The 135,830-nt window shown below is 56.7% G+C and overlaps 4 protein-coding genes, 1 long non-coding RNA gene and 1 pseudogene across 8 annotated transcripts; 4 read left to right on the top strand and 2 right to left on the bottom strand.

Moving 5' to 3' along the window:
- The first annotated feature begins 21,396 nt into the window (after positions 1–21,396).
- Positions 21,397–25,071, top strand: SPON2 (spondin 2). Its single transcript, XM_070366791.1, has 6 exons — positions 21,397–21,640; positions 22,014–22,239; positions 22,883–23,106; positions 23,200–23,391; positions 23,509–23,683; positions 24,754–25,071. Exons 2-6 carry the CDS (start codon positions 22,017–22,019, stop codon positions 24,936–24,938), a joined length of 999 nt encoding a protein of 332 aa, XP_070222892.1. The 5' UTR covers positions 21,397–21,640; positions 22,014–22,016; the 3' UTR covers positions 24,939–25,071.
- Positions 25,072–63,401: 38,330 nt separating this feature from the next.
- On the top strand, positions 63,402–65,534 carry LOC102282606 (uncharacterized). The gene is made up of 3 exons (XR_314772.3): positions 63,402–63,529; positions 64,228–64,374; positions 65,401–65,534. It is a non-coding gene; the product is annotated as an uncharacterized lncRNA (long non-coding RNA).
- Positions 65,535–67,965: 2,431 nt separating this feature from the next.
- Positions 67,966–92,633, top strand: RNF212 (ring finger protein 212). 3 transcript variants are annotated; one of them, XM_070366779.1, is made up of 12 exons: positions 67,966–68,094; positions 70,424–70,485; positions 72,642–72,716; positions 75,887–75,943; positions 76,800–76,858; positions 77,655–77,707; positions 77,792–77,855; positions 78,626–78,671; positions 80,085–80,148; positions 91,243–91,312; positions 92,309–92,430; positions 92,512–92,633. In XM_070366779.1, the coding sequence occupies exons 1-12, from the start codon at positions 67,986–67,988 to the stop codon at positions 92,622–92,624; spliced, it is 894 nt and encodes a 297-aa protein (XP_070222880.1). In that variant the 5' UTR covers positions 67,966–67,985; the 3' UTR covers positions 92,625–92,633. The 3 variants fall into 3 exon arrangements, with proteins under 3 accessions (XP_070222880.1, XP_070222878.1, XP_070222879.1); XM_070366777.1 differs by having other exon boundaries at positions 80,016–80,148; XM_070366778.1 differs by lacking the exon at positions 75,887–75,943 and having other exon boundaries at positions 80,016–80,148.
- On the top strand, positions 84,889–88,951 carry LOC138986830 (bleomycin hydrolase pseudogene; annotated as a pseudogene).
- A 7,049-nt stretch (positions 92,634–99,682) lies between the features above and the next one.
- On the bottom strand, positions 99,683–107,073 carry LOC138986829 (collagen alpha-1(I) chain-like). Its single transcript, XM_070366764.1, has 5 exons — positions 106,965–107,073; positions 106,204–106,404; positions 106,009–106,130; positions 105,424–105,954; positions 99,683–99,982 (listed from the first exon to the last, which is right to left on the bottom strand). Exons 1-5 carry the CDS (start codon positions 107,071–107,073, stop codon positions 99,833–99,835), a joined length of 1,113 nt encoding a protein of 370 aa, XP_070222865.1. The 3' UTR covers positions 99,683–99,832.
- A 6,947-nt stretch (positions 107,074–114,020) lies between these two features.
- FGFRL1 (fibroblast growth factor receptor like 1) lies at positions 114,021–127,207 on the bottom strand. Of its 2 annotated transcripts, XM_070366775.1 has the most exons (7): positions 126,908–127,207; positions 126,236–126,327; positions 117,816–118,088; positions 116,660–116,740; positions 116,279–116,563; positions 115,839–116,192; positions 114,021–115,710 (listed from the first exon to the last, which is right to left on the bottom strand). In XM_070366775.1, exons 2-7 carry the CDS (start codon positions 126,309–126,311, stop codon positions 115,268–115,270), a joined length of 1,512 nt encoding a protein of 503 aa, XP_070222876.1. In that variant the 5' UTR covers positions 126,312–126,327; positions 126,908–127,207; the 3' UTR covers positions 114,021–115,267. The 2 variants fall into 2 exon arrangements, with proteins under 2 accessions (XP_070222876.1, XP_070222877.1); XM_070366776.1 differs by lacking the exon at positions 116,660–116,740.
- Positions 127,208–135,830: the final 8,623 nt, after the last annotated feature.

Below are 135,830 nucleotides of genomic sequence, written 5' to 3'. Positions count from 1 at the left end.
CCGCACGTCCCCAGTGGAGCTCCCCTAAGGACAAGGAGGGAGGAGGACAGGCCTGGCCTGCAGCCCCTCCCCCGGTGATGCCAGCCTGGACCCTGGCCTCAGCCCTCAGAGCCCACTATGCACTGTCCACGAGCCACCCAAAGCATGTGGACGTGTGTGTGTACGCGCGTGCGCACACACACACACACACACACACACACACACACCCCGCTGCAACCTCGAGCAGCCCAGGAACCAGCAGAAACAGTCAGAAGCCACAGGTGAGTTCACGAGGAAATCATACACAAAACGAATGTTCAGACAGCAAAGCAACTCCCAGTTAGAAACGCTGACAAGGAGAACATGGCATTTATGACAGCGATACACGTTGCAAATCGTCAAAGCTCAAACTTCTCACCAGATCTCCTGGGAAAAAACCCCAGGAGGCGGCCGGCAGCCCGCTGTCCCAGGCAGGAAGTCCCCGCCACCCAGAGACACCTGAGCTGCTCTAAATGCGACTGGGCCCCGCAGAGCAGAACAAGGTGGGAACAGCTGAGAGGGGCCTGCAGGGCACAGGCAGGGAGGACTCTGTCTTCACCAGATGTCAGCACCGGTTCCGCGCCCAGGAGGCGGGTGGAGCTGACACCCAAGGGGCTCACACGCCCTGGAGGACGGGGCGGGGAGGGGCGTGCCTTCTCAGCGGGGGGCAGGCCACTCCTCCGAGGTTCCAACCAGCTAATGCCCTTCAAACACGCCTCGTGCCCCCTTCAAGCAGGGTTCAAGAGGTCACGTGACTATTTCTGGCCAAGGATAGAGGCAGTACTTGTGAGGCTGTTATAAACTGACACACCAGCCTCTCCTGCAAGTCAGCTGAGTGTGTACACAGCGCACACGGGCTCCTGATGATTTACACGAACGGCTGGCAAGCACAGGAGCGATCGCTCAGTGTCTGTGGTCAGCAGGTCAGGGCTGCACGCCCACCGGGTCGGCAGCCGCTGGGGGCCCAGGGAGTTGCTCCGGAATGTCAGAGAGCTGCCACCCAGCCCCGCAGGCCTGTGCACACACGGATGTCCACGTGAGGCACAGGTGCCGTCACAGGTGTTCCAGCAGCCAGGAGGCGGGAACAGCACGCTGTTGTTGGCAGATGAATCATAAACATAAGGTGGTCTGTCCACACAGGGAGCACTACTCAGCTCTAGCGAGGAGGCTGGTCCTGACGCCTGCAGGAACAGCGAGAAAGGAACCTCTAAAGCATGATGTGGTGTGAAGGACGAGTCCCGAAGGCCACGCCTGCAGGTTGCACGCATGTGAACACCCCGCATGGGCCGGTCCCGCGAGGCAGAGCGTGGGCCCCAGGGGCAGGGAGGGTGGGTGGACAGCCAGAGGGGACGACCGCTGTGATGGACACGGGGACTCTCTGGGGGCCAGTGGGAAGGTTCTGGAATTGGCTAGAGGTGACAGCTGCTTGACACTATGAACAAACTCAAGGCCGCTGAAGCGCATGCTTTTAGAGGGCGGGTCTATGTTCCGTGAGCTGCATCTCAGAAAAGCGGGGCGCTTCCCCCACCCGTCTTCAGGGGCCTACGGGGCCGCAGAAGGGCGGAAGCTGCACTGGGTCCCGAGCGCGGCCCCTTCCAGGAGGACGTGCGGAGGGTGGTGGCCTCCGAGGCCATGTGGACCCCGGCTCTTCTGCCGGTCAGGCCGGCGTGACCCTCTTCTCTGAGGGCCTCCGTCCTCCCCCGTGGTTTCTGAGGCCTGGACTCTGGGGCAGAGGCCTGCGCCCTGAAGCACCCGCGGCCCGTCCAGAGGGACGTCCAGGCGGGGAAGGCCAGCCCCACGCTGCAGGCCAACAGAGAGCCAGCTGGGTGGAAGGCAAGCCCCCCCAGAGCGGCTCCAGCCCAGGGACGGGCGTGGGGAGGGGAGCGGGGAGCTGGGCCCTCCTCCTCCCCGCCCCTGCCCCCCAGGGCCCTGTCTGTCCTTGTGTCCATGTGTCCTCCCAGAGGGCTGCCCGGGGCGGGGCAGGCGGGAGGGGCGCCCACACCTGGCTTGCAGCTGCCAGGCCTCAGGCTTCCTGCTAAAGAAGGGCCGCCTGGCGGGGCGTGGCGGGAGCCTCGTCCCCGGGCAGCTCACTCACGGTTCACACGTCCTCTGCAGGCCACCACATTGGGCAGCTGGCGGTGCGGGGCTGCGCCTGCGAGCCGCCAGGGCCCTCCTCCTCTGATCGGCGTCCTCGCTTGTGCCCAGCGCTGGTCAGTCTAAGGCCAGACCTCCTCACGGCAGCCTCAGTCCCGCGCCTGGGGCAGGGAGCCCCACTGTCCGGCCCCTCAGCTCCCCACCGTGTCCCGTCCCGGCCGCTGGAGGACTGCTCCCAGCTCCTTGTACAGGATGCACACGTGTGTGTGCACGTGCAGGCTCAGTCGTGTGCAGCTCTGTGAGCCCGTGGATCGTAGCCCACCAGGCTCCTGTGCCCATGGAACTCTCTAGGCAAGAACACTGGAGCAGGTTGCCATTTCCTCCTCCAAGGATGGTGTTTATGACTAAATCAAACACCGTTTTACGCACTGACTTTCTACGTGGCTTTGCTCACATATTCCAGAATCCTGCTCTGGGCTCCATTCTGGGCACCAGACGACTTAGTCTCAGTGTCACCAGCACACGGATGGGGTTTCCGTGGTTGCAGGTATGTTCTGAATCATGTGAATACTGCCCCCAAGATGAGCTGATGTTCGTCAAGCCCTTCCCGGTGTCGCCTGCTGCCACAGGTCCGCACGCCTTGCGTGGGACTGCCCACCACACCCCCTCGACAGCCGCGGGGCCCGGGGCTCTGGGCTCAGTGGCACCCAAGGCCACTCAGCTGGGTCTGGACCGCTCCGGCCCCTCGCCTCCCTCCCTCCACACCCGCCCTCCACGGAGACCATAGGCTCCACAGCGGGAAAGGCTGGAATCCACCAGGAGCGTGTGCACCTTCTGCGTTGGCTTCCCAGGCCTCCGGGAGCCGGGGGCTTTCCATCTGGTCAGGTCTCGTTTGCTCAGCGCCCAGCAGGTGTGGGTCTCCTCCTGCAGTTCTGACCTGTGGGCAGACTGTCGCTCACCGCGTTTGGTGCCCCTCCGTGGCATCGTGCCTTCGCCATGCACACGGCAAGGCTGTGCCCAGGCCCCTGGCAGCCAAGCCAGGGCTGACCGAGCAGTGACCACGAGACCCCAGCGGGCTGGCGTGGCCACCTCCAACATGCAGCCTCAGAAGAGGTGGCAGCCACCCCGTCCCACGCTCCCCTCCTGTAGGCTGGACCCTGCAGCCCAGGACACAGCCCCAGAGGCCAGAGGGGAGGTGTGGTGGGGGGCCGTTCCTGGGCCTGGGGGAGCAGAGAGGCCATCAGATGCAAGAGCTGTGCGTGCCTTTGCCTGTTCCATCACCTCTGTGCTCGGGGCTGACCAACCACACTGTTGCTGCTGCAAATGGAATCTCTGCTGCCTCCGCTTCCAGGTGCTCAATGTTCAAGAAATTTCTGGCTTTTGCATATTTATCTGGTATCATTTTGTTATTCATTTTTAATTTTTTAAACTAGGGGATATGTGGAAATCTCTAGATTTATAATCATAGCCACACTAAAAATTTTTTTTCTAAGGTTAATGTCATTTATTTTTCTTCTCTTAATGGATTTGCTAGAACCTCCAACAAAATGTTGAATTACAACAGACAAAGGGGAGTTCAGTGCTTTCTCTTACATTTTTGAGACAGTTTTGTGTTTTCCATGTAGCATGATGTTGGCCTCTTGTGGGCAAAATTGTTACCTGTTCTTTTTCTATTTTAATTAATATCATTATTAATAAAATTGCAAAGCTTTGTCACATTTCTTTTCAGCACTTTTGATTTGGTTTTATTAATTTTCTGTGCTAATTTGTCCATGGAGTTATTTAAATGAGTCATTGAGCCACTCTTGGAAACCTGGCCAAGGCCCATTGTGACACATAACCCCGGAGACTCTCTAACAGGGTCTCTCTGCTACTATCTTATTTAGATTTTTTTCCTTACCTGCATTTATAAGTGATATTTGTCTATAGTTTTCTTTTCTGTAATACATCAAGTTCTTGTATTAAATTTTACCGGTTTCCTGAGGTGAGTTAGTTTTCCATGTTTTTATGTGTTTCAGAAAAGTTAAAATAACATTGGAATAGCTTTTCTTGCAACCTCAGGTCAGCTCACAGTCAGCCGTACGCATCCGTCCCTGGTGCTTTTCCCTGCTCGTTCATTTTTAAATCACCTTCCCAGGTCCTTGCGTTCGCTTGCTCATGTTTTCCTTACTGTAAGTTATTTTGGTGATTTGCATTCACTAGAAAATTACCAGTTTGCCTCAGGTTTCTGACAGCTGCCCCAGACGGCAAGCGGTGGCGTGTGTCATCCTCCCCACCTTTTCTGTCCCCGAGTCTCCTTTCTCATTCCTAATTATAGGCGGTTTCTGAATTTCATGCACAAAGTCTAAATCGAGACCGCCATCCCTGCCTCAGGCTCTCGGGACCAGTGGCTCCTCTGATTCTCTTTTAGAAGAAACACCTTATCATTTCTCTTTTTTACTTATTCTCTACTTCACTGATTTCTGCTTTTCCCTTCATAATTTCCTCTTTCTACTTTTTGAAAGGTCTCTTGTTCGAATTCTAATTCCCAAAGACGGTCAGGAAATCGCTCACTGCTGTTCTTTCCTCAGAGAATCTGAGCGATGGTCGGCGGAGCCCAAGGGCTCAGCTGAGATGCTAAGATTTCCAGAGAGCCTGCGTGCTCAGATTTCATTTCCTGCTTTATCTAAGTTTCCCTGGAAATGTCTTTCTTAGTTTCTGAGGAATCAAGATTGGGGGTGTGTTTAAAATTTATTTAAAATTTTGTTGGATTATAATAAGATTTTTGTTAACCTACTTTTTTAGCTCATTGAGGTTTCCTTTGTGGGCGAGTCGACGTCACAGCCTCATAGTACAATGTTTTCTCTGTGGAGCGTGAAGACCGGTTTCTACGCCCACTTCTGCTGGGTTTTCAGCTGCCACGAGACCCGGCCATGATGAGGGCCGGGAGGATCCCCGCCTGCACCCACAGTCCCTGTGTTACCGCTCAGGGGGCTTTCTGAAGTGCCCCCTGGCACGTATGTTTACAGCTCCCCGCCACGTGCTAGCTCAGGGAACAAAGGCGGGTCAGCCTCCTTGCTGGACGTGCATCCCGCCCCCAGCCTCTCCTGGACACCGTCGTGTGCCTCCGCTCTGCTTCATAGGCAGCGCTGGCCTTTTTCTGGTATTCTCCTTGGATGGGCCACGTGGGTGCCAAGCTCACAGCAGCTGCTTCTGAGCTCGCCAGGAGCCTGGGCGGCGTCCCCCGCCCCCGTGGCCCGCGGGGATGACATCGCACTGTCCTCAGCTCCCGGGTTGCTGATGAGAACTCCAGGCCTCTTCATATTTTCTGTCTTGAAGTAACATGTTCCGATGACAGGCGTGAAAATTTTCCCTCCTGGGGGTTTGTGAGAGCGAGGAGGGCCCTGGCGAACCCCCAGCAGCTTCCGCGGGCCTCTGCCTGGTACCCGCCGGGCAGTCCCCCACCTTCCTCTGCGCTCTCGCGGTCAGTGACCCCCACTGGACATCGTGTGTTTGCCCAGTGGTTGGCGCTGGAGGTGAGAGGATGCGACCTAAGAGGGCTCCTTAGAGCCTTGCAGACCCCGTGTCCAGAAAGGGGAAGGGAGGCCCGGAGAGGCAGACAGCCTCCCTGAGGGGGCACAGCTGGTGCGCGAAGGGCACTGTCCCTTACCCTGGAGCACTGGACTTCCTTGGGCATGACTCCGTGGGCGTGGTCCCACATGGGCATGGCCTCCCGTGGGCGTGGTCCTGTTGGGTGTGTTATCTCGTGGGCGTGACATCCCATGGGTGTGGTCCGATTTGGTGTGGCTCCCGTGGGCGTGGTCTCTCGTGGGCGTGGCCCTGCAGGGAGGCCGAGGCCCCTCTTCCCTGAGCGCATCCCAGGTTGGGTTCCCTCTGGCCACCCTTCCCTGCCCACAGAGAGGACAGGCAGAGGACGGGTGGGTGAAGGGGCTGGGTCAGCGGGAGAGTGGGCAGCCTCCATGGGCCCCCTAAGAGGTGAGAGTGCTGGGAATCCCCCAGTTGGTCCCTTCTTGTATTAGTCAGAGGACCCCACTGAGACCACCACAGCAAAGGGGACATTCACTGCCTCACAAGGGCAGTGGATGGCAGCCCCTGCCCGGCCCGGCGGGACCCCAGTGTACCCCCTTCCCTGCACTGCTCTCCCCAGGGAGGGCTTCCCCAGAGCCCTCATCACTTGTCACCCTCCCAGGCCCAGTGTGGTCCTGACATCCGGGACATCAGGGGCTTGATTGCCAGCCCCTACCCCACCGAGGATGGCACCCCCCACACAGGGTGAAGCCCAGAGAAGGGAGAAGGACAGGGTCGCCCTGGGGAGGACCTGGAGAAGCAAAGCCCGTCTGCTCCGCCAGGAGCTGTGCCCACTGGGCTATTACCCCAGCAGCTCTGGGCCCAGAGGACACGTCACCGAAGTCTAATGCCGGGGTCCACACATTAGCCTGCCCCCTGAGAGCGACAGCCACCGCAGCCGCTCCCCTGGGATTTCCACCCAACCCAGCCTCACACCTGGATCAGCAGACACACCAGGCCTGGGACACCATGCCCCATGCCTGGTCATGCCCTTCAAACTGCCCAGGACTCACGGGTTCTTCAGGCAGTGTGGGGTCCCCCAGGGGGTCCCGCATGGAGGGACCCAGCAGAAAGCTGCTGACGTCTGGGCGGGTCCCCGGCTGGGCTAGCAACAGGAGCTGGCTTGGGCATCCTGGTTTTGACCACCATGTGGGGCGGAGGGTGGAGGGTACAGGCAACTGGACTATTTCTGCAACTTTTCTGTAAGCCTAAAATTATCTCAGAAGCAGCCTTTTTTAAACAAGTGTCCCTGTGGTAGGGTTGGTGGGGGTGAAGGTTTGTGATGTGCCTGTGGGAGCCTGTCACCCACGTCCTGCTGGCCACCCCTGCTTCTCCCCAGAGGTCACCCGGGGCCCCTTGGCTCCCCGGAGGGTGGGTGTTTGCTCCAGCCCCTCCTCATCAGACACAGGCCCTGGGAACCCCAGGCGGGCTCACCCCTCACTGGCAGACGAGGGGCTGCTGGGGCTGGGGGAAGGGGCAGCTTAAATCACGAATAAGGCTCACTTCCCACGTCTGTCAGAGGTCCTTTGGGGAGTCCTGGAAGGAAGGGGGGCATTTCACAAAGTGCTCTTGATCCTCCTAGTGCCGCCCACCTGCTCTGTGCCCCGTGGTCTGCAGGGGCTGCAGCAGGCACCACACCGGGGGCATCTCCCAACAGCAGAGCTGTTTAGAGGATGGGGCCCCAGGGGCAGGCCCCCAGCAGAGGTGCAGATGCTGGGTGGTAGGGGCCCCCTGACAGGCAGCCCCGGTCTGGGGGTGGGGGTCAGTGTGCAGGCGGGACAGCTGCTGGGGGCGGGGGCCCCGCCGGCCGCGGGCTGTGCCAGTGATTCTCCTACCAGTGGCTCTGGCCCACGGCCAGGTGAGCAAACGCTGACCCACATTTCCACTGCGCCCGGCGCAAAGCAGGCCACCGTGAGGCTGGAGCCGGGCGTCCGGCCGCAAGGCTGTGGACTCAGAATTTCCAGGCTGGGAAGTGGGTCCCCGGGGGAGGGGCCTCGCCCGGCTGGGGGCGGGCAGTGGGGGCTGCCTGGGCAGAGCCCGGGGCCCCTTGCAGCGCCCCCCCACCTGGTGGCCCCTCCCCACCGGGGCTGGTCCAGGAGCCCCCATCTGGCACTGTCCACGGGACTGAAAACAGCCCCTCAACTGGGGCTCTTTCGGTTGAACCTGCCTCCCTGACTGGACAGAACGGCCTGGACACGACACCCCAGACCCCAGATGTGGGGCCATTGGCCATTCTGGGGGAGGGGTGGATGGTGGCCAGAGGCCACAGCTTGGGGAGGGCTCCTTGTCCTCTGGCAGCCTTGCCCCAAGCCCAGGACGTGTGTCTCCGCTTCGACATGCTGTCCCCAGCTGCCTCTTGCCCCAAGATGCCCAAGGAGGCTGCGGTAGACACCCCCCTCCCCCGCAATGCTCAGGGCCATGGCGCATGAGGCCAGCAGGGGTGTCACAGCCTCACTTACCAGCCCCAAGGCCGGGCCGGGGGGATGGCAGGGGCTCCGGGAGAAGGGCCGGGTCCCTGAGCTGCAGGGCAGCCTCTCCCCCTGGACAGACAGGTTGGACACATCTCAGGACAGCTACCCAGCAGAGTAACAAGGAGCGGGGCATGGGGTTGGCGGAGCAGGGCAGGCCTGGGCAGGGCACGCAGGCCCATGGGGTCAGTCCAGAGTCGGACCTCCCGAGCAGGTGTGTCCTTAAAAACAGCTGCAGGGTCAGCCTGGGACTTCGTCTCCGATGGGGAGCGCCTGGCAGGCGTGTGAGGGGTGTGTGCACACGTGTGCCATCCTGGACCCTGGTGTGGTGGGAGTGGAGGCCCCGGGACCCCAGCCCCGCCAGACACTGAGGTCCGTGACTCACATGTTCTCCATCCAAAACCCTTGATCCGGCAGCTCCCTCCCCCGGAGCTGGGCCAACGCTGCTCCCCAGAAAAGCCCAGCCTGGGGCTCACCCCCAGCTGTCACCCCTGCCCTGCAGCCCTGGCCAGCCTCTTCCCCGGGGCTCAGTCTCCCTGTCGACAGGATGGCTGGGTACTGTGGCCCCTGGGCGCCTGCTGGACCAGGTAGCAATGAGACAAACAAGCCCAGGCCGAGCCCCCGGATGGCAAAGAAACATCCAGGCTCTTAGCAGGACAGGCTGTGCCCACCACCCCCTGCCCTGCTACCCAGCCTGCAAGTCCTGTGAACTACAGGGGGAGGCACAGATGGAGGTGCTCTCTGCCCCGGGACCCCAGGTTTACCTGAGGGCGCCCCTCTCTGGGTAGCACCTCCTCTCCGGGGAGCACCCTCTCCTGGGAGCGCCCCCCTCTCCTGGGAGCACCCCCTCTCCTGGGAGCACCCTCCCCTGGGAGCACTCCCTCTGATGGCTCTCCCATGTTGCCCCCCTACCCACCATGTGTCCTTTGGGAAGGGGTCTCCCTGAGCACATCATGACAGGCTCCAGGTTCAGATACAGCTGACGACTCCACAGCCCCATGGAGAGCAAGAGGAAATCCAAGGGGAGGAAGCAAATGTGAAAATTAAAGCGTAAATCCCCAAATCCCAAACCGCTCCCAGGGATCCACAGCCAGCCTGGCCACTAGGGAGCTGCTGAGCCAGGGCTTGGATGGAGCTCCCTTCCCGCACGGCTGCTGGGCTGGCCTGTGGGGTCATGGGGGGGTCATCTCTGTGGGGAAGCATGGGGGTGCAGTCAGAGGGGCTGGAAGGCCATTGGGGAGCGGTCACATCCCACACGCGGCAGACTCTGAGGCGACTCAGGCTCAAGGGCCCCTCGGGCCAGCCCACCCTGGTGCTGAGTTTCCACTGCCCCGTCAGAGTCCAGAAGCCCCGGTGCTGGGCGGCCAGGCCCGGATGGCTGCTGTCCTGGGCACCTGGCCCCCTCCTCCTGCCCTGGTGCAAACCCCGCCGCGTGTGTGGGGAGCCCACACAAGGGGGCTTGGCGGCCCCTCTGGGCTCTGCATCCGTGGCAATCACCAGCCCCCGTCTCCACCCCAGCCCGCACTCCACTCCCTGACCTTCAGGCCGTCCCTGTCCTTCTCACAGCCACTCCCGAGGCCGAGCGCTGCTGGACAGGGTCCCAGGGAGGGTGTAGGAGGTGGCGGAGTGCACGGCCTGAGAGGAGGCCCTTGGGGCCAGTGTTCCTGGGGAGACCTGCTGGGTCCTTCCCGGGTGCCAGCCCTTCCGCACAGTCCGTCTACACTCATGGCCGAAACCACGAGCAGACAGGAAAGCATAGCCTCAACCCGCCCGCGTCCTGCTGGGGGAGCCGGGAAGAGGCCAGTGGCAGCTCGCATCCGGGAGCCCTACCCGGCACCCTTGTCCTGCGTTGGGCGTGGAGGGGTGCGGGTGAGGGCCCGTCCTGTGGGTGAGCTTCCTCTGGCCCCTTGCCTGCTCTGAAACTCCCTCCCGGCTTGGTGCACGTCAGCCGCTTACCTGGAGTCGCCCTGGGAGCCCATCTCCAACTGGCAGGTTGCACTGGGATTGGGGGCTGCGAACAAACCTGGGCACTGGAGCCCCTTCAACAGGCCACGCTTTGGCCCCTGGGCGTGGTGATCCCAGAGCTGGCCTGTCCCTGTGGGGCCTGGAGGCCTGGGTGGCAGCCCCCATTCCCCCTGGGGCCGCCAGCCCCCCAGCCCCGTGTCGTCTAGGACCACGCCACCCCCGTGAGAGGCGGGGTCTGCTCTCCTCCCCGTGACCGGGGCTGTGGCTCCGCGTCTCATGAGGGCAGGTCCCTTCAGCCGTGCGGCCTCCCCCCACTCTTGCTCTCAGGATGCCCCAGCTTCCATCCGAGAGGAAGCGCGGGCCAGGCAGAGCCCGCAGGCAAAGGCTCCAGGCCCTGCCAAGGCCCCAGCCCAGCATGAAACCCCTGCCGTGAGCCAAGGGGCCTCTGGACGACTCCAGCAGTGGCCTTCCTGCCACCCAGTGACCCCATGGGGAGCGGGACCCGCTACCCGTGGAGCCCTGCCCGTGTGCAGGTGTGTGGACAGAGCAGACAGCATGGGTTCCGGGCACCAGGTTCCCAGTGGCTGGTCACACACCAGCCGGTAACCAGAGCCCATCCCAGCGGGGCCCTGGGTGCTCCCTGCTCGTGGCTACGGCTCCTTCTGGACCCTCGGGGGCCTGAGCCGTCCCCACAGCACTGGGGCTCCGAGGGCTCTCAGCGGCCCGAGAAGGCTTCTAGCCAGGAGTCCAAAGCCCCAGGTGGAGTGTCTTCCAGAACATTCTGTAGGGAAGTGTGTGGGCAGTCAGGTCTCCCCCAGAATGGTTGCCCACGGGTCTGCTGGGTTCTTTCTCTTCGGAGCCCTCGTACCTCTCCCCTCCTCCGCCCCTGAGACACCCAGATTCTCGGTTACTTGAGCTGGCGGTGCTGTGCGCACCTGCAGACCAGAGCTTCCTCCCCAGGAGGAGTGGTTCTTTCTCGAGTCTTCCTCGCGTCTTATGCTCTCTGCAAACACCAGCAGTGTATGAAGAACCCCTGGGCCTGTCTCACCTCCTCTCTGCTGTCTCTCCTCTGCATCTGGTCTTGAAGACCGGGCTCTGCCCTCTGGCCCGTCAGGTGCTGGGGACTCTGGCGCGTGGGAGCCACTGACTGTACGCGCTGTCTTTTCCTCTCAGTGGTGTCCTCTGAAGCACAAGCGTGTTTCGTTTTGATGAAGCATAATTTATCTATTCTTCCTACTTGTTTGTGCTTCAGGTGTCAAATCTAAGAAATCGTTGCCTCAATCCACGGTCACAAAGGTTACACCTGAGACTCCTTTTAGAGTTGTATAGCTTTAGCTTTCACGTCTGGGTTTTTGTCTCGGTGTGAGGTGGGAGTGAGTTCCGTCTTCTGCATGGGGACGTCCGTGTGTCTGGGCACATCTGCGAAGGTGCTGTCCCTTCTTCTAGTGCCGGTTCTGGCACACTTGTCAAAAGTCAGCCGACCTAATGTAAGGGTCCGTTTCTGAGCCGTCAGTCATGCTCCACTGGTCTCATCTCACAACACTGCCTCACTGTCTTGACTCCTGTAGCTTTGTCATGTTTTTGAAATTGAGACATGGGAGTTCTCCCACTTAGTGCTTCTTTTATAAGGTTATTTTGGTTTTCTGGGGCCCTTGCAATTCCATATGAATTTCAGGATCAGCCTTTCCATTTCTGAGGGAAAAAAAAACAGCAGTTGGAATTTTGATAGGGATTGTAATGAATCTGTGGGCTTCCCAGGCGGCATTAGTAGTAAAGAACCCACCTGCCAATGCAGGAGGCTCAAGAGATGTGGGTTCAGTCCCCTGGGTCAGGAAGATCCCCTGGAGGAGGGTATGGCAACCCACTCCAGTACTCTTGCCTGGAGAATCCCAAGGACAGAGGAGCCTGGCGGCTGCCGTCCCTGGGATGGCAGAGACCTGCCACTACCGCAGCCACTGAGCATGCCCGCGCGGAATGATCCGGAGGTCAGTCTGGGGAGTGTCCGCATCTCAACAACACCGACTCTCCCTCCCATCAGTGAACACGTCTTTCCACTTGTTTGCATCTTCTTTAATTCCCAACCATGTTCTGTGGTTTTCAGTGTATGTATTTTCCACTTGTTTAAATTGATTCCTAAGTATTTTATCCTTTTTGATGCTATTATGAATGGAACTGTTTTCTTAGTTTTACTCACAGATTATTCATTGCTAGTGTATAGAAGGGCTTCCCTGGTGGCTCAGATGGTGAAGAATGTGCCTGCAATGAAGGAGACCCAGGTTTGACCCCTGGGTCGGGAAGATCCCCTGGAGAAGGGAATGGCAGCCCACTCCGGTATTCTTGCCAGAGGAGCCTGGCAGGATACAGCCCCTGGGATTGCAAAGAGCTGGACATGGCTGAGCAGTTAGCACACGGGGCATAGAAACTCAGCTAATGTTTGTGGACTGACCTTCTGTCTGCAACCTTGCTGAGCTCACTTAGTAGTTCAATATCTTTGTATAGATTTCATGACACAAGGTCATGTCATCTGCAAACAGAGATAGTTTTACTTCATCTTTGTCAACTTTTGTGTCATTTTCTTGCAGAGTTTTCCTGGCTAGAACCTCCAACACTGAATAGAAGTAACAGAAGCGGGCATTCTTGTCTCGTTCCTAATTTCAAGGGAAAAATTTTCTGTTGTCTTCTTTTTTTGCAATGACTTTGTCTAGTTTCAGTATCAGGGTAAAACTAGGCTTATAGAGTGAGTTGGGAAACAGTCCCTCTTCTATTGGTTTTGGAAGATTTAGAGAAGGATTGGTGTTAATTTTCCTTTAAATATTTAGTGAAATTCACTGACGAAGTTATATGATCCTGGGCTTTTCTTTATGGTAAGGTTTTTAAATTATTAATTAAATCTCTTTATTATAATTCTATTCAGATTTGCTATTTCTCTTGAGTCAGTATTGGCAGTTTGTGTCTTCCCAAGAATACACAGAAGAACTGTACAAAAAAGATCTTCACGATGAAGATAATCACGATGGTGTGATCACTCACCTAGAGCCAGACATCCTGGAATGTGAAGTCAAGTGGGCCTTAGAAAGCATCACTACGAACAAAGCTAGTGGAGGTGATGGAATTCCAGTAGAGCTATTTCAAATCCTGGAAGATGATGCTGTGAAAATGCTGCACTCAATATGCCAGCAAATTTGGAAAACTCAGCAGTGGCCACAGGACTGGAAAAGGTCAGTTTTCATTCCAATCCCAAAGAAAGGCAATGCCAAAGAATGTCAAACTACCACACAATTGCACTCATCTCACACGCTAGTAAAGTGATGATCAAAATTCTCCAAGCCAGGCTTCAGCAATATGTAAACCGTGAACTTCCAGACGTTCAAGCTGGTTTTAGAAAAGGCAGAGGAACCAGAGATCAAATTGCCAACATCTGCTGGATCATGGAAAAAGAAAGAGAGTTCCAGAAAAGCATCTATTTCTGCTTTGTTGACTATGCCAAAGCCTTTGACTGTGTGGATCACAATAATCTGTGGAAAATTCTGAAAGAGATGGGAATACCAGACCATCTGACCTGCCTCTTGAAAAACCTGTATGCAGGTCAGGAAGCAACAGTTAGAACTGGACATGGAACAACAGACTGGTTCCAAATAGGAAAAGGAGTACGTCAAGGCTGTATATTGTCACCCTGCTTATTTAACTTCTATGCAGAGTACATCATGAGAAACGCTGGGCTGGAAGAAGCACAAGCTGGAATCAAGATTGCCGGGAGAAATAATCAATAACCTCAGATATGCAGATGACACCACCCTTATGGCAGAAAGTGAAGAGGCTAAAAAGCCTCTTGATGAAGGTGAAAGAGGAGAGTGAAAAAGTTGGCTTAAAGCTCAACATTCAGAAAACGAAGATCATGGCATCTGGTCCCATCACTTCACGGGAAATAGATGGGGAAACAGTGGAAACAGTGTCAGACTTTATTTTTCTGGGCTCCAAAAGCACTGCAGATGGTGACTGCAGCCATGAAATTAAAAGATGCTTACTCCTTGGAAGGAAAGTTATGACCAACCTAGATAGCATATTCAAAAGCAGAGACATTACTTTGCCAACAAAGGTCCGGCTAGTCAAGGCTATGGTTTTCCCAGTGGTCATGTATGGATGTGAGAGTTGGACTGTGAACATAGCTGAGCACCAAAGAATTGATGCTTTTGAACTGTGGTGTTGGAGAAGACTCTTGAGAGTCCCTTGGACTGCAAGGAGATCCAACCAGTCCACTCTAAAGGAGATCAGTCCTGGGTGTTCTTTGGAAGGACTGATGCTGAATGTGAAGAGATGACTCACTGGAAAAGACTCTGATGCTGGGAGGAATTGGGGGCAGGAGGAGAAGGGGACGACAGAGGATGAGATGGCTGGATGGCATCACTGACTCGATGGGCATGAGTTTGGGTGAACTCCGGGAGTTGGAGGTGGACAGGGAGGCCTGGCGTGCTGCGATTCATGGGGTCACAAAGAGTCGGACACGACTGAGCGACTGAACTGAACTGAGCTGATTTGGGTCTCTGATATCGGTCTTTTGCAGGCAGTATGTGATAAGATCAGGTTTTATTTTTGTCTACTCTGCCATTTGGTGTCAATTAACTGATATTTAATTCCTATTGAATCTTTAACTGTAAGGTAGGATTTAGATTTGCCATTTGCTGTTTGATGTCCACATGGATTGTGTCTTTTTTGTTCTTCTGTTCCTCTATGCTGCCTCCCTTTGCATTGTTCAGTCGCTCGGTCATGCCTGACTCTGCGACCCCATGAACTATAGCACACCTGGCCTCCCTGTCCCTCACCATCTCCCGGAGCTTGCTCAAATTCACTTCCACTGAGTCGGTGATGCCATCCAACCATCTCATCCTCTGTCGTCCTGTTCTCCTCCCGCCTTCAATCTTTCCCAACATCAGGGTCTTTTCCAATGAGTCAGTTCTTTGCATCACGTGGCCAAAGTATTGGAGTTTCAGCCTTGTCTGTGATCCAACTCTCACATCTGTACATGACTACTGGAAAAATCATAGCTTTAACTGTATGGACATTTGTCAGCAAAATGCCGTCTCTGGTTTTTAATACACTGTCTGGGTTATGGAAGAGATCATGGGGCAAGTGAAATGAACGACCAGCAACCGTACCAAAGGCCAGTCTTCATCTAAAGAAAGTGGTGTTGTATATATGATAGGATTGTAAGGGAACCCTATATTATGAGCTTTTCTGGGAAACCAAATGATTCCAACAAGTACTGCTCCCAATTAGATCAACTGAAAGCATTCAACGAAAAGCATCTGGAATCAATCAACAGAGAACGCATAACCTTTCACTAGGATAATGCAAGACAGTGCGTTTCTTTGATGACCAGGCAAAAACTGTCACAGCTTGCCTGGGAAGTTCTGATTCATCCGCTGTGTTCACCAGACGTTGCACCTTGGGATGTCCGTTTGTTTTGGTCTGTACAAAATTCTCTTAATGGAAAAACTTTCCATTCCCTGGAAGACTGTAGAAGGCACCTGGAATAGTTCTTTGCTTAAACTGATAAAAAGGTCTGGAAAGATGGAATTATGAAGCAGCCCGAAAAATGGCAGAAGGTGGTGGGCAAAACGGTGAGCGAGTTGTTCAGTAAAGTCCTTGGTGAAAACGAAAAAACGGGGACTTCCTTGCGGTCTGCACTCTCAATGTAGGGGGCTGGGTTTGATCCCTGGTTGGGGAATTAGATCCCACACGCCTCAACTGAAGATCCTGAGTGCCACAGCTAAGACTGGGTGCAGCCAAATAAATAAATAAAAATAAACTAAAAAAAGAGAAAATGAAAAATGTGTCTTTTATTTTTACTTAAAACCGAAGGAAGTTTTTGGCCAACCCAGTATGTTTTTTAAGTTATTTTCTTAGTGGTTTCCCCGGGGTTTGTTGCTGCTGCTGCCTGCTGTAGTTTGTTTAGTGGTATTTCTGAATTAATTCTGTAAAATTGGTATTCTTTGCCATGTGGTCACTAAGTCTTGCTTCATCGGCTTAATGGTCAGCTCATGACTGAACGGAGAGTTCCCTAAATGCCTGGCGAGCCTCCCGGGCTTTGGTGTGGGACTCTGCGGGTCTCGGGCCAGGCTGTCACCCCTCGGCCAGGCAGTCGGTGCCCCTCAGGCTTTCCCTCTCAGGTCCCGGCTCATCTCTTGTTCATCCCTACGTTCTCCATCACCTCGGGCTACTGCACAGCTCATTAATGGCCTGGACACATTTTCAACAATCAGCTGGGAAAGGGCTTTTCATTCCTGGGTGGGCTCTGGATAGAGTCCATTGCAGACAGCCTTGCAAGTGGGGTCTTCCAGGAGACCACCAGCTGGTCAAACAAACCAGCCCATCCTAAAGGAAGTCAGCCCTGAATGCTCATCGGAAGGACTGATGCTGAAGCTGAAGCTCCAATACTTTGGCCACCTGATGTGAACAGCTGACTCACTGGAAAAGACCCTGATGCTGGGAAAGGTTGAAGGTGGGAGGAGAAGGAGACGACAGAGGACGAGACGGTTGGGTGCTGTCGTTTCAGGGGATGTCGTCTGAGGCCGCTGGCCCCACTCTTCTCTCCAGTGGGAAGGACAGGCGATCGGTTTGCACCATGAATCTGGGGTGTTGGCTTTCAAGGCTACAGAGGGGCGGGTGGGGGGTGGGTCCGGGGCAGCTTAAACCCCTCACGGCTTGGAGAGGATGTGGAGAAACTGTGCCGTTAGCAGGACTGTGAATCGGTGCAGCAGCTGTGGAAAGCAGTGTGGCAGCTCCTCCAGATATTAAAAATAGAACTACAAACTATACTTCCACAGAGAAATGGAAAAAAAAGAACCTTCATATGATTCAGCAATTCCAGTGGCGCCCATGAGAACTGAAGGCAGGTCCTGAAGAGACATCCCTAACCCACGCTCACAGTAGCCGTGGTTCACAGCGCTGCCGTTCAGCCACTACGCCGTGTGAGACCCTCTGTGACCCACAGGGTCACAGGGAAGGCCAGGCTTCCCTGTCCTTCACACCTCCCGCAGTCTGCTCAAACTCACGTCCATTGAACTGACGATGCCAACAGCCCACCGTAGAAGCAAACCTGTGTCCATTGTCAGATGAATGAATAAGGAAAATGTGGTCTCCATACAGTGGAGCATATTATTCAGCCATAAAAAGGAAGGAAATTCTGTGAAGGAAGCCAAACACCAACAGTACATTATGTGACTAGTTGTATCAAGTATAAAAAGAGGCAAAAATAATGGATAAATTTGGGAATTGGCTGGTGTTCACTTTGGGGATGGTAGTGGCTGGAAATTCTTATGTTCTTAAATTTCTATTCCTTGGTCCAATTACTGACAACATGAATGCCTTCCATTTCTGAAAATCCACTGAGCCAGATGCAAAGGAAAATGTGATTTTCTTTATGTACATTACACATTGCAAACATTTACTTACAAAGAAAAACATACATTATAGGGACATTAAAAAAAAAAAAGGAAGGAGATTCTGACACCTGCTACAAGGTGGATGAACCCGCGAACATTACACTCAGTAAATAAGCCGGAGTCCAAACGGCAAGCCCTGCACGATTCCACACAGATCACGTTCCAGGAGTCGTCAGGACGACAGACGGGGCTGAGGGAGGGGGATGGGAAGCTATTGCCGGAAAGACTGAGTGTCAGATTCGGAAGACGCAAAGGTTCTGGAGTGGATGGGGGTTGCTCGACCACGTGAATGTACTGAACGCCAGAGCTGTCACGGAGAACTGGCTAAGACGGCAAATAACAAAATCTCACAGCTGTTCTCACCAAGATTCAGTTAATTTTCTTGAGTGAGAAACAAACCCAGCTCTCCTGAGACTGCTGCAAGCCTTTGCTTGATCCCAGGGTCTGAGGAGGTCAGTTCGGACCATTTGCCCGTTCCTCGTTGCTCCCACAACGGGGAGCGTTTTCTGAGGCCCTCGCTCTTGCCGCGGTCCTGGCATCCGAACCAGGGTGAAGACACACGGCAAATTCCGCTGCACAGACAGGCCTGTGTTCAGGGGCCGGGCTGCTGCACAAGGAGAGAAAGTCCGGTTTCCAACCAGACGGAGGCGGAGGTCTCTTGAGGCCTGCGGGCAGCCGCGGGGCCTCCCCCGGGAAGATGAAGCCTCCTGCAAGGCATGCTCGCTCACAGGGGTGACACCCCCTGAGGCTGAGCAGCGGCAAGGCCCCCCAGGGCCTCCCTGCAGGAGCGAGGGGAGCCGGCTGCTCTCAGGGGCTCAGCTCACCCAGCACCCATTCCAGTGCCCCCCTGGGTCCACAGAGGCCCTGAAGTTATACCCTGGACCCAGCATTCCCTGACCTGGCACAGGCCCACCAACCAGAAGTGCTGAGAAGTCTGCACCCAGGATGGAGTAGACGGGGGTGGTCCCGGGGGAAGCCAGTGGCGAGCTGTAGGACTCTCATGACAAATCCCTGCATGTTGGGCAGACTGACCTCTGTGCAGGAGCCCTGGCTATAATCCAGGCAGGGGCCCTGTCAGGAGGGGACGAGCTGCCCAGGCAGAGGGAGCCGCAGAGCAAAGGCCCTAGGGTGCCCAGGGCGGGGGGGTTGCTGGGACAGGTGGGCGTCGAGGGGCCCCTGGGCGCTCAGCCTCACGGGCTCAAAGCCCGTGTGGCATCTGGCTGTGGCCTCTGGCAGGAACGCAGCCCTTGGTCGACGTCTGGTGAGTTGGCCACTCAGCAAACAAACGTGCCCCTGTCAGCCGGCCAGGCCCTGGGAGTCAGACTCCACGCTGCGCCTGTGCGCTCCCAAGGAGACAGGCGGCCCCACGGACACCCAGCCGAGCCAGCCTGGTGGCCTGTCCATCCCCGGGGCCCTGCCTGAAGGAGCCCTTGTTACCCTGGCCCCTCGGGCCCCCCGGGTTCCGGGCCGTGGCAGGACCCAGCCCGGGCACAGACATGGCTGTAGCGTCCCTGTGTGCCTGGCCCACCCTCAGCAGCTCACACTCCTGAGAACCGCAAGCCCCACTGGGGGCAGCCCAGACTCGGCCCCAGGTCCACCGTGAGCAGCACTTGGCTGGGAGACACCTCCTAAAACGGGAGCGCCTGGGAGGATGGGCCGTCGACGGCTCATCCTGTGCTGAGCACCATGTGAGCTACGGCGGCGCTGCGGTGGGGTCTGGGGTCGGGCGCCCGCTGTGGGAAGGGGGCGCAGACAGTGCTCTGCCGCTAGGGCGGGGGTAGGGCGGTCAGGGAGCCTGGGGTCTGCAGAAGCCTGGCCTCAGCACAGCCCCGAGCTTCGGCCCCCGAAGCCACCTCAGGAGTGACTGACGACATGGGCTGACTTACAGGAGTGGACCCTGGTCTGTGTCCACCAAGAACCAAGCAGTCACGGGACAACGGAGGGCTCCAGAGTGCTCCCAGCTGCCAAGTGCTCCAGGCCCCCCGCCCCCGTCCAATGGCTGCGGTCACTCCTGTGATCCTGATGCTGAGACCCGTGGGGAGGGGAGGCTGGTGGGGGGGATACCGAGACCCGGGGAGACCGGACACATGCTGATGGACAGATGACTGTACCGGGGCGGGCGGAATCGTGTGCAGAGGAACCGGTGTCTGTGGGGCTGCCAAGTGCTTCCCAGGCCTGGCTCCAGGGGAGGTCAGAGGAGGAGCCTGAGGGTCAGAGTGTCTGCCATGCACCCGGGACCCACAGGTAAGCTGGGCCCCTCAGAACAGGGCGGAGGACCGGCCCTCCCCTGCCCTGCTGTGTCCCAGGACCCCAGGTGCTCTCGGGTTCTCTCCACCACGGAAGGAAGGAGCTCCCTGCTCGCCCTCCCTGGGGGAGCCCTGAGAAAACAGGCTCCAGACTTCAGTCCCCCACGGGCCGCCCATCGAGGCGGGGGTGGGGGGCCCGGAGCACTTGGCAGCTGGGAGCACTCCCTTGTCCCGTGACTACCTGGTTCTTTGGCCGACACTGAGATCAGGGTCCACAGCTGTAAGTCAGAGGCCGCCCCCGTGGACGGGCTGGGAGAGGCGCCTCCTGCAAAGGCGGGAAGCCCTGGGCGGCAGCAGGCCGGGGCTGCCCGAGTGCGTCCTCGCTCCCCCCACGAGACAGCCTGGCGCCCCGGCTGCCTCCCTCCTCAAACCTGAGCCACCACCTCCCCGAAGGCAGGGTGTGAGCAGAGACACCTCTGCCGTTCCATGGGAGTTTGGAAGGGTGTGGGGATGTCCCATCCGCAGGACGAGCTGAGTCCACGCACGGCCGGCCTTTCTGTGAGGACACCAACCATGACACACCCCATGGACAGGCTCGGTCTCCCAGGAAGCCCGGCAGCAAAACACCCATACATCCAGCGGTTTTCTTTTTGAAAAAGAGTTGTTTTCATAAAGCACTGCTCTGTTAACGTGAAATAGGTTTGTTTTTCAGTGAGTCAGTAGTCTTTTGAGCTTTTCCACTCAAACACTTCGAGCATCTCAAACACGGTGAGCTCAATGATGTCACTGTGGGGGGTCCCGGTGACTTTTCAGAGTGTAAGGGTCCCCGGGCCCGGGGGTGGCAGGCCACCGCCCTGGGTGCTGTCGAGGCCTGAGGACACGTGGTCTGAAGGTCGAGTTCACAGCCGCTCCCGTGGTGGGGTCGTTTACTTGAAATACAGGTTAGATTATCTGTTTTTGTTGGCGTTCTGTCCTCGTTGATTCTGTTTATTTCTCTCTCTTTTTTTGGAGCATGTAAAACATTAACATGGTTTCAGAAATCAGAATGTTTTCTTTTGAGCTTTGGAGCTTGCTGGGCGGTTCCTAAGAGCGATACCCCCCCACTGCCCTCCGGTTCGGCCCCGTGATGAGGGCTCTGGAAATGTCTTCCTGACGCTGAGCAGAGACAAACTCCAGGACGCGCTGGCGGTTCCCTCCTGCCGGGAGTCTTAGCCCCTGGGGGAAAGTGGGGGGCCCTGGGGTCACCTCCCAGCCCCTAGGGAAGGGCAGCCGCCTGGCTCGCACTGCCTCCGGAGGGATGGCGTCCAGAGGCCTGGCCACTCTGTGCACAGGAAGGAGCTGTGTCCACTGAGCCCAGAGCTCCCCCACCCCCGCCCCAAGAGTGTCCCCAGCGCTGGGCCTGACGTCAGGCTGACCCCGGCCCCCCACGTCCCACCCTGTCCCGAGGGCAGCACACGCCAGTGGCCCTGGCCCAGCCCTCCTCCAGCGCTGGCTTTGGCAGGCCGCCCCCACCCCCCTGCGGGGACACACCAGGGAAGGCCTGATGGGAACGGGGTGGGGGGGCGGGGGGCGGGAAGACAAAGGAAGGGGTGCGGCACGGGCGGGCGCCAGGGGAGGAGTGAGTTCAGCGCTGGAGCAGCATCTGCTCCGCGTCAGAGCCGGCGGGCAGCCAGGCCAGCACGGAGGTCCGGCTCTCTCCCCGCGTCCCGTCTGCCGCGGTGCAGGGCCTGGGGCCTCATTGGCCGGCCGGGGGCCGTCTGTGGCATAAATTGGAGCCCTGGGCTCTTGCTGGGACTTCAGCTGCCCACAGCCCAGCACCAGCCCTTCTGCCTCCTGCTGGGTGAGTATGCACGCCCTCCTGGCCCCCAGCCCCCAGGGCCGCCTGGCGCTGCCCCCCAGAAACCGGCAGTACCCGCCCCCAGGGAGGCCCCTCCATCGAGGCTGGGCCAGCGACCCTCCCGCTCCCGGGGTTCCCTGGGACGGCAGCGCCAGAGGCGCGGCGCTGGGGAAAGCCCAGGGCACTGAGCCGGCTGCGAGCCCGTGCCAGGCGTGACCTGCCAGCACCCTGGGCTCCTGTAACCCGACACGGCCTGGGACTCCAGCCGTCGGGTCTGGCCCAGCCCAAGGCAGAGAGGAAACTCGGAGGGAGGTGCCTGGCGTCCTGGGGGCCCCACGCCGGGGGCTGGAGGTGAGCATGTGCCCCCTTCTCGTAGGTGATGGGAGCCCCACACCCGGTGTTCCCCCGGGGGGCTGCCCTCTGGGCCTTCCTCCTGGCCTCACTGGGCGGCGTGGCCGGCCAGCCGCTGGGGGCAGAGCCCATGTGCACGGCCCAGCCTCTGGCCAGGTACAGCATCACCTTCACGGGCAAGTGGAGCCAGGCGTCCTTCCCCAAGCAGTACCCGCTGTTCCGCCCGCCCGCACAGTGGTCATCCCTGCTGGGTGAGCGCAGCCCCGGCCCTGTCCCCGGGGCGCCCCGTGGGGACCGAAGGGCTGGGTACTCAGCAGAGGCCCCACACTTCACAGTTCGGACGGCACCCTCACCGCTCACTTCAGTGCAAGAGATATTTGCTAAGGTCTTCTGTGCACCAGCAGCTGTGCCCAGCCTTCAGGGACGTGGGGGGGCAGGATCACACAGCAAGGTGCCAGGGTGGAGGGCTGGATGGCGTCCCTGGGGTGGTGCTCACTCACTCGGGCAGGTGGTGCCCCCCAGGGTGCTGGGTTTAGGGTCCAGATAGTGTCCCTGGGGTGCTGCTCACTGGTGTGGGCGAGAGGCACCCCCAGGGAGCCAGGGTGGGGGGACAGACGGTGTCCATGAGGTGCTCCTCACTCAGGCAGGTGGTGCTCCCCCCAACCCCCCACCCCCGCCCGGGTGCTGGGTTGAGGGTCCAGGAGGCATCCCTGGGGTGGCGCTCACTTAGGCTGGCGGGTGGCACCCCCGGGGATGCTGGGGTGAGGGGCTGGACGGCGTCCCTGGGGTAGTGCTCACTCACTCAGGCAGGTGGTGCCCCCTGGGGTGCAGGGTTTAGGGTCCAGGCGGCACCCCCGGGGTGGCGCTCACCCAGGCTGGCGGTAACCTCCCCAGGGGCCGCGCACAGCTCGGACTACAGCCTGTGGCGGAAGGACCAGTATGTGAGCAATGGGCTGCGGGAGTTTGCGGAGAGGGGTGAGGCCTGGGCGCTGATGCGGGAGATGGAGGCGGCGGGGGAGCGGCTGCAGAGCGTGCACGGCGTGTTCTCCGCCCCCGCCGTGCCCAGCGGCACCGGGCAGACGTCCTCGGAGCTCGAGGCCCACTCCAGGCACTCGCTGGTGAGGGGGCGGCGTGGTGGGCGGGCGGGGGCCTTGGGGACCCCTGCTGAGCACTTGCTGGTGAGGGGCCCCCGCTGAGCACTCGGCCCCCAGGTGTCCTTCGTGGTCCGCATTGTGCCCAGCCCCGACTGGTTCGTGGGCGTCGACAGCCTGGACCTGTGTGACGGCGGCAGCTGGCGGGAGCAGGTGGCCGTGGACCTGTACCCCTACGATGCCGGGACCGACAGTGGCTTCACTTTCTCATCCCCCAATTTCGCCACCGTCCCGCAGGACACGGTGACAGAGGTGAGGGCGGGCAGCTCTCTGGGACCCAGGAGGCTCCCCGAGAGGCCCGCGGAAGCCCGCAGCGGGGGGCCGGCCCCTCGGCGTGCCCCAGGTTCCGACTCGCCCCCTCCCCTGCAGATCACGGCCTCCTCCCCCAGCCACCCTGCCAACTCTTTCTACTACCCGAGGCTGAAGGCCCTGCCCCCCATCGCCAAAGTGACTCTGGTGCGGCTCCGGCAGAGCCCCAGGGCCTTCGTCCCACCCGCCTTGGACCTGGGGGTCGGGGGCAACGAGATTGTGGACAGCCTTCCAGGTGAGTGTGGTTCCCACCCCACCCTTCACACGCGTGATCCCGCTGCCAGGCACTGGCGCTCCGAGCAGACAGGAGCGGCTCTAGGGTGTGGGCATCATTTGAGCGGATGCTGGGACACCACCTGGTCCTGGGCCTCCAACTCTGACCTCTCACCCTTAGAGACCCTTGAAAGTAAGAGTCTGCCCCGCAGACTGACCCCAGGGGGAATGCCTGTGACGTGACAGCTGCCACGGTCACCGAGGTGCCCCGGCCTGCACATGGGCACCCCAGGGGCACCACCCCCTAGGGCCCGCCTGGCTCAGCCCCACTGCCAGACTTGAGTACCGATCACTAGGCCACACAGCCTGGAGAGGCGATCCGTCCATTCTGAGCCAGGCTCCTGGGGGGCCACGTGGGGCGGGAGGACAGGTCACACCGGGAGAGGCTGCTTGGCGCTCAGATGCCCAGGCCCTAGGGGTACCTGACTTCAGAGGGGGTTTGGAGGGGAGCGCTAGGAGTGGGACGGGGGTTCTGAGAGGTTTGGGAGCTGGTGCCCTCAGCTCCAAGCTGGGGAGCAGACCTGCGCAACGTTTCCAGCTGAAAGCCCTTCAGGCTTCCACTGCCCAGAAGTGAGTGGTGAGAGGTCGCAGTGCCCACCCCGTGTCCCTGCTGACCGGGAGGACGCGCCCAGGAGGCCCTTCTAGGTCTTCCGGGCCGGATGCTGGGGGCGGTGCCGCCCGCGGAGAAGGGGCGAGTGTGGGGCCGCCACGCGCCCGACGGGTCAGCTTCCCCAAGGGTGGGCGCCGGAACAGCAGAGCAGGCGGTGGAGAGCCCGCGGGTCTGTGATCGTCAGCGCGCGGTTCCCCGCCCCTCTTCCTGCCCCCAGCGCGGATGGGGGGTCTCGGGACAGAAACCCCCGCCAGTTGCCCCGGTGGCTTTTAGGGGGCCCGCATGCAGGCAGCGCCCTGGGGCTCACTTCCCAGCGCGCTGAGGAAAGCACCCGTGTCCTCAGCCCGTCTGGAGGCGGGTCTGGGGTGGGGACCCCTCCCGCTGGCGGCCCCGCCCCGCTCACCGCCCCGCTGTCCCCCCAGACCCAGAGACGCCGCTGGACTGCGAGGTCTCGCTCTGGTCGTCCTGGGGCCTGTGCGCAGGCCCCTGCGGGCGGCCGGGGGCGAAGAGCAGGACGCGCTACGTCCGCGTGCGGCCGGCCAACCACGGGGCGCCCTGCCCGCCCCTGGAGGAGGAGGCCCCGTGCGACCCCGACAACTGCGTCTGACACCGGCGCCCGCGCGGTGGCGCAGGGACTGGCCCCCGGCCCGGCTGCGAAATACCTCAGACCCGGGGACCCGGGCCCCCGGCCTCGTCAGGGTCCCGTCCCAGCTGCAGAATAAAGACCGGTGTCTCCCACATCACAGCCCTGCTCTCGTGTGTCCCCGGCGGAGCGGGGCGGGCGGACAGGGCGCACGGACTTTCCCTAGGAGCAGGTGTCACACTGCAGGGATGCGCCGGGGACCACCGCGCACAGGCGCACACACACTGCACACACACCACACACATACACGCAGGGCACACACACACACGGCACACACGGCACACACGGTGCACACACACAGGACACATGCTGCACACACACCACACACATACACGCAGGGTACACACACACACGGCACACACGGCACACACGGTGCACACACACAGGACACACGCTGCACACACACCACACACATACACGCAGGGTACACACACACACGGCACACCACGCACACACACGTGCACACACACAGGACACATGCTGCACACACACCACACACATACACGCAGGTACACACACACCACACACACGCACACACGGTGCACACACACAGGACACATGCTGCACACACATACACGCAGGGTACACACACACACGGCACACACGGCACACACGGTGCACACACACAGCACACACACGGCACACACACCACACACAGGGCACATGCACAGCTCACATACGACACACACATATAGGACACACACGGCACATACAGGTCACACACACGGCACACACAGGGTACACACACATACATGGCACCCATGGCACACACACAGACGACACACACACACATCCACACACAGCACTGACACAGCACACACACAGGACGCACACACAGGGAGCCTGAAGGACCAGCAGCATGAGACCTGCTGCACCCCCAGGCCTCCGACCACTGAGGCCCCTGAATTCGCGGTGGGGGCGGCGCGGGCTGTGGCCCTGAGGCCTTACCATTGACCTTTCCCAGCCCTTGTCTGAGGTCAGGCCCTGCCCTGACACCCTCTGACCTGTGACCCCCTGGCCCCACCCTCACACCCTCTGACCTGTGACCCCTATGCCCCACCCTCACACCCTCTGACCTACGACCCCAGGCCCCACCCTCACATCCTCTGACCTGTGACCCCCCAGGCCCCGCCCTCACACCCTCTTACCCGTCTCCTCTGGTGGCAGCGCCTCTCCTGTCCGACACCTCTTCCCATGAGCTCGACCTCGGACCCCCTCACCATCGTCTCTGCAACAGATTTCTGTCCCCAACAGTCACCCCTGATCTCAGGGACGGAGTTAAAGCAGCCACCTGTGACCCGTTCCTCCCGGCCCACCCCGGTTGGGGACAGAAGCCCTTGTGAGCCAGCGCCTGGACAGCCTGCCGACAGGCCGTGAGTTCCAGGAGGAGACTCGCATGCCCAGGGCAGAGGTGCTCCCTGGCGGGGGTGCGCCCACACCCCCAGGGGCTCAGGAAGAACCCCGCCAGGCGCCGGCCGCCCAGCGGGCCTGCCTCCCTGCGCGCCGCTCGGCGCCCGCCGGGCCAGGCTCCTCAGGAAGCAGGAGTGCAGACGTTCCTCCCGCGGGCAGCAGGCTCCCGGCCAGCGGCTCTGAGGCACAGGGCAGGCGCGGGGTCACCTTGGAGTGGATAGGGAGCTTGACTCGCCTCCTCTGTTTTGTCCTGACACGGAGCTGCTGGCTGGGCCCAGTGGGTGGCAGGACCCAGGGCCAGCCTGCTGAGGAGGAGGCAGGAGTGGCCAGAATGTCCGCTGCTGGGGAAGGGGGGGTCCTGAGACAGCAAGCAGGTGGTGCGGGTGGGTGGGCAGTAGGGGGACTGGCGGTGGACACTGAGAAGTGACGGGAGGGCCTGCCTTCCGAGCCGAAGGGCTGAAAACATCCAACTCTACTCCCAGCGAAACTCCGCCGAAACCACAGAAAGGGGTGTTTAGGCGGCGAAACCCAGACGCCGGCCTCGGGCCCCAGGTCTGCCCCTCGGCCTGAGGCGCTTTCTCCCATTCCCTCTGTGCAACCAGACCCCTAACTCTGGAGGGACACACCTCTGAGACACTGCCTTTTTCATAACGGTGAGGCGTACGCTCACCGCCTTCCCTACTTCCAAAAATCAGCACACAAGAAAGGGACCTGGGCCTGGAGCAGAGAGGGCTGTGGTTAGGCCGGATGGAGTCCCACGGGACTCGTGAGTCCCCGAGAGTCCCACGGGCTGCGGCTCAGCTCCAGTCAGCAACAGGGTGGGGAAGACCCTCCTGCGCTGAGCTGAACGATCAAGGTCAGCAGTGGCCCTTGAATAAGGGGAAGAGGAGAAACTAATCTCTCTGTAGAAAGCTTTCCTAATCAAAACCATGCTGTGAGTGCAACACAAGAACTACCAATTAAACAAGAAAACAAGTCATTAAAATGGAAAGTCAGCAGAAAAAAACACAACCAAGATCACAGATAATGAAATTGTCAGAAATAAAACACAGAACAACAATAAAAAAATGACCAGTCAACAAGGGATAATTAGAAACAAACAGATAAATCTGGAAAAGAAAAATCACGTGGAATGACAGTCCTCAGCGGGTTGAACAGCTGAGCTGGGCATAGCTGGAGAAAGAATTAGTGAACTGGAAGATAGACCACCCAGAACGCAGCACAAAAACACAGAGATGGAAATACTCAAAAAGATAGGGGATGTACGAGACAGCAAAAGAGACACTGATGTATAGAACAGTCTTATGGACTCTGTGGGAGAGGGAGAGGGTGGAAAGATTTGGGGGAATGGCATTGAAACATGTAAAATATCATGTAAGAAACGAGTTGCCAGTCCAGGTTTGATGCACGATACTGGATGCATGGGGCTGGTGCACTGGGATGATCCAGAGGGATGGTATGGGGAGGGAGGAGGGAGGAGGGTTCAGGATGGGGAACACATGCATACCTGTGGTGGATTAATTTTGATATTTGGCAAAACTAATACAATTATGTAAAGTTCAAAAATAAAATAAAATTAAAAAAAATAAAAGAATAGACAAATTTAAAAAAAAAGATAGGGGATGTAAATGACAAGTGATAAAATGTTTTAAATCAAACTCTGAAAGATATAATGGGGATAATGGGGAAGAAGTGATACGTAGAGAAAAAAGTGTGAAGTTGTAGAACTGGCTGAAATGAAAAGGTGTCTTCAGAGACAGAAAGCACAATGTGTCTCAAAGAGGATGAATGCATGAAAGCGACCCATGTCCAATCCGGGTAAAAAGCAAAAAACGAAGGGGTGGGGAGGCTGCTGCCCTTTTAAATCCCTGGGAGTCACTTCAGCTGGAGGGGGAGGCTGTCCCAACAACGAGGGAGGCACAGCAACCACGGCCCCCACCTGTTTGTCTGCTCCTGTTATTAGAAGCAGCGGTGATGAGAGCACAGTCCCCAGTATCTGCTCAGTTCAGTTCAGTTGCTCAGTCGTGTCTGACTCTTTGCGACCCCATGGACTGCAGCATGCCAGGCCTCCCTGTCCATCACCAGCTCCTGGAGTTTACTCAAACTCATGTCCATTGAGTCGGTGATGCCATCCAACCATCTCATCCTCTGTTATCCCCCTTTCCTCCCGCCTTCAATCTTTCCCAACGTTAGGGTCTTTTCAAATGAGTCAGTTCTTCACATCAGGTGGCCAAAGTATTGGAGCTTCAGCTTCAGCATCAGTTCTTCCAGTGAGTATTTAGGATTGATTTCCTTTAGGATGGACTGGTTTGATCTCCTTGCAGTCCAAGGCACTCTCAAGAGTCTTCTCCAACATCGCAGTTAAGAAGCATCAATTCTTCGGCGCTCAGCCTTAATGCTGCAGCTCTCACATCCATATCTGACCACTGGAAAAACCATAGCTTTAACTAGACAGACCTTTGTCGGCAAAGTAACATCTCTGCTTTTTAATATGCTGACTAGGTTGGTCATAGCTTTTCTTCCAAGGAGCAAGCATATTTTAATTTCATGGCTGCAGTCACCATCTGCAGTGATTTTGGAGCCAAGAAGAGAAAGTCTGTCACTGTTTCTGTTGTTTCCCCATGTATTTGCCATGAAGTGATGGGACCGCATGCCATGATCCTGGTTTTTTGAATGTTGAGCTTTAAGCCAGCTTTTAAACTCTCCTCTTTCACTTTCATCAAGATGCTCTTTAGTTGTTCTTCGCTTTCTGCTATAAGGGTGATGTCATCTGTGTATCTAAGGTGATTGAGATTTCTCCCAGCAATCTGGATTCCAGTTTGTGCTCCATCCAGCCCAGTATTTTGCTTGATGTACTCTGCATATAAGTCATTAAGCAGGGTGACAGTATGCAGCCTTGACGCACTCCTTCCCGATTTGAAACCAGTCTATCGTTCCACGTCTGGTTTCAACTGTTGCTTCTTGACCTGCATACAGATTTCACAGGAAGCAGGCCAGGTGGTCTGGTATTCCCATCTCTTGAAGAATTTTCCACAGTTGGTTGTGATCCACACAGTCAAAGGCTTTGGCATAGTCAATAAAAAAGAAGTAGATGTTCTCTGGAACTGTCTTGCTTTCTTGATGATCCAGCAGATGTTGGCAATTTGATTTCTGGTTCCTCTGCCTTTTCTAAATCCAGCTTGAACATCTGGAAGTTCTCAGTTCAGATACTGTTGAAGCCTGGCTTGGAGAATTTTGAGCATTACTTTGCTAGAGTGTGAGATGAGTGCAATTGTGCGGTAGCTTGAACATTCTTTGGCATTGCCTTTCTTTGGAATTGGAATGAAAACTGACCTTTTCCAGTCCTGCAGCCACTGCAGAGTTTTCCAAATTTGCTGGCATATTGAGTGCAGCACTTTCACAGCATCATCTTTTAGCATTTGAAATAGCTCAGCTGGAATTCCATCACCTCCACTAGCTTTGTTCGTAGTGATGCTTCCTAAGGCCCACTGGATTTCGCACTCCAGGATGTCTGGCTCCAATATCTGTACGGGGTCTTTTGTACCCACCCTGGTTCCTGTAAGCCGTGTGTAGGGTGCTCAAGTAGCAGGTGTGTGGCACCCCATCTAGTGACTCAGGGTTGAGGGGTGGGTAGCCTCTACCCACTGAGAGTACAGATTGACCAAAATTAACTACACTTTGCCATGCAAGGCTTCCCCTGGAAGCTGCAAGCCTCCAGAAGACTCCAGAGTTTCCAGAGTGTCACATTGGGGGATTCTGCCCCTGCAGTTGTCTGGGTGGGAGACAAGTTCTCACCTGCCAAGTGTTTCGTGCTGCGCCATCTTCCCCTGTCTTTCAACTCCCGTGTCTGTTGGGCAGAATAGTGTTAGTTTCTTCATAGGAAAGCTGGTGTAAAAAGCGTTTTCTACTGGGCTGCCGTCGCCTTTCAGCGTTTTCAGCGGACGGGCTAGGAGGCATGTGTGCTGAAGCACGTCATTTAAAGTCCCTTGGTGTTAAAGTCTCTCAGTTGTTGTTGGTCTGAAAATGTATCTAAGCCTCATTCTTGAAAGACGGTATTGAGGTCACGACTCTGGGTTGCCAGCTCGTTGCTCTCAGTATGTTAGACGCTCTGTTGGGTTGCCTTCTGACTCCCTTGCTTACTGTTGAGAAATTGCTGTCTTTCCCACAAACACTCCTGTATAGGCGATCTCTCCTCCTCCTCTGGGTCCTTGGAAAGTCTTTGCTCAGCAAAATGACAGAAGTCCCTCCCTATCAGCCATTACTTTACGTGGAAATGGATTAAATGTTCTAATCCAAAGACAGACACTGGCAGAATGGATAAAAACACATGACCCCAACTATATATGGTCTGCAAGAGACTCACTTTAAATCCAAAGACTCAGAGAAATTGAAACTGAAAGGGCAGAAAAAGACACTCCTGCAAATGGGAACCAAGAGAGCAAGGCTGGCTACACAAGCGTCAACAAAATAGGCCTTAAATGAAAATAGTTACCAGAGCCTAAGGAACTAAATACTAATGAAGCCTGCAATACAGCGACAAAATATAGGTTATAAATATCTGCACGCCTGATGATAAAACATCAAAAACATATGAAGCAAAAACAGACAAAATTGAAGGAAGAAATAGCTTGACAATAATAGAAGGAGACTTCAGTACCCCACTCACAGTAATGGACAGAACAAGCAGTCAGAAAGTAAGTCAGGAAACAGAGGACTTAACCAACACAGCAAGCTAACTAGATCTAACAGAGGTGCCCAGAACACTCTACCAACGACATGCACACCATCTTCTCAAGTACACGCAGGACGCTTTACAGACTAGACCGTACATCAGGCCACGTGTGTGTGTGTTAGTCACTCGGTCATGTGCAACTCTGCGATCTTATGGACTGCAGCCTGCCAGGCTCCTCTGTCCATGGGATTCTTCAGGCAAGAATACTGTAGTGGGGTGCCATTCCCTTCTCCAGGGGATCTTCCTGACCCAGGGATTGAACCCAGATCTCCTGCATTGCAGGCAGATTCTTTACAGAGCCACCAGGGAAGCCCAGGCCACATATCAAGTCTTAATCGATTTTAAAAGATTCAGTTCAGTTCAGTCTCTCAGTCGTGTCCGACTCTTTGCGACCCCATGAATTGCAGCACGCCAGGCCTCCCTGTCCATCACCAACTCCCTAAGTTTACTCAAACTTATGTCCATCGAGTCGGTGATGCCATCCAGCCATCTCATCCTCTGTCGTCCCCTTCTCCTTCTGCCCCCAATCCCTCCCAGCATCAGAGTCTTTTCCATGGAAATGAGTCAACTGTTCGCATGAGGTGGCCAAAGTATTGGAGTTTCAGCTTCAGCATCATTCCTTCCAAAGAAATCCCAGGGCTGATCTCCTTTAGAATGGACAGGTTGGATCTCCTTGCAGTCCAAGGGACTCTCAAGAGTCTTCTCCAACACCACAGTTCAAAAGCATCAATTCTTGGCGCTCAGCCTTCTTCACAGTGATATCATCCAAAGTATCTTCTGCAACCACCACAGGATGAAGTTAGAAATCAACAACAACAGAGGTGAAACTAGAACACTCACAACTTTGTGGAAATTAAACAACACACTCTTAAACCAGTGGATTAAAGAAGGAAGCACAAGGAAATTAGAAAATGCTTAGGGGCAAATGAAAATTCATGCATGCATGCCGCCAGGCTCCTCTGTCCATGGGATTCTCTAGGCAAGAATATTGGAGTGGATTGTTATGCCCTCCTCCAGGGGATCTTCCTGACCCAGGGATCGAACCCACATCTCCTGTGTGGCAGGCGGATTCTTTACCACTGAGCCACCAGGGAAGTTGAAAATGGAGATACAACACACCAAAACATATGGAATGCAACGAAAGTAGTGCTAACGGGGGAAACTGCAGCTGTGAACAGGCTTCCCAAGCGGTGCAAGGGGTAAAGAATCTGCCTGCCAATGCAGGAGACGCAAGAGGTGTGGGTTCAGTCCCTGCATTGGGAAGATCCCCTGGAGAAGGAAATGGCAACCCACTCCAGTATTTCTTATCTGGAGAATTCCATGAACAGAGGAGCCTGGTGGGCTACAGCCACGGGGTCACAAAGAGTCGGACATAACTGAGCGCACACACACGCACAGCTATAAACACATGAAAAATAGGAAAGATGTCAAGTCAACAACATATCTTTAAAATCTAAGGAACTAGAAGAGGAAGAAAGAACTACACGCAAAGCTAGCAGAAGGAAGGAAATAATAAAGATTAGAGCAGAGATAAACAAAACCGAGAAGAGAAAAACAGTAAAGAAAATCAATGAAACCAAAAGCTTGCTTTTTGAAAACATCAGCAAAACTGACAAACCTTCACCCAGATGGACTAAGGAAGAAAGAGAGAAGACTGAGCTCACCAGAGTCGGGGATGGAAGCAGGAGCATTAAAATCCACGGGATAAAAGGCCAGACGGACTAAGGAAGAAAGAGAGAAGACTGAGCTCACCAGAGTCGGGGATGGAAGCAGGAACATCAAAATCCACGGAATAAAAGGCCAGACGGACTAAGGAAGAAAGAGAGAAGACTGAGCTCACCCGAGTCGGGAATGGAAGCAGGAGCATTAAAATCCACGGAATAAAAGGGATCTCAAGAGTACTATGAGCAACTGTACACAGATTAGATAATTTAGTTGAAATGGGCAAATTCCTGGAAATACAAAACCCACCAGGTCCTGGATCACGCAGGAATAGAAATATAACTAGTAAGGAAATTGAATCAGTAGTAACAGCAATAATAAATCTCTCAACAAAGAAACTGGACCTAATAGCCTCACTGGTGAATTCCATGAAACATTGAATGAGGAACTAATATCAACCCTTCTCAAACTTTTCATAAAAACTTAAGAGGCAGGGACACTTCCTAACTCATTATTTGAGGCATTACCCTGAACCAAAACCAAACAAAGACACTACAGGAAAACTACAGACAAATATCTTTTATGAGCATGGATGCAAAAATCATCAACAAAATATTTGCAAACTGAATTCAACAGCATATGAAAAGGCTGTACACCATGACCACAGCAGGACCACTGGTATCTTGCCATGTGTTGCTAGGCAACAGGATGCCCATGCCTGTTCCTCCCAATGCGGTTCTCAGCCCAAATCGGGTGGAGCATCTAGAGGGAGTCAATCCTCGCCCTCAGAGCTGGTCCACGGGGCAGCAGCGTCCCATTGGTCCAAGATGCACATTGAAAACTGATGAGGGAAAACAACCTCTGATCTAGAATTTGCTTTAAAATACGCCAGGAAAAGTGTGAGTGCGCATGTGTGGGTTAAATGAAATAAGATTGGGGTTCATTGCGCAATCCCCTGGTTTTATGTGTTGAAATTCCATAATGAAAGTTCAGTGGAAGTGCGTGGAGTTGGAGTAGAGATGCCTCGCCGGGACGTCTTCCAGGGGTCAGGCTGTGACACAGTAACAGTAGACATTCTGGAGGTTCCCCATGAGCCAGGGTTCCTACTCTAAGCACGTCACACGTGTATCACATGGGCTTTACAATGCCCCATGAGGCAGAGTCTATTATCACCCCAGTCCTGCCGGTGAGGAGACTGAGCCGCCTCAGTCTCATAGGAGGCACGTGTGGACCGAGCAGCCCAGACTGGCCCATGTTCGGGCTAACACCCCCTGTAGCGCTGTTCACTGGCCCATGTTCAGGCTAACACCCCCTGTAGCGCTGTTCACTGGCCCATGTTCAGGCTGTGAATACCCTCTGTGGCACTGTTCACGGGCCCCTGTTCAGGCTGTGAACACCCTCTGTAGCGCTGTTCACGGGCCCGTGTTCAGGCTGTGAACACCCCCTGTAGCGCTGTTCACGGGCCCATGTTCAGCCTGTGGACACCCTCTATAACGCTGTTCACGGGCCGTGTTCAGGCTGTGAACATCCCCTGTAGCACTTCTCAGAGGGACAGCCTGGTGGCTGCTACGGTCTGAATCTGTATGCTGGAATCCCGACGCCCCGCCGTGATGGTGTCAAGACGGGGCCCCGGGAGGTGACAGCTGGGACCACTGCCTTCACAGGACGCCCCTCAGAGCTCCCTCACCCCTCGTCCTGTGTGAGGACTCAGTGTGAGGGCGGCCATCCGTGGACGGAAGCAGGCCCTCACCAGACACCGCCGGCCTCCAGGACCGTGAGAAAGCAACGTCTGTGGTGTTTGGCTGTAATGGCCCAAACAGACAGAGACAAAGGCCAGGGAGGGGCCGGGGTGCCGCGGGGTCCGGCAGGGAGGACCCAGCACGATCCCTGAGCACAGGCGGGGACGGCCCCCAGGGCCAGGAGGGCGGGGCGGGTCATGGTGGAGACACCGCCGAGGACCTCTGCTCAGCAGCCGTGGCCTGCACCAGGCCTGCGTGCAGCCCCGCCCAGCCGCACGCACCTCGTCCTGGAGGCCCCTGCGTGCCTGGTGCGGAGCCAGGGCCTCACCTGCGCCCGGCACTGCGCGCTGCGGAGACAGCCGCCCCCTCCGCCCCCGCCGCCCGACAGAAGGGGGCCTGCTGCCAGCCAGAGTTCTCACGGCTCAAAGCCGGTCAGTGAAGCAACCCCGTCACAGGACCCGTCTCTTAACCCAAAAGCAAGGCTGCGTTTTCTCCCCCGTTTCCGCTTGCTTCAAGTGCTCATAAGTACTTGCTGTATTATTTTGATGATATACTTGCATTTTTTAAAAAAACAATGCATACGTGCAGAAGCGGGTGAGATCCACGTAAGTCCATGGTCACAGTTCAGCGCACTCCGCCAAGGCCAGAGTCCCGTCTCCTCGGGGCGGTGCCATCCCCTGGTTGTGGAAGAGGTCACCTCTGGGGGCTCGGGGGATGGGACTGTTTCTGCAACTTGTCGTGTCTATAAACCTTCAAAACCAAAGACATAAAGAGAGAACACTGGGCGGGGTCTGGGGAAGGGCAGCAGGAGCGCTAGTCGGCCACGAAGGTGGCCAGAAGCAGCCCCTGAAGCAGCCCAAGAAGCAAGTCAGGGAGACGGACAGAAGGTGAGGAAGAAGGAAGGAAGGAAGCGCCGGAGAGGCTCAGGAGCCGACAGCGCGGGTGGCGGGAAAGGCCCCCGGCCCCAGCTGGAATTCAGAAATCTGGCAAAGAGTGAGCTGCCCTTTGTGCCTCCTGACCCTTGGTTCCATCCTCTTTAAGCATCTGGATCCCCTGCCCTCACGTCTGTTGCCACCTATAGCTACAATGAAGTGTCGTCTTGGAGCCCAGTGTACATTTAAGAATGTGCTGTGCTAAGTTGCTCAGTTATGTCCAACTCTGCAATCCCATTGACTGTGGCCTGCGAGGCTCCTCTGTCCATGGGATTCTCCAGGCAAGAATACTGGAGTGGGTTCCCATTTCCTCCTCCAGGGGATCTTTCCAACTCGGGGATTGAACCCACATCTCCTGCATCTCTTGTCTCTTGCGTTGGCAGCTGGGTTCTTTAGCACTAGAGCCACCGGGGAATAAACATTTGTAAAGAAAAAAAAAAAGAAAAGGAAAAACATTGGCTGCCAGAGCTGAAATGTAGTAAATCACACGGGGCGACTGTAACTTTTTTAATGAGGAAACGGATCCTTGGAGGTGAGGATTGGGGTCACAGTCAGGCTCTCGTCTGGCCCCATCCCGGGCCGGAAGCTCTCCCTTCAGCACCTGCATCTTCCTCCACCCTGCATCCTCGCCAGCCTCCCTCCCTGACCTCCTGCCAAGCGGCCATCACTGGGCGTGCGCTGCGTGTGGCACTCTGGGGAGCCCTCCTCGGCTTGTCCCTCGGCCTCACCTTCTTTCATTCCCTCGGAGCACTTCAAAGTCCTTAAAAGGAGCAGGTCCCAAGGAATGCTGATGTCGCACAGAGCGCGGCCCTGGGGCTCCCTGGGACTTGCAATCACCTGCCCAGGTGCAGCCACCACGTGTCACTTCTCACAAAAATCAATTTACAAACAACGAACCAGTGAAATACAAATACTCCGCAGGCAGTACCGCCTGCAGTTGATCCATTTCCAAAGAGGCAGTACAGGGGTGGCTAAAGCAACAGAAATGCACAAGTTAACGTTTCTTTTGAGTTTTTGTTTTTCGCTTTCAACTGCTTTTTACTTCCACGCTGGGGAACGAGAGGAGAAATGCATAATAGAAGACATTCCGAGCGACACCCTGATAACAGGTGGGTTAAATGAGTTGCTGAACATTGAACTCAGGGTGCTGTCTTATGGCTATTAAGGTTATTATGCTAACTTCTTGATGTTTAAGTTATTTGGCAGAGAGAATCACCCTGTACAGTTTTCTCTTGAGACGTTTTTTGCATATCAAATTATGCAAAACTGACTTGAAAATAGGCTTAAGAGTGAATTGCGTAATTCATAAAACAGGAAAGCCAGACACAAGAGCACAGAACCCAGGCTTGATTTGTTTTTCCGGTTGTCAGGTCTCCTTCAGTTAAACAATCTCTGATGCCATGAATCATGCTGATTGTGGTTGAATTCTTGCAAGATGACCAAGGTCTCTAGACTGGTTCAGTAACGCAAGACAAAGCAACAGAGGTCAGGGTGTCTTCTGAACTTCAGCCTCATAACAGGAGGCTGATTTTATGACATAAAAAGAGAAGCAGGAGCTCAATCTAGCAGCATTTTCCACAAGTGCTGATTACGTATTTTTACACACAACTCAGCCTTACGTTGAATGTTGTTGAATTCTCCTCTCAATTTATCTTGGCCATCACATCTGAGTGTTCTGTTGCAAAGTGTTAAACTCATCCTGCAAAAACCCCAGGAGATGCAGCAAGCGTGGATGCAAAGAGAGAGACTGCAGGGTGAGAGCCTGGGGTGAGGGATGGGGAGAAGGCAGGTGAAGACCTCTCCTGTGTCTGCGGCTGCAGTGGGCAGAAGCTGTGTCTATGGCCGCAGGGAGTTAACAAAACCACCCGGATCTAACCCCAGAGCTGCCGGGAATCGCCATCTGCCCTGGGCAAGCTCCTAGCCTCTCTGCTGCATTTGCAAAGTGGGATAAAAAATAACAACACCGATTCCTTTCTGTTGTGATGAGGATGGGACTGATACTTGCAAGGCTCCTGGAAGCCAGCAGGCACACAGAAGGCACCGTGTTTGCTGCTGTTCCCCGGCCCGGACCCTCTTGCCCCCAGGCCGCGCCGAGTCCCTGGCTCTCCGGCAGCTGGCTGTTCTCCTGGTAACCTGGGGGGTTTCCAACCTGCACTCGCAGGGGCAGAGGAGGAGGACAGGGACAGGAGCGGCCTGCCCACCAGCCTGCTGGTGGTCCGCCGGCTGTGCAGACTTGGCCTGGACATGCCCACGACACAAGCCCAAGAAACAGCCGGCCCAGGTGAGGGTCTGAGGCAGGAAGGCAGGTGCGGCAGGATGGCGTCTGGCAGCTGTGCGGGAACAGGCCCCGAGTCAGGGACTCCCGAGAGTCTGGGACACGGCTCCGCGCAGCCCTCCTTGTCCTGCCCTGCTCCCCACCTCCCGCCCGCCTCCGTCTCTGTCCCCTGCCCCGAGGTCCCCTCAGCCACCACCCCCAGCAGCCACACAGAGTTAGAGTCAGCTACTCGTCGTCTACTGCAACTACAGGGAAAATGTGAAACATGTCAGGACATATGTTTCAATTTTTCTCTAGAAGAGAATATGGTCCTAGAGTCCTAATATGCTAAAGGAGAAAAATGGAAAAAATGCTCAGTTTTTTTTAAAAGGCAAAAAAGAAGCGGAAGAGGAACAAGGAACAAATAGGACAAATGAAAAGCAAACAGCGACACGGTGGCTTAAACCCAACTGCGTTTCACAGTAAAGAGGGCTCAGCTGGCAAAGATCCTGCCTGCAGTGCAGGAAACCCCGGGTGGATCCCTGGGTTGGGAAGATCCCCTGGAGAAGGGAAAGGCAGGCCACCCACTGCAATATTCTGGCCTGGAGAATTCCATGACTGTATAGTCCACGGGGTCACAGAGCGCCCGACACGACTGAGCGACCAGCACGTTCACTTTCAAGTGTAAATGGGCAAAATTCTCCAATGAAAAGACAAAGATTGTCACGCTAAACTTAAAAAAAAAACACGTGGGACTTCCCTGGTGGCACAGGGAGTACAAATCCGCCTGCCAATGCAGGGGACATGGGTTCGATCCCTGGTCGGGAAGATCCCACATGCCACGGAGCAACTGAAGCTCTAGGGTTGCAGCCGTTGAGCCTCAGCCTGAGAGCTGTGCTCTGCAACCAGAGAAAGCCCCTGGGCAGCAACAAAGGCCCGGCACGGCCAAAAATAAACAAGGCAACCCATTTTCCTTCAAAAAAGGCGCGACTATACGCTGTTTCCAAACAAACCACTTTAAATATATGGAAAGGCTGAAAGTGAGCGAATGGGAAAAGACATACCTTGTAAATATAAACCAAACCGAAGTTGGTGTAATCAAAGGAGATTTTAAGAAAATAAATATGACCAGAGTTAAAGAGACAAAAATCACTGAGGCCAGTTTAGTAATAGATGCTTCAGAGGTGCTTCCTACTTTTATGAACTTCTTTTAAAAGAATTTTGAACATGATGGACCATCACTTAAGTCTCTATTCTTGTCATTATTTTTCCTTTAATTATGATCAGATCTTTAATCATCGGCCCACTTTGATGCGCCAAATAGTATAACAGCACACCCCCAAATACAATTCTCGAAACATTTCCCTTAAAAATCCTTTTATAACAAACTTTGCTGCGCTTCTACTGTGCCTCTGTTCACCGGGTGTTGCAAGCCCTTCGTCTACACCTCAGCTGTCTGCGGGCAGCGTGCATTCATTCCCAACCACAGCGGGCTCTGCGCGGTGCAGCTGCCTGCTCCACAGGCAATTGTGTCCACTCCCTGCCTCACTGAACTAGCGCTAGACCTTTGCTGCCTATCACACCCCGACTTCCGCTCAGCGACACTGGGTCATAAGAGCACAGGTCAGATCCTACTCGGTTAAGAAGTGCCAATCAAGAACACGCTATAATAAATGCTTAGATCACCAAAGTGGGAAAGCAGATGTTAAAACTTTCTGGGGATCTGTGGGGACCTGAGAGCACGTCAGGACACCCCGTGTCCAGGAAGAGCCTGCGGAAGCTCTGCCTTCTCTCCTGCCAACGTGGAGCTCCAAAGGGTCCAGGGAAACACACCTTCCAGATGCTGAAGGGAGGTGACCTCAGGGCCATTTGGTCAAATCTGGACCTGAAAGTGTGTTTTTGCTCCTGGGGGCTAAAAATAGGCCGCAGGGCATCTGAGCAGTCAGCAGCCAGGTGCCCAGGGGAGGCCGCTAAGGGCACCGCAGGCGGGCAGCGTGTGCAGGCGGTGCCCCCGTCGCCAACGTTTGTTGACTCTGAGCCCCGTGTCCTCACCTGTGAGCTGGAGCAGCTGGTGGCCCCTGACAGCCACAGGTGTGTGTGTGGACTTCCTCCCACCCTCCTGGACTCCGTCTCCAACCTGGCCAGCTTGGCCTCCCAGGGTCTGTCTGAGGCTTCCTGGGAAGCAGGGTGGCCTCGACTCTGACTCCAACCCTTCCCTGAAAGGGAGGAAATTTCTGAGAAGAGCCTGGAATTCCTGTGTTGAAGGTTAAAAGGGGAAGGGCTCAGACCACCCCGGTGTGGGGGTGCAGGATCTGAGAGCCCCTGTGTCCTCTCCGTGGTGGGGGCTCTGGCTCAGGTTCTGAGCTCTGAGCCAGGCCTCACCTGCAGGCTCCCCTCACCTGGCCCCTCTCCCTCCCTCTCCTGGGCGGCGCCCCTGTAATGAACCACTTGTGCCTGAATCCTTGGCTCAGGCAAGGGCGAGGCTGCGGAGGCTCCCAGGCCTCACGCTCCCCTGCGGTGAGGACTGACGGTCCTCCTCCTCCTTGACTTCCTCCTCCTCCACACCTCCTGGTCTCCGGGAAGCTTTGCACTTGAAGGAAAGAAACTACAGAACCCCAGGAGCTGGCCCAGCGCCAGAGTCACGTTCAAGAACATTTCAGAAGGGAGCGACCAGGAGAGAGACTTCACTGCCTCTGAATTCTAATTCTTTTCTTTTCTTGGCCAGGCCACGGGGCATGCAGGGTCTTTGTTCCTCGACCAAGGGCTGCCCCCGGCAGTGGAAGTGCAGGCCTGAGGGCTGGACCTCCAGGGAGTTCCCTCCTTGCTTTCCTTTTAATGAACAGTCTCCCGCACATGGTCACTGTGCTGCATGGCGCCTCTCCCCTCGCTTGGCGCCTGCCTTTGTAGAAACTCACGGCCCGGTTTAATGTGTCTGCAGGGACCAGCGAGGAGGTGGCTGCAGTGCCCGTCAGGCGGTCACTGAGCTGATGCTCCCTGGAGTCCCTCGCCCCTCTCCTCTCTCTCCCCTCGAGAGACCTTGCTGCCCGAGTTCATCAAAAAACCCGGAGCTTGTTTTTAAAGAGCGTCGCTAAGAAGAACTAAGAGAAGCAGAATTTGACTGAAGTTTCCAAACAAGTCTCTGGGGCACAGGTTTCGTGCCATGTTGGCTGCAGTGCCCACCTGCCTCAGGCCCCTCCAGATGCCAGGGATCCGAGGACTCAGGTCCCAGAGAAGCGTCTGCTCTCCCAGCGTCTCCTGGCAACACCATGGTTCTGACAGCAGAGCGAGTGTGTGAGGAAGATCACACCTCTGCACACCACGGGATGGAGGACTGTCCCATGGTCAGGGGAGGAGGCCCGGCCGGGGAGCAGCTGCCGCCCACAGGAGAGGCGATGCGGGAACGGCCAGGGGCGGGCAGAAAGGCTCTGACTCCACGCCCAGCAGCGACTCAAGGCCCAGCCCTAGACGCGGCTGCACACCCACGGGTCAGAAAACAGGAAGTGGCTGGGGTGCTGGCAGGTGTAGGTCCCCGGCTCCGGGCCTAGCCCTCACCCCGACACGCATGGCGCCCCCGGAAGATGAACACACGCCAAGCCTGGATCCGGGTACACGCAGGACTTGCCCAACAGAAACGCACACGAGCTCAGGAGACCCTTAAGAGCAGCGCAACCTGAAAGGGCCCACACCGACCCTGGAGTGCCCAGGCCGGCGAGGAGAGTCGGTCATCCGTTCACGGGACGGGACACTGCACGGCAGCGACGGGGGGCGATGGGCACCTGGTCCGCACGGGAGGCCCCTGCACGCAGGCTGAGCGCATTCACAGGACACGCACTGGACGGAGTATAGGCACAACGCGCTGCGTCTTCACAGGTCGGAGGGCCAGAGGGCTGGGCGTGGCGCTGAGGGGCACCAGGCGTCTGGAGGCTGGCTGTGATCTGGCCGCAGACTTGGTAGTGACTGCTGGTTGGCTGGGCCCGACAGGGCGCGGGCGCCTCCACTCAGTGTCAGCGGCCCGGGGCTCCCTCCCTCCCTCTGCACAGAAAGAACCTCAGCCAGCTTCACAGGCTGGAAGGAAGGCAAGGCGCCCGGGAGCCTGGGGCACCTGGAAGGGGCCGCTCTGTGTCCACGGTGACCTCGAAAGCACCTGCCTTTGTGCCAGGCTCCTCCCGGGTCGACCGCACAGCTGGTCTGAGCGACCCCCCCCCACCCGTGGCCGTCCTGGCTCCTGCCCTGGCTCCCTGACACGGCGGGGCCAGTTCGTGTCTGCACAGCTCCAGGCTCAGTGCTGGACATGACGTGGTTCTCTCTTCAGCTCTCTGAACAGACCTCAGTCAAGTTACAGAAGAGCATTTAAGGACACACAAGGATGGCTGCAAAAAGCTGGTGGAAAAATCAAATCAGAGCTGTGCAGTATGACCTCATTTTTTTAATAAAATATACTGTGTGTCCCCGTGGGGAAAGCTAGAAGGGTAACACCAAGCACCAGAAGCCTGTGGTGGGGGCTTTTACTTTCTGAAATTCCCACCACGGCTGCGTCTCACTTGTCCAGTTTCAGCTCAAATGGCCCTGGGCGCCAGCCTTCAGGACTTGAGTCTGGAGCAGAAGACACAGCTGCCTCGGGGCAGGGAGGGGGAGCTGAGAGCTGAGAGTCTGAATGGCTGCACCGTGGGGGTCGGGGGGTGGTGGGGGGAGAGCTGAGAGCCTCAACAGGCGTACCCTGGACGGGGGTGTTCGGCGGGGGAGGGGGGCAGCCTGGCTCCCCGCCAGGGCCGCTGAGTAGAGCCCCAGGAGGAGGGGCGTCTGGAGGGCAAGGGCAGCGCAGAAGGTCTGCAGGCGGGGTTAGCACGCGCGCCACGCCGCTGGGGCCAGGCGGCCCGCGACCTGCCGAGCCTGAGAGAATCAGCCTGTGCGGGTTTCCCTCGTTTTCACCCCATGTCATCTTGCTTTAGGGCTTCCCTGGGGGCTTAGTGGTAAAGAACCCATGTGCCAATACAGGAGAGTCAAGTTTGATCCTTGGGTCAGGAATATCCCCTGGATAAGGGCATTGCAACCCACTCCAGAATTCTTGCCTGGGAACCCCCATGGATGGAGGAGCCTGGTGGGCTACAGTCCGTGGAGTCGCAGAGTCGGGCACGACGCAGAACTTGAGCGCACACGCTCCTGCTGCGGTCTGGAGGGCGTTGATAAGTCAGTAAGCTCTCCAGCTCACGCTCTCCTCCGCTGTAAACGTGGGTATTACTATACCGACTTTGCAGGGTTGTAGGACCTAATGGGAGTTGACAGGAAACACCGCATGTGAAAAGCCCAAGAACAACTAAGAAATAGTTCATCGAGTGCTTGCATCAGGCTCACCATGTGTTACGCTCTGCATTAAGCCGTGTACCAATGGTCACTGGGTCGTCACACCGCAGGGGATATGCGTCAGCGTCGCCGCAGGCAGCGCCGGCTCTGCGCGCCCCCGCCCCGCGGGGACCGTCCTGTCCACGCCCACTCGCCCGCCGGCAGTGCTGCTCTCCTGCCACCTGGTGGCGGCCGTGGGGCATGACGCCTCCCGGGGCCAGGAACCCCGGGCCACTGAACACGTACCAGCTGCTACTGCTGCTAAGTCGCTTCAGTCGTGTCCGACTCTGTGCGACCCCATAGACGGCAGCCCACCAGGCTCCCCCGTCCCTGGGATTCTCCAGGCAAGAACACTGGAGTGGGTTGCCATTTCCTCCTCCAATGTATGAAAGTGAAAAGTCAAAGTGAAGTCGCTCAGTCGTGTCCGACTGTCAGTGACCCCATGGACTACAGCCTACCAGGCTCCTCCGTCCATGGGATTTTCCAGGCAAGAGTACTGGAGTGGGGTGCCATTGCCTTCTCCGAACACGTACTGGGGACTCGTCCAGTTCAGTTCCGTTCAGTCGCTCAGTCGTGTCCAACTTTTTGGGATCCCAAGGACTGCAGCACGCCAGGCCTCCCTGTCCATCACCAACTCCCAGAGCTTGTTCAAACTCATGTCCCCTGAGTCAGTGATGCCATCCAACCATCTCATCCTCTGTCATCCCCTTCTCCTCCTGCCTTCAATCTTTCCCAACATCAGGGTCTTTTCAAATGAGTCAGCTTTTCACATCAGGTGGCCAAAGTACTGGAGTTTCAGCTTCAGCATCAGTCCTTTCAATGAACACCCAGGACTGATTTCCAGTCACCCCACAGATCTCACCAAGCTTCAGCCTCCCTCTGCGCCAGGCAGGGGGCCCGCGGAAGAGGACACGGCGTGTCTCCAGGCCCGGGGTGGGGGCGGCTCGGGGACAGGACGAGCGTGGGTGGTGAGTGTGGGGATGGTGACCACAGCAGGGCCCTGGGGGTCGGGAGGGTGGCTGCTGACGGGCCCGGGGAAGGCGGGGGTGGCCAGGGGCCAGGGTGCTCGTGGTGAAAGCGGGGGACACTGAGCAGGTCCGCGTAGGCGAGGTGGGAGGCACGGAAGGAGGCCCCCAGGAGACCCGGGTGCCCTGGTCCTCTCAGAGGACGGGAACCACAAGCTGGATGTTTCCAGGTGCCCGCGGGCCTGGAAAGCCACCTGCCTGGCCGTGTGCTCCTCCAGGAACACTCAGCAGCTTCAGCAAAGGTGTCAGGGCAGGCTTGGGGCTTTGTTGCCCAACTTGGTGAGACGTCCATGCACACCTGAAGAGCAATGTGTACCCTGCTGTCCGGGGAGACATGTGGGAATGCCAAGCAGGCACGGGGACAGTGCAAGTCAGCTCCTCCACGGCCAGCAGCCCCACCACGCGAGGAGTGCGGGGAGCCCTCAGGGTGCGGTGGACTTGTCCACGTCTCTTCAGCCGGTCTACTTCACGTTGTTTTGATGTATTTAGGATGGTTGTCTTCGTACTGAACTGACCCCTTTGTCATCACATAAGGCCCCTCTGTGTCCCTGGCCGCTCCCTTTGCTGTGGAGTCTTCTTTATCTGGTATTTATGGAGCCACACGAGCTTTGATTATTGCAATGATACATCTTTTTTATACTTTTACTTTTAACCTACCTCCCTTCAACTGTCAAACAACTTTTTTTTTTTTTTTTAATGGAAGAGAAAATTCTACTGTGGTTTCCCTTCCCTGGGGCTGACCTTCCCATTTTCCCTCCTTCATTGCTGCTATTCCAAATTCTCTTACCATTTTCTCTGTTTTAAGAAGTTACTTTGGCAATCTTTTTACAGCAGGTGTCCTAGTGAAAAGTCTTCCTAGTTTTGCTTGACCTTAGGAATACTCTGCCTTCATTCTGAAGGGTGTCTTTGGCGGGAATAGAATCGTCTGACAATTTCTTCCCCTTTCAGCACTTGGAAGCGTGCCCCTTCCTCTGGCTTCCATGTTCTGATGGGAGGCCCGCTGTTCCTCAGGTCACTTTCCCTACTCAGCAGTGAAGTCTCTCTCTGGCTATTTTCCGTAGGTCTCTTTTTTTTCCCTCTGGTCTTGAGCTTAATCGTGCCATGTCTGGTGGTGAATCTGGGAAGTCTGGCCTTGTGGGGTCTGCTCAGCCTCTTGAGTCTGTGGGCGTCTCTCTCACCCAGTTTGGGGAGTCGCTCGTCCTGACTTCTCATGTGTTCACTCAGCCCCTCGCTCTCTCCTCTCCTCCAGACTCACAAATCCTGGACCTTCGGTTAGTGCCCCATGGGTTCATGGGGTTGTTAGAGGTTCTTCTCTGTCCCCATCTCTTTTCTACCCATTGACCTGACTCGATTATTTCATTGATCTAGTTTCAAGTTCGCCAAGTCTTTCCTCTCATCTCACTCTTTTATTGGGTCCATTCAATTTCAGATGCTGTATTTTTTCTGTTCTAATGTGTCCTTTTTTCCCCTTATGTCTCTACTCTTTTTCTGAGACTTCCTACTTTTCCATTTAAGGATGTTCAAAGTCACTGATGTACTTTTATGGTGACTTTAAAATTCTTGTCAGATAATTTCAACTCTATGTCATTTTGATGCTGGGGTCTATTAGCTGTCTTTTCTCATGCAAGTTGAAGTTCTCTTAGTTCTTTGTATGGTATGTAATTTTGTACTGTATCCTAGACATTTTGAGTATTATGTTATGACATTGGTTCTTATTTAAACGTTCTATTTTAGCAAGTATTCAACCCATTTACGGCCCCAGGTGGCACTAGCGGTACAGAGCCTGGCTCCCAGTGAAGGAGCTGAAGAGACGGGGGTTCAGTCCCTGGGTGGGGAGATCCCCTGGAGAAGGAAATGGCAGCCCACTCCATATTCTTGCCTGGAGAAGCCCACGGACAGAGGAGCCTGGAGGGCTACAGTCCATGGAGTCACAGAGAGTCGGACGCGACTGAGTGACTAAACACGCACAATCCATCTAGATCCAGACAACACACCCTAACGTCGTTCTCCTGAGGCTCTGTGCCACTCTCCTGGCCTACCTGCTCGTGTGCTACCCAGAGGCCAATCTGAAACCCGGCTGTTTTCCACACCATGGTTGGGTTTGCAAAGGTTTTGCTGTGTTTGTTCTGGCTTGTGGCAAGCACAGGCTGCTCAGAGGAGGTGCCCAGAACACCCCGTGCACAGATTTAAAGATTGCTTCCTCCTGCTCCTGACTGTCTGTAACCCTCCCCTTAAAAGAGGACACAGCGCATCCCCGGACTCCAGCCCTTTACAGAACAGGTGGGGCGCTGGCCCTCCAAGCAGTTAGAAAGCCACGTGTAACTTGCGGGGCCCTCCACATCTGCGGGTCCACAGCCCCGGGTTCAGGCAGCCGAGAGTCGTGCAGTTTACTACCCTGCAGAAATCCCACATAGAACACAAGCCGACCTGCATGGCTCAACCTGCGCTGCTGGGGGGCCAGCTGTCCTTCAGAGCCAGCGGGTCATCCGACAGGTGCGTGACGAGCAGCTCCCTTCAAGAGGGTGACAGCAGCCGGACGAGCTGAGGGCAGATGAGCAACACAGACAGTGTCTTCCTTCTCACAGAGAACAGACAACAGGAAACATAAGACGTCAAAGATGCTAAATATGCTGTAAGAGGAAGCAGGTGACAGGGCAGGGGTGTGGTGGACGCGCACGGATTCTGTGGGGAAGTCAGGCAAGTCTTCTCCGACACTGTGCCAGCAGCAGGTAGGCAGAGCTACAGGAGGAGGGCAGAGGCAGCAGACCCGTGGGCAAGGCACGGTCCCACCACAGGACATGTACCCTTCAGGGGCAAAGCTTCTGTGGGCTCATTATTGTCAGCAGACCTCGGACAGATGCAATGGAGCGGCAAAGTGACTGGTGAACAATGAGAACCGCACCCAAAACTCTACATGCTAGAATCTTCTGACGCCACTACCGGAGCTGATCGCTAAGATAAGTCGCTGTTCAGTCACTCAGTTGTGTCTGACTCTTTGTGACCCCATGGACTTCAGCATGCCAGGCTTCCCTGTCCTTCACTATCTTCTGGAGCTTGCTCAAACGCATGTACTGAGTCGGTGACGCCATCCAACCATCAACCTCTGCCATCCCCTTCCATCCCCACCAGCATCAGGGTCTTTTCCAATGAGTCAGCTCTTCGCATCAGGTGGCCAAAGTACTGGAGCTTCAGCTTCAGCTTCAGCCTCAGTCCTTCCAGTGAACACTCAGGACTGGTCTCCTTCAGGATGGACTGGTTGCATCTCCTTGCACCCCAAGGGACTCTCAAGAGTCTTCTGCAGCACCACAGTTCAAAAGCATCAATTCTTTGGCACTCAGCCTTCTTTATGGTCCAACTCTCACACCTGTACATGACTAAGCTGTTCAAAATAGCAGCTTTTTTCTGATTTGGATAATTTGAAAACTTCATTTTTCAGTAATCATGTTCAGTTCAGTTCAGTCACTCAGTCGTGTCCGACTCTTTGTGACCCCATGAATCGCAGCACGCCAGGCCTCCCTGTCCATCACCAACTCCCAGAGTTCACTCAGACTCATGTCCATTCAGTCAGTGATGCCAACTAGCCATCTCATCCTCTGTCGTCCCCTTCTCCTCCTGCCCCCAATCCCTCCCAGCATCAGTCTTTTCCAATGAGTCAACTCTTCACATGAGGTGGCCAAAGTATTGGAGTTTCAGCTTTAGCATCATTCCTTCCAAAGAATACCCAGGGCTGATCTTCTTTTGGATGGACTGGTTGGATCTCCTTGTAGTCCAAGGGACTCTCAAGAGTCTTCTCCAACACCACAGTTCAAAAGCATCAGTTCTTTGGCGCTCAGCCTTCTTCACAGTCCAACTCTCACATCCGTACATGACCACTGGAAAAACCATAGCTGTGACTAGACGGACCTTTGTTGGCAAAGTAATGTTTCTGCTTTTGAACATGATATCTAGGTTGGTCATAACTTTCCTTCCAAGGAGTAAGCGTCTTTTAATTTCATGGCTGCAGTCACCATCTCCAGTGATTTTGGAGCCCCCCAAAAATAAAGTCTGACACTGTTTCCACTGTTTCACCATCTATTTCCCATGAAGTGATGGGACCAGATGCTATGATCTTAGTTTTCTGAATGTTGAGCTTTAAGCCAACTTTTTCACTTTCCACTTTCACTTTCATCAAGAGGCTTTTTAGTTCCTCTTCGCTTTCTGCATAAGGGTGGTGTCATTTGCATATCTGAGGTTATTGATATTTCTCCCGGCAATCTTGATTCCAGCTTGTGCTTCCTACAGCCCAGCGTTTCTCATGATGTACTCTGCATAGAATTTAAATAAGCAGGGTGGCAATATACAGCCTTGACATACTCCTTTTCCTACTTGGAACCAGTCTGTTGTTCCATGTCCAGTTCTTACTGTTGCTTCCTGACCTGCATATAGGTTTCTCAAGAGGCAGATCAGGTGGTCTGGTATTCCCATCTCTTTCAGAATTTTCCAGGTTATTGTGATCGACACAGTCAAAGGCTTTGGCATAATCAATAAAGCAGAAATAGATGTTTTTCTGGAACTCTCTTGCTTTTTCCATGATCCAGCGGATGCTGGCAATTTGATCTCTGATTCCTCTGCCTTTTCTAAAACCAGCTTGAACATCTGGAAGTTCACAGTTCACGTACTGCTGAAGCCTGGCTTGCAGAATTTTGAGCATCACTTTACTAGCGTATGAGATGAGTGCAATTGTGCAGTAGTTTGAGCATTCTTTGGCATTGCCTTTCTTTGGGACTGGAATGAAAACTGACCTTTTCTAGTCCTGTGGCCACTGCTGAGTTTTCCAAATTTGCTGGCATATTGAGTGTGGCACTTTCACAGCATCATCTTTCAGGATTTGAAATAGCTCAATTGGAACTCCATATATAACTATTAATTTATTTTATAATAAATGTCATGTCTTTGAAACAGGGAGTTTCAAGATACAACAATGGGACTTAGGCAGACACGACTTCCTTGAATCTGCTCCTGGTCTGGGAATGTTTGTGACCATTACAACTTACAGCGATGAGGTAAAACACACTTTTTGTCTTGTTACTGAAATTATTTTCTAAAAAGTCATGTGTCATGTATGCCCACAGACTTTTTAAATCTCTACACAAGTGCTCACCACCCAGCATTTCATTTTTAATGAGTGTGATCCTGACAAAGGACCACACCAAAACGTGGGAAGTGCCTACAGTCCAGCTGAGCAGCAGGGACTACTCAAAGCGAAAGCTCAAAGCAGTACAGAGGGCAGGCCCCACGCTCATTGCCCCGAGGTCCTGCTACTCTTGCCCGGCAGAAGGAACCAGGCCAACCTGCGCTTCTGGTCTTGCAGGAGCTGCGCCTTATCCAGACACAAGGGCTGCTCAGGCCACCCTTCCCTCCTCCCATCCGGCGGGGTCTCTGTAGGCACGTGGCAGTCTCTGCGTCTGTCTGGCCTCCTAAGGCGCTTCCTTGCTGGGAGTTAGCAGGGGAGAAAAGGCACCAAGGTCAAAAGGGAAGAACGTGGACCTTGGAGTCAGGGCCAAGTGTCACTGCAGACGGCCATCTACAGGCTGACTCTTGAGTAGCTGCCTGACTGCTTTCTCCTGGTCCGACGTCGTAGCCGACGTTGTTCCCCACCAGGCCGGCTCAAGGTACAGTACTGTGGCCTGCCCTTCCAATAATTCCAACAGGATTGTGGGAGCCACTTCCCCTTGGACTTGTCCTGGGAATGTGCTCACAGGGTGGCAGGTTAGTGGTGGAGCAGAGCCCCGCAGCACAGACGGCAAGAAGAGGAGGGTGCTTGACACGGACGGGCCTGGGCTCCACTCCTCAGGAGAGCTGTGCTCAAGCCAGACCTGTGATGCCCCCACGCACGTGGAGACCAGGAGATTCAGTCCAGCTGGACCACTGGACCCCTGACTCCTGCTGGCTGTAGCAGCCTTCTCCTGGTGCCCTGGGCACCCTGTGACAAGAGTTCCCCTGGGTCCATTCTCCCAGTTCTAGCACAGCTGCCTGTTCCACCTGATACCCTCCTCCTTCACTTCCTGCCCAGTTAAACCAAAACACAAATCTCTGCTGTCCTATTCTGTCATTTTTCATGCTGCTCAGATGCTCAGTCATATCCGACTCTTTGCAACCACACAGACTGTAGCTCGCCAGGTTCCTCTGCCCATGGGGTTTTCCTGGCAAGAATACTGGAGTGGGTTGCCATTCCCTTCACCAGAGGATCTTCCCAACCCAGGGATCGAACCCGAGTCTCCTGCCTGTCCTGCAATGGCAGGCGGGTTCTTTACTATTAGCGCCACCAATGTCTCCACATTTGGCATGGCCTAGGAGAGAAAACCCTCACTGCAAAGCCTTGGTGGTCAGGAAGGCTCTCTCCATTGGGCAGTATGAGGACAAGACACAGCTCTGGCTTTAGTATTTCTCACATGCTAGCACTCCTTGGAAGGGAAGTTATGACCAACCTAGATAGCCTATTCAAAAGCAGAGACATTACTTTGCCAACAAAGGCCTGTCTAGTCAAGGCTATGGTTTTTCCAGTGGTCATGTATGGATGTGAAAGTTGGACTGTGAAGAAAGCTGAGCGCCGAAGAATTGATGCTTTTGAACTGTGGTGTTGGGGAAAACTCTCGAGAGTCCCTTGGACTGCAAGGAGATCCAATCAGTCCAATTTAAAGGAGATCAGATCAGTCCTGGGTGTTCTTTGGAAGGACAGATGCTAAAGCTGAAACTCCAATACTTTGGCCACCTCATGTGAAGAGTTGACTCATTGGAAAAGACTCTGATGCTGGGAGGGATTGGGGGCAGGAGGAGAAGGGGATGACAGAGGATGAGATGGCTGGATGGCATCACCAACTCAATGGACGTGAGTTTGAGTGAACTCCGGGAGTTGGTGATGGACAAGGAGGCCTGGCGTGCTGCGATTCATGGGGTCGCAAAGAGTCGGACACAACTGAGCGACTGAACTGAACTGAGCACCCCCTAAAAGATGATGCTGTGAAAGTGCTGCACTCAATATGCCAGCAAATATGGACAACTCAGCAGTGGCCACAGGACTGGAAAAGGTCAGTTTTCATTCCAATTCCAAAGAAAGGCAATGCCAAAGAATGCTCAAACTACTGCACAATTGCACTCATCTCACATGCTAGCAAAGTAATGCTCAAATTCTCCAAGCCAGGCTTCAGCAATACGTGAACTGTGAACTTCCAGGTGTTCAAGCTGGATTTAGAAAAGGCAGAGGAATCAGAGATCAAACTGCCAACATCTGCTGGATCATAGAAAGAGAAAGAGAGTTTCAGAAAAACATCTATTTCTGCTTTATTGACTATGCCAAAGCCTTTGACTGTGTGGGTCGCAACAAACTGGAAAATTCTTCAAGAAACGGGAATACTAGACCACCTTATCTGCCTCCTGAGAAATCTGTATGCAGGTCAAGAAACAACAGTTAGAACCGGACATGGAACAACACACCGGTTTCAAATCAGGAAAGGAATACGTCAAGGCTATATATTGTCACCCTGCTTATTTAACTTCTATGCAGAGTACATCATGTGAAATGCTGGGCTGAATGAAGCAAAAGCTGGAATCAAGATTGCTGGGAGAAATACCAATAACCTCAGATACACAGATGACACCACCCTTATGGCAGAAGGTGAAGAAGAAGTAAAGAGCCTCTTGATGAAAGTGAAAGAGGAGAGCAAAAATGTTGGCTTAAAATTCAACATTCAGAAAACTAAGATCATGGCGTCCGGTACCATCACTTCCTGGCAAATGGATGGGGAAACAATGGAAACAATGATGGACTTTCTTTTCTTGGGCTCCAAAGTCACTGCAGGTGGTGGCTGCAGCCATGAAATTAAAAGACGCTTGCTCCTTGGAAGAAAAGCTATGACCAACCTAGACAGCATATTAAAAAGCAGAGACATTACTTGGCTGACAAAGGTCCATTTAGTCAAAGCTTTGGTTTTTCCAGTAGTCATGTATGGATCTAAGAGTTGGACCATAAAAAAAGCTGAGTGCCGAAGAACTGATGCTTTTGAACTGTGTTGGAGAAAACTCTTGAGAGTCCCTTGGACAGCAAGGAAATCAAACCAGTCAATCCTAAAGAAAATCAGTCCTGAATATTCATTGGAAGGACTGATGCTGAAGCTGAAACTCCAATACTTTGGCCACCTGATGCGACAAACTAACTCATTGGAAAAGACCAATGAGTTAGTTGATGCTGGGAAAGATTGAAGGCAGGAGGAGAAGAGGGTGACAGAGGATGACATGGTTGGATGGCATCACTGTCTCAATGTACATGAGTTTGAGCAAGCTCCGTGAGATGGTGATGGACAGGGAAGCCTGGCGTGCTGCAGTCCATGGGGTTGCAAAGAGTCAGACATGTCTGAGTGACTGAACTGAACTGAGCACCCCCTTAGAAGACCTCGATCGGCACCCCACAAGGACTCTGGTTGTTCCTACTTGGGAGGGTGTGCCGGGCAAAAGGTGCTCTCGGGTGCTCACATGAAGGTGTGTCCATGCCTATGGCACCGTGATTTTCAGGCTGGTGAGGTTGTTGGGGCAGACGATGACAAGACACATGCCTCACTCACACTGTGCATTTTATATTCCGTTTCTCATTATTCTGTGTCCAGTATTTCTATTCCATTCTGTAGAAGGGAAACCTGAGGTCCTGAGAGGTGAAACGACCTGTACCAGATCACGTCATCAGCAAGAGGAAAAACTGAGGTTTAAACTCAAGCACGTCTTTTCTCAACATGCCAAACTAACAGGGACTCAAAATATGTTTGCTGACTCGAATGTTCACTGGAAGCAGAACCCTGACATGACACTGAGGCTCAGAAATTGAAGTTAACAGGTGATGAATCATCCATGAATATTTTTTCAGGAAAGAGTGCTGTTTTTCATAAAAAATTAGAAATCAATTGGAAAATCTGACTTTTGAGTGCAGTTTTATTTAACAAAATTTCCTATCAACAATCTGTTAAGTGAAATTAAGCACATGGCAAGATGCTTTAATTTTCTTCAAATCAAAATGGAAAGACTTAAAAAAGGAGAATCTTGGCTGCATTTTTCTATGTGCAACATATACCTGTTTTTGAAGTGATTTAACAGTCTTCTCAAGCAGCTTTAGGTTCACAGCAGAATTCTGCAGAAAGCACAGCATTCCCACATTCCCTCCTCTCCCAGCAGGAGCACCGCATGCTGCAGTGGTGTAACTGACGAGCTGCACGGAGGCATCCTCTTCACCAAAGCCCAGAGTTCATGTTAGGTTTCATCCTTGGGGTCGTACATCTACGGGTGTGATGAACGTGTCCATCATCACCGTATCAACACGGAACAGTTTCACTCCCATGCAAATCCTCTGGAACCGTCTCTTCATTCCCCTCCCCCGCCCCCAACCTTTGGCGACCACTAATCTTTTCATTGTCTCCATAGTTTTGCCTTTCCCAGAGTGTCATATAGCTGGAGCCATACAGTAGGCAGACTTCCCAAGTTGGCGTCCTTCACTTGGGATACGCACTTAAGCCGCCTCCATGTCTTTTCATGACTTGAGAGCTCGTTTCTTTTTGGCGCTGTATAATATTCCATTGTCAAGATGCAAACCATGGCTGCCTGGTGCATTCACATGCAGCAGGACATCTTGATAGCTCCCTAATTTTGGCTTTTATAAATAAAGCTGCCATAAACATTTGTGTGCAGGTTTTCATGTGGACATAAGTTTCCATCTTACTTTGGTAAATAAACAGCACAATGGCAGGTTTGTATGGTAAATGTGTGTCTAGTTTCCTAAGAAACCACCAGACTACGCCATTTTGCATTCCCACTAGAAATGACAAGAGTTGCTGTTGCTCTACATTCTTGCCAGCATTTAGTGTTGTGGGTTGTTTTGTATTTTTGCCATTCCCATAGGTGTGAAGCATCTCGTTGTTTTTAATCGGCAAGGCCCTAACGATATATGATGCTTGTTGATGGCAAATATGGCTTATTTGCCATCTGTATGTCTTCTTTGGTGTGTTGTCTATTCAGATCTTTTGCCCATTTTTCAACTGATTTGTTCATTTTCTTGCTGTTTTCAGAATTCTTTGTAGATTCTAGATAGCAGTACATTATCAGATATGTCTTTTACAAGCAGTTTCTCCCAGTCTGTGGCTCATCTCTTCACTCTCTTGACAGACAGCGCTTTCTTTTGCAAAGCAGAACTCTTCAATTTTAATGAAATTCAGTGTTTAAACATTAATGTTAAATGTTTAATGAAGTTTAATTTAATTAAGTCCAGCTTCTCAATTCTTTCATGTATCGTGCCTTTGGTGTTGTACCTAAAAAGTCATAACCAAACCCAAGGTCATCTAGACTTGCTCCTATGTTACCTTCTAAATAGTTTGGTTTTGCATTTTGCGTTTAGATACGTGCTCTCTTTTGAGTTACTTTTTGTAAAAGGTGTAAGGTCCGCATCTGCATTCGTTTCTTTGCCTGTGGACGTCCATTTTTCAGCACCATCTGTTGGAAAGACTGCCTTTCCCACTAAAGTGCCTTTGCTCCTTGTCAAAGGTCAGCTACCGCTTTTGTGTTGCTATGTTTCTGGGCTCCCTGTTCTGGTTCACTGGTCTTTCTGTTTTTCACCAACAACATCCCACTTGGTTATTGTAGCTTTACAGTAAGTCTTGAAATCAAGAGTGTCAAGCCCCTGACTTTATTCTTCTTCAATACCGTGATGGCTATTTTGGATCTTTGGCCTTTCCACAGAAACTTTAGAATCAGCTTGTAGATATTCACAAAATTACTTGCTGACGTTTAAACTGGGATTGTTGAATCTATGGATTAAGTTGGGAACAACTGAGATTTCCACAGCGTTATGTCTTCTTGGCATGAACACATATCTCTCCATGTATTTTGCCTTCTTTGATATCTTTCATCAGTTTTTAAAATTTTCCTCATGTATCTTTCACATATTTTGTTTATATCCAAGTACTTCATTTGTGTGGATGCTAAAGTAAATGGTCCAACCAGTCCATTCTGAAGGAGATCAGCCCTGGGATTGCTTTGGAGGGAATGATGCTGAAGCTGAAACTCCAGTACTTTGGCCACCTCATGTGAAGAGTTGACTCATTGGAAAAGACTCTGATGCTGGGAGGGATTGGGGGCAGGAGGAGAAGGGGACGACAGAGGATGAGATGACTGGATGGCATCACTGACTCGATGGACGTGAGTCTGAGTGAACTCCGGGAGTTGGTGATGGACAGGGAGGCCTGGCGTGCTGCGATTCATGGGGTCGCAAAGAGTCGGACATGACTGAGTGACTGAACTGAACTGAACTGAAAGTAAATGGTATTGTTTTTCATTTCACATTCTATTTGTTCATTTCAGACACATAGAAACTGATTCACTTAACATATTAACGTTGTATCCTATAACCTTGCTATAATCATTTATTAGTTCTGGTAAGTTTTTTATTATTTTGAATTTTCTACATAGACAATCCTATCATCTGTGAACAAACACATCTTCATTTCTTCCTTCCCAACTTATATACCATTTTTTCTTTTCTTCTTTTACTGAATTACCTAGGAATTGAACTGTGATGTTGAAAAGGAATAGCAAGTGGGGAAATGCTAGTCTTCTTTCTGATCTTGGTGGGAAAACCTCTAGTTGTTCACTATTAATTATGTTAGTTGTAAGGTTTTTGTAGATTTTTAAATCAAATTGACAAAGTTCCCCTATTCGTAGTTTGCTGACAGTTTTTACCATGATGGATGTTGGATTTTGTCAAATGCCTTTTCTGCATCTATTGATAAGACCACATCATGTTCTTTAAGCTGCTGATGTGATGAATTACATTAATTGATTTAAAAATATCAAACTAGCCTTGCATATCTGGAATAAATCTGACTTGGCCATGGTGTATAATTCTTTTTATACATTTCTGGGTTCAGTTGGCTGATATTTTGTTGAGTATATTTGTATCTATGTCCATGAGAGATAACGGTCCATAGTTTTCTTGTGTCTTTCTCAGGCTTTGGTATTAGGGTAGTGTTGACATCAGAAAACGGTGTAAAAAGTATTCTGTCTACCTCTGTCTTCTGGAAGACTGCAGAGAGTATGTCGGATTTCTTACTTAAATCTTTGGTGAAATTCACCAGTGAACCCATCCTGGCTTGGGGCTTCCTGCTTGGAAGTTGTTATCTATTCAATTTCGGTACTAGGTGTAGGTTGTCTATTTCTGTGTGACTGGTGACAAATTGCACCTTTCGAGGAATTGGTCTATTTCATCTAGATTACCAAGTCTGCGGGCACAGCATGGTTCATAGTATTCCTCTATGACCTCATTCCCTCGTATTCCTCAACGACCCTACTGATACCCATGAGACCTGTAGTAACACTCTTCTTTCATTTCTGATATTATTAATTTGGGTCTCTTTTTTTCTTCGTTAGCTGAGCTAGAGGTTTATTGATTGTATTGATACTTTCAAAGAACTAGCTTTGTTTTATTGGTTTTCTCTACTTTATTTCCTGTTTTCATTGATTTCTGCATTAGCTTCTATTAGCATGGATCTTATTTCTCCTCTTACGCTTATTTTGGATTTAGTTTGCTCTTCTTTTTTCTGGTTTCCTAGGCTTAGATGATAATACATTTTAGAACTTTCTTGTTAATACATGCATTCAATATTATAAATTCCCCTTTGAATACTTCTATCACTGTGACTCCCAAATTTTGATTATGTTGTATTTTCATTTTAGTTCAAATATTTTTTGAGATTTTAAAAATACATAAAATTCACCTTAATAATTACTTAGTACATGGTTCAGTGATATTAAATATATTCATAATGTTGTATAATCATCACCCTCATAACTCTTCAGTCGTTGAAGTGAAACTCTACACCCCTTAAACAACTCCATTATTTTAACCACTCTAAGTATCTCATAAAGTTGTCCCACATAGTGTTTGTCTTCTTATGATTAGTTTATTTCATTTATCATAATGCACTCAAGATTCATCCCTGTTGTAGCACATGTTGGAATTTCCTTCCTTTTTAAGGCTGAATAATATTTCATTGTATGCATATACCACATATACCATATACTTTGCTTATTCATTCATCTGTCAATGGACATTTGAGTTGCTCCACATTTTAGCTATTGTGAATAATGCTGCTGTGAACCTGAGTGTACAGATATCTCTTTGAGACCCTGCTTTGAATTCTTTTGGGTATATATCCAGAAGCAGAGTTACTGGATCAAACAGAAATTCTGCTTTCATATTTTTGAAGAGCCACCACACTATTTTCCACAGTGGCTGCACCATTTTGCATTCCCACCAATGATGCACAAGGGTTGCACTTTCTCCACATTCTTGCCGGTACTTATTGTCTTTTATAGCAGCCATTCTAATGTGTGCGAGGTAGGCTCACTGTAGTTTTGATTTGCATGCCCTTAAGGACCAGTGAAGTTGAGCTTTTTTTTCTCATGTGCTTATTGGCTTTTTTTGTTTTTGTTTTTAAGCACTTTGAATGTATCTGCCCACTGCCTCTGTTCTCCAAAGTTCTGATGAGAAATCTGCTGGTAATTTTATTGAGAATCCTTTCTATATAATAACCTCAAAAGTCCCTGACATTTGGAGGACAGGGTCTGTTATGCCTACCCTGGCTTCTAAAGGCTGTGTGCAGGCTGCCCCAGGAAAACCTGCACAGCTGCCGGCCATGAGGCTGGGGTGGGAGCGGGGGGGAGGGGGAGTGGCTGCTACTGTCTGAGAACTGAAATCCACCAAAATCAATCACAGTTTACTGTCCAAGTCTTCCCCCTGGAAGTGGCAAGACTTCAACAGACTCCAGAGTTCCAACATAGTTCCATCAGACAGATCCTCCCAGGATAACTGTTGTCTCAACACAGATTCCTGTTGCCTCCTCAACCACCACCTTCCCAGATTCTTCGTGTTGATAATTCAAAATACTTTTTCTCTTGAGACGTCTTCCTTGACTCATGAGCTGTTTAGAAGTGTGCTGTTTAATCTCTAAATATCTGGGGACTTTCCGGCTATCTTTATTAATTTCTGCTTTAATTCCATTATGGTCTAAGAGCACACACTGTGTGGTTTCTATGATTTTGAATGTGTTAAGGTGTGTTTTGTGGCCCAGGATGTGGTCTGTCTTGGTGAGTGTTCCATGTGAGCTTGAAAAGAATGTGTATTCTGCTTTGTTGGATGAAGTAGCCTATGGATACTGATTATCCAGTTGGTTGACCATGCTGTTGAGCTCAACTGTATCCTTATTCATCTTCTGCTGGACCTGTCCACCTCTGATGGGGGGGGATCAATGTCTCTGACTATAACACCGAGCTCCTCCATTTATCCTTGCAGTTCTATCAGTTTTTGCTTCATATACTTTGACACTCTGTTATTAGATGCATACACATTAAGGTTTGTCTTCTTGGAGAGCTGACCTCTTTATTATTACATAATGCTCTATTGCGTAATCATTCCTGGTAATTTCCCTTGTTTTGAAGTCTACTCTGTCTGAATTTAACATAATGACTCCAGCTGTCTTTCGATTAAGGTTGGCTAAAAGTTAACATATACATTTTTCTCTGTCCCTTAACTTTTAATCTATATGTGTCTTTACATTTAAAGTGGGGGTTTTTATAGACAATACGTAGATGGTTGTTTTTGTTTTTTTTAATCCACTCTGACAATCTGTTTTAAATGGTGCATTTAGACCACTGACTTTCGAAGTGACTATTGATATAGCTGGGTTAATATCATCATATTTATTACTGTTTTCTGGTTGCTACCCTTGTTATTTGTTCCTATTTTTGTTTTCCACTCTTTTTCTGTCTCTTGTGGTTTTAATTATTTTATGACTCATTTTATCTTTTCTTGGTTATCAACTACACTTCTTTTAACTTTCTGTCAGTGCTTGCAATTTACCTTTACAACCAATCCAAGTCCACTTCTGAATAACAATGTTTCACTTCACAGATAACACAAGTGCCTTATAATAACAAAACAGTCCTAATCCCTATCTCCCATCCCTTGCATCTTTGCTGTTACTAATTTATACATAAACTGTAAACATCAAACACATTGCTATGATTTTGAAAGAAGTATCTATTAACTCAGTTAACAATAAGAAAAATAAAAGTTTTAATTTTACCTTCACTTATTCCTTCTCTAATGCATTTACAACTTTCACATAGATCCAAGTTTCTGACCAATATCATTATACTTATGTCAAGAGCCTTTAACATTCCTTGTGAGACAGGTCTATTGGTGACAAGTTCCCTCATCTTTTGTTTGAGAAAAGCTTTCTCTATTACTTTTGAAGGAGAGTTTTGCAGGATACAGAATTTCTAGATTGATGGTTTTTTTTTTTCCCCTCTCAACACCTTAAATGTTTACTCTCCTGCTTGCATGGTTTCTGAGGACTTGTGCCTGACTCTCGTCTCCCCTATACAGAAGGGCCTTTTCTGGCCCCTTCCCAGGCTTCACCTCTGGCGTCTGTGGCCTCTGTGACTCTCCGCGGTGCGGCTCAATCGGCGCTCCTCCTGCTTGGTGTTCTCTGCGCTTCCCAGCTCTGCCGCTCGGTGTCTGATGCTGACTCGAAATTCTGCTATTATTATTTGTTCTGTTACTTTCTCTCTTCACCTTCTGGTACTCCCAACGCATGTATGTTACATCTTTAACTGTCATCCTGTGGTCCCTGGATATTGTTCCTTTTTACTTCCAATCTTTTTCTGCTTTGCAGCTTTAAACATTTCTGTGGACGTATCCTCAAGCTCAAGAGTCTCTCCTCAGCCCTGTCCAGTCCACCGAGCCCATCAAAGGCACTCTTCGTTTCTGTTAGTGTTTTTCATTTCTGGCACTTCTTTTTTATTCTTTCATAGAATTTCAATCTTTCTCCTCACATTTGTTCTTGCATATTGTCTACTTTTTCCATTAGAGACCACAGAATATTAATCACAGATTTTCTAAATTCCTGACATGATCATTCCAATATCTCTGCCATATCTGACCTAGTTTTGAGACTTGTTCTGTCTCTTCAAACTATGTCTTTCACCTTTTTCATATGCCTTGCTATTTTTCTGTTGTTGTTGGAAGCTAGACATGACATGCTGGGTAAAGGAACCCAGTGCTGGTCCTTTTGCTCTGTACATTGTGACTGTCTGCATTTGTCTGTGTCTCCAATTTTGAGGGAAGTAGCCTGCCCTGGGACCTCAATTCTCTGACAGATCTAAGAACTGACTTTCTTTTCATGCAGCTTTTTACTTGTTAAGACAGACTAACAACTTCCAAGCTCCTCATGTACCAGACTGGAAGTCCTATGCTGTTTTTAAAATATCAAACATTACAGAAATGTACTAAGCAGAAAAGTCAATGTCCCCAACAAACACTTGCCTAATAGCTTGGAATCTTTAGAATATTTGGAACCTTTAGAATCTTCTTCTAAGCACATGTACTTTTACAAATAATAGGTTTCACAACAATAGGACCCTATGCGGCCTACCCCTAATATCGTGGACACCTTTAGTACAGATACAGTTGTTGTAACAGTCTCTCTTACTAGCAATTTTTCATTTGTCTTCACCTAAACTTAATCAGGATTTGAAATAGCTCAACTGGAATTCCATCACCTCCACTAGCTTTGTTCGTAGCGATGCTTCTTAAGGCCCACTTGACTTCACATTCCAGGATGTCTGGCTCTAGGTCAGTGATCACACCATCGTGATTATCTTGGTCGTGAAGATCTTTTTTGTACAGTTCTTCTGTGTATTCTTGCCACCTCTTCTTAGTATTTTCTGCTTCTGTTAGGTCCATACCATTTCTGTCCTTTATTAAGCCCATCTTTGCATGAAATGTGCCCTTGGTATCTCTAATTTTCTTGAAGAGATCTCTAGTCTTTCCCATTCTGTTGTTTTCCTCTATTTCTTTGCATTGATTGCTGAGGAAGGCTTTCTTATCTCTTCTTCTATTCTTTGGAACTCTGCATTCAGATGCTTATATCTTTCCTTTTCTCCTTTGCTTTTTGCTTCTCTTCTTTTCACAGCTATTTGTAAGGCCTCCTCAGCCATTTTGCTTTTTTGCATTTCTTTTCCATGGGGATGGTCTTGATCCCTGTCTCCTGTACAATGTCACGAACCTCCGTCCATAGTTCATCAGGCACTGTATCTATCAGATCTAGCCCCTTAAATCTATTTCTCACTTCCACTGTATTATCATAAGGGACTTAATTTAGGTCATACCTGAATGGTCTAGTGGTTTTCCCCACTTTCTTCAATTTAAGTCTGAATTTGGCAATAAGGAGTTCATGATCTGAGCCACAGTCAGCTCCCAGTCTTGTTTTTGCTGACTGTATAGAGCTTCTCCATCTTTGGCTGCAAAGAATATAATCAATCTGATTTCGGTGTTGACCATCTGGTGATGTCCATGTGTAGAGTCTTCTCTTGTGTTGTTGGAAGAGGGTGTTTGCTATGACCAGTGCATTTTCTTGGCAAAACTCTATTAGTCTTTGCCCTGTTCATTCCATATTCCAAGGCCAAATTTGCCTGTTACTCCAGATGTTTCCTGACTTCCTACTTTTGCATTCCAGTCCCCTATAATAAAAAGGACATCTTTTTTGGGTGTTAGTTCTAAAAGGTCTTGTAGGTCTTCATAGAACCGTTCAACTTCAGCTTCTTCAGCATTACTGGTTGGGGCACAGACTTGGATTACTATGATATTGAATTGTTTGCCTTGGAAATGAACAGAGATCATTCTGTCATTTTTAAGATTGCATCCAAGTACTACATTTTGGACTCTTTTGTTGACAATGATGGCTACTCCATTTCTTCTAAGGGATTCCTGCCTGCAGTAGTAGAAATCTATATGCAGGTCAGGTAGCAACAGTTAGAACTGGACATGGAACAAAAGACTGGTTCCACATAGGAAAAGGAGTACATCAAGGCTGTATATTGTCACCCTGCTTACTTAACTTCTATGCAGAGTACATCATGAGAAATGCTGGGCTGGAAGAAGCACAAGCTGGAATCAAGATTGCTAGGAGAAATATTAATAACCTCAGATATGCAGATGACATCACCTTTATGGCAGAAAGTGAAGAGGAACTAAAAAGCCTCTTGATGAAAGTGAAAGTGGAGAGCGAAAAAGTTGGCTTAAAGCTCAACATTCAGAAAACGAAGATCATGGCATCCAGTCCCATCACTTCATGGGAAATAGATGGGCAAACAGTGGAATCAGTGTCAGACTTCATTTTTTTGGGCTCCAAAATCACTGCAGATGGTGATTGCGGCCATGAAATTAAAAGACGCTTACTCCTTGGAAGAAAAGTTATGACCAACCTAGATAACATATTGAAAAGCAGAGACATTACTTTGCCAACAAAGATCCGTCTAGTCAAGGCTATGTTTTTTTCCAGTGGTCATGTATGGATGTGAGAATTGGACTGTGAAGAAAGCTGAGCGCCAAAGAATTGATGCTTTTGAACTGTGGTGTTGGTCTTCTCCAACACTCTTGAGAATCCCTTGGACTGCAAGGAGATACAACCAGTCCATTCTAAAGGAGATCAGCCCTGGGATTTCTTTGGAGGGAATGATGCTGAAGCTGAAACTCCAGTACTTTGGCCACCTCATGCGAAGAGTTGACTCACTGGAAAAGACTCTGATGCTGGGAGGGATTGGGGGCAGGAGGAGAAGGGGACGACAGAGGATGAGATGGCTGGATGGCATCACTGACTCGATGGACGTGAGTCTGAGTGAACTCCGGGAGTTGGTGATGGACAGGGAGGCCTGGCATGCTGCGATTCATGGGGTCGCAAAGAGTCGGACATGACTGAGCGACTGAACTGATCTGAAACTTAATGAGTCCCTACTGAAATCCATTAGTTATTTCAGAAATGCAAACTAAAATAAATACCATTACACTGAATAGCTTTTACATATAACTTTGTCTACTTGAGCATTTCCATAGGATAAACTTCTATAGGTAGCTCTGCTGGGTCAATGGTTAGATACACTTTAACTTTTCATATGTACTACCAAACCATTCTCTGAAATGGCTGTTCAATGTACATTCTCAAAACAGTGTTCAGAGGTAGCATTTCTCAATACTATCCCCACCCCAGATGCTTTTAAGTCTTTGCCAATCTGATAACAAGGAATATCTAACTGTGGTTTGTACTTCATTGATTGGGAGGAAGACTGAATATTTTTCATGTTATCGGTAATTTGATTTCTTCTTTAAGAACGGCACAAATTTCACTAGATTACATAGGGATGGTTTATTTTTTTAATGGAGTATAGAGAATAATGAACTTACACTATGGAAATCCTTAATCCTAGGTATTACTGTCAAAGTTATATGGCCCACAAGGAACATTCTATTTCACTTCACATTCACCTGGTGAACACATCATTTGCTTACAATCTAATTCTACAAGGCTTGTGTCATTTGGAGGGAGTAAGCTGGTAAGTAAATGCCCCCGTGTCCTTGCAAATGAACAGCATCAGCATTACTCGGGCGTGACAATGATATGCAGAACCATTATGCCCAGGCCATATTAAAGTCCTGCACCCAGATCTCAGCACAGCAACTAAAGAGGGAGCTGGAGAGCTTGGAAGGGGTTCAAAGCAGAGCCACGAAGTTGATTAAAGGGCTTGAAAAATGAGAACTGGGAGGGAAGGTTGAGAGAACTGTGATTATTCAGGCTTGAAAACACTTGAAGGCTGAAGGGTGAATTAATAATGGAATCCCAATAAATGGAACTCTTACACGGTAGATGGTGATTGGATATTTTCTAAAGGTTCTGAGGCATCAGAAATTTAGTTATATGCAGAGCACCTTTTCCTGAGAGTAATCAAACTGTCTCAGGGCCAAAGGCATGTGCCCGGAAATCTAGAGGACGTAGCTCAGGAAGCTGCAGTTGCTCTTTCAGGGCAGCAGGTGCCATTTAATGCATGCTTGTGACAATGAAAGACTCCCGAGTATAACCTGGAATGGAGCGGCGGGGAGGCAATAAGAGAACGAAGGAGTGTTTACTCTCAGAAAGGTGGCGGGGGTTGTGGGGTGGAGAAAAAGGAAGGACTGGTAGGACACAATGAGGGCAAAGTAAGGAAAACGAGCGGCCACAGGAAAACATGTTTCTTCCCTTTTACTGTTTGTACAGCGGATCCACTTAGATATTCGAGTTGGAGAACATGACCTTGATGCAGCCATTACTCAAGCAAAGGACAAAGTTAATGAAGTTAGCTTCAAGCTTGAACATCTAATCGAGCAAATTGAGCAAATAGTCAAAGAACAGAACTATCAAAGGGTCAGTCTGCCTAATCAGCTTACAATCCCTCTTCCTGCCAGGAACATGATTCTTGACTAAGCCCCCGAACCAGGGAAAGAGTAAGCTGCCTGTTTCCTGGGTTTATCCAGGGCTGTGTGGATGTGCAGGGCTGGTGGGCGTGCTCTTCCGCCGTCTGCTGGCCTGTGAGCTCCTCTAGGAAAGGGACTGCGGCTCGCTTGCCTCAGGGCTGTGAGCTCACAGATGAATATATAAGGGCTTCCAACACACCCCGGAGAAGGCGATGGCACCCCACTCCAGTACTCTTGCCTGGAAAATCCCATGGATGGAGGAGCCTGGTAGGCTGCAGTCCGTGGGGTCGCTAAGCCTCGGACACAACTGAGCGACTTCCCTTTCACTTTTCACTGTCCTGCACTGGAGAAGGAAATGGCAACTCACTCCAGTGTTCTTGCCTGGAGAATCCCAGGGACAGGGGAGCCTGGTGGGCTGCCGTCTATGGGATCGCACAGTCGGACACGACTAAAGCGACTTAGCAGTCCAACACACCCTGTGCATCTGCAGTCGAGGGTGCCCACTTTCTACAGCATTATTTTGTTCCTGTGATGTTATGTGTTTCCCAGGTCACTGTGTTCAGCGGACCCTGGTTGGATGTGGGCCTGAATCTGCCCCCACTCACTAACCTTCTGTTGTCTCTAAGCTTCAGCTTCCTTATCTGGAAAATAAAATGAGCCCAGTGCCCAGCTTAAAGTAAAGTAAGAACTGGAATGATAAAAAAAAGTATCAATTAGGTAACATACACTTTGATGCTAACAAATAAAACATATGAAGTAACAGATCAAATACTTGATATTTTACACCAAAATATGACGCCTCCTCCTTATCTTTGGCTAAAAACACACCTTAACTTAGAAAAATCAGACACTGCTCTTTGGCATAAGATATTACCTGAGTGACATTAAGTACCTTGAATGTATACAGCACCTTCCCCTCAAATTCATGCATGAAGCACCTTAAGAAACCTAACCTGCATATTTCTCTTCTATATAGGACCGTGAAGAAAAATTTCGAATGACCAGTGAAGATACAAACAGCAACGTCTTATGGTGGGCATTTACACAAACATTAATCTTTATCTCAGTTGGAATTTTCCAAATGAAGTCCCTTAAAGACTTCTTCATAGCTAAGAAACTTGTATAAAAATAAAAAAATAAAAGCAAATAATTACCTTCTACCTTGCATAATGTTTGAGTTAATAAAATATATTCGTAAGTGTCATTATTTTCTGATTTCAAAGACATCTAAGGTTGGAACTGATGTTATAGCATTGTAACACTGATAAAATGTCCAACAGTCACGTATGAATGTGAGAGCTGGCCTACAAAGAAGGCTGAGCGCCGAAGAATTGATGCTTTCAAACTGTGGTGTTGGAGAAGACTCTTGAGAGTCCCTTGGACTGCAAGGAGATCAAACCAGTCAATCCTAAAGGAAATCAACCCTGAATATTCAGTGGAAAGACTTACGCTGAAGCTCCACTACTTTGGCCACCTGAAGCAAAGAGCCGACTCACTGGAAGCCTCTGATGCTGGAAAAGATTGAAGGCAGGAGAAGGAGACAACAGTGGATGAGATGGTTGGATGGCATCACCGACTCAATGGACATGAGTTTGAGCAAGCTCTGGGTGTTGGTGAAGGTCAGGGAAGCCTGGTGTGCTGCAGTCCATGGGGTCACAGAGTCCAGTCATGACCGACAGACTGAACAACAACACTGATAAAATGTCATTTTAACAATACAGCTTCTGAGTTTGACAGAATAAACACATGACCCTGTTTTTAAATTTGGACTAGATCAGCCCTGTCCAATAGAAATAAAATGTGAACCATATACATAAATTTAAAGTTTTCTGGTTGCCACATTAAACAAGGTTTTTTAAAGAGTAAAATTAACCCTAGTGACATATACTTACCCAATACATCAAATACATTACCATTTTAACATGTAATCAATACAAAATGACGAATGAGATAGTTTACTTTTCTTTTTGATAAGAAGTCTTGGAAACTCAGGTGTATTTTGCAATCAAAGCACATCTGAACTTGGACCCAGTCCCATTTCAAGGTCCAATGGCCACAGGACGCTCCCAGCTGCAGCCTGGGACAGAGGGGTACATATTTTCCCTAAACCACTCCAGTCAGAGTCATCCTGAATCTCTGAGTCTTCCTGTTTCCCTGAAAGAAGGCCACTTTTCTCCTTTTGCACAGAGACTTCCTCTGAACTAAGTTTGTTCTGCAGGTCCCACCTGATCCCCCTCCACCTGGATCAGGGTGATGGAAACGGCTCTTCCATGGAGAGCATGGGGCATTCCATGAGGTGTGAAATAATATGAAGGTAGCTTCCCTTCATTTTCTCTAATTTTCTTTTTCCTTTGGACTGCACAGCATGTGGAATCTTGGTTCCCCAACTGGGCATGGAACCCACATCACCTGCACTGGAAGCCCAGAGTCTCAACCACTAGATGCTCAGGGAAGTCCTTCTCTAAATTCTAAATTAATTACAAGTTCCTTGCTAAGTCACTTCAGTCGTGTCCGACTCTGTGCGACCCCATAGACGGCAGCCCATCAGGCTCCCCTGTCCCTGGGATTCTCCAGGCAAGAACACTGGAGTGGTTTGCCATTTCCTTCTCCAATGCATCTAAGTGAAAAGTGAAAGTGAAGTCGCTCAGTCATGTCTGACTCTTAGCAACCCCATGGACTGCAGCCTACCAGGCTCCTCCGTCCCTGGGATTTTCCAGGCAAGAGTGGGGTGCCATTGCCTTCTCCTACAAGTTCCTTAGAAGCTACAAAAAATAGAACAGTCCTTTCCATCAGCTCTCCTATCTCTTTGTAAATGGGAAACAATCTTTTTTAGGTCAAGACTTTCCATATGCCCATGCCAGAGGCAAGCAAGGCCCTGGCCCCGCCTGGCCCATCTTCACCATGTGACCAGGTCAGCTGGTCCTGGGCCCCAGTGACACCCTACCCTGATCCACCAAGCCCTCCTGTCACCCTGTCCTGGCCCACTGATCTTTTAGAACCCCACCCCAGGGTTCCCGGCCCCTCACCTCCTGTTCCTCTGACCCCACTGGTCCCTCATGGCCCAGGGCCTCTCCTCTCCCACCTCCAGTCTGCAGCCCTCAAGGCCCCTCACCCTTCCCCACCACCACCACCACAGAACAAGGGCCTCGTGACCGGTCAGCTCAGCGCAGCGCGCTCAAGGCCGGCACACGTCCCGTCTCCCTGTGGCCACCTCCACCCTTCGCCCGGGCACTGCCTCCTGTGAGGCCGCGGCCCCCGGGAGGGTCCCTGAGACTCGGCAGCCTCGGCGCACCCACCTCGGCGCCGCCGGGGGGCCCACACGGGTCCGGGAGTACCACGCGCCGCAGCGCTGGAGTGAGTCGCGGCCGAGACAACCCGCAGACGGCAAAGTGGAATCCTCACCCCGTCCCTTCCTGCTTCGGTACCTTACGGGCGCCTGTGGGCGGGAGCGGCAGGCTCTGGCGCGCAGGCGCGGAGTCACGGCCTCGGGCCGGGCTCAGATCCCGCGCGCAGGTCTCGCGTGGCTCTCGCGTGACGGCGGGGCACGGCCCTGGTGCAGACATGGCCAGCTGGGTGTTCTGTAACCGCTGCTTCCAGCCGCCCCAGGCGACGTCGTGCTTCAGCCTGACCAACTGCGGCCACGTGTACTGTGACGCCTGCCTGCGCAAAGGTCAGGGCGCGGCGGCGGCTCCCTGAGGCGGCGCCCTGAGGCGAGCTTCTTGGGGGAGGGCTGGCGGCACGAGGGCCGGGGCGCCGGCCGAGAGGCCCGGGGTCGCGCGCGGCTCGGACGCCTCTGGGCTGGGGCAGCGGGGCCGCGGGCACAGTGGGCAGCGCGGGCCCGGCACCTCAGCACCACCCGCCGCTCGCAGCCCGACGGGCGTGGCGCGGGAAGCGGGGAGGCGGGTGCAGAGCGGTCTCCAGAGGCGGCGGTGGGCGTGAGGCCCGAAGCAAGCGGAGGGGACCCCGGGCGGGCCGCGAGCTGATCGGCCCCGCCCCAGGACCTGCGAGCCCAGCGCCCGCGCCTGTGGCACCGCCTTGACCGGCATTTTCCGTTTCGGAAGTGTTTTTATTGACCTAGAGAGCTCAGGCGGGAAAAAAGCCTAAATGGCAACGCAGTGAGTTCTCACCGAGTGACTGACCTGTGATTCCAGCTCACAGGTGAAGAATCAGAACATCACTCCCCGCCTCGCCCCCAGACCCTCTGGAGGAAATGGCGCCCATCAGCTTGGGCAGCCGTGAGCGGGGGTCCAGCCGGTGCCAGGCTCACCCCACACTCCTCCCCGCGCGGGCCCGTGTCTGGGCCTCTCCCTTCAGGACCCTCGGTGCACGCTTGCCCCTCGCGCCCCTTCCCCAGCCCGCCTGCTCCGGCCTGGCGCGTTTCCCAGCTCGCCGCCCACCCTCGGGCTCCTCCAGGCTCCGTCTCGACGTCGGGTGGTGCCACAGGTCCGCGGGTGCTGGGCTCGCAGGTTCTGGGGGTGGGGGGGCAGAGGCGCGTGCCCAGTGGGCTGGCCGAGTCTAGATCCTGGCAGCCGGAGGACGTGGGAAGGGGGCAGGCAGCGCTCCGGGAGGAAGCAGAGCCCAGCACAGCGAGACGTGTCGGAGCAGAACAGCCACCACGGCTGGACAGAAGCAGGGCTCACGTTGGGCAGACTTGAGTCTGGGCAGCAGCTGGCCGGATTGGGGGTGCGGCTCCCCTGGCCATCCAGAGTGCCAGCAGGTTTGAGCTGAGGCTCAGGACCTCACGTGTGGAACAGAGGTGCCCGGGACAGCCGTGCAGGGAGACTCCAAAGGGTTGTGAGCACACAAGGGGCTGGTGGTCCAGACAGTGGAGTGCTGTGGGGGGGACTGGAGGGGCTGGGGTGAGGGGCGGGCGGGAGGCAGGAGACACGCAAGCCTGTTCTCACCTGGGCAAGAGCGTTTTCTAAAGAAGCTGGGTGAGGCCAGGAGGAGGCTGGGGTGGGGAGAGACCGCCGAAATGTCAAACCAGGCCTCCCAGGGCAGTCAGGGCACCGGCCTTAGTGTGAGGATTACCTGCCTAAGTGCCCTGCGGAGAGGAAAGAGGGGTTCGCTGGGTGCTGGGAGGAGAGAGGGAGGGCTGGGGTGGAGCTTAGGGGGTCTGTGGGAGGGCAGGAGCCCTCTCGGAGGCAGTGGGTGGGAGAGGAGGGCGAGCCCGCCCTTGGAAGACTAGGCCTGGGGTGGGGAAGGGGAGGCATCCCGCCAAGACACAGGAAGTGGGCCGAGCCCATCAGCCCTGGTGTGGGCAGGGGGAGAGAGGCACGCCTAATGGGGCCTCTTTCTTAGGCGATGACTGTGGAGGGGACAGCCCTGGGATTGGGCCATTGATGCTGCCTAGGAGGACTTGGGCCAGTCGGGTGTGGACACCTGGCCTCCCAGGTGCCTGGTGGAGAAACCGAGATCAGAGGCTGTGAGTTCTGGGCAGGGCCAGAGAGGAGCTGGCAGCGACGGGGCTGAAGAGGGACCGCTTTGGGGTCCAGGGCCAGGCGGTGGAGGAGGGGCAGGGGGGAGTGGGTGGGAGGAGGCCGAGCATGGGCGAGGCGGCGGGGTGGCCAGGGGTCGAGCCGCCTCGGCTCTCAGCTCCCAGCGCGGCCTGGCCCTCGCAGGAGCCCTGCTGCCAAGGCCGAGGGGCAGAGCAAAACCCTGGAACTGTCAGGTCAGGGGGAGCTTTCATTTTGTAGTGCTTAAAATTTTCAGCTAAGTTATCCCCATTTTATTCCTATAAAATATGCTTGTGGGAAATAACGTGGGCTGATCTAAGTTTAAGTGCTGTAGATGTGTGTGGCCACTGTTTTGGAGCATATTTAGAAAATAAGAAAAATTGTCACTGTGTAATTCTTTTCAACTATGTGCATGCCCCAGGCTTGTCCACGGTAAGTCCTATGATCCTGTATACTTTTAAAAGAAGTACTATAATTTAAGGTCTGCATTTATATGTGTTTAAAGGCACTATTCACTATAATAAAGTTTGCTTTCTTTTGTAGGTAAAAGGGATGAATGCTTGATTTGTAAAGTTGCTTGTCGTACAGTTCTACTTTCAAAACATGTAAGTTGAAGTCTATAGTATGTTAATATTAACCAGTGATTCTTTTTAAGTATCACGTTCAATTTTTACTCAGTTGTGGTGTCTACAACTTCTGTTGATTTGCTTGGTGTGCTAGGAGATGGTGCAGACTTTCTGTATAAAGTCCACTAGTGGTTCTGAATACCTCATACGGCTGTCTCCTCACCAGAGCCTGAGCGCTGCTGGGGGGCGCCGGCTCCTGCAGCTCCTCACGGTGGTGGGGTTGGTCTCCCTGGGGTCCATTCTAGTTAAGAGGGTCGAGGGAGTAAAGTTGATCCCTTCAAGTTTAGGTTCCAAGATGTGTATTTGATCTAATGTTTAATCTGTAAAAGTTCTTTTTCTGATTACAAACATAAAATTACCTCAAACATAACAAAACCATAACAGAATGTGAAAGTCTCCAACTCCTGCTTCCCAAGAACAACAGCCAGGAGTGTGGGCCCTGCTCTGGGTGTCGGTGGGATTCTAACAAAGTGGTGTTTCCCAGTTGATGTTCTAAAGTGTATACACCCACATTCTCTGAAAATGACTTCCTGGCGTGATAGGAAAAAACCTTTCATTTTTTTCAGTTTTTTACTATTTCAGTCTTAAAATGAACATTTTTTTACCACAGTTCTGCATACTTGTAAGAATATTTCTGGAACATAAATTCCTAGAAGTGGGGGAAAGTGAGGCCTGATGGGGTGGGAGGGTGTCTCCCTAACCATCACAAACAAAAAAAAGAGAGAGACACAGGGGCATTGAGAACCCAAGTCTGACTGATTCCAAAGCCAGCCAGGGCTCTTAGCCACCACACTGCCTTCAAAATAGAGGGCATCACTTCGTTAAACCTCCTCCACTGAGTGCTTCTCAAATGTGTTTGCAACAGAACCCTTTTTCAAGGAACACGTATTAATATCCCACGGTCCACACTTGGAGGAACTGTTCTCCCGTATAAACTTCTAGGGAGTAACCAGTGTGTCTTAGCTTGAGCCCAGCTCTGGAGTCCAGCAGACCCAGAGCAGATTCTCGTCCTAGCTGTGGGCTCCTGGAAAAGTCTCTTTCCCGTCTACTCTGGGGCCCTCATTGCATTGTTGAAAAGATTAAATGAAATGACACTCAGACTTTTTCTATTAATATTTCCTCCTCTGTGCGTGGGGCGTGCAGTCGCCCCTTCTGTGCCACTGGGGGTCCCCATCCGTTCCCCTCAGGGAAGCCCTGGGCTGTGGCAGGTCAGCACTGACGCCCTTGCCTGTCCCAAGGCCTGGGAAGGTCTCCTTGTGGGGCCTGGTCCTCTGTGGGCGTCAGTCCGGTCTCCATCACTGGGGTCCCTGCCTGCTGTGTGTAGGGCTCACCGGGGCCCATGGAGATGGGGGCAGCCTTCTGTCTTGTTTCCTTTGAAGTACGGGGCTCGGGGTGTTGGGTGCTGTCCAGGGTCTCGGGTGGAGATCCGAGTCGGGGGCTCGCGTGTACTCGAGTGCCTGCAGCAAGTCCCCTGCCCCACCGGCACCCTTCCCAGCCCCTGCTCTGAGCGGAGTCTGGGGCCGCTTCCCCTGTAGCTGCCCCCACCCGCAAAGCAGCTGCCCGCCTCTCCAATGAAGCGGCCGCCCCCTCCCCACCACAAGGTCCTCCAGCAGCTCCTGGGGCCCTGGCCCTTCGGGTGTTTCCTGGCTTCTGCGGGCCTCTCTCCCCGAGTGCAGCATGACTGTCACTCCAGTGGGGATGGGCCCGTGTGTGTCCTTGTCCGTGCACCTGTGTCTCTGGTGCTGGCGTGGGGGAGAGGACAGGCAGGCGTGCCTGCAGGGGGTGTGCCAGTGGGCAGGTGCCAGTTCATGCACCCTCTTGTCACATTTACGCCAAAGTAGCTCAACACATACTTGTGAGAGTTAGAGATTGTGCCGGTTGCTCTTCCTGCTTCTGATTCCACCGTTTGCTTTGTACCCGGCTGCCCCAACCCCAGCCGCCCGAAACTCCTCAGCACCACCCTTGGTCAGCAGCCCTTGGTCCCCTAGGAGGTGGCGCTGCCCCTCGCCCGCACCATGGCGTCCTCGGGGCCCCGGAAGCTGCTGTGATGGTGTCCTGGCTGGTCTCGGCCCTAAGGCACATGGCCCTCTGGACCCTGGAGGCAGTGTCGGCAGAAGCAGCCCTTTCTCTTTCAGACGGACCCCAACATCCAGGCGCTCTTCATGGGCGTGGACAGCCTGTGCATGAAGTACGCCAAGGAGACCTCCCAGGTAAGTCCCCAGGCCCTGGAGGTGGGGTGGGAGCCCAGTCTGCGCCCGCCCCCACTGTGGGAAGGCTGGGCACCGCTCCCGTGTCTGAGGGCGTGAGACACAGCGGCTGCTTGGTCAGGACGCCCATGCTGCCTAGGGGATTGAGGGCTGGGCCTCAGCTCTGGGTCTGGAAAGTGGGCTGGGGGCGTCCAGACACTGGGCAAGGGGGCTGCCTCTTCACGCTGTGTCTCCTGACACCCTCCCTGACCCCTCGTCGTGCCCGCGCATCCTGTCCTGACCCCTCGTCGTGCCCGCGTGTCCTCTCCTGACCTCTCCTCGTGCCCGCGCGTCCTCTCCTGACCACTCATGCCCGCGTGTCCATTCCTGACCCCTCCTCGTGCCCGCGCATCCTCTCCTGACCACTCATGCCCACGTGTCCATTCCTGACCCCTCCTGGTGCCCGCACGTCCTCTCCTGACCCCTCCTCTTGCCCACACGTCCTCCTCTGACCCCTCCTTGTGCCTGCGCGTCCTCTCCTGACTTCTCGTGCCTGCGCGTCCTCTCCTGACCCCTCCTCGTGACCGCGCACCCTCTCCTGACCCCTCCTCGTGCCCGCGTGCCCTCTCCTGACCCCTCCTCTTGCCCGCATGTCCTCCTCTGACCCCGCCTTGTGCCTGCGCGTCCTCTTCTCCTGACTTCTCGTGCCTGCGCGTCCTCTCCTGACCTCTCGTGGCCGCGCGTGCTCTCCTGACCCCTCCTTGTGCCTATGCGCCCTCTCCTGAGCTCTCGTGCCTGCGCGCCCTCTAGTGACACCTCCTCGTGCCTGCATGCCCTCTCGTGACCCCTCCTCATGCCTGCGCGCCCTCTCCTGACCCCTCCTCGTGCCTGCACGTCCTCTCCTGACCCCTCATGCCTGCGCGTCCTGTCCTGACTTCTCTTGCCTGCACGTCCCCTCCTGACCCCTCAGCACAGACACCCTCCACCTGTGCTGCTCCCAGACCATAACCTGGCCCGAGGACACGCGTTCTCCCACCTCCCAGGCTCCAGGGCGGCATGGCCATGGTCAGCTCCTCCTCGGCTTCCTTCGAGTCCCAGGGTGGGCTGCTGTTGGACACGGCCTGCAGACTTTGTGCGAGTGTCATCAAGTCTCACTCCTGTCTCACTCCAGCTGGGGGCTCAAGCCCTTTTTTGTTTTGTTTGTTGGTCAGGCCGACACTGAGTCCCAGAGGCTGGCCCCCACCCAGGGCAGGTGGCGCGTGGCTGCGCCCGAGCACACCCGAAGCCCTTGCCCGCAGTGGGGCTGCTGCCACCTGATGCTCAGGGACCACCCCCTGCCCGGCCTCTTGCCCACGGTCAGCTTTGCCCATGGCCCTGTTCCTGCTGTGGCCTCACCTGTCCTGATGCGTCTGAATCACGGAGCCCTGCGTGCTTGTCCTCACCAAGGTCCCCCTTGGAAGCAGCCTGCCGTGGGCCTTGCTGGGCTCAGTGCCTCGGGTGGGGCTCCCCGTGACTGGCTCCCAGACGCTGCTGAGCAGGAGCCCAGGGCCACACCCAGAAGCGCTGCTGCTCCTCAATTTGGGCCCTGCTCCAAGGCGCGCACTCAGAGGTCAGCTTCGGACATCGATCTCTCTTGCCCTGAGCTTGGGACCCTCGGGAGAAGTGAGCTGAGAGAGGTGACTGTCACCTTGTCTTGCTTCGGTGACAGGAAGGCAGCTTTAGACCTGTTCAGACCCCTCCCAGGGGCATGGCCCTCACCTCCAGTCCCACCCGGGAGGTAGAGGGAGAGGCAGGAACAGTCCCGGGCTGACGAGTGAGGACTGGGTGCCTGCCTGCGAGGGCCCTGGCGGGGGCAGCAGAAGTAAGGACCGTCGGTGTGATCTGGAGCCTTCCTGGGACGGGGCCTCGGGAGCTGTGAGGACTCGTGCAGTGGCAGCCCTGGGTGCACTCGCATCACCCTCTCCACGGGCGGGCACTCCAGGCAGAGCCTGTGTCCACTGCCCCTCCTGTGGGTGGAGACGCACATCCCTTGTCCCGTGGGGTGGGTCCCCGACGGTAAGGGCTCTGAACCCCTCTGATGAGGCAGCAGCTAGAACGGCAGGGGCTCTGGCAGGGTGTTTGCCTCCACCTGCGGCTTCCCCCGCTCCAAGGCGGTCAGCCTGTTTGCACAGAAGGACGTCTTCCCTCCATCTGGACCAGACCAGTGAGCCCTGGGAGCATGCCCTGCCGTGTGCACGCCTGGGGGCAGAGCCCTGGTGGCAGGGAGTGACTGGGGGGCATTTACATGGTGTTGCCTCAACCAGCTTGCTCAGTACTGTCTCCGCTGTCTCTCAGCTGTGCAGAGATGACAACAAGAATTAGGCCCGAACAGTTCAGTTCAGTGTTTCAGGAGGGTGCGTGTCATGTGAAAACCCCAAGGTTGCAGAATATCTCTCTCTGGGGCCTTCCCTGGTGGTCCAGTGGCTAAGACTCTGCGATCCCAGTGCAGGGGCCTGGCTTTGATCCCTGGTCAGGGAACTAGACCCCGCATGCTGTCACTGTGGATTCTGAATCCTATAAGGATGGAAAAACCCTGCATGCCACCACCAAGACCAGGCACAGCCAGATAAATACATGAACGAACAGCTCCCCCTTCCCACAAATGAGTCAGTCATTCTCTCCTAACATCCGTCGGTGCCTCCAGGAACAGTCCAGGCTCTGCTCCATAGACATGGAGGTTGGGGCTCAGAATAGGAGACCAAGGGTGGTGCTGGTTTCAGGCACTGTTGGCCTTGACCAGCTGGCTAGTAAAGGTCACTGGGCTCTCAGAGCAGTGTGGCCCTGCCAGCCGGCCTGGTGGCATCCCTGCCCAGTGAAGTCCTGGTCGGGGGGCTACTGTGATCCAGTGGCTGCTACCTGACGGATGGCACGTGGTGTGTGTGGGTTGTGTCCTGTCCTAAGTCCTGAGCACCACTGAAGCCACATGGAAGGGAGGCAGAGCAGCCATCACGCCCACGTGGTCTTCACGTGAAACCCATGGCACTCACCACTTCTGGGTGGAGCTCGCCCGGCCACGGCTGCCCACTGAGCCTGGGGTCTGCTGGCTTCCGCTCTGGCTGCCGGGCAGCAGGGGGGCAGTGTCTGGGGAGGAGCTGGGGCTTCGGGAAGCCCCTGGCCTCAGCCTCTGCAGCAGCTGATACATGTTGTCTTCTCAGATCTCAGAATTTCAAGAAAAGCACAGGAGGAGACTGTTAGCCTTCTATGGAGAAAAGGTAACTCCAGTCAGCAGGCCACAGGGAGCGAGGTGGCTGTGTTACCCCATCCTGGCATGGGCCACTGGGTGGTGTTTGTCTGCAAACGCTCAGACCGCTGCACGGTTCCTCTCTGAGGTCAGCCATGCAGCCACCTGGGGACCCAACTGTGGTTTCACCTCCACCTTGGGCATCAGTACAGACCCATGATCACCCCACAGTTTCTGTGGTGCTTTTTCATAAATGTGAGCATAAAGTTGTTCTGGCCGATCTTCACAAAAGGAGGTTTAGTGCCCATTTGCTTATCCCCAAAGCATCCTCCTCACTTGGTTTTGAAACTCAAAAGAAGGAAAGTAAAGCTTTAGTGAAAACAGATGTGGAGCTTCAGCTGTGACTTGGGTTGAAGCCTCCTATTGGGCCGTGTGGGTGGAGAGGAGCAGGGGGTGGGCATCGGGAGGTGCTCTGCCCGAAGGGCGCTCCGTGGTTTGGTTTGGAGCGGTGCTGGGCTGGGCTTTGCACTTCCTGGAGAGATTCCTAGAGCCGGTTTCCGACACACCTGGTGACCTGCTGCTGCTGCTGAGTTGCTTCAGTCGTACCCGACCCTGTGTGACCTCAGAGACAGCAGCCCACCAGGCTCCCCCGTCCCTGGGATTTTCCAGGCAAGAACGCTGGAGTGGGCTGCCATTTCCTTCTCCCGTGCATGAAAGTGAAAAGTAAAAGTGAAATGGATTTGGTACAAATTCTTAGAAAAAGTGCAAGGGCCACGGTCATGTCACTTGCATTCTGATTCCTGGTTTAAGAACTTGAGAATTCTCTTGTTACCTCTAAATTGTCACCTGGCCTGTGTGGTAACGGGAAGTCACTCGATTGTGTTCAGATTTCTCAGTTGGAGGAGTCCCTCAGGAAGTCGACGCTGCGGGTGGAGCAGCTGCAGAGGTGAGTCCTGGGGGGCGCGTGGCGGGGAGGGGGCGCACGGCGGGTGGGAAGGCCTGGTGTCTCCAGATTCAAGTCTGCCTGTTTGCCTCGGTCTCCAGGTGGGGTGTTTCTGGCGTGGTGGGTTCTGGGCCAGGCCCCCCCTCTGACCACTTCACTCCGCTTGCACTGGTGTGGCTTGCGTCTCCTTCCAGGAGGGACCTGTGCCCCCCTGCTTCCACAGCTGGCACCCTCACCCCAGACCACGCTTGCCCGGGTCTTCCCACCTGCCCCAGTGGTGTGTCTGCTTCTGGCTCTGTCTCAGGGACCGTGGACGCTTGTCCACCCCACACACCAGCACCCAACTTGTTTCACGAGGTCACCTGGAAGCAGGCACGAGTGTCCTTTGGGAGCTGGGCCCAGCAGCCGGTCCTGCTCAGCAGGCTTCTAGGGAGTGCCCACTGTGTTCTTGCGGAGAAGGCGATGGCACCCCACTCCAGTACTCTTGCCTGGAAAATCCCATGGACGGAAGAGCCTGGTGGGCTGCTGTCTGTGGGGTCGCACAGAGTCGGACACGACTGAAGCGACTTAGCAGGCAAGCAAGCAAGCACTGTGTTCTCAGCGCTGCCTGCTGTGGGTTCTGGGGACTCAGGGGAGCCCCTCTGGGGTGGACCAGGCCCGTGCAGGTTCCCGAGGTGAGGAGGGGCCAGGGCGTGTCATGGAGAAATGGGTCATTTCTGTTTTCCTTACTTCAGATTGGAAGGAATTAGCTGGATGTAAACGTTTGCGACTCAATAATGCCTTTTCTCCATCTGTTTAGGGTGAGGTCGTCACAGCAAACAGCTTTCAGCACAGGAAACACTACAGCTTCAAGTAAGTGAAGTGAGGCCTGGAAGGCGGAGGGTGGCGGAGGTGCCGGGTGCGCCTGAGGCTCCAGCACTGGGCCTCTCGTCACAGCACCCTCAGCAAAGCCGAGCGGACCTCTTCTGTTCCAGCCCCGTGGCTCGTCAGCCTCTGAGAGGTCTGCACCCTCAGCCCCCGCCCCCAGCGCAGGCACTGGGCACAGGTGCCCCCTCGCCGCTCACTCCCATCCCCAAGCAGAGGGGTGGGCCCTTCCCTGACTGGGATGGGAGGGCTGGGTGGGCTGGGCCGCTGGCAGCCTCTGGGACCTAAAGCCCCTGGGGGAGTGTTTTTCTTGGAAGGTTGCACTTGGGCCCCTGGGCAGCAAGGCTGATGGGATGCCCTGGCTATGCCCGCAGGCCACACCCCCGTTCCCAGCTCTTCAGAAAGTAGGGAGCAAGGCCCTCCTCCCAGCTGCCCTGTGCACCTGCGGGAAGGCCTGGCCCTGTCCCCACCAGCCTGGAGCAGCTTAATTAGGGAGTGGGCGTGGCCAAGCGCTACACATGTGAAACACGTGGGCTGGGCGGTGGGGTGGACAGAGACAGTGGTCCCGCCCCGGACGTCCGGCAGGAGGTGGAGGAGCCCTGGGACGGTGCAGGTGGCGAGGAGGAGCCCAGAGGGGACGACCTTCCCGGGAAGGATGGGGGCTGGAGACAGGAGGCCCGTTCCAGCCACACGGCGGGCGCCTCTGTGTCCATGGGCAAGTGTGTCTGCTTTATGGGCTTTGCTGGCCTGGGCGGGGCTGTGATCACCACACTCTGGGAGTGCTGAGCAGCTGTAGGGAGGGGGCCTGCAGGGGCTCGTGCGTGCACATCTGCACATGTGCGTGCATACGTGTTTCTGTTACTTTAGTGCAGTCAGCCCGTGACTGGCTTGCTGTCTGTGTAACAGGGTAGAGTCCATGGAAGTTGACCTCATGCCCTCTCCGAGGAGAAAGGTGAGTGCACTGATATCATGCGTGTGGTCCCAGGCACTTTGCATGGATGGTATTTCCCAGCGTAGATAGCTGTCCCATGGCCCACGCGCAGAGGCGGCTGGTCGCCAGGCGGCTCCAAGGAGAGGCCTGGTGGGGAGGCCCCCTCTCTCACTGGCCTGGTGGCCTCATGACGCCTCAGTTCCTGCTGCTGCCGCGCTCACGCCCCCTCCAGCCTGGGCAGCGGCAGTGCCCACTGGATGCCCTGCGCCTGCAAAGTCTTCCTGTGTACCGTCATGGACCCTCCTGCGAACAGAGGGCCCGGGCCTGTGAGGAGAGACGACGCTCGGATTCTGCCTGACAGGAGCAGTTTTGTCCCTGTGCTGTGACTGACTTCTCAGAGTCGGCCTGTGCCGGACACGGGGCACCAAGTGCAGGACAGGCCAGAGGTGGGGGTGGGAGCAGGGGGCCAGAGGGCCCGGGAGGGGCCAAATCAGAGGGGCTCTGAGCACAGTGGCCGCGGGAAAGCCGTGAGGAGGGGCCTGCTCACAGCCAGCCACACTGCAGCCTTGGCGGTGAGCGACGGTCATGCGGAGCCAGCCCGGCCGTCCCGCGGATGCAGGGAGCGGTCCTCTCAGGCTCTGCGAGGTGTCAGCCTGCCCTGGGTGGGCGGGGGCTGGAGCCCAGAGGCGGGGAGGTGCTCCCGTGGGTGGACACTGGGTTGCTGGGCAGTGTGACCCCACTTGCAGAGTGTTGGGAGTCCCTCCGAGGCTGTCATCCTGCCAGCAGAGGTGAGGCTGGGGTGGGGGCATTGGCAGAGGGGGCCCTGGATTGAGGCCGCCAACAGCTGGCACTCACCATGTGATGGTGGAGCGAAGGAGCCCTGTGGTGCCAGGCACGGGAGCGGGGCGAGGGTGCAGCGGGTACACCGGGGGTGGTGGCTGGCGGGCAGCAGCAGTAGTGCCAGGCTCAGGCTCCTGGCCCCCACCAGCTGTGTGCCCCCCACCAGGCCCCACCGCACAGTGGGAGGGCTCGGGGCATTGGGGTGGGGTGGGGCCCCGCCTGGCGGGTGCGCAGTGCAGAGCGGGCCTGCCCTCACTGCCGCCTGCCAGCATCTGTCAGCATCTGGATTTCAAGGTGACAAGACGCTCCCAAAGTGAGGATTACTCAGGATTTTCAAATTCCTAATGTCAGCCAAGAACTTCGTTTACTTTTCCTCTTGTGAGATCCTTAAAGTCGCCAGTGGAGCCTTCATCCACTCACCACCTGGGCCCCTGGGGCTGCAGGCGCAAAGCCGCCAGCGGCCGTGTTCTCGCACACAACGTTGACGTGTGTCAGGGAGATGTGACTGAGGATCTGTGTTCTTAGCAAACAGGGACAGTCTCTGCTCCTGAGCCAGTCTGGAGCGTCAGCGGTTGTTTTCTCTTTACGAGGCAGCCTGAGGTCGCCACTGGCCCCCCGAGGATCTCCCTGCTCAGCCCACCTCGGGACGGACGCATGGGTAAGTGGAGACGCCTCGCCTCGCCCAGACCGCATGCACTGCAGGGCCTACCCTGCCCCAAAGTGGGCCACTCCTGCAGGCCCAGCTGAGGGTGCCAGCCCTGCTGTCCTGTCTCCGGGCACAGACATTCCAGTGCCGTTGTGCCTCCTGGCGGCTGGCGGCATGGCCGCGGGTGAGCGCTCGGCCCTTCCTGGGGTCAACGTGAGCACCAGGCTGAGGCTCAGGCTCACGCTCAATCCCTCTCTGGAAGTTCCCTCGGTGTCGGTGTCGTTGTGGTGGAAACGCACACGCTTGAGCCAGCGCGGACCCCTCCCAGCCTCGGGGTCTCGGCTCTCTCTCGCCATGGCTGGTTCCCTCGGCGTCGGTGTCGCTGTGGTGGAAACGCACATGCTTGAGCCAGCGCTGACCCTCCCAGCCCCGGGGTCTCGGCTCTCTCGCCGTGGCTGGTGCATCTCTGCCCTTGGTTTTCTGTCCTCTCGCTGAGGCTGAGGTCCTGAGCATCACCCCTGAAGTGTAGGTGTTCTGTGCTGCCTCGTCCAGGGCCTGTTGGTGCCACCCTGGCACCTGAGCACCTGGCTGGCGCTTGATTTCCTTCTGCCCAGCCTCAGAAGGGAACCGTGCGTGCAGGTCAGGGCTGCGCCTTCCTGTCTCCCTGCCCGCGCTCTCCTGGGATCTCAGGCCGTCAGTCACTCCCGGGCGCTTCCTCGCCTCCTGCCCACCTCCATCCTGTGCAGCTGGCATGTCCACCGGTCAGGGTTCCAGCCGCTTGTTCCGTGGACGCAGCACCTCTCAGCCCCTGTGAAGCCTCCTCTCCCCCGTTCTCAAGCACTGCCTGCTTCCTGCTGACCCGTTCCATTGGTGACCAAGGCAGCCTTCCCTCTGGGCAATGGGCATTCTGGGCCCCCACCTTGGCATTGCCCTGCAGGGGTCGGTCTCACACCAGTGTCTGCAGGCCCAAGGCACCGAGCCTGCTGCTAGGGGCGCCTTCCCCTTGGGAGCCTGGGGCCTGGCGGATGGTGACTGCAGCTCCCCGCTGCGGATCACAGCAGGACCTTGTTTCTTCTGTTCTATCCGTATCTTGTCAGAGTCCATAATGGAAAAGAATAGATTAATGTGTAACTGAGACACACATCATACGCTTAGAACTAGACACATTGTGAGTAAACTGTACTTCAGTTTTTGAAAAACAAGGGAAAGGACCGTTTTAAATCTGGAGGAATGGAAGCATTAAGAAGGCGTTTAGAGGGCAACAGAGGCCGACGGGCGGGGAGCACCGAGGCAGAGAGCAGACGGCTGGGCGGCGGGAGCAGGCGCGCACCGGCCCCTCCCATCCCGCGCTGAGCAGCGGGTCTGCCAGTAAGAGGCGACCCCACCCCCGAGACGCGCTCCAGCGGCAGCGCAGAGGCGTCCGGGTGAAAGGAGTGAGCCCGCGCGGGATGATGCCGAGAAACCGACCAGCAGCGGGGTAGCCTCCTGCTGACGGGACCGCAGTGCTCACGAAGGTGTGCACACCAGGCCGCGGCGCAGGTGCCTGAAGCAAAGGCTGGCGGGTGCCGGGAAGAGTCGAGTGCATTCCGGGAGCACGCGCTCCTGCTCAGAGGCGGAGACAAACAGTGAAGTGGACACGCAGCGTGGGCCTTGCACAGTGTCTGGTGTGAGTGCCCGCCAGAGCAGAGACCTGCGCCTGCTGTGCGCTGTCTGCGGGGGACCCGCCTCGTGCCCGCAGGTGCAGACAGGCTGAGACACAACTCAGGTGCCTCTGTGAGCAGCATCCTCCCCGCAGCAGGCGCCCGTGCACCCAGAGGGCAGGGCCCCTTCTGGACGGTTCAAGTCGGCTTGTCAGACACAGTCGTTAGTGCAGACGCCCTCAAGCGTGTCAGGCCAAAACCACAGAGTTTTAAAAGGAATCATCCCTTCAGCACTTATATGGACGTTCACTGTTGGTGATTGATGGAACTACTAGGCAAGTGACACTAAGGTCAGCACCACTTACCTGATAAGCACTGTGCCCCCCGCAGTGGCGGGGCGCAGAGGGGCTTCCCAAGGTCAGCTTGGACATTCTGTGAAGAGGACCTTGCAGTGGGGTGTGAGACAGGCCCTGACACTTGGGAAGAACTGTTTACACGGAGGGTATTTTGGGGCCAAAGTGGAATTAAGTTGGAAATCAGCAACAGAAAAAAAAAATAAGAATAAAATATTTGAAAACAATTATAACTACCTTATGGATCAAAGGAAAAACACAAAGCCTTTGACCGTGTGGATCACAACAAACTGTGGAAAATTCTTCAAGAGATGGGAATGCCAGACCACCTTACTTGTCTCGTGAGAAACCTGTATGCAAGTCCAGAAGCAACAGTTAGAACTGGACATAAAACAATGGACTGGCTCAAAATTGGGAAAGGAGTACATCAAGGCTGTATATTGTTACCCTGCTTATTTAACTTCTGTGCAGAGTACATTATGTGAAATGCCGGGCTGGATGAAGCAAAGGCTGAAATCAAGATTGGCGGGAGAAATAGCAATAACCTTAGATATGCCACCCTAATGGCAGAACTATACCGACTATACAGTGGAGGTGAGAAATAGATTTAAGGGACTAGATCTGATAGACAGAGTGCCTGATGAACTATGGACTGAGGTCCGTGACATTGTACAGGAGACAGGAATCAAAACCATCCCCAAGAAAAAGAAATGCAAAAAAAGCAAAATGGCGGTCTGAGAAGGCCTTACAAATAGCTGTGAAAAGAATGGAAGCGAAAAGCAAAGGAGAAAAGGAAAGATATACCCATTTGAGTGCAGAGTTCCAAAGAATAGCAAGGAGAGATAAGGAGATAAAGAGATAAGGAGAGATCACTTCCTCAGTGATCAATGCAAAGAAATAGAGGGAAACAATAGAATGGGAAAGACTAGAGATCTCTTCAAGAAAAGTACTCTTGCTTGGAGAATCCCATGGACGGAGGAGTCTGTTAGGCTGCAGTCCATGGGGTCGCTAAGAGTCGGACGCGACTGAGCGACTTCACTTTCACTTTTCACTTTCATGCATTGGAGAAGGAAATGGCAGCCCACTCCAGTGTTCTTGCCTGGAGAATCCCAGGGATGGGGGAGCCTGGTGGGCTGCCGTCTATGGGGTCGCACAGAGTCGGACACGACTAAAGTGACTTAGCATAGCATAGCATAGCATAGCAAGGGAATGTTTCATGCAAAGGTGGGCTCAATAAAGGACAGAAATGGAAGGGACCTAACAGAAACAGAAGATATTAAGAAGAGGTGGCAAGAATACACAGAAGAACTGTAGAGAAAAGATCTTCACGACCCAGATAATCACGATGGTGTGATCACTCACCTACAGCCAGACATCCTGGAATGTGAAGTCAAGTGGGCCTTAGGAAACATCACTAGAACAAAGCTAGTGGAGGTGATAATTCCAGTTGAGCTATTTCAAATCCTGAAAGATGATGCTATGAAAGTGCTGCACTCAATATGCCAGCAAATTTGGAAAACTCAGCAGTGGCCACAGGACTGGAAAAGGTCAGTTTTCATTCCAATCCCAAAGAAAGACAATGCCAAAGAATGCTCAAACTACCGCACAATTGCACTCATCTCACATGCTAGTAAAGTAATGCTCAAAATTCTCCCAAGCCAGCCTTCAGCAAAACGTGAACCATGAACTTCCAGATGTTCAAGCTGGTTTTAGAAAAGGCAGAGGAAGCAGAGATCAAATTGCCAACATCTGCTGGAACATGGAAAAAGCAAGAGAGTTCCAGAAAAACATCTATTTCTGCCTTATTGACTATGCCAAAGTCTTTGATTGTGTGGATCACAATAAAATGTGGAAAATTCTGAAAGAGATGGGAATATCAGACCACCTGACCTGCCTCTTGAGAAACCTGTATGCAAGTCAGGAAGCAACAGTTAGAACTGGACATGGAACAACAGACTGGTTCCAAATAGGAAAAGGGGTACGTGAAGGCTGTATCTTGTCACCCTGCTTATTTAACTTCTATGCAGAGTACATCATGAGAAACCCTGGGCTGGAAGAAGCACAAGCTGGAATCAAGATTGCTGGGAGAAATATCAATAACCTCAGATAAGCAGATGACACCACCCTTATGGAAGAAAGTGAAGAAGAACTAAAGAGCCTTTTGATGAAAGTGAAACAGAGTGAAAAAGCTTAAAGCTCAACATTCAGAAAACTAAGATCATGGCATCCGGTCCCATCACTTCATGGCAGATAGATGGGGAAACAGTGGAAACAGTGGATGACTTTATTTTTCTGGGCTCCAAAATCACTGCAGATGGTGATTGCAGCCATGAAATTAAAAGACGCTTATTCCTTGGAAGGAAATTTATGACCAACCTAGATAGCATATTCAAAAGCAGAGACATTATTTTGTCAACAAAGGTCCATCTTGTCAAGTCTATGGTTTTTCCAGTGGTCATGTATGGATATGAGAGTTGGACTATAAAGAAGGCTGAGCGCCAAAGAATTGGTGCTTTTGAACTGTGGTGTTGGAGAAGACTCTTGAGGGTCCCTTGGACTGCAAGGAGATCCAACCAGTCCATCCTAAAGGAGAGATCAGTCCTGGGTGTTCATTGGAAGGACTGATTCTGAAGCTGAAACTCCAATACTTTGGCCACCTGATGCGAAGAGCTGACTCATTGGAAAAGACCCTGATGCTGGGAAAGATTGAAGGCAGGAGGAGAAGGGGAAGACAGAAGATGAGATGGTTGGATGGCATTACCGACTCAACGGACAGGGGTTTGGGTGGACTCCGAGAGTTGGTGATGGACAGGGAGGCCTGGCATGCTGCGGTTCATGGGGTCGCAAAGAGTCGGACACAACTGAGCGACTAAACTGAACTGAATGGCAGAAAGTGAAAAGAAACTGATGAGGGTGAACGAGGAGAGTGAAAAACCCGGCTTCACTCAACATTCAAAAAACAAAGATTGTGCCATCTGGTCCCATTATTTCATGGCAAATAGATGGAGAGGCAATGGAAACAGTGGCAGATTTTATTTTGTTGGGCTCAAAAATCACTGCAGGTGGTAAGTATAACTGACATTAAAAGATGTTCCTTGGCTGGCGCTCCAGGTGTGAGAGTCAGGTCGGACCGCCCAGCCTGCAAGGCGCTGTGCTGTCCCGGCGCCAGCCTGAGGACCCTGAAACTACCATTCCCCCGCTGGGCAGCGCCATGAACGGAGCGGGTATTCCAGCAGGACTGAATTTGGAGAAGGTAGCGGCTCTGCTTCAGAAACTGAATTCCGACGCTCAGTTCGTACTGGCCCAGAATGTCGGCACCACTCACAACCTGCTGGACATCTGTCTGAAGAGGGCCAGGGTCCAGGGTACTCAGCATGTGTTCAGCACGCCATGCACCAGAACGGCAAGCCCGTCACTGACCAGAAGAGTTCAGGGCGATGCTGGATCTTTTCTTGTCTGAATGTTATGAGACTTCCATTCATGAGAAAATTCAATATTGAAGAATTTGAATTTAGTCAGTCTTACCTCTTTTTCTGGGACAAGGTTGAACGCTGTTATTCTTAAATGCTTTTGTGGACACAGCTCAGAAAAAGGAGCCTGAGGATGGTAGGCTGGTGCAGTATTTGCTTATGAATCCTACCAATGATGGAGGACAATGGGATAGCTTGTCATATTGTTGAAAAATATGGTGTTATCCCTAAGAAGTGCTTCCCTGAAACTTACACCACAGAGGCAACCAGAAGGATGAATGATATTCTGGATCACAAGATGAGAGAATTCTGCATACGACTACGGAACCTGGTACACACTGGTGCAACCAAAGAAGAAATCTCAGCCACACAGGACTCCATGATGGAGGAGATATTCAGAGTTGTATGCATCTGTTTGGGTAATCCACCAGAGACATTCATCTGGAAGTATGGAGACAAAGATAAAAACTATCAAAAGACTGGCCCTATAACATCCTTGAAGTTTTACAGGGAACACGTCAAGCTGCTGTTCAATATGGAAGATAAGATTTGTTTAGTGAATGACCCTCGGCCTCAGCACAAGTACAACAAACTTTACCCAGTGGACTATTTAAGCAATATGGTCAGAGGGAGAAAACCTCTATAACAACCAGCCTGTTGAGTTTTGAAAAAGATGGTTGCTGCCTCCATCAGAGATGGAGAGGCTGTATGGTTTGGCTGTGATGTTGGGAAACACTTCAGTGGCAAACTGGGCCTCAGTGACGTGAACATCTGTGACCATGAGTTGGTGTTCGGCGTCTCCATTGAGAACGTGAATAAAGCTGAGAGGCTGACTTTTGGCGAGTCACATGACCCACGCCGTGACCTTCACTGCTGTCTCAGCAAAGGATGATCAGGAGGGCGTGTTCATAAGATGGAGAGTGGAAAATTCCTGGGGTGAAGACCGTGGCCACAAAGGTTACCTGTGCAGACGGATAAGAGGTTCTCTGAGTACACCTACGAAGTGGTGGTGGACAAGAAGCATGTCCCTGAAGAGGTGCCAGCTGTACTAGAGCAGGAGCCCATTGTCCTGCCAGCCTGGGACCTTGTGGGTGCTTTGGCCAAGTGATGTTGCCTCCAGCTTTTCCTCTTCCTGTGGGACCTGAAGTAGCTGCAAAAGACAGATCCAGGGACTGAAGCCAAAGTGACATAGGTGACTGTGTGTTCCCACGGGACAGTCAGACTCTTGGATTTCTACTCCAGGAACCTCTTTGGGAAAGTGTGCTTTATGCTGAAACAAAATATTCTTAAAGAAAAAAAGGGAGAGCTCATGTCACACTGTCTACTCTCCTCATCTCCAACAGCTCAGGATCTGTTAGCATTTTAATCAGATCTAATTGTCTGTCTTAACTCTGTCACACCGGTGTGGTGCTGTGTCTGTGTTAATAGGCCGGAGAGGATGAGCAGTTGAGGTGTGTGGAGAGAAAGCAGACCGACTGCTCCTTGCTCCTGGAGCAGAGTGGGAGGAGGGCGCCCTGACATTAGAGCTCAGAACTGCATGCTGCCTGACAGTATCTCTGCTCCTCCGAGGTGGCAGTCACTGAAGTCAGTTTTTGTCAAGGTAATTCTATGTGCCTCGAATAGCCCAGGAATGGGAGGTTGATCAGAATTGACATGATGCCTTCCAGTTGTTCTGAACTGTGGAAAACACGGCTCTACTTGAGTCTTGGTTAAGTAGAGGGTTAGAGAAAGTGGGTGAGAGAACAACAAAAACCTTATCATGATCTGAATCATAATCATTAGAGGGAGCTCTCGCCAAATGGTTCAACTTCTGCCTCTCGAATTGGGAGTTGGGTGGGCACAAAAAGGGGATATCATTCATTCCCCTGCTGAGAAGCTTTTGAATAAAACACTGTGCTAAAAAAAAAAAAAAATGTTCCTTGGAAAGAAAGGGAAAGTGAAAGTTGCTCAGTCGTGGCCAACTCTTTGCGACCCCATGAATCCATGGAATTCTCCAGGCCAGAATACTGGAGTGGGTAGCCTTTCCCTTCTCCAGGGGATTTTCCCAACCTAGGGATCAAACCCAGGTCTCCCGCATTACAGGCGGATTCTTGACCAGCTGAGCCACAAGGGAAGCCCAAGAATACTGGAGTGGGTAGCCTATCCCTTCTCCAGGGGATCTTCCCAACACAGGAATTGAACCAGGGCGGATTCTTTACAAACTCTGGGAGATAGTGGAGGACAGGGAAGCCTGGTGTGCTGCAGTTCGTGGGGTCACAAAGAGTTGGACATGACTTAGTGACTGAAGAATAAGTGCAGTGCGTTTCCACATGAATCCTAAGATCCACTGATCAGATTGTTCCTGTGGGATTTTGTAGGAGCTCATGGTTTGGGGGATTGTCCTCTCAATGAGACCTGACAGATCTATCTACTTCTTGGTTCCTAAGTGACCTGAAGAGCTGTCATTTTCAGCTAATGAGTCTTATGCTTTTTTCATAAACTGGAACCTGAGGAATGAGCTATTTGACAGTGGAATTTTCCTCGTTGAATTTCGGATTGGGTACAGCATGCGTCTTTGGACCTAAAGCGTGTGTCCCGTGGACACACGTGGTTGGGTCATGCCCGTGATCTCCGCCTCTGAGTAGAGCGTTCAGTCTGCTGGGTCAGCACAGCTGCTAATGGGTTTGGACTGCCTCTGCTGCGCTCTGTCTGCCGTGTGGGGCTCCGTGTTTATCCGGATCTCCTTAGCTGCCTCCTCTGGCGGTCACCACTCTTAGTGCACCATCTGCCGTGGACTGTGTCCCCTCGAAGCTGTGGCTCTGTTTGGAGCTGGGGTTTTCTGGAGGTCAGCGTGGCCCTGAGGGTGGGACCTAATCCCGTTGGATCTGTGTCCTCCCCGGGAGACGCACACGTGGGAAGAGGTCACGTGAGGACACAGCCCGAAGGCGCGTCTGCAGGCGGGAACCGGGATCCACCGGATCACCAGGACTCAGATCTGCCTGTGCCCTCCCTGGGACGCCCGCCTCGGGACTCTGGGAAACAGAGATGGTCGTGGCTGAAGCCGAGCCTGCAGAGCAACGCGGAGCCAAGCCAACCAGGGGATGCCATCCCGTGGTTCTCGTGCCTCGGGAGCTGTAGCCTCTCCTGCCACCCGACCGAGTTCTGATCAAGTGGTCTCCCCATCCGGGAGGCTCTGATGACGTGGAGCCGCGGGTGACAAGAGCCCGCAGTCTGGCTCTCCTGCTTCCTTTAGAGATGCTCACTGTCGTAGAGGCAGGAGTCAAGCCTGCTCCATAGGCGTCTGCACCTGCCTCCTTCCCTGTGGAGCCACGTGCCTGCAGCGTCACTCTTCAGACCCAAGCACGGTTTCACTGTGGGGCAGCTTGGCCAGTAGTGAGCTCTCCGAGGTTTTGGCTGCCTGTGAACAACGTTGTCTTGAGGATGCACTCCCTGGGCAGAGTCTCAGTTGACAGCATCGGGCAGGGTTGTCCTGCTGTCTGGCCCCGAGTTTCTGACCAGGAGTCGCCATCAACCCTGTGCTCAGGTCCCCGTGTCCCCGTGTGTGAGGAAATACTCTCTTTGCTGAGGACTCTCCGCCCTTTGCTCATTTTGGAGGGCTTTTCAAAATGGTGCGAGTCCTGAGGCTTTGCCCCGCTCTCCCGGGATGGCTGTGGCTGGTCTGGGGGTCTGCGTGCTGGCCACAGTGCCGTGCCCTTTCCTCCTGCTCGTGACCCCAAATGCAAAGCCACAGGGTCCCCGCCGCCCTCTCGGCCCAGGCGAGGGAGCCCCCTCCCCAGCCTTGCGGCAGTGGGTGTCCAGGTGTGGGGCTGTCAGCTGCCTTGGCGGTGTTCTGGAATGGTCCAGTCTCCTCGCGGATTTCAGCTCCGTGGCAGCTTAAATCAGTTCTTGGCATGCACCCCTGGAAGAATCGAAGCCATGGGACCGTGGCTCGATCCCCTTCCCGGTCCCCATCCACGAGCCTGTGTGCAAGGCCAGCCATTCACCTGTCTCAGTCGCCCAGCTGTCAGCGCCCAGGGCCTTGTCCAGAGGACCCCCGTCCTGGTGTCATGGGCACGAGCACCCCACGTGCCCGGCAGTGAGATGTACTCTCTTTAAGTGTCAACATGGTTTCCATCTGAATCTTTCAAAAGGAAATCTTGCCAAACACCCTCAGTTATGCCCCCTGCGTTCCTGAACCAAAACCTGGCCCTGACCTGGGGACATCCTCAGCAGGGCACTAGCTTCCAGTCGGGCTGCAGCTCCGGCTCTGCAACAGCTCCTCGGTGCCTCCCGGCCCTGCCGCCGCCTCAGCCTGCTGAGCACTGGGGTCAGCACCCTCAGGACAGAGACCCCGGGGTCCCTGGTTCTCAGGCAAGACCCGAAAGACCACCAGCTGTGGGCCTGGCGCCTCTCTTACTGGGCTCAGACCGCTGCCCACACAGCCCGTGAGTTGTTGAGCTCCTAGGGCCTTGGGGTTCTCGGTGGTGTTAACGATAGTCGTCCCCACAGAGTCCTGTAAAGCACGGGTGAGAAGCTGCTGCTGCTGGCCATCAGGGCTCGAGCGCGTGAGCGCTGAACACAGGGTCCTCCCTGGGAGGCCAGCAGGTGGGGCGCCGCGGGCCGGATGGGCTTGCAGTCCCCAGGAGCAGGAGGCAGGGCTGCTTGGGAGGCATGGGCGCAGGCCTGGGACAGAGCCAGGGTGGGGGCTGGCCCTGGAGCGGCAGCTGGGCACACAGGCTGGCAGGTGGCAAAAAGCTGCCCCACTTGTCTGGGTTGAGTGTCACCGCAGACAGGAGCCAGCCCTGGCCTGGCTGCTCACGTCAGAGGTGTGCACAGGTCATGGGCACAGCGGGCCTACCTCTGAGAGCCAGCCCGCCTGGTGGAGAGGGGGGGTGCCGTCCCTCCAGGGTCAGCAAGGCCCCAGGTTGTCAGACCCTGTAAAGCCCCCAAAACAGCAGCCCCCAAACACAGCTGCTGAGATGGCTCATCTTGGCTGTCAGCCGTTCTGGGGGTCTCCCACGGCCACCTGCAGTGGGCTGCGTCTTCACAGTGCACACTGCCCCAGGCAGAGAGACAAGACCTCCGAGGCCATGTAGTGCTGGGAGAGGCACTCACCCTCTCTGGTCCAGGTTGGTCACGTAAGGGGTACGTGAGGGGACACAGAGGAGCCTCAGCTAAACGCTGGTGTCCTCTTTCCTGCTTCCTCCTGTTGCAACTCCAGAACTGAGATGCAGGAGAATTCAGGTATTCGAAAAGAACAGTTTTTTCATACTTGCCCCCTGGTGTGGCTGAAGCACACCAGGGACCATTTACATCTTTAACAGAAGATTCTTACTAGCCGGGAGGGGTCAACGGCAAAAGTCGGAGGGTAAGCCTCTGCGCCTTGGGTGGAGATCGCGCAACGGTCCCAGCACCTGGCGTTGCCTGTGGCTGCCACCCTCCTCGGAGCCAGAGGGGCCTCCTTGCCAGTGGCCCTCAGGATGGCATGGGTCCAGATGTGGACTGAGAGCTGCCGCACACAGGAGTGTCCTTCCCGAACAGAGCCGCGGGCAGCTGGGTGGGGGGCAGTGGCATCAGACCGCCTGCTCAGATGTAAAGATGGGCACTCAGGGGGTCCTGGGTGGGGGCGGCGATGGGCACAGCCCCCCTGACCTCTCACTGCAGGCAGCATCGCCCACCGCCCTCAGCACCTTGGCCTGACGCCCCGATGCTCCAGCGAGCCCCAGTCTCCCAGGTAGGTCCCGCCCTTGGCTCCTGGGGGCGCCAGGACCCTGCCCATACCGTCCTGGGCTCTGAGGGAGGCTGTGCTATGGGCACTGTTTCACGTTCTTGAAGCTGAAAGGAGACATGGATCACCGTCACGAAAACCCTGGAGTAGCATTCTGGCTGCAGGACCCCGGGGGCAGCAGGGTCTCTTGACAGGCAGGTGGCTACTCTGCAGGTGCTGCCCCTGCTGCCCCGAGGGGCTCCAGCTGGAAGGGCCCACGGCGCGCCCAGCCCAGCAGCACCATGTGCAGGGGCAGCCGTGCCAGGCGCGGGCCGCCTTCCTGGGGGCTCTTCAGCCCTGGGAGCCCAGGCAGTCTCTGCAGACAGCAGACCCTTCCTTCCCTCCCATCCCTCACCCAGAGCCTGTCTACACTGCCATTTAGCACTGTCCAGACCCCTGGCCCCCTGCCCATGACTGACAAAGCCATCCCCTCACCTGCCTGAACACAGGCTGCAACCCAAACCTCCATGAGGGCACCTTCACCCCACTCCATGCCCTCTGACCCCCAGACAGCCAGCCCTCAGCTCCATGCCCTTTGACCCCCAGGGAGTCGGTCCTCCTACTCCATGCCTTCTGACCCCCAGGGAACCAGCCCCCTGATGCACACACTCTGACCCCCAGACAGCCAGCCCCACTCCGTTCTGTGCCCTCTGACCCCCAGGGAGCTGTCCCCTGCTCCACGCCCCCTGACTGTAACTTGACTTTTTCAGCATCAGCACAGAGGACCCTGGGAGTCCCATGTGGATGCTCTGGGCCCTAGGAGTGAGCAGCGGTCCTTGGGGCCTTGCCAGGGTCACCACAGTCCAGAGTGGGCCTCGCACGAGGCTGCCTGCTGGGCACTGCTCCCGCTGGACCCGTGGCCCCAGGCTGTCTGTGTGCCCTTGGAAACTGAGAAGCAGCCGACCCTTGAATGACCATGGAGTCAAAGGCACTGCTGATTTTATCTATCAAATTTGCTGCTAGGATCCCGGTCCTGCAGATGCCCTGTGAGTGGCCAAGGCAGAGCCTGGCGCCTGCGGCGAGCAGAGGGCCAGCACCCAGGCAGCCCATCAGCATCTCAGGGCTGATGCAGAGGCAGCGTCCAGGTGAGTGGGGCCCAGGGAGCAGCCAGGGTGCAGGCCCCGAGAGCCCCCGCAGCCCCTCTCAGTAACCCTGTCTCTCTGCAGGACCTGCAGGCCTCGGGGGGCTTGCACGCGAGTGCCAGAAGGCTCACCCTAATCTGGGTGTCCGTGCCACTAGCCTGCCTCTTCCTGACGGAGCGACTTGGCCACGAGAGTGAATAAATGGCCTTGGGCTCTCTGGAGCAGCAGTGTAACGTGTCTGCTCTTTATGCCGTAGAACCTCCTTACAGGCAGCCAGCCCCCGCCTCCCTGCTGGGGACTGCAACAGGCGTCTGGGAGGTGGTGGGCTGGTCCAGGCCGCTGTGGGGATGAGGCCGGCAGGGTGGCCTCATGGGTCGGACCCGCCCTTGAGCCCTGTCATGTGCGGCTCATCTGTCTCCAGCCGTGGGCTTTGCACGTGACCTCCTGTGGGCCAGGTGCGCCCTCCTCGCCCCACGAGGGACATGGTGGGCTGGAAAGAAAGAACTACAGTCCTCACGTCACAGTTCGCTGAGACCTGCCCCCAGAGCCCTAGGTCCTCTCATCTGGGTCAGGCCCGTGGCCAAACGCAGGCCATCTTCCACCCTGGGGAGCTGAGCAAGGCAGGGGGCACTTCGCTCTGGCTTCCACGCTGCGGGCGTCAGAAGTGCTCCTGAGGGCACAGGTGGCGCCGTGCCGGTGTGCCTAGGTGTGCGCCTGCAGGGTGAGCACGACACCCCAGACGGGGATGTGGGCGCCGTGCAGGCCAGAAGGTCCCAGGGTGGACGGCTCGGCAGGAGGGGTGAGGGGCGAGGGCGGCAGGACCAGAGGGGACTCGGCGGCCGCAGAGGAGCCCTCGTGATGCCGCCTCCAGGCTTCCTGCAGGTGGAGCCCTGGCTCCGTGGGTCTGGGGCCTGGTCGTCCGTCCTCAGCTCTCAATTCCCCTCTTCCATCACCTCGTCTCCCTTTTCAGAGAAAAACCCTGATGCCACGTTTTAGCGTTGTTTACCTTTGGTGTTTTTCACATTGGAGTTTCAGTCCCGCGGGCGTCTAATCAGGCTTGTACCTCCTGCCTTCTCCGCTTGGCTGACCGCTAACCCCAGCACATCTACTTTGCTTTTTCAGTTCTCTTCATTGGAAAGGCAAAATTGAATACAAATCCGAACAGTAGTGCACACGCTGCTGTGGACAAAGAAAACACACAGCCCAGCGCCCCAGGCTCCCGTTCAGACCTCCCGTCCAGGGGTGCGCCAGCACCAGCGTCAGCCCACGCCCGGCAGGCGGGGGGCCGCGTGAGGGGGCAGGCCACAGCGCCGACGGCCTCGGCCTGCTTTGGGCCCCACGTGTCCTGGCAGCTCAGGCCTGCGCCGTCCTGCCTGGTGGCCAGTGGCCTAGAGGTGGCCATGTCCAGGGAGAGCTGGGCCCGCCTGGTGTGGCAGCCACACTCAGCCCAGGTGGGGCCCTCACCCCGCCCTGGAGGTGGGGTCAGGTGTGACCTTCCCTCTCAGCCCACGTGGGGCCCTCACCCTGCCCTGGACGTGGAGTCAGGTGCGACTCACCCCATGTGTCACATGAGGACACCTGCAGCCCGGGAAACATGTGACCACATCTTACCCCGAAGGTCGTTCCATTCCTGCAGCCTCCATGCAGTCGGGCCTTGGGGGGGGGGTCTGGCGTGGGGCCTGAGCTTGGCCAACCCAGCAGGGCCTGGTGTGGACAAGACTGTGTGTCACACAAACCCTCCTTCGAGGGCCAGGGGAGTTAAGCGTGTCTGCTCGTGAGTTTTAAAGGAAATCTGCATTTTAAGGAAAGATGTGAGACTGAAATGAACACGCGGGGGCAGGAGACGCCAGCACCGCGCAGGCCTGTGGGGAGGGGCTCAGACAGGCCGGACAACGGGCGGAGCCCCGGCCATGAGACAGCTCGGGAAGAGTGAAGAGTGAGCCTCCGCTGGTCACTGCCCTTTTCCTTCGAGAAGCTTGCTGTTAATAATGCTGCTCTTCCCAGCGAGTGGAACCGTCCAGGGTGAGCAGGCCGCTCAGACTACATCCTCCTGGGTCACCTCCCGCCACGTGGGTCCCGTTTCCAGGAAAGGGGGCCGCCTCCAGGCTGCAGGGAGCCTGCGAGAGCTTCAGGCAAGAAAGCAAGGCAAGCCACAAGATAGGCCGGCGACGTAGCCGTGCCCCAGGCTGGGTCTGCAGAGAGAGGACCACGGAGCAGGCTGGGGATGCTCGGCCAGCCTCCGACGGTGTTTCTGCTGTGGTGACTACCTTCTTTCTCATCTTCTGACTCCAAGATAAGGCCTATGCACACGCTCCTTTGCCAACAAAGGGCCGTCTAGTCAAACCTATGGTTTTTCCTGTCAGATCAGATCAGTCGCTCAGTCATGTCCGACTCTTTGCGACGCCGTGAATCGCAGCACGCCAGGCCTCCCTGTCCATCACCAACTCCCAGAGTTCACTCAGACTCATGTCCATCAAGTCAGTGATGCCATCCAGTCATCTCATCCTCTGTCGTCCCCTTCTCCTCCTGCCCCCAATCCCTTCCAGCATCAGAGTCTTTTCCAATGAGTCAACTCTTCGCATGAGGTGGCCAAAGTACTGGAGTTTCAGCTTTAGCATCATTCCTTCCAAAGAAATCCCAGGGCTGATCTCCTTCAGAACGGACTGGTTGGATCTCCTTGCAGTCCAAAGGACTCTCAAGAGTCTTCTCCAACACCACAGTTCAAAAGCATCAATTCTTTGGCGCTCAGCCTTCTTCACAGTCCAACTCTCACATCCATACATGACGACTGGAAAAACCATAGCCTTGACTAGATAAACCTTTGTTGGCAAAGTAATGTTTCTGCTTTTGAATATGCTATCTAGGTTGGTCATAACTTTCCTTCCAAGGAGTAAGCGTCTTTTAATTTCATGGCTGCAGTCACCATCTGTAGTGATTTTGGAGCCCAAAAAAATAAAGTCTGACACTGTTTCCCCTGTTTCCCCATCTATTTCCCATGAAGTGATGGGACTGGATGCCATGATCTACGTTTTCTGAATGTTGAGCTTTAAGCCAAGTTTTTCACTCTCCTCTTTCACTTTCATCAAGAGGCTTTTTAGTTCCTCTTCACTTTCTGCCATAAGGGTGGTGTCATCTGCATATCCGAGGTTATTGATTTTCTCCCGGCAATCTTGATTCCAGCTTGTGTTTCTTCCAGTCCAGCGTTTCTCATGATGTACTCTGCATAGAAGTTAAATAAACAGGGTGACAATATACAGGCTTGACGTATTTCTTTTCCTATTTGGAACCAGTCTGTTGTTCCATGTCCAGTTCTAACTGTTGCTTCCTGACCTGCATACAAATTTCTCAAGAGGCAGATCAGGTGGTCTGGTATTCCCATCTCTTTCAGAATTTTCCAGAGTTTATTGTGATCCACACAGTCAAAGGCTTTGGCATAGTCAATAAAGCAGAAATAGATGTTTTTCTGGAACTCTCTTGCTTTTTCCATGTTCCAGCAGATGTTGGCAATTTGATCTCTGGTTCCTCTGCCTTTTCTAAAACCAGCTTGAACATGAGGAAGTTCACAGTTCACATATTGCTGAAGCCTGGCTTGGAGAATTTTAAGCATTACTTTACTAGCGTGTGAGATGAGTGCAATTGTGCGGTAGTTTGAGCATTCTCTGGCATTGCCTTTGGGATTGGAATGAAAACTGACCTTTTCCAGTCCTGTGGCCACTGCTGAGTTTTCCAAATTTGCTGGCATATTGAGTGCAGCACTTTCATAGCATCATCTTTCAGGATTTGGAATAGCTCAACTTGAATTCTATTAACTCCACTAGCTTTGTTCGTAGTGATGCTTCTTAAGGCCCACTTGACTTCACATTCCAGGATGTCTGGCTCTAGGTCAGTGATCACGCCATCGTGATTATCTGGGTCGTGAAGATCTTTTCTCTACAGTTCTTCTGTGTATTCTTGCCATCTCTTCTTAATATCTTCCGCTTCTGTTAGGTCCCTACCATTTCTGTCCTTTATCGAGCCCATCTTTGCATGAAATGTTCCTTTGGTATCTCTGATTTTCTTGAAGAGATCTCTAGTCTGTCCCATTCTGTTGTTTTCCTCTATTTCTTTGCACTGATCGCTGAAGAAGGCTTTCTTATCTCTTCTTGCTATTCTTTGGAACTCTGCATTCAGATGTTTATATCTTTCCTGTATGCTATGCTATGCTAAGTCACTTCAGTCGTGTCCAACTCTGTGCAATCCCATAGACGGCAGCCCACCAGGCTGCCCTGTCCCTGGGATTCTCCAGGCAAGAACACTGGAGTGGGTTGCCATTTCCTTCTCCAATGCATGAAAGTGAAGTCGCTCAGTCGTGTCCGACTCTTAGCGACCCCATGGACTGCAACCTACGAGGCTCCTCCATCCATGGGATTTTCTAAGCAAGAGTACTGGAGTGGGGTGCCATTGCCTTCTCCGATCTTTCCTGTAGTCATGTACAGATGTGAGCGTTGGACTATAAAGAAAGCTGAGTACCGAAGAATTGATGCTTTTGAACTGTGGTGTTGGAGAACACTCTTGAGTCCATTGGACTGCAAGGAGATCCAATCAGCCCATCCCAAAGGAAATGAGTCCTGAATGTTCATTGGAAAGACTGATGTTGAAGCTGAAATTCCAATTCTTTGGCCACCTGATGCGAAGAGCTGACTCACTGGAATAGACCCTGATGCTGGGAAAGATTGAAGGCGGGAGGAAAAGGGGACGACAGAGGATGAGATGGATGGATGGCATCACTGACTCAACGGACTTGCGTTTGAGCAAGCTCCAGGAGCTGATGGACAGGGAGGCCTGGCATGCTGCAGTCCATGGGGTCACAGAGTCAGACATGAGTGAGCGACTAACTGAACTGAACCTGTTCATTGCACCCAGGACGGCAGGTGGGAGGCGTGTCCTCTCCGGCGGCCCCTCTGGCATTTGGATTGACTTCAGCTCAGGCGCGTTCGGCCGCCTCACCCACGCTGGAAACACAGCATGTTCCCAGAGTGTCCTTTCCTCAGAAGCTGGCTCAGTGGGTCAGGTCACTGGCTGTGCATTTAGTGAAAACCTGGGCTCGCCCTGCGGGGCTCCTGGGGCCAGCTGGTGGGGAGCCTGTCCTGTGGCTCCCCTGGGCTGCGTCCCCACTCGCTGTGCTGCTCTCATCATGGGGCGTCCACAGCATGGCGGTCGGACCACGGCCACGCAGTCCTCAGTGCCCACAACGGGGCGCCCCCGGGACGAGGCTGGAGAAGGGTGCACAGGCTGGGCGGGTGGGGGCGTCGGGCTGAGAGCCCCGCAGGTCACAAGGGTCCTCAAGCCCCTGACCCGGGGACGCAGCTGGGGTGCCCTGCAAGGGCCAGCAGACAACCCGGGGGCGTGCGGGGTCTGGAGCATCCCAGGACGGCGGGATTCAGGGGTTCTGGTGTGGGTTGGGCTGGTGGGGGGGTGCCGAGAGGGGAGGAGGGCCCACAGGGGCCTGAGCGGTCAGCAGGGGAGGTCAGAGAGCGGGGCCAGGAGGGGCGGCGTGCCCACAGCGGGGACCCCCCCAGGGACACCCCTGGGGACGCACTCGTGTCCCCGCTCTCTGTGTTCAGGCGTTGCTCTCAGCCCTCCTGCTCACAGGCGCATCGCATACTACGTGCCTCTGAGGCAACACCCTCCCAGGGAGATCTCAGAGGGCGCCCAGCGTCTGCCCCTCCTGCCACCCCCGCGAGCCGCCCCTGGAGGGCGTCCCAGCCCCTCCGCCCACACGGCCCCCGGGATCCAGGATCCGCTGCTGTCAGGCGTCCCGGGCATCACCCGTCTGAGACAAAGCCGAGAACGGCTGGCAGAAGCCTCACTTTAGCCATAAAATTTCCATGAACAAATAGCGTCGAGTTACGTATAATTTACAGTCGCTGGATGTGTTTTCCAGAGTGAGAGAGTGTTCCGAGCAGCGCCATTTCCCGGCACAGAGAGTGAACTGCCGCCAGCCCGGGCGCCCGGGCCAGCCCTCAGGGAGCTTTACAGAGCCGTCCAAAGGCCTCGGGGCAGACAGGAAGCCCAGGGGGCTGTGAACCCCGGAGAGGAGCCCCCAGGCCCCCCGGCCCAACCCGGGCGGCCCCAGGGGAGCAGGCAGGAGGCTGGGCACCCCCAGGGCCGACCCCCGCACTCATGGCCCCCTCCGAGAGCACAGGGCTGTTCCACGCCCCTCAGAGCCACGAAGGAGGTCTTGAAGGGGTTTTCTTTTCAGACTAATAGGAAATTCCTGGAATTCTTCGGTGGTAAATCCAGGCTCCCACGTGGAGTTCAGGGAGCCGCAGAGCCGGGACACACGTGGCGGGAGGGAGCTGGCATCTTGGGACCCCCGACCCCCAGGGTCTGGCGGTAAAGGCAGGCAGCCAGCCTGTTGGGCCCACCACCCCCTCCCGGGTGACCACTGGCTGGAGACACGGGGCCCCACTGCTTTCTACATGAGCCAGTGTCCGAAACCCGGAGAGGCCTGAGACGGACAGCCGTCCCGGCTCGTGTGCATCTAGGCACAGCCACCAGCCCCGCTGCAGAGAGAGCACGCGTCCCCCAGGCTCCCGACACCAGCCGCCTGGACGCAGGCCAGTCACCACCCCAGGTCTACTCAGCCCCACTGTTGAGCTTCAGCTCAGCTTCCAACGTGGACAGGCCCTCACAGAAAAGCTACAGTGTAAGACGGGTGCGGAGGACTCGCCACACTGTCCCTGGGCGCTCCGCGTGGACAGGGTCCATCTGCTCCATCACTCCGGCTGTGCGTGCGTGTCTGCACATGCACACACGTTTGTGGACACACACGCATGTCTGCACACGCACATCTGTGCATGCACATGCGTCTGCACATGCACACACGTCTGTGGACACACATGCATGTCTGCACACGCACATCTGTGCATGCACATGCGTCTGCACACGCACATACATGTCTGCACACGCACATCTGTGCATGCACATGCGTCTGCACATGCACACACGTTTGTGGACACACATGCATGTCTGCACACGCACATCTGTGCATGCACATGCGTCTGCACATGCACACACGTCTGTGGACACACATGCATGTCTGCACACGCACATCTGTGCATGCACATGCGTCTGCACACGCACATACATGTCTGCACACACATCTGTGCATGCACCTGCATGTCTGCACATGCACACGTTTGCCCAGGCCTGTCTTTCACGCAGAGTGGTTCTCATTCTAGTTTCGTCTGACGTTTTCTTGTGGCCGGTGCAGGTGTCCAGAGAGAGGACCACTCACGTGCTTCCAGGCACCAAGGGCTGGCACACCAGCTGGTGATGAGCTCCACGTGGACACAAGCTCTGCATGGACACACAAGTTCCACGTGGACACATATCCATGCTCTACATGGCTCCCTCTGCCTCTTCACCTTCCAGGGATGCCACTGCCTTGCAGTAATACGCTCTCTGCTGGGGGTCCTCCTGACACCTGGTGCAGACAGGCACACGGGATGGTGTGGGGCGGGCACTGCACACAGCAAAGCAGAGCGAGTGCACATGTCACCAGCTGACCCACCTAGGGCAGACACAGAAAGCAGTGATTCAGAACAGAGAGCGAGCAAAACACTGAGCACACGTCTTCACCCACCGCAACCGTGAAGCTGGTGCGGGTGTCGTGCAGACACAGCAGGCACACGCTAAGACCCTGCAGGGCCGGGCCAGGGTTGGGCAGCAGAGCTGCTGGTCGGGCTTACGCCTGGGGTGCAGAAAGCGTCCCAGAACTGGAGACATGATGGAGGCCTCGGGCCTGCACGCTTTAAAATGGTTACAGCAGTACATTTTCTGAAATGTAGAGCTTCAGTTCAGTTCAGTTTAGTCCCTAAGTCATGTCCAACTCCTTGCAACACCACGGACTGCAGCACGCCAGGCCTCCCTGTCCATCACCAACTCCCGGAGTTTACTCAAACTCACGTCCATCGAGTCGGTGATGCCATCCAACCATCTCATCCTCTGTTGCCCCTTCTCCTCCCGCCTTCAATCTTTCCCAGCATTGGGGTCTTTTCCCATGAGTCAGTTCTTTGCATCAGGTGGCCAAAGTTTTGGAGTTTCAGCTTCAGCATCCATCCTTCCAGTGTAGAGTTTACCATAATAAACTGAAGGCACGCCGAAATTTACTTCAAGATGCTGACACACAGCAATGTTTTCACAGTTTGAAAGGCTCCATGTAACTTACACCGACATGGACAGTGGGGCCCTAGGCTGTGCGTGTGGAGTGCAGTCACATACCTGCTTCTGGGGACACCTTCGTAAGTGGGAGGGAAGGCTGCTGGCCAGGGGAGCAAGGCCTGCGCCTGTCTGGAGGGGCCATAGGAGCCCTCGGTGCCTCAGCTGCCCATGGTCTCAGGGTCCCACCCCCGTGGCCCCCGATCCCAGAGGTCCAGGGAGGGGACAATGGGCAGTGGGGCTAGGGAGGCGGACGGCCAGCCCCTGAGGAGGGGCCAGGGACCCCCAGGGTGACCGTTCGACCACGCTCGGTGCCTGCCCTAGCTGGCTCTGGAGCCAGGGCCCAACCCAGCATCTGGTGGCTGGCAGTGTCCAGGGGCAGGCAGCCATGCTGAGTGACCATGCACCCCAGTGCAGCCACGCTCAGGACACAAGGGGACCAGCTGGACTCAGGCCAACAACACGTTTGCCCCGGCCCCTCCCAGGGCTTTTCACTCTGTGCCTCAAAACCTTGTTTGTTACCGAATTTATTTCTCTAGACACAGCAACCAGGTGCTCAGCAACTTTCATTCCTGGTGCCCTGCTCCTGCCCCATGGCGGGTGCCTGTGAGTTCTCACACAGGACATGCTCCTGCTGAGGAAAACGCCCTCCAGCCCAGCGCCATCCCCGCCCATGGCTTCTGGGCCAGGTTGGCAGCCACAGGCCCAGAGGCTGGGGGACTGTGGCTCCTGTGTCGTCTAGAGCACTGGGTCCCACGAGAGGTGCCCCAGAGATGAGCACGGACCACAGATATGCAAGTCAGGAGGGCAGCTGAGGGCCCAGAGTCACTAGTGGTCACCTCTGTGCCCGCTGGACTCACGGCCCAGGCCTTCAGCACAGGCAGGCACAGCTGCTCCCAGGAGCTGGGCAGGGCCAGCAGCCACAAGCCCAGTGTGCTCCAGGTGGGCACAGGCGACTGGAAGGGGCTGGATGGGGCTGGCAGACCCCAGAGGCAGTGCACTCCCGCAAGGCTGCGGCGGGACGGGGCACAGAGGGCAAAGCCCTCCTCTCTCCCACCATCGTCCTCTCTGTCAGGAAAACCACTTTCAGAAGAGCCCACCCGACCCGAGGACCTGCAGACGCGCTCAGCAGGGACGCACTGGGCAGCCATACCAGCGCTCATGCCGCGGGACTCGAGTTGGATTTGGCGGCTCAGGCGCTGTCTAGAGCAGAGAACAGCTGAGACTCATCAGGGTGGTGGTCTCGGGACCCCTCGGGCCTCAGGGAGGATGGGGACCAGTCCACGGCCCTCTGGCTGCAGGTGGCTGGCGGTACGGCCCCCCAGCCCAGGGCCACGCGGCAGCTCAGCCTCACTCCCCTTGAGCACCTTCCATGGCAGAGTCAGCACCAGCACTGCTCGGGGGCCTGGCAGAGGGCGCCCGTGCACTTGGGGTCTGGCACCCGCAACCTGCCCAGTGCCTCCCCTGGCCAGCACTCCCGCTGACGCGTGGAAGCACCTGGCCCCCAGAAGAGGATCCAGGTGCAGCCGCGGAAGCACAGCAGGGGCAGGAAGAGTCCCATAACGGGTCACAACCCGTTTTCAGAAAGACGTGTTTTATCCGGCAGAGGACCCCAGAGCTGTGGCCTTGCCACCAGGGAGCGCAGCAGCGCCTGCAGGCCAGGCCAGGCAGCCGGACTGGACGTGGAGAAGCCCCGCCCCCCAACCCGGCCCAGGCCCAGAAGCCAGGGCTGCCCCACCCACCTCCCTACTCTGCCCTGCCTCCGCGAGGGGCTGGCCGGCCATGGGCGTGCTGAGTCTCCCTGCCGCTAGCCAGAGCAGCATGGGGGTGACTGGCGCCCCCATGGGGGTGGGCTGACCGGGAGGCGCAGCAGGTCGGGAGCCAGGACAGGACCAGGTGCGGGGTCCGTGGGGGGGGGCGCAGAGCTGCCCTGTGGCCTCAGGGCTGGGCCGGCTCCACCACCTATGCTGGGCGGCACCCTGCCCAGGTAAGGTACCCCGCCTGGTGTCCAGAGCCACCTGGGCCAACAGGATGTGGCCCCGGGACACGCTCCGGCCACAGGCACTGCATGTGAGTGACCGGCCTGGGTCACTGTGTCCAGGAACCCAGCTGGCAGCTTTGCTGGCCGATTCTGGCACCTCCAGGACCCTGTCAGGCGAACCCCTCCCCACCCCGGGCACCCACGACGCTGTCCCCAAGCCCCTGGGGCGGCGCCAGGGCTGGGCAGACCGAGGGACACACGGATGCGGGGCTGGGGCTCCGTACACCGTCCTGGGGATGTGGACCGGGTGGGCAGCTGCTGTTTCTGGCCTCAGGTGACTTGGCTCTGACTCCAGGGTCAGGCCAGCAGGAAGGGAGCCTGGTGGGCGCGGGCAGATGCCCAGGAGAGGCCCCCACGCTACGCCCTCCCCGTCCCCGCTCCACGTCCTCCACGGCAGTCAGTGCCCAGGCCCTCCCGGACCTTTCTCCCGAGCCGACGCCCCTGGGCGTCTCCTCCTCTATCGCAGCCGGCTTCCGCATCTTTCACATCTTTCACCTCAGGGCTCTTCCCCCACACCACCCCAGGTGGATGCTTTCGAGCGAGCGGGTCTCCACACGGGAGGCGCGTCCTTGCCGAGGAGTCTGTTTTCTTTTTGGTGCAGCTGGAATCTGCAGCTCCTGCGTAAACCCAGAGGTCGTCATGTCCCCAGTGAGGAAGCACAGCTGTGGTTTCCTGGCTTGTGCCCTGGTGCTGGGCCCCCCAGCCACTCCGCTCGTCCCCACTCCAGGGAGGATCTGGGGTTACCACGGCTCCTAGACGCTCCTGCAGGGTCACGGGGGCATGTGGCTCCCCCGGGCCGAAGGCCAGGCTTGCAATGGGCCTCCCTGGTCCACCTCCAGTTCCTGCCCAGAGGAGCCTCCACTGGAGGCTGAGAACTTCCACCCGAGCCGGCTTCCTGTCCACACCGGCCAAGCTGGGAGCACCCTTCGGGCAGTGCGGCCAGCAGGGGAGAGGTCGGACCCGCCAGCCTCCTCTCCTGAAGGAGACAGCCCCATTTCCAATTGCAGGAAGCTCGAATCCAGCCCGTGGAAGCGATTCCAGATGTTTTTAGCACCAGGAAGAGCCTTCCGTGAACCCAGGAACGTGGCCGGGGGAGGCAAGGGTCCCCACTGACCCCGTGGCACTTCTGGACGGGCGGCCACATGGCACCGAGGATGTTTGCTGCTTTGCGAAGCAAACAGGCCACTGGGCAGGGCCCGCCTCCCCGGCTTGGGGACATCTAGCGTGGAGGATACACAGGGACCAGGGCAGCAGAGAGAGGCAGTCCAGGACCTCTGCACCCTCCCGGAAGACCTGCTCACCCTGTTGTGCCCAAGTCCAGGCTTGACCCGAGTGTGGGGGCAGCTGCAGACATGCCCAGACTCACACCACGCACACACTTACGGGAGTACAGACATGTGTGCGCGCACCCAGCCCAGCCCCCTCCACACCGACGATGGCCATGGCAGGCAACAGAGTCCTGAGTCCCGGAACAGCCCCACCGCCCTGCACCCTGAGGCCCTGGGAGCCGGCGGCCCCCAGAGCTCCCGCCCCTCAACCTGGGGTCAGGTGCAGTCGTCAAAGGCCTGAGCAGAGGACAACCCCGCAGGACAGAGGGGCCCTTCCTGACGTCCCTGCAACTCTGGCCACCGCAGCCTCAGCCTCCCCGCTTTCCAGGATGGGCCTGCACCCCAGGGCCCCTTGGCCAGGCCGAGGGGGTGTCTCCCCAGAGCTGCAGGTCAGCCCTGCCAATGGGCCCTCCACTGGTCGCTCTGGGCCTCAGCCATCACCAGCTGAGCGCACGTGAGGAAACTGGATATATTTATAATTTTTTAAAAGCTTGGAGCCAGCATTCAAAACGGGGCTGTTTTTCCACTGGAAATTGTAACGTGAGCCCAGAACCTTCCCGCTCACGCCGTCGGCTTCTGAGGCCGGTGCCCGCTAAGGGGCCACCCCAGGCCGGTCCACCGCCCTGCCGCGGGGGTCCTGCTACCGCGCCTGGCCTCCTGACCGGCCAGGAGCCCAGCTTGGGAGGGAGGCAGGGCTGCCCACCAGGTCAGTGGGCGCGGGGCCAGGAGGGGGCCCTGAAGCCCCGCAGCCAGTCCCCCTGCCCTCCCAGCTCAGACCCCAGGAGGTGTCGGACGGTTCTCACCCAGGCGGCCTGGGAGCGCGAGGCTGACCGCGGGCACCTGACCCCCACAGCCAGGCCCTGGAGCCTGCTGCCCTCAAGTTCCCATGGCCCTCCGGCACCCCAGGCTGGGCCCACCTGCACCCACCTGTCCTCCTTGGAGGAACGGCCGTCCCCACCTGCGTCGGCTTGAGCCACGGAAACGCAGGATGGTCGTTATGGCCACCCGGCCCGAAGGCAGGTGCTATGGGGCCGCCACGGGGCGGAGCCCCCGACACCCAGGGGAGGTCCTCCCACAGCCTGGGACTCCAGACCTATTGCCCGCCCCCCACCATGCTCTCTAGGTACCTGGACCTGAGGAAAGGGGTGGGGGCCACGAACCACCATCACCCCACCCCCAGGGATGCCTGCTGCCACCTGCCCTGGGCCCTGAGCCCCAGGCCCCTGACACAGACACGCCCTGGAGGACAGACCCCCACGGGCTGGACACACCCGTGTGCCGCCTGCGGGCCCCTGGTTCCAGGGCAGCTGGTGGGCAGAGGCAGGCCCCTCCCGCCCCAACCTCTTCCCAGGAAGAACAACAAACCACCCTCAGCCCCCTGCGGGGGTGGGCCCTGGGGCACCGTGGGACCTGCAGGCTCCTTACCTGAACTGAGGTCCCCTCCAGGCCCAGGGGGCTGTGGGTGGGCTTGGGGGTGGCAGGGGCCTGGGCAGCAGGCCGGCACAGCTGGGCAACCGTCTCGTGGACTCTGGGGAAAGTGGTATGGGCAGTTCCTCCTCTAAAGTGGGGGCCACACTCCTTAGTCCTGAGTGTGCGTTTCCCCTGCATTCCCGGTAGCCAGAGCGGGTGTCGCTCTGGGAGGCCCTGGCGGATGCGAGGGGCGGCCGGGGACCCCACGCTGTGGTCGTCTCCCAGTCGAGGCGAGCGGGGGCCACACTGGGGCAGGAAGCTGCCGGAGGCCAGGCCTACTGGGGACCCGGCTTCACGGGCCCGGCCCCATCTCTGCCCCAGGAGAACCGCATCCTCCGGGCTGGGGGGCAGCACGGTCCACCGGTGTTTGCTGCAGCCGGGGTCTGGGCTGGGGCTGGGACACGGCAAAGCTCCCCGGAGCTGCGGGAAGGCACGAGCCTCGGGCCGGGCTCCACCCACCCCCAGGAAGGGCCCCCAACTCGCGGTCTAGGCGGGTCCGCGCAGCCCCTCGAGAGCGCCGGCGGCGTGGTCGTCACGCACGGGCGTGCGCACGTGTACGTCGCAGGGCGGGGCCAGACGCCCAGGCCTCAGAGCCCCGCCCCCCGCCCTCCGCCCCCGAGGACCCCAGTCCGAGCGGGGCCTCCACCGTTGCTCCGTCCCTGCTGGGGACCCAGACGGCACCCCGGGAGTGGACGCGGGCCTGGTGTCGGGGGAAGGAGAACCCCCCAGACCCACCCTGGCCGCCGGGCTGAGCCTGGGCCTCAGGGATACGGCAACAGCCCCTGCCCCACGGCCCCCTCTCTCTGCGAGGACCCCAAGGGTCCAGCACCCAGACCTGAGTTGAGGCAGGCACGTCACCCCTTGAGCTCCTGCCCGGCACTCCGGTGGGACCCCAGGCCGCCCCCGCCGTGGGGTCGGGCCTGGTGGGATCGCTGCCTGCGAGGACGAAAGTGGGCCCTGCTAGGTGCCTGGCTGGTGGAGTCAGCCCTCCCCAGGGGAGACGCAGATCTCAGAGACAAGGGGGACTTGGGTCCCATTTCAGCCTCAGCACAGGCTAAGGCGGGGCTGAAATGCTCCGGAGTTAGAGACACGGGGCAGCCTGGGGCCCGCTGCTGCAGGCCTGGCTGGAGACCCCAGGGGACGCCCCCACCAGGGAGTCTCACAAACGAGGACTCCAGGAGGCCTCTCGGAAGGGTGTGTGGATGAAGGGAAATGTGAGGGAGCGCCCCCAAGCCCCACACACCCACATGCAGAGTTGCACGTGTGCACACAGAGTACGCACAAGTGTGCACACGCTCCCATCAGGGGCCCCAGGCCGCCTGGGACAGGACTCTAAGCCCAAGGCCCGCCTCACTCAGGGGGAAGGGAGAGCTCGAATGCTTCAGGGATGGACTGCAGACCCTGTCCCCTCGGTCCTGTCCAGGGGGCTCTGGGAAGCGGTGAGGGGTGGGGTGGGGCGTGGGCCAGCCCCTGGCCAGTCAGGCCGTGCCTCCCACTGTCCACCCTCAGCCAGGAGAGACCCAGCGCCTGTCTGCGGCCTTTGGCGGGGAAGGAGGCCTCCAGCGGGCCAGCCTCAGCCCGGAGCAGGGCCTTTCCAGGACACATGCTCCGGCCATGGCCCTCCACAGGGCGCAGGGCAGGCCTCTCTGGTGGGCGTGCAGGGTGGGGGTGCGGGCTCTCTGTCCACACCGCTCAGCCCTGCCAGCGCCCTCCCAGGCCCCTCCCCAGGGCCCCTCCACTCCTCTGCGGGCCCAGCCCGGTGTCCATGGGGCCTGGCCGTGAGGGCTGCTGGCTGGCGCGGCCTCATTTCCTCTTGGCCCGCAGGCTCCGGGCGGCCTCGGGAACAAAGGGTGGATTGTGCCTCGTTCTGGGCCTGCTCCCCACCCGGCCGCTGCCCCCGCGGGGCCCGGGGGTGATGTTTGTGTTTGTAGCCAAGCGAGAGTCCTCTGGCCAAGCTGCGAGGGCTCAGTGCACGGACAGCCTCGGGTACCAGCTGCAGGCCCAGGAGCCCGGGAGCCGGCAGCCTGTCCCGGACCCAGCTGGCCTGCCACCCTCCCCGCCCTGGCCGCCCGAAGCCCCGAGGCAGCAGCCAGGCAGCTCCGTGCCTGCCCTGCGCCTCCTCCTGTGCAGACTCTTGCCATCACCAGCCCATGGCATGCGGCTGTCCAGCCCCAGGCCAGCCCGGCACCCCCTTGCCCTGTGATGCCCGTGACTCCCCATCACCCTGCGGCCCATCCAGGCCTCCCTGGCAACTGAGGGTGCCCAACACTCCGAGCTGGCTTCTGGGGGGCAAAAAGGGGGGCCAGGCCTCTCGGTTTCCAAGAGGGCAGAAAGGAGAAGAACCACACCCTGACATTCTGCTGCCAACAGCCCCTCTCTCCACACATTCAGTGAGTGCTGCTGTGTGCCCGTCTGGGCCCCGCAGACCGTGGGTGGAGACACTGGCAGAGGACAGACAATCCAAGGCAAACGCCATTCCATCCGTCAGCCAGGCACAGGGTCCTGTGGCCGCGGACCTCCCAGCAGGCTGGCACCCGCCCTCGGCAGACCCAGGTGGACACGAAGGCCCCCACAGCCGCCCCGAGAACAGCCAGGGCGCCTCAACCGCGGGTGCTGGGCTCAGGGGCCACCATCCTCCCAGCCAGGAACAAGGCTGAGCCCGGGGCTGGGGTCCCTGCTGGGTCCCCACCCCCACCCCGGCCCAGCCCTGCCCCCTGAAGACACCCTGAGGCCGCGCCGGGCCCGCAGCCCCCTCCCCCACTGCTGGTTTAGCTCCCGCCTCTGCCATCAAAGGAGCTTTGTGGCCACGAGTGGAGCTGGAGCCGATGGTCTTGGAGGGGCTCCAGGAATGAACAGCAGAGGACGGCTTTTGGAAGAACGTGGAAAAAAAAAAAAAGAGGAAAAAGTGAAGGAAGAAGGAATTTGCTTCTGTGGAGTCCGGTGCCACCCCAGCCCACCCCGCCCCGCCCCGGGCCCCGTCCAGGCGGGTCCACTCCGTGTGCTCTGGTCCCGGGCCTGCGCTAACCTCCTACCCACGCAGTAACAGGGGCTCCTGCTGGCTGGGGTCTCTCATCCCTGCCACAGAGAAGGAGACTGAGGGTCAGAGTGGCAGGGAGCTGCCTGGGGCCTCAAGATGGGAAGGTCTGCTGCCTGAGAAGACAGCTCATGTGCGCTGGGTGGGAGGTCAGCCTGGGGTGCTGCCAGGCGACAGAGAGCAGGGTGAGGGTTAAGGTGGGGCCTGCAGCCCAGGGCTGGAAGGGGATACGGTGGTGACCCCAGACCCCCACTGTCCCAGCCCACATCAGAGGTCAGAGGCAGGCCAGGCCACGGCTGCTGACCACTACACGCTCTTCTCGGCCACACTGCAGTCCTCCTGGAGGCGGCAGACCCCTGTCCCCGCCACGAGACGGAAGAGGGCGAGGGCAGGAGGCAGGGGTCGGGGACCCAGAGAGCTCCCTGCCCCTGCCCCTCACCGCACCAGCCCTCTTTGCTGGAGGTGTACACCCAGTGACGGGTCCCCAGAGTGGGGCTGAAAGTGGGTCGGGGCAGGGAGTGGGCAGGCCACAGGACTTCATGAAAAGCCCACTGGGACAACCTTGGGGCAGACCTAGGGACGGGCAGGAGGGATGGGGCAGCATCCCAGCAAGAGCCCAGGCACCCAGGGCCCCACAAGAGAGACTGCCAGGTTCCAGGAAGGTCAGGAATCCTGAGTGCGAGGAGGGGACAGTGTCAGCAGGAGGGGTGGGGTGCCTCCACGCTCCCCAGGGCCTCCCCCCGAAGCCCACCTTCACTGCCTCCATCAGGGTGACGCTGGGGTGTCCTTGCCCCACCCCCGCATGGAGCCCCCATCACTGGGGCCCACAGAAGCAGATGGTGGCTCCTGGGGGCACAGCCCAAGTACCAGGGCCAAGACACCCCTGCGTGTCCTCTCTGCGAGGGTCTCTAGGGCCCGGGGGTGGCGCTTTGGGGACACAAGGATGGCTCAGCCTTTCCTCCAAACGAACGCTCTCCCCAACCCCTGAGACTCAGGAGAAGGGGCCCCTCCAGCTAGCTGCTGGTAGCTGTCCGCACCTGCAGGCCCGGAGCCAGACGCCCCGTGGCTGCAGGGCAAGGGGGACAGGGCACACAGCTTCCGGGTGCTGGGCGCTGGGCCCACCCCACCCTTACCTGGGGCTGCTGCAGACCCTTCACTGGTCCCTCCATCCGGCCCTGGGGCCAAGGGTGTGTCTCATCCCAGCCCCCACGGGGATGGATCCTAACCTGAGGCTGCTCCGAGGCAGGGCCACATGTACCCTCTCCCCAGGCCTGTCTGTGGAGTTGGTGGGTCCTGCAGAGCTCAGCTTCCACGGAGTCTTGAAGGTGCAGTGGGGGAGGAGGTGGGGATCGGTGAAGCCTCTGGAGGTGCCCTCACCCCTGCAGCCCTGGAGAGGGGAGCGAGCAAGCCTGCCAGCCCCGGGCAAGGCCGGAGTGGGACTGAGCCCAGATGCAGGCAGGAGAGGCCGCACATCTCAGCACTGGCCATGGCGCCAGACAGCAACGCTACGTCTCACAGCCCCCGACAGGCGCCAGAGACAAGACCCCCAAGGAGCCAGCCCGCACCCCTAAACGCAGGAGTGCGCTGAAGGCCCCTGGCCCAGGGCCTCCTTCGCCCTGGAGCGGATGCAGAGCTAGTGCTGGCCGAGTGCCCTCGCCCAGTTCCCGGGGCGCCAGGGCGGGGGTGTGAGACACCAGGCCCAGTTGGCAGTAGCCATGTGGTGGATGGGCGCAGCCACCCAGGGCTGGTGCGAGCCCCGTGTCAAGGCTTCCATACCTCACATCAGCGATGCCAGGGGCGCAGGCAGCTGACCAGGGTGCCAGCTGCTGCCCAGCAGAGGTGCCCTGGACAGCGGGCTCTTGTGCCCTCCAGGCACAGCTCCAGGTGACCCCAGGCAGCACAGCCAGAACAAGGCGCTGGAAGCTGCCGACCCAGAGCTCCATCGGGGGCCCCCCGGGGGTCTGCACGGGAGAAGCCCCATGGGAGGCAGAGCCCCCTTCCCAGCCACTACATTCCCCAGTCTGGGGACCCCTACGAACTCCCATCTGCCCGCCTGGGCTCACTAATACCTGTGGCCTGCTGGGAAGCCCATCCTTCCTTCCACAGACAGCGGCAGTCCAGGAGTCAGGGTGGCTGGGCTAGGGGGGTCACCGGCCTGCAGAGGCCTCTTGAGCCAAGGCGAGACTGAAGCGGGCTTGTCAAGGTGGGCATGGGGAGGGCACCTAGGTGGGACTGGCAGGGTGGGGGTTGAATCGGGAGAAGGACTGCATGGACCTTTATAGGGCTCCCAGGAGAGCCCCTGGCCCCGGGCTCCCCGATGCCCGGCCCATCTCCTGAGGGTCCTGAGCCCAGTCAGCCCTGGGTGCTTGAGTAGGACGGGGTCCCACCCCTGGGTGAGGTCAGAGCGGGCGCAAAGGGAGCCTCCTGCCAGGCCCCGCCCCCTGCGCGTGATGAGCAGCCTTGGCCCCGCCCACTGCCCGCAGGAGGGCTGCATGGGGGCTGGTGCCCCAGGCATGTGGTGAGGGCTGCTGCCTGGCCCCGCCCAGCCCCGGGTGGCTTGACCCTGTGGGATCCCCGCGTCTCTGGCCTGTGCCCTGGGTCTGGGCGCTCACCTGTCAGCCCCTTAACATCGCAGCCCCTCCACCCCACCCTGGCCCCTGAGCAGGCCCAGGCTCCTGCAAGCCCTATGCGGTGTTGCCCAGGAGGCTGGGCAACCTGGCTGGCACCTGCAGTCTCTGGCCCCACGTCCCGAGCCCTGGGTGAGTCTGTGCTGTGCGGGGTGTCCTCGTCCCACGTCCTGAACCCACGACCCATGTTCCTGTCCCCTTTCCTGAGTCTTACATCCTGCATTCCTGTTCCAGGCCCCCTGGCCAGGCCCCCGGACGAGGCTCTGCTCTCCTGCCAGGCCTTCCCAACTGAGCCCCACAGGTGTGGCCCTACACTCCCCCATCTTCACCCTCCTGCCGCGTCGCCGGGTCCCTGGACATCGGTCTCAGGGTCCCCCCTCTGGGACAGCTGCAGAAGCCTCTCAGCCGCCCCTTTGAAACCGGGACGGCTGGGAGGCAGGGGTGGGGGTGGGAAGGGCCAGTCACACCCCCAGGCATCAGGGCTTGAGCCGCCCTTTCGAGTTGGCAGGTTTGAAGAAGACAGCTTGTCACAGCCCAGGCCACAGGGAAGGTGCTGGTCTGGCTCCGGGGCTCCACCCTCCTGGGACCCCCACCTACTCAGCACCCAGAACCCCGCCATGGACATCAGGGGTTTTGGTCCCGGTGGCCCAGTCTGGCCTGGGAATTACGGAGAACACAGCTGGGTCCCCCTCCTGTTTCTCGAGACTGGAACCCTCCTAGGACAAGGTGCAGGGCCCACTCCCACCCCACGGGGAACTCACGAAGCTGGGGGTAGGGAAGCTTTTGTGCTCCTGTTTGGGACCCCAATGGCATCACGGGTGGCTGCTAGCTGGTCTTTCTGCCTGTGACCAAGGGCACATTTTAGGTCCTGGCCTTGGTATTTATGGAGGGGCAACTGTGGAGGGCCAGCGGGGACCAAGGCTTGGCCCCCAAGCGCCCAAGAGGCAAAGCCCCGCCGCGGAGCCTCTCCTGGTGCGACCCCGGGAGCCCTGACCCTACCCCGGGAGCGGGCCTGACTCCGAGACCCTCGGCCCTTCTCGCCCCAGGACCCTACCCTCACGCCGCCCGGCCTCTCCCACTCGCGCTCCTATCGGCCCCTCCCACTCGCGCTCCCACCGGCCCCGCCCCGTCCCCCGGCGCCCCGCCCACTCGGGGCTCCCAGGTCTCGCAGGGTCCCCAGGGGGCGGGGCCGGCCAGAGGCCCCAGGTAGGCAGGTGAGTCCGGATAACTCCGCGCCCGGTTAGGGCGGCCCTGGGAGCCTTAGTCCCGCAAGAGGCGCAGGGCACCCCAGAGAAGGATGCTGGGCGTCCTGGGGCCATGTGGTGCCCTCCTGCCTCTCCCCCACCCCCCACAGCTAGAAGCGGGAGATGGCGTGGCTGAGGACTCTGAGCGCCAAGGTGTGGCCAGCCTGTAATCCGGGGCTGGGCTTCTTGGTGGCTGCCCAGCCCCATGCAGATGGACCTGTCTAGTCGTCCAGACCCCACCCCCGCCCCCATGCCCTTCCCGGCACCCCAGCAGGTCTACAGAGTGACCAGCCCCCCAGCAGCCCTCTCTCCAGGAAGGGCATTGGGGGATGGACACTGGTCTCCAGAGAACCAGACCTCTCAGGCTGAGACAGGCCCTAAGGGTGGCCAGGTCGTTAGTCCCCGCCTTCCCTGGGGCAGATGGTGAGGCTGGTCCCCATGAGCCAGGTGGAAAGCACCGGCCTCAGGCCAAGGGCACAGGGCTGGGGTCCCAGAGTCTCCTCTGAGGTTCCGAGGGACCGCACCCTCCAGGAACCTGCCCCTCTGCCCGCACGCTGGAGAGGGGGCAGCTCAACTCCTATGACCCAGAGACGGCCCACTGCCTGAGGTCTCCCCACTGCCCAGGGCCTCCTCTCTCTCCACCCTCCCCCTCAGACTGAAACCCAGCCAGGCGTCGGCTGCAGCCAGTCCTGTCTGGGGAACATCTGTTTGGTCACCAGCTGTGGGCCACCGGCAGCCCCCACTGCCGCCCGGCTTCCCGCCGCAGCCAGGCCCTGGGTCTCCCTTGGGGCTGTGGGTGGCCCCCGTCATCCAGCCTGAGCTTGGTGAGGGGTCCCTCAGGGCCGGCCCCTGCCTCCTTAGAGACAGGAGTGCAGTCCACCTTGGGAGGCCAGAGGCTGGGGGCACAGAACTGAAGAGGACAGGGGGTCCCGTCCTGCCCTGCCTGGGGTCCCAGCAGAGGAGGGAGAGGGGACTGAGGCCTGAGAGACAGCAGCAGAGGCGGAGGTCCAGCTCGGAGCCGGGGAGAGGAAGTGGGCAGCAGCCCAGCAGGGGGACATGGAGGAGGCAAGAAGGCCCAGCCTCCAGGTCAGGTGGAAGATACCCAGCCACGCATTAGGCGGGGCCCATGCTCCTGGCCTGAAGTGCTGAGAACCAGAATCAGGCTGGCCTCACCCCTCCTGCCGGCTGGCCACCGTGGTCCCGCTGGGGGCCTTGCGAAAATCCCACAAGCTATTCGTGCTCCTCCTTAAGAGGCTCTAGAACCTGCGGGCCAGGGTGGCCCAAGCTGTGCCTGCTGGCCGGCAGGCGAGTTAGAGCCTGTCTCCCTGTCGAGGGAGGCACTGCTGCCCCACCAAGGGTGGGTGGGGCCCTGCGGCAGCCCCCAGCCCACCTGCCCACCGAGGGTATGAGGCGAGCCCCAGAATGTGGGGCGGGAGGAGCACGGGCCCTGCGGTGAGGACTGGGGGCGGGGGGCCACACCAGTACAGAAAGCAGACCCCCAGCCAGCCAGACTCGGGCTGGCCAAAGACGCACGTACAGGTGAGCGTCCAGGACATTGATGGTGGGTTCCGGGGGCCCCGAGCCTGCGGCCTGGCCACGCGGCTCCCGGCATATAGGTGCACACACGTACACAGGAAGAACACCAGCTTCGAGGAAAAGGATGCACGTTTTCTTGTTTAACAAAATAAATTAAATATACGAAGCTTCAGCTCAAACTCTATATAAAATTACAGAGGTCTGGGGCCACGGGTAGCGGGGTGATGGGTGCCCAGGCCAGGGTGGACATCCAGCATGGCCACAAGGCCAGGTGGGTCCTGGGCCCCGGGAGAGGCCAAGTCTCTGTGGCCCAGCCCTCCTTTCATCATTATTAATATTATTATCTTAATTTCTTAAATATAAATATCAAAGGCCCCTCCTCTCTGGCAGTGGGAGGCCGGGTGGGACAAAAGTCACCCCCCGCTGGCTCCAGCCGCTCAGGACAGGGCCCAGGACTGCCCCGCCCGACCCCCTCCAGGGTGCTGGTGGACTCCTGGACACCAGGACAGGTGGTGGCAAAAATAGCCAGGGCAGGGACACGGGCAGGCAGGCGCGGGGACGGGGTCGGAGTTTTTGGTTTGCAAAGCCAGGGTGCCTCTCAGATCTCCTGCCAGGCCAGGGTGGGGGGGTGACCATGGCCTCCGTGAAATCCTTCTCACGGGGCCAAGGGATTCCTTCATGAGCTAGCCGGTCGCCACATGCACACTGCGGTTACAATACAGGCCTTCCCAAAGGCTTCTCAGTCTGCGTGTATGTGTGTGTGTGTGTGCGCGCGCGCGTCCACGTGTGTGCGTCTCACGGGGCACGGGGAGATGGCCCCACGGTCTGTCCTCCCCTGTGGCCCTCCCCCAGCCTGCCGCTGGCGGTGCCGCCACACGCCCACCCGAGGCACCCTAGCCCTGGTAGTGGGTGTGCTGGTGCTGGTGGCCTCTGCCCTGCACATGTGAGTGTGAGTGTGTGTGTGTCTATGTGTGTCCAGAGGTATGTCGTGTGTGTGTGTGCGTCCACGTGTGTGTGCGTCTCACGGGGCACGGGGAGATGGAGTCTGACTGTGTGTGTGTGTATGCGCGCGCGTCCACGTGTGTGCGCCTCACGGGGCACGGGGAGATGGAGTCTGACTGTGTCTGTGTGTGCGCGCGCGTCCACGTGTGTGCGTCTCACGGGGCACGGGGAGATGGAGTCTGACTGTGTCTGTGTGTGCATGCGCGTCCACGTGTGTGCGTCTCACGGGGCACGGGGAGATGGAGTCTGACTGTGTGTGTGTGCGCGCGCGTCCACGTGTGTGCGCCTCACGGGGCACGGGGAGACGGCCCCCAGCCTGCCGCTGGCTGTGCCGCCACGAGCCCGCCCGAGGCACCCTAGCGCTGGTAGTGGGTGTGCTGGTGCTGGTGGACTTTGCCCTCCACATGTGAGTGTGTGTGTGAGTGTGTGTGCGTGTGCGTGTCTGTGTAGAGTTTGGGGTAAAGCTTGGGGCCAGTGGCCGAGCCGGGGCCCAGCAGGTGCTGGGGGGCGGCCGGGGGCCCGAGCTCCTCACACAGCCCCACTCCGGGGCCGGAGCCCAGGGTGGCGGGGGCGGGCAGGTCCTTATCCCCGCCGCGGTCGCGGGCTGTGGCGGGCGGGCGATGTGCAGGCGCCGGGGGGGCCGGGGCCGGGGCGCACGGCTTCTTCTTGGCCTGGCAGAGCCACAGGACCACGGTGCCCACGATGAAGACTGCGCCGGCCGGGATGCCGATGACCACCGGCCACGGCAGGCTGGTGGTGGAGGACGAGGGGGCCACGGGCGGCCCTGGTGGCTTTGGGTCTGTAGGAGAAACCGAGGAGGGGCAGGGAGGGAACCGTCAGGGCGCGGGCACCCCACAGCCCAGCTGGCGCGCATGGGCGGGGTCTGGCGGGGCGGGACCCGCTGGGGGCGGGGTGAGGCCCACGCACCGGGCAGCACTGTCAGGAAGGCGCTGCGGAAGCTGTAGCCCATGGTGTTGGCACCCAGGCAGATGTACATGCCCGCGTCATCCTGGCGTGCACGCGTGATGAGCAGCTTGTTGAGGTAGGAGCCGTCAGGCCGCGACCACACGTCGCCGGTGGGCAGCACTACGAACTTCTGGCCACCCACATCGATGGTGGAGTTGTAGCGGCCTTCGGCGCCGTACTCCACGCGCTTCAGCCACTGGATCACCGGCTTCACGTCGCTGCGCACCTTGCACTGGAAGGATGTCGTGCCCCCGAAGTCCACCGTCGTGTTCACGGGGTGCGTGCCCGTGAGCACAGGCTTGGAGCGCGTCCGCTCTGCGCAGGGACAAGCGTTGGGCGTGGCCCCGGGGCTGCAGCCCGCCCCCAGCCCTCGCCCCACCCAGGCCCCCGCCCGAACTCACGGATCACGTCCACCTTGTAGGTGGCGTTGATGGCGCCTGCGCGGTTTGACACGCGGCACGTGTACTTGCCGCTGTCCTCCGGGCGCAGGTTCTTCAGGCTCAGCGTCCACTTCTTCTTCCTGTGCTCGCCAGCCTCCGGGCGGGTCAAGGCCTGGTCATCCTTCATCCACATGATGTCGGGCCGCGGGTGCCCGCTGGCCACGCACTTGAGCCGCACGGAGCTGCCCACGGGCCGCGCAATCACGCGGCGCCTCATCTTGGAGGGCTGCGTGAAGCGGGGCCGCGCTGAAGAGGGAAGGAGATGTGGAGGTCAGAGGGCCGGGTAGGGTCGGGGGAGCGGTGAGGCCCAGCCCCCAGCCCACCTGACGCCCCTCTGCTCACCCCACTGCTTGCTGGCTGGGTCTTCCTGGCCCCCAGAGGAGCTGTCGTGCCCGGGGCTCTCCCTTCCTGGACTGGTGTCATCTGGGCGGGGCGGGCAGGGCACGTGAGAGGGGCCTCAGTAGCCCCTGTGAGACCCCAGCATGGAGCCCAGCCCCAGGCCCAGCTTGGAGGCTCCAGCACACCAGCAGGAGGCCGTGGATGCACGCCCGCAGCTCAGAATCCCAGGGACAGCTGGGCGGGAGCCGCCTCCCGGCCCACTCCCTGGGTGCAGGTGACCCCGCCAGGCGTGGGTGGGACGGAGGTCTGGCTCTCCCACCCTGGCTCCCGGGGGTCTGCAGGGCCTGGGGGTGGTGGGGGCCGGGGCCTGCCAGCAGCTGCAGTAACCCTAGCCCACATCAAGGGGCCGAGGGCTCGGTGAACTGACATGGCTCGCATACCGCCTGGTCATCCTCCCCTTTGAAAGGACGTGGTGGGGGACACCCACAGTATTCCCATTCCACAGTCCAGAGGGGACCTGGTGGGGGGGGCGGGGAATGCTGAGGAATGCCCCCTCCCCGGGACAGCCGCCGCCTCCAGGGCCCAGGACCAAGGCCCGGCTCTCGGACCCCACCCTGGAAACCCAGCGGTGGGGTGTGTGGGTCGGGCTCCTCCTTTGTGCTGCTCCGGCGCCCGTGGGGGAGGGCCGGGCCAGCGCCTGGTACCAGCGAGTGAAGGGCGTGTTGCTGGGGCGCCGCCCAGTCCCCAAGCCCGGGCCCCGGAGGCAGAGAACACAAGGCCCTTGCTTCCCAGCGGCCCCTCTGAACTTGGAAACCTGAGCCTCAAAGTCACGGCCGACGCCAAGGCTACCGGCCGGCCTGGCCCACCAGGCTGCACTTTGGTGCGAGCTGGGGCCCCCCACCCACTCCTGCTGTCTCCCAGCCAGCCCTGGCCCCTCAAGCCAGCAGAACTCTGGGGGAGAAGAGGCCGGGAGGAAAGGCCCCTCCCCGAGGTGCAGCCTGAGGAGGCAGGCCCGGGCTGGGGGTGTCCCGGACTAGAGGCAGCCAGCGGGACCCCCGGGTCCTGGGGGGCAGTGGTCAAGTTCAGGCAGGACGGGGGGTGGCGGTGGGCACTCGGGAAGTGCTGCCTCCCGGCCGGCGCCGAAAAACCTGACACTGACCCATCACTATGAGCGTGTAGTTGACGCTGAGGCTCCCGAAGCCGTTGGTGGCCTTGCACACGTAGGCACCAGCGTCCTCCGGTTCCACCTCTTTCACCTTCAGCCCTTGGGGCAGCACGCGGAAGCGGCTCCAGCCGCCGTGGATCGTCCGGCCGTCCTTGGTCCACATGGTCAGTGGCGGCGGGTCCCCCTCCACGGGGCACTGCAGCCGAACCGTGCGGCCCAGCCGGGCCACCTGCCTCGGGACCACCTTGTCCGCCATCCTCGGGGGCCCTGCGGGGGTCAGAGGGCTCTGTCAGGGAGGAGGGGACTGGCAGCGGGCCGGTCAGGGCAAAGGCAGTGTGGGCACTAGGAGCTGGCGGTAGGGCTGTCCCTGCCGGGAGCCCACCCAGGACCCCATGCAGAGACTCCTGCCTGCCCCCCCAGACCACGGGGGCCCCTGCGCGCTCTCGCACAGGAGCCGGAACACAGTCGGGAGGACCGGCTCACCCAGGACTCATGTGCACAGACCAGTAAGGACAGCCCCTCACGGACAGGGTGTGCACACGCGAGTGTCTCTGCATCTGTGCCCGTGTGTGCCTGGGCTACACTGAACCAGGTCTGTCTGCCCGGACAAGAGCCTCCCTGCTGCCAGCCAGGCCACACCAGGTCACCAAGGCCTTGGGGTCAGAGGGCAAGCAGCTGGGCACTCCAGCTATGGGTGACCACTCTCTCCCGTGGGAGAAGGCAGAGTCCTGAGCTGAGGCCATGGTGCCCTTGACCGTCCCTGATCCCCCCGGCCTGGGTCCAGCTTCAGTTCCTCCAGGGTCAAGTGTGGGCACAATGGGGGTGATCAGGTCTAGACGGCAACAGGAGACGGCTCGGGGGAAGGACACCGCGGACACCACAAGGCTACGGAGCTGCCTCCAAGGGGACCCTCAGCCCCGCCGTGCCTGTGGCCCGGAGCCGGGGCCCATGTGCAGCTCCAGCACCACGGGAAGACCACGGGGGCTTCGGGCCTCTCTCGTGGGCAGCCACCCGCTGTCCCTCCAGACCAGGAGAGGCAGCCGTGGGCACTCAGCTGCCCTTCTCAGGGGCTTGGCCGGGCTGGGCTCCCGGGACTCCAGCCACCAGCCACTGGAAGGTGCCTCCACCCCTCGAGGCCGCCACTCAGGCCAGGAGGGCCGCGTCCGGGTGTTCTGACTGCGCGGAGGTGCCGGCCTGGCGCGGCTGCTCTGAGACGCTATCGTTCGGGGCCCAGGGGCGGCATGTGTTTTCAATAACCAGCTGGTGTTTCTTCAACACGCAGCTGCCAGCTGGTTCCACCGCTGCTTTGCAACCAGAGTGCTCCTGTGGGTCCCCCAGACGCTGCGGCTCCCAGGGCCCTTGCAGGGCGTGGACCTCCGTCGCCCCTGCCTGGGGTGCCAAGGGAGGGTGGTGGCTGTGCCCCTGGGGATGGACGAGCTGACGGCCCCGGGCTCAGCTTCTCTGGGGCCCCAAGTGGGGAGGGGGTCCCGAGGCTCTGCTTCCAGGGGACCGGGGTGTGAGCGACAGAGATCCTATTCGGGGGGCCGCACCCCCCTCAGGCAGTTAGTTGCCCCAGCCAGCCAGCCCTCATGCTTCCCCTGACCACCTCTCCCTAATGACTTGGCAGTCTACAGGGCCCGCCCCCAGGCACCCACTCAGCTCACAGTGCGGGGGGGCATCGGAGGCCCCAGACAAGTGGACCCCAGGAGGACCCAACCAGGCTGCCCAGGGTCCAGCCTCATTCCCAGGCAGACCCTGTCCACCACCTGTCACTGCCTGAAATTCCACCATCCCCAGGGGCCTCCAAGGCTGCAGGACAAAGAGGGTGCCCCCAGCCTGCACCCGGTCCCCCAGGCTGACACCTGGACACAAGGATCATACACGTGGACCCACACGTGTCCACACAGACACACGTGTATGCGAAGCCTCCCCCTTGGGGCTCTGCCTGTCCCGACCGCAACCTGCAGGCACCACTGGGCCCTCGCCAACACCCCCAGACCCTGAGCAGCCTGCCTCAGTGGCAAAGAAGGGGCCGGCCCAACCATGCGGGCCCTCCCCATCCCCCAGAAGGAGGCCTTCAGAAGAGGGAGTGGGGCAACCACGGGTGGTGCGGACGCTGCCCGGGGTCACTGCAGAGAGGAGGGACGGGGCCCAGTGACCGCCAGATGGGCCGGAAGTGTGGCCCCCCAAGCCAGCCTGAGCGGAGGAGGACGAGGCAGTGCCCACGGAGGCCTGCGGAGCCAGCCGCATCCCAAAGCAAACAGCCCCTCCCGCGCGGCCGCCCCGCCCCCACCTGTGCTCCGCCTGGCCAGCCCCGCAGCCTCTGCAGAGACCCCTGCAGGCTCACAGGCGGGAGGCCCAGCCCCCCAGACTCCTGGGGGTTTTGGCCGCCAGCATGGCTGCAGCAGCTCTATATTTAGCCCAGGAAACACAAGCCCCGTTGTTCCACCTGGACGGGGCATCCTGATGCTCTGCCATGGGAAACTGAGGCTCACATGGGGACCTGGGGGCCCCTGCAGGGCCTGGTGGGGGGTGGGGCCCGGGGGGGCGCCCCTGCCCCTCAGCTCCCCGCAGGCCCTCCGCCCAGCTGCCGCCCCTCCCTAGAGCGTGGCCTCCAGGAAGCCCCAACCTAGCACCTCCCAGAGCCATGGTGCTGGGAGGTTCAGGGCACAGGCAGGGTGCAAAGTGGGTGTGGAGGCGGTGGGCTGGGCAGGGTCTCACCCAGGACGCGGGCTGAGCACCACGGGCATGGGCAGAGTGAGCAGAGCCCCTCCTCCTCTCCCTCCTCCTCCTCTCCCTCCTCCTCCTCGAGCTCTGCAGCTGCTCGGGCGTTGCTTCAGTTGCTGTCGGTAGGACTCTTTGCGACCCCACGGACTGTAGGCCGCCAGGCTCCCCTGACCATGGGCTTCTCCAGGCGAAGACGCTGGAGTTGGGTGTCATGCCTTCCTCCAGGGAATATCCTAACCCTAACCCTGAGTCTCCTGCATTGCAGGCGGACTCTTCACCCCTGAGCCACTGGGGACCCAGAGCTGGGGCCACACACGGCTGCGATGCTGCCCCCCGTACACTGTCCCCCAGACGCACACCCCAAGAGGGGGTGCGGACCCCCTCCTCTGAGCACCAGAGACCCCCAGGCTTGCAGCTCCCCCACCTGGATGGGGGCTCCATTTCCCCACGTTTGCTATAACAAGACCCCGCTGCGACCCAGGGCAGAGGTGCTGGGCAGATGGAGAAGGGACCCCCAGCTGGAGCCCCCCAAACCCCCCCAAGTCATCATCATAGGGCCTGGGGGCCACCCTGAAGTGCAGCACCCGTGCCTCGTGGCCTCTGCCCCCCTGGGGTGGGGTGAGCTGCCCTGGCCATTCCATCTGGACCCACACTCCCTGCTCTGTTCACAGTCTGCCAGGGGCCTGGCCGTGGGGAGCGGGGGCACCCCAAGGTCAGCCCTCACCCCTCCCAGCCACCCAGGGTGCTCAGTGGGCCCTGGCCTGCGACCCCAAGCTACCTTCAAGGTGGGTAAGCCAGACACCAGCCCTCCCCCAAGCCCCAGGTGCCAGAGGCCTCAGAGCAGGTAAGGAGACGGAGCCTGAGCCCCTAGCCTGCACGTCAGGGCAGCCCTGTCCCCAGCAAGCCCCGCAAAGCCCCGCAGGTTTCCAGCCTGAGGAATGCTCTGGCCGTGGCAAGGTTCGGGTGGGTTGGATCAAGCTGACCACAGTGGGCCTGGCCGGTCGGGAGCTGCCATCCTCTGTGCAGGACCAGCTAAGCCAGCAGGTGGGGAGGGGGCTGGGCCCCAGAGGCCGGCCCACAGGGCCGGCCTGGACGCTGGTGCGGTAGGCTGTCTAGGGGGTGGGACACACGAGGTGCTTCCCATGGTGAGTGCCAGGCTCTGGGCCCAGCACCCTCCCCAGGGAGGTGAGGCCCCAGGGGAAGGGCAGGAGCACCCGGCGCAGGGGGTGGGCACAGGGGAGGACCACCACATGGCTGCCAGGAGGCCGGCAGACCCCCGCCCAGCACCGCTGCACAGCCACACAAGCACACAGGCTCCTGCTCACCAGCTGGTCCGGGGCGGCCCCGGGGCCGGACCCACAGGATCTGCAGTGGAACTGGTAGGACCCGCAGGACAGGTGGTTGCCTGAGAAACCAGGCCATTCTGGGCGTGGCAAAGGGACGGCCTGACCCACCGAGCAAGGCGGCGGGAGCGTCCCCACCACCCACTGCCCAGCCGCCCGGCAGGGGAGTGGGCACCAGGGGCCCCTTCCACTTCCAGGGGAAGCCCAGCCTCAGGGCTCCTCTACCTCACCCTCACCACCCCCAGGACCCCGGTGGGGGGCCCAGAGCATCACCCTGATGGTGCCACATCCCTCGGGGCACCCATGGGAACTGCCAGGGGGGACGGTGACTGGAAAACGCCCGTCCCGCCCGGGGCACAGCTGAGCGCTGGGCAGCCCTGGTGCAGTGTCAAGGTCTCACTGGGTCCACAGACTCAGTGCTGACCCTCCTGCAAACCTGCCCGTGCCTGCCCCCCGCTGCCACCTCACAGACGCGCTCCCAGCTGTCAAGGGCGGAGAGGGCCCTTGTCCACTGGGGCCTCCCACGCCTGCCCTGCTGGACGCAGCGGACTGGGTAACGCGCTTCGGGGCCCAGACCACCCAGGGGCAGTCGCCTAGGAGGTGAGAGGACCCTTCCCGAGCCTGGAGCCCCCAGGTGTTCAGGGCGAACGCGGGGTCTCTAGGCTACAGCTGCAGACGACCAACCCCCAGCAGCCGGCCGGGTCCCACGTCCGCTCCACTGAGGTCTGAGCGGCTTCTCCAGGAAAGGCCCGAGGCTCTGAGGCCCGAGTGACCCAGACTGGGCACCCCCAGGCCCCGGACGCCATGGGGTGGGCCACCGGACCCTCAGGGTGAGCTCCAGGACCAGCCCCACAGTGTAGCCAGGACCCAGACTGGCTGCTGCGCAGGCGGGGGCGGCCCTGGACTCGAGGGCGCCCGGGGGCAGTGTCACGGGAGCCGGGGCCTCCCTCCTCCCTGCCGGCTCCCCAGGCCCCGTTATCCAGCACACAGCTTGTGAAAATCTCACACAAAATAAACTCCCCGGCAGGAAGAAGAGGACTTGTGTTTCCTGCCAAGATGGGAAACCCTGGGGTTCGGCAGCCCCGAGGCTAGGGCAACTCCCTGCCCTGGCTCCAGCTCGGGGACAGCTCCAGAAGCACCCCCACCCTGGGCCAGTCCCCCCCCCAGGCCAGTCTGTGCTCGGTGCGGACATGCGCCCCCCCGACCCTAGCATGCCGCCTCCAGACCCTGCCCCAGCCACTCGGCGGGGCACAGGGTGGGAATGGAGGCCCCAGCACACAAAGCCTCGTGGACCACCCCCCAGACGCCCCCCTCAGCCGACCAGTCCAGCCCTTCCCCACCCAAGGGCCCTACCCTGCTAGGCCAAGGCGCCATGCCCACCCCGGGCCTGGTGAGCTGCCCACCTCTGCCCATGACACTCCCACCGCTGGAGGACTTCCTCGCCTCACCTGACCAGGACCACCTCTCCTTCCAGGCCCATCCCACCTGGCCCTGTTACACCTGAGCCTCTCCAGGGGACCTGGGCTGTGAAACCCACAGGATGGCGGCCCCTGCTCGCCTTGGGCCCTGAGAGAAGGCAGACTGTACTTACTGGAGCACCCGTGACCACCGCTAGGAAGAGTGGGGGGCCGCAATGGACAGAGTGTCCATGGGGTGGGCACCCCTTCCTTCTGCGTGCTGACCTGCTCACTGAGGCTGTCCCCCGGACACACCAGGCTGCGGTCACCCATGGAGGCACAGAATGGGGCAAAGCAGGCCACGATGGGAGGCCTCCGCCCGCCTCCCCCGCACGTCTGTGGGGCCTGGGCCGCCCAGCCGATCCAGAGGCTGGGGCTGCTGCTAGAGAAAACCAGCAACTCCCTCGTTAGGGCCGCCGCAGAGCCAGGAGGACTCGGGGGCCCATTGATCCTGGCGCACTGGAGACGGAGCCTGGTAGGCAGCACTTCCAGGCCCAGCCAAGGGCGACTTTCTTCGCTCCCTCCTCCCTGCAGAGGGGGCAATGGTTTATTTTTCTTTCCAGGAGTGGGGCCGAAGACAAGACATAAGTGGGCCGCTGGCCCAGGTCCACCTCGCAGAGCCTGGGCCGGGCTCCCGTGAGTCCACCTTGGCCCGGCTGCACACTGGCCAGTGCCACCTGCAGGGGCCTGGGGGGCGAGGAGGAGGCCCCTCGCAGCCTGGTCAGACGCTGAGGTCCACCAGCACACATATCACAGCCTTTCTGACAGCCGAACGCCTCCCTGTGGACTCACAGGCCCTGGCAGAGCCTTCCACCACAGCCCCCAGGCAAGTCGGCCTGAAGCCTGCACTATCCCACAGGCGGAAGGTGGCCCGCACGCTGGCCAGGTCCAGGGGAGGGAGAGGGGCCTTCAGGGCCCGCTGCTCAGAGACCGTCCACTGCACCATCCTCAGAAAAGTCCACACGTGGCACTCCTCAGAAAACCCTGAAATGACTTCTTTCAAAGTAAATTGTAAAAGGCACTTCATTCGGAGCCTCTCGAATTCACACTGAGAAGTAAAGTGGAAACGGAGAAAGCCAAAGTCTTTTTTCAAATTTGAAAAAAAAAAAAAAGCTTAAGACTAACCCACCAAGATTGTGAAACTTTGGGAAAAGGGGAACCTTAAAAATATTGAGTCTAGAAATGTACTGATTCCAGAAATTGTGACACCACGGGGAAAGCGGCTTCAAAAAACCACCCAAACTCTCTCTGCGCTGGTTTGCCTGCCTGAAGAAGGTCCACACTCAGCCTGTTCACGCGCCAAGTGGGAAGGGCCTGAGATGGCTCTGCCCTCCAGTCCAGGCCTGGAGGAGAAGCCAACACGATTCAGGAAGAGCACCCCCCCACCAGAAACCACAGAGGCCCTTGCCCTTGGAAAGTGGATCCCACCTCCCCACGGCCGCCAGGGCCCTCACCACGCAGCCCAAGGCCTCAGCCAAAGGGCACCAAGAGGGGTGTAGCCCCTGGGGGACCTCTCGGTGCCAAGGCAGGCCCTGCTGCCCACAGCCGTCCACGGCCCACTGCCACCCGCCCCTCCACTTCAGGCTCCAGCCAGTGGCCAGGTCAGGCCAGTGGCCTCCCAAGCCTCTCTGGCCAAGTGGCCAGAGGACAGGCAGGTTCGGGGATGGGGGAGTCCAAGCAGACGAAAGGGCAATCGGAGGCCGAGCTGCTGGCCCCGGGGGTGGGGAGCCTCGCTGGGCATGACCCGAGTGTCCGCAGCACCCTGGACACTGCCATCCCGGCCACGCCTGGGCAGCCCCCACCCTCAAGCGAGCCAGCCAGTCCCCGGCAGGGCAGGCGGGGGGGTACCGTGGCATGAGGCCCACCTGGGCCGCCGCCCGCCACCCCACACCCGAATGTGGCCATATAAGGCCAGCTTGGGCTCGGTGCGCCTGCGGGGCAGCGGCGGGGGCGGGGTGCGACGCCTCAGAGGACTGGTGGACAGGGCAAGGACAATCCTGAGTGGTCAACACACCCACAGGGCTGGCCTGGCCACAGGTCCCGCCTCGCTGAAGGAGTCCAGCACAGAACACGGCAGTGGGAGTCCATGGGCACGCATCACCCATCGCCAGTCAGCCAAGGGCGCCACTTGCTGGGGGAGGGGTCCCTCCAGGGGTATCTGAGGCTGCCCTCTTGCCCGCGTCCAGGCCCCACTGTGGCACATGCCGTGCTGAGGGACGCACTGTGTGCCTGAAGCAGGTGGTCTCAGCATCTGCCTTAAGACAGGCCCTTACTCCCACCCCGTGTGCTGGGTCCTGTCCCCTGGCCCCAACCCTGCACCTTCTTGGAGACGGGCAGGCCTAGCGCACTGGTCTGGGTCGTTAGTCCCACATACCAAGAAGGTCCCCACTGTCCCCACACCCGACCCTGGCCACCAGGGGGTTTCTGTAGGTTTTCAGGGGCCTAACTGGGTCCACTGTGGCCAAACTGCCCAGTGCCCAGGGATCCTCCATCAGTGGCTGCCCTCAACTGCAGCGGCGGGTGGATGTGTGTGTTCTGAGGGGAACTGGGGCCAGAGCCCAACCTGCCAGCCAGTGTGGGACCCCGTGCCAGAGCTAGGGGAGCCCACACAGTGAGATCACCCTGTGGGTGATCTGGGGGACCTCATGATGAGAGGGGAGGCCCCACAGATAGCTGAGGAGCCCCTTGGGTGTGGGGCCGACGCGTGAGCTGCACTGGCCCGTGGGTGAGCTGGGGGCCCAGTGGGTGAGGGGCCGGGCTGCGCGCGGCCAGCAGGGGCGGGGCGCAGGCACGCGCGCCAGGCGGGCACTGTGGCAGAGTTCAGGGCCTGAGGGAAAGGGGCGGCGCTGGCGGAGGCCGGGGCGCCGGGCTGGGCGCCAGCACTCACCTCGGGCGGCGGCGGCCGGCGGGAGGGCCCCCAGCAGCAGCAGCAGCGGCAGCACTAACGCGGGGCTCGGCGTCATCTCGGCCAGTGCGGACCTGGGGGTTATTCAAAGGCTGGTCACTTGCGTGCGGGTGGGGGGGCTGGTTTTCCGCCCCGCTCCCCCTCCCCTGGGCCGAGGGCCCCGGAGCCGCCAGCACCCCGGCCCTGGACGAGGGGAACTGAGGTGCGGGCCGCCCCGCCTTCCCTGGCGCGCTCCGGGCGGAGGAAGCGGCGGCAGGGTAACCGTGGGTATCAAAGGCAGACAAAGGGTTTACACTAATTACCGACCTCCCCCGCCCCCCCTCCAAACACCGTCTGGATTCCTGGCGCTTGTAACTCGGGCCCTGCCCGCGGGACACACAACACCGGCGGCCCCGCAGATAATCGCCTGCGCCATTAGCGGACAAATTTGCGTTGGGGGGGCCCACGTGGGGTGCAGGGGCGGGGGCGGGGCGCGGGCAGGACCTCGGGCCGGGCGGGAGCCGCGGCGGCGCGTGCCGGTGCCTGCGGCCCCTCGCCGCGGAGCGGGGACCCGGACGCTCGGCCCCCGCCCCCGCCCGCGGCCCCGGCCCCCGGCCCTTCGGAATCGGCCCTCCCAGTCCGCCCCGGGAATCGGAGGCGCGCGGAGGGGCTCACCTCGGCGGGGCTCGCGGGCCGCGGGGCTCAGGGCCGGGCCCGCGGGGCGCGCTGCGCGGTCATTGCCGCCCCGGGCGCCGCACCCCGCCGCCCCGCGCCCCCGGGCCCGGCCTCGGGACGGGGCGGCGCTACCTGCGCGCTGGCGGCTCGGGCTGGGGCCGGGGCGGGGATCGGGGGCCGGGGCCGGGGCGAGGGGCGAGGAGGGCGGCGAGGGCGGTCCGCGGGCCGGGGCCGCGATCCCGGGGCGGCGGGGCGAGGGGCCCGGGGCGCCACGCCGCGAGGCGTCCTTCCCTGCGGGGCTTTGTCAACTCTCCCGGAGCGAGCGCCGAGCCCGCCGCGCGCCCCGCCCCGACACAACTTCCCGCCAATCGGCGCGCCGTGGCCCCCGCGCCCCGCCCCCCACGACCCGCCCCCGCGCCCCGCCTTGCGCTCCGCCCCGCGCTCGAACTTCCCGCCAATCGGCTCGTCCTGGCCGCCGCGCCCCGCCCCCGTTCCCCGCCCCGAGCCCCGCCCCGCGCCCGAACTTTCTGCCAATCGGCGAGCGCGCCCGCCCCGCCACCGCCTGGCTCGCGGCCTTAACCCTAGCAGTACGGGACGCCCGCGGGCGGGGCGGCTCCCCGGAGCGCGGCCACGCCCCAGCCCGTCCGCCTCTCCCCCTCAGGCCCCTGGCTTCACCCCCAGCTTGTTTCCACCCGCTGGCGGCCGGGGCAGCACACTGCGCCCCCACCCAGCCCCGGCCCAGCCCCGCCTCGCGCACCTCCTGGTCCCGCACCGTCCACCTCGCACCTGCACCCGTTGGCGCCTGCATCCGAGCCCCCAACCTCAGGCCAACAGCCCCCCGCGCGCCTCTAGAGTCGTCCCTGATCGAGCTCCAGTTGGGCAGTCCGAGTCCCGATATCTGAGCCCCCCGGTGGTCGTCGGGAACGGAGGGGAGATCCAAGACCCCGCTCTGACTCCAGGCGACTCCAGGGAGAGCCAAGTCGGGCATGACGTGGGGTACAGAGATCCCGCCCTGGCTCCTCGGCTCATAGATCGGCTTGACGGAGAGCAGACGTGTTCCCACCGCCCACCTGGCGGTTTGCGGCCTCCTATCCGCTAGCGATGGTGTGCGTGTGCGCTCAGTCGTGTCCGAGTCTGGATTGTAGCCCGCCAGACTTTTCTGTCCATGGGATTTCCCAGGCAAGAGGACAGGAGTGGGTTGCCCTTCATACTGCAGGGGATCTTCCCCACCTAAGGATCAAACCTGCCTCTCTTGGGTCTCCTGCGTTGGCAGGTGGATTCTTTACCTCTAGCACCAGGTGGGAAGCCCAGTGAGGGTAACACAAGGATATTAATAACTCAGCACCACCTTTAATCCTCATAATCAGTCAAACGTCTTGCTGTCACCGTGCAGATGAAGACATGCAGGCATGGAGAAAGCAAGTAGTTTACCCAAGATTCCCCGGCACTTGGGATGCCCGGGACTGGACCACGCACTGCAGCGTGCCCCTGCCCTGTGGCTCTTCTCCACCTTGCCCCACTGCCCTTCCCTTTCCTATTCAGCAACCGACATACACTGGCCCCCATGACTGCCCCCCTTCCGTCCATCACCTGACCACACCCAGGCTCACTGGCCTGAATCACTGGGCCAGTCTCCCCTGGCTTCCCCTTCACTGTCCCGTCACTGAAATTGAGAATCATCATTTTTAAAAAACATATTTTAAATTTATTAATTTCCTTTTTGGCTGTGCTGGGTCTTCATTGCTGTGCGAGGGCTTTTCTAGCCGTGGCTGGTGGGGGCTACTCTTCTGGGGGTGTGCAGACTTACTGTGGCGGCTTCTCTCGGGAGCACAGGCTCTAGGTGTGCAGGCTTCGGTAATCGCGGCACATGGGCTCAGTACTTGGGGCGCGTGGGCTTAGTTGCTCCACAGCATGTGGGGTCTTCCCAGATCAGTGATCCACGCACCCTACATTGGCAGGCAGATTTTCAACCACTGGACTCCAGGGACGTCCCAGACTCATCACTTAAAAACACAATCCTGATGCATCTCTGGCTCCCCAGTGCCCTCAACACAAACCCTACCAGCCCGGAGGCCCTGGATGCCTGGGCCCTGCCCAGTCCCACCCCCACTCCCCCGTAGCACTCCCCAAAGCCCCTCTGGGCCTCTGCTCCTGCTATTCCTCTGAGAACCCTTTCCGGAACAAGCGCTCTCCTCTTGGGGTTCCCTCTTCCAGGAAGCCTTCCAGGGAAAACTGGAACTGGAGAGGTCTTGCAGGTCAGCATCCCCAGGGCAGAGGAGAGCTGGATGAGGGGTATGAGCCATCAGGGTTTTAGCCCGTGGAGACCCAGGCTGCCCACTCCTTCCAAGCCAGCGATAGGCGGTTCCTCAATCCTGTCTCTGGGCCTGTAGGGCATCCACCTTGTGGGGGGGTGGTGGTGGTGGTGAGCTGGGTGCTCACCATCCTGCCTGTATGCTGAGTGGAGGCCCAGATGCAGACCCGAGTAGTCCTCCTGCAAAGACCCATCTAGTCAAAGCTATGGTTTTTCCAGTAGTCATATATGGATGTGAGAGTTGGACTGTCAAGAAAGCTGAGCACCAAATAATTGATGCTTTTGAACTGTGGTGTTGGAGAAGACTCTTGAGAGTCCTTTGGACTGCAAGGAGATCCAACCAGTCCATCCTAAAGGAAATCAGTCCTGAGTATTCATTGGAAGGGCTGATGCTGAAGCTGAAACTCCAATACTTTGGCCACCCGATGTGAAGAACTGACTCATTGGAAAAGACCCTGATGCTGGGAAAGACTGAAGGTGGGAGGAGAGGGGGACGACAGAGGATGAGATGGTTGGACGGCATCACCGACTCAATGGATATGAGTTTGGGTAAACTCCGGGAGTTGGTGATGGACAGGGAGGCCTGGCATGCTGCAGTCCATGGAGTCCATGGTGTCACAGAACTTTGGACACGACCAAGCGACTGAACTCAGCTGAACTGGGACTCAGGCTCCGCAGCAGCGGGCAGGAAGCCAGGAGCGGGCTTTCAGCGCCTACCCGAGGATGGTGCGGCAGCGCGGTGGATCGCAGACAGGAGCCCTGGGACAAAGCGGGCAGGTGGGCCCTGGGGGCGCCGCGCAGGGCCGCGCGGGGAGGTTTGTGGGGAGACGTCACAGGGTGTGCAGAGCTGACACAGCGGGGAGGCTGCCTGCAGCAGGTGTGGGGAGGTGGGTGTCGGAAGCAGGAAGTGGCCGAGGCGGCCCCGTGCGCGGAGGGGATAAGGTGGGCGGGGGGAAAGGGTCTCGCCGGGGGAGCGGCCGCAGGTGCGGGCGAGGGTCCCGGCCGGGTAGGGCTTCTGCGCGGGGAGGCGCTGCCCCCTGGCGGAGGCTCGGGGCGCGGTGGGCCGCGAGGTCGCCCGAGTCCCTCCCCACCCCGGACCTTGGCCTCCCTCTCCGCCTGGGAGGCGGCGCTCCCCACGCGGCGCCAGACCGGCCTGCGCGCGCTGCCCGAGCTGCCGCCTCCACCGAGGCCTCCCACCAGCGGCCCCCGCTCCCCCTCCGTGAGACTGGCCCCGGAATATGAACACTTTTAAAACTGAGATCTGGGCAATTAGCTAAGCTCCTGGTCTCAGTCGTCTCATCTGCAATCCGACCTCGTTGAATGATCTTGGGGACTGCAAGTTTCCATATCCCACCTGCTGGACACAGCGAGCCCCAGGAGGTATTAATCTGCTGCTCTTCTTACCATCCTCTTTCCACCAGGACAAGCTGAGCCCTGGCTGTGTGCCAGAGGCTGGGACAGGTGAGGGTGGGCAGACAGGGCAGGTCCACAGCCTGGAGCAATGGCATCTCAGGAGCAGGTGTAGGGGCCGAGAATCACCTCTGAGGATGGGAAGTGCTCACCAGGGAGCTGAGGGCCCTGACACGAGCTTCTGCTCCCCATGAAGCAACAGGGACCAGAGTTACATGCTCTCTGCACGTTAAAAAATATTTAAACTTTAAAAATTCAGAATACTCCCCTGATGGCGCAGTGGATGAGAACCCACCTGCCAATGTAGGGGACACAGGTTCAATCCCTGGTCCCAGAAGATTCCACGGGCTGGAGCAGCTAGGCCCGGGCACCGCAACCACTGAGCCCTCTAGGGCCTGCGAGCTGCAGCTGCTGACTCCCCGCACCACAGCTGCTGGAGCCCGGAGCCTGTGCTCCACAGCAGGAGAGCCACCACAGGGAGAAGCCCGCTTGCCACAGCTAGAGAAGGCCCGTGGGACTCAACAAAGACCCAGTGCGGCCAAAAAGAAATAATTTTTAAAAATTCAGATATATATATGTGTGAGAGAGAAAGAGAGAGCGAGCCTGGATCTCTCTTGGCTGGGGACGGCAGCCAAGACGGGAGCAGACAACAGGAGATGGCCATCCTCGAGAGCTGGGTCACGAGTCACCGCTCCCTCCCTCCCTGCGGTTTCCAGAGCAGGCCAGGGGGCCCAGGCAGAGCCCAGAGGGAGGGCGGTTCCGGAGAACGTGATGGCTGGCATTCAAGGGCCAGAGTCATGGAGAGGAGAGAGCCGTGCAGACAGTGCCCCAGGGGCCCACAGAGGGTTGCCTGGAGGCTGCAGCTGAGGACCGATCAGCCCAGGAGTGGACAGGAAGCATTGGAGGCTGGGGAAGAGCCTCCCTGAAGGCTGGGAGCCCGCAGGCAGGAACAGCGCCTGCATCCAGCAGCCAGAGCAGAGACCCCCGCTCACTCTAGGAGAAATAGAAAATCTGAATATATTTATTAAATAATTTGAATTTTTAGTTGGAACCCTTCCCACAAGGAAAACACCAGGCCCACATGGCTTCACCAAGAAATTCTACAAAACATTTAAGAAGGAAATAACACCCATTCTATGAAAACACTCCCAAAAGGGGAGACGAGGGGCTACCTCCCAACTCAGTCCATGATGCTAAATCCAGAAATCCACAGAACACCATCAGGCATGAACACAGATGCAAAATATCTTAAATGTTGGTTAATCAAATCCAACAATATATATAAAAAAAGGATAATATATGATGATCAGGTGGGATTTATCCAAGGATGCAAAGTTGGTTTAACATTTGAAAATCAGTCACTGTAACATACCATATCAACAGAAAGAAAAAACATGATTATCTCAAGAGATGCAGAAAAAGCTCTGGACGGAATCCAGCACCTGGTCCTGATGTTATTTTAAAAAAAAACCTCTCAGCAAACTGGCAAAGACAAGGCCTTCCTCCACCTCACAAAAGGGATCTGCGGAAACATTCCAGCTACCATCACACTTGACTGTTAAAGAGTGATGTTCCCCACTTACGTCAGAGCCAGACCTGGGGTTTTCTCTTTCCCTGGCACTCAGCATCATGCTAGAGGGTCAAGTCAGTTCAGACTGGGAAGAAAGAAGTAAAGTCTTGATCTGTAAATGACACAATCACCTATGGGAACAAGTCTATGGAATTGACAAGACAAAGTCACCAAGATGAACAGTATTGGTGAACATAGCAAGGTGGTGAGACATCCCAGCACTCAACACCATTGGCCTTGGAGCAGTGAGCTGCACACACACAGCTGAATCAGCAAGGTTTTAAAGAGCCAAGCACACATCTAATCAGTCGTATGGCCCGCTTCCCAGTTCAGTTCAGTTGCTCAGTCGTGTCCTACTCTCTGCGACCCCACGGACTGCAGCACGCCAGGCCTCCCTGTCCATCATCAACTCCTGGAGTTTACCCAAAATCATGTCCATTGAGTCGGTGATGCCATCCAACCATCTCATCCTCTGTCGTCCCCTTCTCTTCCTGCCCTCAATCTTTCCCAGCATCAGGGTCTTTTCAAATGAGTCAGTTCTTCTCATCAGGTGGCCAAAGTATTGGTGTTTCAGCTTCAGCATCAGTCCTTCTAATGAACACTCAGGATTGATCTCCTTTAGGATGGACTCTTTTTTTTTTTTTTTTTTTAGGATGGACTCTTAAACTTTAGGTTGGATCTCCTTGTAGTCCAAGGGACTCTTAAGAGTCTTCTCCAACACTACAGTTCAAAAGCATCAACTCTTTGGCACGCAGCTTTCTTTACAGTCCAACTCTCACATCCATACATGACCACTGGAAAAACCATAGCCTTGACTAGACAGACCTTTGTCAGCAAAATAATGTCTCTGCTTTTTAATATGCTGTCTAGGTTGGTCATAACTTTCCTTCCAAGGAATAAGTGTCTTTTAATTTCATGGCTGCAATCACCATCTCCAGTGATTTTGGAGCCCCCAAAAATAAAGTCAGCCACTGTTTCCCCATCTATTTCCCATGAAGTGATGGGACCAGATGCCATGATCTTAGTTTTCTGAATGTTGAACTTTAAGCCAACTTTTTCACTCTCCTCTTTCACTTTCATCAAGAGGCTTTTTAGTTCCTCTTCACTTTCTGCCATAAGGGTGGTGTCATCTGCATATCTGAGGTTATTGATACTTCTCCTGGCAATCTTGATTCCAGCTTGTGCTTTATCCAGCCCAGTGTTACTCATGATGTACTCTGCATATAAGTTAAATAAGCAGGGTGACAATATACAGCCTTGACATACTCCTTTCCTGATTTGGAACCAGTCTGTTGTTCCATGTCCAGTTCTAATTGCTGCTTCCTGACCTGCATACAGATTTCTCAAGAGGCAGGTCAGATGGTCTGGTATTCCCATCTTTCTCAGAGTTTTCCACAGATTATTGTGATCCACATAGTCAAAGGCTTTGGCATAGTCAATAAAGCAGAAATATGTTTTTCTGGAACTCTCTCATTTTTTTGATGATCCAGTGGATGTTGGCAATTTGATCTCCAGTTCCTCTGCCTTTTCTAAAACCAGCTTGAACATTTGGAAGTTCATGGTTCACGTATTGCTGAATCCTGGCTTGGAGAATCTTGAGCATTACTTTGCTAGTGTGTGAGATGAGTGCAATTGTGCAGTAGTTTGAGCATTCTCTGGCATTGCCTTTCTTTGGGACTGGAATGAAAACTGACCTTTTCCAGTCCTGTGGTCACTGCTGAGCTTTCCAAATTTGCTGACATGTTGAGTGCAGCACTTTCACAGCATCATCTTTTAGGATTTGAAATAGCTCAGCTGGAATTCCATCACCTCCACTAGCTTTGTTCGTAGTGATGCTTCTTAAGGCCCTCTTGACTTCACATTCCAGGATGTCTGGCTCTAGGTCAGTGATCACACCATCGTGGTTATCTGGGTCATGAAGATCTTTTTTGTATGGTTCTTCTGTGTATTCTTGCCACCTCTTCTTAACATCTTCTGCTTCTGTTAGGTCCATACCATTTCTGTCCTTTATTGAGACCATCTTTGCATGAAATGTTCCCTTGGTATCTCTAATTTTCTTGAAGAGACCTCTAGTCTTTCCCATTCTATTATTTTCCTCTATTTATTTGCACAGATCACTTAGGAAGGCTTTCTTCTCCTTGCTATTCTTTGGAATTCTGCATTCAAATGGGTATATCTTTCCTTTTCTCCTTTGCTTTTCGCTTCTCTTCTTTTCATAGCTATCTGTAGGGCCTCCTCAGGCAGCCATTTTGCTTTTTTGCATTTCTTTTTCTTTTTCATTTCTTTTTACCCCAGGTCCAAGGTAAGAGAAACCCCACTAAGACGGTAGGCGTTGAGAGAGGGCATCAGAGGGCAGACTGAAACCACAATCACAGAAAACTAACCAATCGAATCACATGGACCACAGCCTTGTCTAACACAATGAAACTAAGCCATGCGTGTAGGGCCACCCAAGACTGGTCATGGAGAGTTCTGACAAAACATGGTCCACTGGAGAAGGCAATGGCAAACCACTTCAGCATTCTTGCCTTGAGCACCCCATGAACAATATGAAAAGGCAAAAAGATAGGACACTGAGAGATGACCTCCCCAGCTCGGTAGGTGCCCAATATGCTACTGGAGATCAGTGGAAAGTAACTCCAGAAAGAATGAAGGGACGGAGCGAAAGTGAAAACAACACCCAGTTGTGGATGAGACTGGTGATAGAAGCAAAGTCCGATGCTATAAAGAGCTATTGCATAGGAACCTGGAATGTCAGGTCCATGAATCAAGGGAAATTGGAAGTGGTCAAACAGGAGATGGCAAGAGTGAACATCGACATTCTAGGAACCAGCGAACTAAGATGGACTGGAATGGGTGAATTTAACTCAGATGACCATTATATCTACTACTGCGGGCAGGAATCCCTCAGAAGAAATGGAGTGGCCATCATGGTCAACAAAAGAGTCCAAAATGCAGTACTTGGATGCAATCTCAAAAATGACAGAATGATCTCTGTTCATTTCCAAGGCAAACCATTCAATATCACAGTAATCCAAGTCTATGCCCCAACCAGTAACGCTGAAGAAGCTGAACGGTTCTACGAAGACCTACAAGACCTTTCAGAACTAACACCCAAAAAAGATGTCCTTTTCATTATAGGGGACTGGAATGCAAAAGTAGGAAGTCAAGAAACACCTGGAGTAACAGGCAAATTTGGCCTTGGAATACAGAATGAAGCAGGGCAAACGCTAACAGAGTTTTGCCATGAGAACACACTGGTCATAGCAAACACCCTCTTCCAACAACACAAGAGAAGACTCTACACATGGACATCACCAGATGGCCAACACCTAAATCAGATTGATTATATCCTTTGCAGCCAAAGATGGAGAAGCTCTATACAGTCAGCAAAAACAAGACCGGGAGCTGACTGTAGCTCTGATCATGAACTCCTTATTGCTAAATTCAGACTTAAATTGAAGAAAGTGGGGAAAACCACTAGACCATTCAGGTATGACCTAAATCAAATCCCTTATGATTATACAGTGGAAGTGAGAAATAGATTTAAGGAGCTAGATCTGCTAGACAGAATGCCTGATGAACTATAGACAGGCCTGCTTCCCACTCATAGGTATTTACCCAACAGGAAA

Source organism: Bos mutus, unplaced genomic scaffold (genome assembly GCF_027580195.1).
Source record: "Bos mutus isolate GX-2022 unplaced genomic scaffold, NWIPB_WYAK_1.1 CTG207, whole genome shotgun sequence".
NCBI classification, from domain to species: domain Eukaryota; kingdom Metazoa; phylum Chordata; class Mammalia; order Artiodactyla; family Bovidae; genus Bos; species Bos mutus.
The sequence above is the reverse complement of the archived record's forward strand: the minus strand, read 5'-3'. Positions and strand labels throughout refer to the sequence as shown.

Bases quoted from the DNA above. Each gene is read 5' to 3' on its own strand.
- SPON2 (XM_070366791.1), top strand. From the start codon at position 22,017: ATGGGAGCCCCACACCCGGTGTTCCCCCGGGGGGCTGCCCTCTGGGCC. The intron at 23,107-23,199 runs GTGAGGGGGCGG...CTCGGCCCCCAG, and splicing joins CCCACTCCAGGCACTCGCTG to GTGTCCTTCGTGGTCCGCAT. The intron at 23,392-23,508 runs GTGAGGGCGGGC...CCTCCCCTGCAG, and splicing joins CGCAGGACACGGTGACAGAG to ATCACGGCCTCCTCCCCCAG.
- RNF212 (XM_070366777.1), top strand. From the start codon at position 67,986: ATGGCCAGCTGGGTGTTCTGTAACCGCTGCTTCCAGCCGCCCCAGGCG. The intron at 72,717-75,886 runs GTAAGTCCCCAG...TTGTCTTCTCAG, and splicing joins ACGCCAAGGAGACCTCCCAG to ATCTCAGAATTTCAAGAAAA. The intron at 75,944-76,799 runs GTAACTCCAGTC...GATTGTGTTCAG, and splicing joins TAGCCTTCTATGGAGAAAAG to ATTTCTCAGTTGGAGGAGTC.
- LOC138986829 (XM_070366764.1), bottom strand. From the start codon at position 107,073: ATGTGTCCTGGAAAGGCCCTGCTCCGGGCTGAGGCTGGCCCGCTGGAG. The intron at 105,955-106,008 runs GTGCGTGACGAC...GGACCCGCCTAG, and splicing joins ACGTACACGTGCGCACGCCC to ACCGCGAGTTGGGGGCCCTT. The intron at 99,983-105,423 runs GTAAGGAGCCTG...TGTCTGCCCTAG, and splicing joins TGGAGGGGACCTCAGTTCAG to GTGGGTCAGCTGGTGACATG.
- FGFRL1 (XM_070366775.1), bottom strand. From the start codon at position 126,311: ATGACGCCGAGCCCCGCGTTAGTGCTGCCGCTGCTGCTGCTGCTGGGG. The intron at 116,193-116,278 runs GTGAGTTCGGGC...GTCCCTGCGCAG, and splicing joins CTACAAGGTGGACGTGATCC to AGCGGACGCGCTCCAAGCCT. The intron at 115,711-115,838 runs GTGCGTGGGCCT...TTTCTCCTACAG, and splicing joins CTTCCTGACAGTGCTGCCCG to ACCCAAAGCCACCAGGGCCG.